This window comes from Symphodus melops (genome assembly GCF_947650265.1).
Source record: "Symphodus melops genome assembly, chromosome: 13".
Classification (NCBI taxonomy): Eukaryota; Metazoa; Chordata; class Actinopteri; order Labriformes; family Labridae; genus Symphodus; species Symphodus melops.
In genome coordinates, this window is record NC_136703.1 from 2,032,808 (window position 1) to 2,176,986 (window position 144,179).

The 144,179-nt window shown below is 43.2% G+C and overlaps 4 protein-coding genes and 1 long non-coding RNA gene across 7 annotated transcripts in view; 3 read left to right on the forward strand and 2 right to left on the reverse strand.

The window, feature by feature from the left end:
* The window catches only part of LOC306833734 (LHFPL tetraspan subfamily member 4 protein-like), a 21,086-nt gene extending 15,145 nt beyond the window's left edge, over positions 1–5,941 (reverse strand). The window contains exon 1 of the mRNA XM_079359224.1: positions 4,668–5,941. Coding sequence (XP_079215350.1) covers positions 4,668–5,076 — 409 coding nt within the window. The 5' untranslated portion in view covers positions 5,077–5,941. The remainder of the gene's footprint in view (positions 1–4,667) is intronic.
* A 9,048-nt stretch (positions 5,942–14,989) lies between these two features.
* LOC306833644 (copine-9-like) lies at positions 14,990–75,088 on the forward strand. Of its 2 annotated transcripts, XM_079359039.1 has the most exons (20): positions 14,990–15,623; positions 17,940–17,980; positions 34,833–34,879; positions 36,968–37,071; positions 38,908–38,947; positions 41,177–41,253; positions 54,901–54,964; positions 55,876–55,979; positions 57,456–57,560; positions 58,855–58,896; positions 59,168–59,243; positions 61,066–61,119; positions 61,399–61,460; positions 61,921–61,967; positions 62,976–63,157; positions 64,529–64,656; positions 68,085–68,187; positions 69,960–70,017; positions 71,590–71,663; positions 74,179–75,088. In XM_079359039.1, the coding sequence occupies exons 1-20, from the start codon at positions 15,544–15,546 to the stop codon at positions 74,359–74,361; spliced, it is 1,671 nt and encodes a 556-aa protein (XP_079215165.1). In that variant the 5' UTR covers positions 14,990–15,543; the 3' UTR covers positions 74,362–75,088. The 2 variants fall into 2 exon arrangements, with proteins under 2 accessions (XP_079215165.1, XP_079215166.1); XM_079359040.1 differs by lacking the exons at positions 14,990–15,623; positions 17,940–17,980; positions 34,833–34,879; positions 36,968–37,071 and adding an exon at positions 39,611–39,696.
* Positions 75,089–92,627: 17,539 nt separating this feature from the next.
* LOC306833642 (Krueppel-like factor 15) lies at positions 92,628–104,379 on the forward strand. 2 transcript variants are annotated; one of them, XM_079359037.1, is made up of 3 exons: positions 92,628–92,754; positions 94,322–95,912; positions 102,342–104,379. In XM_079359037.1, exons 2-3 carry the CDS (start codon positions 94,411–94,413, stop codon positions 102,508–102,510), a joined length of 1,671 nt encoding a protein of 556 aa, XP_079215163.1. In that variant the 5' UTR covers positions 92,628–92,754; positions 94,322–94,410; the 3' UTR covers positions 102,511–104,379. The 2 variants fall into 2 exon arrangements, with proteins under 2 accessions (XP_079215163.1, XP_079215162.1); XM_079359036.1 differs by lacking the exon at positions 92,628–92,754 and adding an exon at positions 93,832–93,916.
* A 184-nt stretch (positions 104,380–104,563) lies between these two features.
* Positions 104,564–108,561, reverse strand: LOC306833651. Its single transcript, XR_013780398.1, has 3 exons — positions 107,441–108,561; positions 104,940–107,291; positions 104,564–104,899 (listed from the first exon to the last, which is right to left on the reverse strand). It is a non-coding gene; the product is annotated as an uncharacterized lncRNA (long non-coding RNA).
* Positions 108,562–134,042: 25,481 nt separating this feature from the next.
* LOC306833645 (solute carrier family 41 member 3-like) overlaps positions 134,043–144,179 on the forward strand; it is a 31,600-nt gene continuing 21,463 nt past the window's right edge. The window contains exon 1 of the mRNA XM_079359045.1: positions 134,043–134,058. The gene's annotated coding sequence lies outside the window, so the exon portion shown is untranslated. The remainder of the gene's footprint in view (positions 134,059–144,179) is intronic.

Genomic DNA, 144,179 nt, shown 5'->3' on the forward strand with positions numbered 1-144,179 from the left:
GCTGCAGGGGTGGAACAAAATGAGGTGAGCTGGAGAGAGATAGCAGAGGAGAAATGGCAGTCATCTCAGGTTGGGGAAAAAAAAAAAATCAAACCTTGGCTGAATTTCCTCAGAGCTCGTAGCAATAATTTCATTTCTGGAAAAAGGGGAATTAAAACTGAAACACTATTGGTTTTCCCAGGAGGGCTTTTTCCTGAATAATCTGAAGGTGCGAGCAGCGTGCTCCTCACAGACCTCGGGTGCTTTTAGGGAAACTCGCCCTCCTGCTTCGTGTAGTTTCTAACTGTAAAATGACCCCATTATTCACTGAGGTGTGATGTAACTGGAGGATTACAGGAAGAAAGCTCCTTATTAGCATGCAGCTGTTGCCCAAACTTATCCTACTTTCAGTCACGTTTGGTTTGTTTCTTACCCCACTGACCTCATTAGCGTTTTCAGCCTTTCAAATTACGTATTAACATTCACCGCAACGTTTTAGTTCAATGCTGGGTCGGCATTGCAAAGTGCTCCTTCAGCGAGGTCTATCATCCCTGAGAGAAACATTGTGGATCACTGATGTTTTTACGCTGATTATTATCCGTGTTTGAGGTCTGAGAAAGCAAGAAAACACCGTCCAAAACCTCCCAGCGTCTTCTCTTTTCCAACTCAGCGTGATCTATGCGCCCCAATGTTGGACTAGAAATGAAGAGAGGCAACTTTGGGAGGAGAGAGAGCAAAGGGCAGAGGTCGAATTCGAGCCAAGCGGTAATGTGTAATGTGTAAAATCCAGCAGTCCGTCAACTGTCCGTTTAAGGCTGCAGCTCGAGGAACACCTGAAGTCACAAACGAACCACAACCACAAAAAAGACGTTTTTCACTGATTATTATGTTTGTAGCCTGGTGCAAAAAAAACAAAAGAAAAAAAAGGTCTGATTAGATTTTATTAACGATACGTGTTCTCCATAGTCAGGCGTGTAGCTGACATGATTGACAGGTGGACGCGGTGTCGTGGTTTGTCAGGAAGCTGAAAACCCGCCTCAGCTCTCAGCCTGTCGTTAGCTTGACTGAAAGCTAATCTGAGACAGCATTTCCAACATGGCGGCTGCTGCTGATGAGACTCCAGCGCCCCCTGCAGGAACACACAGCTGACGTCACTCAGGCTTCATCCATTAACATTTACAGTCCATGACCGCTGTGGCGAGAATTACAGGCTCTGCACGCAAAATAACTGTGATGTCATCCTACACCCCGATCCAGGTAACTCGATGATTTCTTCTTCTGTTCCTCTGCAGTCAGCGGTCAAACTAACTTCTGTCCAAGGTTGGCTCCAGTTTGAAACCTAAAGTCAGGTGCACTTCTTTTTTTAAATGAATGTAACTCACATCTGTCAGTTTACCTTCTTCACTCACCCTGACTGTTTCTCTACAGTAACAATAACTGGCCTGAGATGTCGCTGCTCCCTCACTGACACATTTGGCCGGACTCTCGGCCCCCAGCCGTTCAAATTGGCGCTTACTGTATTTGCTGTGGTACACTAACTGTCACTGTGCAGTGCCAAGAGAGCTCCGCCCCGCAGTGCAGAGTGGATGATTAAATGATCATCTCCAAGGTGTTGAAGAGCATTAGGCCGTCCGCCAAGCCTATTAGACAGCGAAGCCCCTCCGCCGCGCTGCACATCTGCAGGAAGGACAGCGAAACCTTGTCAAGTTTCACAAACTCTGGCAAGTGTTTGGAAATGAGAGGATATGAATCCACACCGAGGGAGGACATTAGACGACTACTTCCTGCAGCAAACCAATATTCAAAGTACAGACTAATGAAACCTGAGGCTGGATATGAGAGCTCGACTCAGCCATGAAGACTTTGCCCAGTTGTTTGTGTTTTCACATTCGGCATTACAGTCAACAGCATCTTAGTTTGTGGAGCCAGTGACCAAATGTCAACGCTTTTTGTTACGCCTCCTTTTTGATATGTTGCCATGGAGCTGGTTTACCCAACAACAGGAAGTCACACCTTAAAGCATCGAACTCAAAACGGGACGATAGGACTGAAATGTATTGAACAAGACTTGAAAACTAGCAATCGTGACTCGTTTGTAAATTTCACTTAAAGGAGGAGTGGACTCATTCTCTGATACGCTTACATGAATTAAAGGATTTCTCCAACTAGTGAGGTTTCTTTATCTGAGAGTTCATTTCACGAGGAATACTTCACTGCAGCAGGATCTCCGTCCTGTAATGGAGACTTTTCAGATTGCAGCACTCGAACTTTAACTGAAGTGAAAGATGAGAAACTTCTTCCTCCTCTGTTTTTTTTTTTTTTTACCACTTGATTAATGGCTCGTGCAGAGACCCAGGTTGAGTTCCTGTTTAGTCATGAAGATTTCTAAAAATCTGTACCTCTGCTATTCTGTCCTATTCGTGCTGATTGTAGCGCAGCAAACCTTTTCCAACACAGTCGGCAGAACAGAGGACGGAGTGGGCAGATGAGGATGAAGGAAAGAACAATACAGAAGGGAAATAAAGTGCTGATCTCTCTCTCAGAAGGATGCATGAACTTTAAATCTGCCTCACAACTTTCTCTCTCTCTCTCTCTCTCTCTCTCTCTCTCTCTCTCTCTCTCTCTCTCTCTCTCTCGCTCTCTCTCTCTCTCTCACACACACACACACACACTCTCTCTCTCTCTCTCTCTCTCTCTCTCTCTCTCTCTCTCTCTCTCTCTCTCTCTCTCTCTCTCTCTCTCAGGATCCTGACTGTTTCTGTACAAAAAAAAAACAAAAAAACAACAACTCCCACGCTATTCTTGCCTGGCCTATTTATCACATCGATCAGCTTATGAAGAAGTGGGATGTACACAGGAGGCTCGCTCGTAATGTGAGTAAGAGAGAGAGATCAGGATTTCGTTGTATCTTCTGAGAGAAGCGTTTTTTTTAAAGGTGAAGTTTTGCTGACATGGTCGTTTTATTCACTCGGCCCTCCGGCCGTAGATCAACGTAGGATTTTTCCCTCGTTTCTCCATCGAGAAGCTAAACTGTAAACTGAGATAACTCAGACTGGTAGCATCATTATGCTTCTGTTTGAGTTTTAATCAGTCAATATACTCCTCGGACTCTTCACCCTGAGTGTGCAGAGTTGAAGTGGTCGGTCTCTTTGTGGACTTGCAGACTGATTTCCATTAATCTGCCTTTAATTCCACATGACATCCATCATTGAACTCTTTTTATCACAAAAATATCATCAAGTCTTTGATTTCAGCGGAAAAAACCTCAATATTTGTGTCACTTTCTCAAATAATTCTAACAGCATTTTTTCAAAGCTTTTTTGCTGACTGTTCATTTCAAATAAGTTCTCTGTTATTAAAAAGGAGTCGACTAATCTTTCAGCGAGCGCAGCGATTTCAGGCCAGATTTTGGGCCTGGTTTGCACCCTTCAAAAAATCAAGGAGGAGGGAATCCTTTAACCTCCCTGCTATTTGGTGCATTAAATGAGTTCACACACACACACACACACACACACACACACACACACACACACACACAAAAACAGCAACAGTCTAAAATAGTTCAAGCCCTGGCACTTGCTCAGAAACCATTTGTTAAAGCAGGTCTCAAATAGTTCAGCTGTCCCTGGAGTAAGCACGATTCCAGTTTGTCCTGGATGTGTTGGGGGAGCCACCATTTAATCTCCCCCCCCCCCCCCCCCCCCCCCCCCCCCAAACACACACTTACAAACTGTGACTACCTACAGCAGCAAGAGACAAACAACAACATCCTGCAAACAGTAATCCAATCGACCTGGAATCCTCCCTGATGTGAGCCTCAGTCACACCACAGCTCTCTGCATCGTAGTCCATACGATGAGCTGAAACGGATGAATGAAGTGATATTTGCATTTCATCAGCATAACGCTGTGATCCTGCTGCTGCTCTCCTTACAGATGCTCCGGTGTAGCCTCAGAATATCAATGATAGCAGGGGAGCTCCGGCCTCTTATTGCTTTCTGTCAGCGTGAATAATCAGCACAATGTGTTCCTACTGTCTCCGACCTGTTTGTTTGCAGGGACGGACAATCTGTACAGCACTCCTCCTCCTCCTCCTCCTCCTCTTCCTCAGTAACTGCAACATGACATGGCCATGTCGTTTTTCTATGTTGATTTCAGTGAAGAAACAGACAATGACAAAACGCTGCACAAACACCTGTCACCTCATTTCTACCCGGGGTAGGAGTCACATGCTACTCCTGTGATGTTTCTATAGGAACGTGAGCCAGACGGGGATATTCAATAAACTGACCTCGGAGTCCATGATGAGGTGATAGCCCACCAATAGCCTTTGTCAGGGGGATTTCTATTTTTCAGCTTCATGCATACAGCACAGCAGGGTTTTTTGTTTTCAAACATCTAAACAATTCTGTTTGATTAATTTTCCAACCATATATGTAATGTAATAAAATGTAGGCTGACTTCACTGGCAGGGACAAAAGCATCTTTCTGAAAGGTGTCACTACATCAGTGGTTGTAGATTTGGCTGCATCCAAAGACAGATGCATTTAAAAAAAAAAAAAATGAAAACACAACCTGCTGCTGCTCAGTTTAGTTTTTGTTCCTGTGTGTGTTTTGCCTATGAGTGTTTGCATCTATGAAAAAAAGAGAAAGCTGTAATCCACGCTCAGTGATTAAAAGAGTGCCTACCGCACAGCAGCTGCATCCAGGCGCAGGTCTTGTAAACGGTGGAGGTGTTGCAGAAGAAGAAGAGCGCCATGCAGGCGATGCAGCTGAGGGTCAGCACCATGGACAGCAGCACGAACACTGAGGCCGCCTTGAAGGCTCCGGACGGGATGGAGCTGAAGTCGGAGAAGCTACCCACGCAGGTGAGCTCCCGGTTGGGCGACGGCCCGGTGCCCACGCAGTAGTGGAAGAGGCCGAAGTAGCCGGCCTGCGGCGTGTTGACGCTGTCGCCGATCCAGTAGGGCTGGATGAACACCACCACGTTGACGATGGCGAAGCAGATGGTGAAGATGGCCCACAGCACCCCGATGGCTCGGGAGTTGCGCATGTAATTGTCATGGTAGATCTTGGAGGCTTCTTGGGAAGGCAACATGTTTGGTGTTCTTTTTTTATCCCTGTTTCTCTCTTTCCACCCCCGGACTTTTCCCTTTTTTCCTTTTTTTAGATCTTTACAAGAAAAGAAAATCTATGAAAACACACACAAACCCTCACTGTTTTTCGTTTTCTTCGTCAAAGCTCCTTTTTGTCAGCTTTGGCTGTTTCTTATTAAAAGCTAATAAAAGGGCCCACATAACCACTGGGTAAAAAAAATGCAACCTGCAAATATATATGTGGTGTTACAAGACTACACGTTGTAAAAATGAATGAGAAAAAAATGCTACATTGAAGCAAATACAAAAAAAATCATAACCTACCTATACCACTAATGAATTATTTACCAAGACCAGTGATTCAACATTGCTGTCTAAGGCTCGTTTCCTTGGGGCTACACCATGAATGATGTGGGGGGAAAAATCCATCAAAATAGGGGTTTCTTTATTTCACAGTGGAGGTGGGTTAAAGCTGTTTTTCATCCTCGTCCATCAGTCCACAGCCTTCCTTCAGGATGTCCTTTATCAGCATCCGTGAGGTGAGATGCGTCTTGTTGCCTGTAGCGCCAGCGGTGGACCCCGTTTTTACCTTCCGAGGCATCCGTGGGGTGCTCCCCTTCTCCCCCTCTGCTCTTTTTCAGAGTCCACGCAGCATGTGGGGAGCAAAATGAATGAAGAAAAAAAGGAAAAAAAAACCGAGGATGATGTCTGAACACGAACCCCTCTGTCAAATCTCAACAGTCCTCTCTCGTAAATCCGACATCCTCCACCGCCTCGCCTCCATTATCATCACGCTTTTTTGTCGTAGCCTTTATCCACTGTGTCTCCCTTTCTCTCTCCCCTCTCTCTCTCTCTCTCTCTCTCTCTCTCTCTCGTTCTCCTTCCTCCACCCCCCGTTTCTCTGCGCGCGCCCCCCGGAAGATGCTGATGTTGTACTGATGACAGCGATGGAGCGCGTTCACGTATGCGCGGGCACAGCAGATGCAGGAGTAGGAAATTTGCCTAAACGCGCGTCCACGCTTCTGTTCACCTTGATTTAAAAAAATCAGACCAACGACGCTCCCCTCACGTTTGGATAAAATGACACGCGCGTTTTCACTGAAATAAGCGCGTGACACAGACACACCGTTTGATCCATGTTTAACCCGATGCTAAAGGAGGTGATAAAGTTCAAGCTGATCTTTAGATTCTCCAGTCTTATTTTGAAAACCAGCTAACTTACAGTGATTTGTTCAATCAGCTTAGAAGAACATGTTAAAACATATCCATAAGTTTTAATTTTCAAGAGAATACAACTTTATTTGAGGGTTTTTTTTGGTATTTTTTTTTTTTGATATATCAGAGTAATGCAAAGCAAAAGAAAAGAAGGTAAAGGAAAAATAAATAAAGGTAATATGGGCCATACATAGTGAAAAAAGACAAATTAAAGTTGGGTTATATTCAGTTTAGTCCATTTCTTTTAAACTTTTATATGTTGGTCAAATTTCAACCATGATGAGAAGGTCAGTTTCTCCATGCAGAGAATGTGTTGACTATAACCAGTCATCCTTTGATGGCGGGTTTACCTGCAGTCAGCTCCATGAGTCGCCTCCAGAAGGAAGCTGAAAAAAAGAAGCCGACCCCAGTGCAAAAAACGCTGCAGTTCCATAAGTGTCCACCTGAGGCGGGATCCAAAATCCCACACACAACCAATGTGAAAAGGTCAGCAGCAGGAGTGAACATGTTTACAAGCTGGGAGAGGGGTTGGAGGCGTGTCTCTGTAGGAGAGCTGAGGCTTCAGTATGGAGCAGTTTGTTTTTGCTTTCACGCTGGAGCTCAACGGCGACATCTACTGGATCAGAAAGTCGAACATTCCTCCTTTAACGTCTTTATAGGCACACGCTGTTCAGTGGGGGAAATGTTCTCAGAACACACGCCGATTTAATTTTATGAAGGATACGAGTTACACACGAAGCAGGCGACTCAACCAAAGCCAGGGCACACGACGTCCGAGCTTTGAGCGACTGTCGGCTCACGCTTCACACCGCAGGCTGGTTCAACCCGGCACGGCACGGCACGGCCCGGCACAGCCCGGCACGGCCCGGCACAGCCCGGCACGGCCCGGCACAGCCCGGATCAGCAGAGGGATGAGTGTGGAAGGACTTATTTAAAAAAAGTCCCTGCACAACTATGAAAGTAAAGGGCTCATAATGAGCGGTTGCCAAGATGGTCTCCAGTTACGCCAATCAAATGAATGTCTTCCTTTAAGCTTGAGTGATCATCAGGGTGAAGTGCGTATTAGATAAAAGGAGAGCTCCTGCTGAGTGCAGTTCACACGTCTCTTTGTGTTTCTGTGTTCAGAACTCGGACATTCTTCAGGGCCAGATGTTGCTTTAACTATTGAAGCCTTCGTTCTCTGTCCATTAAAAGCTCTGTTACTCACTCTGGGGAGACACGCATCTGCCCTCAAGCTAGCACATTCATGGAAAAGTAGGCCAAGACACAAGTGTATGTTTTAGAGGTGGAGCGTGCACACGAGTGTCGCGTAAGACGATTACGAGCAGAGATGAAACTTGGTGCTCGAGCAGGTCGTGTTTGAGTTTGACAGAATAAACAGGAAGTCGAGCAAATCCCGTCATGTTTCCGCTTTCTTCAAAGCTCCTATGCAACGTGATAAATTATGCACCGGCTTCACTTTTCTGTCATATCTTTTGGCCGCAGTCAGTGTACATGGAGAACACACGTAGCACAGCTGGATGCTGTCTAAACATGCATGTTATTTTGCCCTCCGCTTTTACAGCACTCAGACTTTTTCCTTCCTCATCCCGAGGCCTCCTGTCATCAGCTGGCTGCAGCATGGGACATGACAAGCTGTATGTGTGTGTGTGTGTGTGTGTGTGTGTGTGTGTGTGTGTGTGTGTGTGTGTGTGTGTTTTTCATGTGTTGTTTTTCATGGCATGTGGGGATATCTGTGCGTTTGTGTGCTAGAATCTGCAGGGTGAGAGATGAAGGAGCGGGGTGGTGCTGAAGTGAGGACATGTCAGTGGGAGAAAATAGACGTGTACACAGCGAGAGGACCCTCCAGAGAAATGAGAGGTGTTCACAGAGAGAGAGAGCGAGAGAGAGAGAGAAAGAGAGAGAGAGAGAGAGAGAGAGAGAGAAAGAGAGAGAGATGGAGTTTGTGGTGTGAAAATGTTGACATGACACTTCTGTGTATATTTGTATTGAACAGTCAGAGGTATTCATTGTGAGCTGAATCAGTGGGCTTCTGTTGATGAAGCTGTTGATATTGATCTTAATTTTGAAATAGTCTTGAATTATTGATTCTTTATTGAGTCAAGCACTTTAATTTCTCAAGCACTTTCAGAGGAACAGAGTTGTCTTACGGGAGAGATGGGGAAAAACGTTTATGTAAAAATCCCGACCTTATCTTCTGAGATTTTAAATCGTTCCATATCTTCCAGACGTATATTTTTATTGGCTGATCATTGTCTCCCTGCTCGGGGCTGATAGTGGTGAATTAAAAAATACATTCTGAATCGAATGGTGACCCCAAGAATCCAAATCGAATTAAAGAGTGAAGCACCCAAAGGACTCACCAACACACATATGCATGATTAAAAGAACAAGAAACAAAATATAATTTACAGCTAAGTAAACATAAGATTGGAAAAGATAATCAGATTAATTGAATACAATATTTAGCAGTAAATCGTGTAACAGACGGATGAGATGAAGTTCATCATAAATGCAACTTCTAGAAATCAACAGAAAACAGTGATTACAGTTTGTTTGTTTTCATCCCTGATCCCTTGTGTATCTTTAACCCGGAGATGTGATGACGGTTCAAACAGCTCAGCTGGTGCGTTAATATGAAGAGTTGTTCATGCGATCATGAAGTACAACATGAACGACTTCCTGCTTGTTCATGCATGAAGTCATGTATGAATCCAAGATAATTCATGTAACCTTACTTTAAAGTGTTATGGTATCAAATATGGATGATGACACACTTTCAGACTCTACAGTGTGTGCGCGCGACGAGCGCAGCACCTTTTTACCTCGATGATCTTAGGCTGCCACTTGCTGGACAACAAGTGAACTGCATCCAGTGAGTGTGAAGAGCTGGTAGTATTTTTAATGGGGACTATTTTAAGCAGCGGATTGATACACACCTGTGAGCCTTCACCGGTGTTTACAGGACACATAAAGTTCTCACACAGATATCCTACCACACCACGGAGCTTCGTTTAAAGACTTTTTAGCAGCTTTAACGTCCTCTAACCTGCTGAAGGTGCGTTGCATATTCACCTCGCCTTCTCCCGTTTGTGTGTTAGGGGTTAAGAAACAGAAGCGTCACATTTACGGGAAATAAAAAGTCTGATTGGATCCTGGAGGTGGCAGTCGTGGATGCAAGCTGCCATAAAACACCAAAGAAGAAGAAGAAAGGAAGCCTTATTGTGCGTATATCATTTTTCTTACTATTTTCCTGAAGGGGATATAATATGAGAATCCACTTTGACACATGAGCGTCTACAGATCCATAAAATGTTAAATAAATCCATCCAGTTATTTGTTTGTGGTCTGCAGAAGTTTTACAACTCAGTTTGAAATGAGCTCTCCTTGTGACGTCACAGTGGGGTTCAGGTAAATAAAAATCCCCTCCCTCCCCTGGTATCTCCACCCATGGACTCCACCTACAGCCAAGAGCAAAACTTTGGAGCAGGTCCGCCATTTTTATTCTCGCTATAGAGAAGGAGTGATGTCTGATGGGAGAACTCAGATGTTTCATTTCGAGCACAGGGGGGCTGATTGAAGAGGTGGAGAATCTGTCCTCTTTCAGTTCAAAACAACGTCAGGATGTCTATCAACTCTAAAAACTACTGAAGAGGAAGAAAGGACCCCCTCAGAGGTCAGTCCCATTCATGTTTATTCACATGTTGTTTAGGTACATTTTCAGAACCACAAATGTCTCACACACCATGAGGTTTTTTTTGTTTTTTTTTTACCAAATATTTGATTTTCTGAATATTTGAGTAGTTTGTAAGTGAGTCAGGCTTCAACCAGCATCCCGGCATAAGAACATTTCCCTTTCTGTCTTTAAATAAAGCAGCAGTATGTTTCATCCTAAAGTGATTTTATTTATTATTATTATTTATTTTTTTTACATTTTCCTGTTTGGGAAGATGCTGGATGTGTTGACGAATTCCCTTCAATGCAAATATTAGAAATAATATTTGAGTTGCAATATCTCTCACTGAACACCAGAGGGAGGCATTTCATCAAATCTGGTACAGTTAGAGCGCAGACTCTTTGCCTCACTGGACCCTTTTACCTTTAATACATGAACAAACACAGAGTGACTGCATGGACATGTTGCTCTTTATAATCATGTTTACATCCTGAGCTTGTGACACTTCAGAGGTTTGCTGTGTGTTCTCTTGTGTGCTAGAGATAATGTTGTTGTCAAGACCAAGACATACCAGGGACCAGAGAGCTTCAAGACCAAGACCATGAACATCTCAGAAACATGCTCACTCATTTAGACCAGTCCACTTAGACTGGACTGAGACAAGACCGAGTCAAAATGTGTTAGAACCCGAGACCAGATCTTCAAAAAGTCTCGAGACCAAGTCTGATTTCAAGAACTACAACGGCAAGTAGAGTCGTGAAATAGTCACATCGCAGTCTGACCCCTGACCCCTGACCCTGCATCGATCACAGAGAGCCATCGTCTTTCTGTGGCTGGACCTTCAGCACGTCCATCTCCTCGTCCCCTCTGCAGAAAGGCCGAGGCAGTGCCGACTGTGAAGCAATCAGACACGAGGCTTTCAAATCATAAAAGCTCTCACGAAGAGGCTTTTCAGACCGCGACTTGAGATGGAAATTGGAAAAAAAATGGAAACATCTTTCTCAAACCGGACTCCCTCAGAAAACACACAAACCAGAGGCGGCTCTCTTTTTGCACTCCAGCACTTCTTTTGACTGTCGCTGCTTTTCATTTGCACGTCTATAGGTGGCTGGCTTCCTCACACCTTGAGACTCGCACATGATGAGTAACCGCTCGCCTCGCTCTAATCATCCCGTGCTTGTTTGTATATTTGCATCTCGTTGAACTCCGACTGAATCATCACATCCTAATCAGACAGACTTGTGAACGCTGCAAAAAACGTGACGTGCTACTCTTCATCGGACTCGCACAATCACCCCGTCTAAAAGGCAAAAGAAATGTCCTCAACGCTCAAATCTGCAGGCAAGTTTAAAGACATACGAGGTGCAGCGTTTTTATTTAGCTTTAAGAAGATATGAAGAATCAATATAGCTTTATTTCCCTTTGATCTCTTCCACGAAGGCGACACGTCATCATAAACATGAGAACATGAAGTTAAGAGGAAACGACAATTAACATGTAAGAAATCACCAAAGTGCAGGAGTCCAGTTGAAGCTTGAAGTGAAACGAGTTCCCAGCAGAGGTAAAGGCTGTTTACTGCGAGCTCAGTGCGAGGAACACGAGGAACAGACGGTTTAAAAACATCAGGGCGGAGTGGCTCCTGCTTCTCTATAAGGCTGAACGTAGAAACGTAGAAGGAAGACTTCTAGAAGAAGAGACTTTAAAAGAGTCTTTTGGCAATTTGAAATGAAAGAAAAAAACATTTTTCTCAAATTTAAAAATATAATTTTACATTATTGAGGATTAAGATTAAATTAACAATAATAATAAAGAGATCTTTATTAAATATTTTGCATTTTTAAAAAATCTAACTTTATTCCCCAAATGAAATCTCAACCGGTCTTAAAGTTTGTCTCATCGTGTATAACTTTATTCTCTATTTATTAAAAAACACGATTTCCCCCGAGATGAAACGCTCCTCTGATTCATTTCTGTGCCTCACTCTAAAGTTTGGTATTCTATCAGTATTTATAGTTTCAGTAAATATGCCTGACTCATTTATTCCCCCCACAAAAAAATGTTCTTCTTTTTTTATGAAGACATTTTAACGAAACAAAAAAGTGGAGAATAACTTCAAACCAAAAAGTCACTCAGGACGGTTGGACAAACAAACAGGCCTTTAATTCATCAAAACACACCAAGGCCTTTTTATTCTGCTGGTCTTTGGTCTCAAGTTTCCTCTGCTGTTTTTTAAAGTATTCTCTCCGATGAGCACCGGAGGTTTGAGGGACACCAGAGGAGCTCCTGTTGTCTCTCCGAGTCTTCACTGAGAAAGAGGGAAAAAGTGTCTGAAGAAAAACAACAAATGAGTTTTCTCTTCCTCGGTTTAAATAATTGCTGGAGGCTTCAGGTGTTTCTCTGCCTCCTGCTCGGCTCTGCAGAGCAATGGAAACCAAACAGGGCCTCTCCTTGAGTAATTAGCTGCCACTCCACACACACACACACACACACACACACACGCTCATAAACACACAAACCGAGCCTCCGTCCACTTTATCGTCCCCTCGCTTTATTTATAGATCACCTGCAGACAGCAGAGAGAAAGTGCTCCTCTCTTTCCTTCGACACTCTTTCATTTCATCCTTTCTTTTTCTGTCTCTCATTTCCTTTGTCATCTTCAGAACGTCCTCAATGTGTCCTCCGTCCACTGGTGGCTCACTCTCCCCTCGCTCTTTTCTTCAGTCCATGAAAACATTTCAATTTCTACCTGATCAGCTGCAAAATGGAGTGAATCTGCCCACACACACACACACACACACACACACACACACACACACACACTTTGACTTTTTGTCATCATCTGTGTGTGAAGAAAAACAAAGTAGAGTGATGCTCCCGCTCTGTAACAGTCCATAAGTGAGTCTGTTTGATTCAACCTGAACGTTTTACAGGAGCTTCTGCTGCAGCATCCCCGTCACTCTTCCCCCCCAGAGGAACCTTCCATCTTTTCCTTTGTCTTTACATCTTTCTACGTGCTCCTTGTGTCTGATTCTGAAGGCTGTTTGTAGCTTTTTCATCCCAAAATACGTTGTGTCAAAAGCGAGCTATTTTCTGCCGCAGTTTGACGTCCCTCAGGTGACGAGGCCGCCGTGCGAGGCTTTGAGGAGTGTGTCGTGTGGGAGCGCTGATTAATGGAAAATTACAGAGTAGCCTGTCCAGATTTAGCATCGCAGACGTCTCATTAGAAGACGACAGCTTGTTTCCTCTGTGCAGCTAATCGAGCATGGGTGTGAAAACCGACTGTTTGATTACCTGCTCCGGTGGATACATGCAGAAAATATGACGTAACAAAACTCTCTGTTATTACGAGGTGAGCGGTCGAGTGTTAGAAGTCAGGAGGGAGGGCTAAATATAGACCGGAGGGTGTTTCCTGCTCAGAGCTTCCACAGGTGAATCACTCTCGGGTGCTTTTGTTTCTTCATGTGCAAGAAGGTTTTTTCTTCTCATTTTGCAATTTTCACTGAAGACAAAGGAGCCGATGCTTCACTGCCAGGCTCAGATTAAACTGTCGGAGAGCCAGGCAGTAAAATAAAATAACTGTTAGGATCCGAGTCCTCCAAAAGCCTTTTTTTTAATTTACTGCCTGTGTGCTCGGATACCATCAAGGTTCCCATTATAGACGGAGCACAGTGTCCCCAGTTTATTTCGAACGTGGAAACTTTTTCAAAAAGACAAAAAAACTCTGCTTTATCTTTTAATGGGACCTGCAGCAGTCAGTCTGATGACCATAAACTGTGTCCTGCATTTTTGTACACACCTCTCATCTTTTAGAATTGTCATTGTTTTAGGTGTTTTCTCAGCTTGCATGGCCCATCCGAAAAAAGAAAAGAAAGGGAAAAGGTTTTGATGTATTGTCTGCAAGCAGAGAAGCTAACGAAGGAAACATCAAATCTCTACAAAGAAAAACAGACAAGTCAGCACTCTGATGATCGCTGCTCCGCTCAGATAATACCAACGTCAGAGGACGTGCTGCGTGCTCTTCAATCCTGCAGCTGAAGTTTTCGAGCTGTTTGAGTTTGCAGACTTGTGTGTAGATGGTTTGTTTGAGAGCTGGATCGCAGCGTTCATACGCTGGACAGCTCTCCTCCTGAGTTTACATGTTTGTGTGATTATTCTCATTAGTAATTCACTGAGGGGATTCAGGATCTTTGAACTCGTGTTTCTTTGTCTTGACAGAGTTGAATTCAGCTTTTCAAACTGATGTGTTGATTGTAAGTCTCACTTGTTTAATGTACGAGGGCCTCCAATGGCGATTTGAGTCTAATCCACTGGGAGCGCTTTCTCCTCTTCCTTCTGTTTCCTTCTTTTTCTCTCTCCTATAGACGGCTCATCCATCTTTATTTTTCTTACTTGCCCTACTGGGGTCCAAATCAGTGGCCCTCCACTTGTTGATAAGCAGCACCTTACAATTACATCTTTATATCCACTGATTTATGTTCATTAACTGAGGATAAGTTCAGTATGATCTCGTTGTTATTTAGCAGTGCCAGCCTATATACAGTAACACACACATCAACTTCTCCCACCGTTCATCTAAAAAACATGAACACAGACATTTTAAATTTGAGTCACTGCAGCTTCACATTCAAAACACTGAGACGCTGAAAGGAAGAAAAAATGCATAAGAAGCATAAGAAGTTATATTCTGCATATTATATAATGTGGTGCACTTCTGGGGCTTCATACCGAAGTCATTCTTGTCGTAGGGTAAAGTGTAAACCGAGGTGAAAGGTCATGCACCATCGTCAACTTCACCCTGGGATAACCAGCTATTAAACGATTTCTCCAACAGCATGAGTAAACACGTGACTTCAGGGGAAGAAAAATATGATATACACAAACACAACGGTGGGTGGGAGAGAGCGGAGACAGGGGGCGGCGGGCACCGTGTTGTTTCCGGAGCCTCCGGTTGGCTGCGCTCTCCTCCTCCTCAGCTCCGGACGGACTCAGGGAGCGCACCGAGCCGGAACGAGAGAAGGATGCATGAACTTTAAATCTGCCTCACAACTTTCTCTCTCTCTCTCTCTCTCTCTCTCTCTCTCTCTCCCCCTCTCTCTCTCTCTCTCTCTCTCGCTCTCTCTCTCTCTCTCTCTCTCTCTCTCTCTCTCTCTCTCTCTCTCTCGCTCTCTCTCGCTCTCTCTCTCTCTCTCTCTCTCTCTCTCGCACACACACACACACACTCTCTCTCTCTCTCTCTCTCTCTCTCTCACACACACACACACACACACTCTCTCTCTCTCTCTCTCTCTTTCGCCCTCTCTCTCTCTCTCTCTCACACACACACACACACACACACACACTCTCTCTCTCTCTCTCTCTCTTTCGCCCTCTCTCTCTCTCTCTCTCTCTCTCTCTCTCTCTCTCTCCCTCTCTCTCTCCCTCTCTCCATCCTCTCCCGTCTCCCTCCTCCGCTGCTCTCCGCTCCGCACACCTGAACAAGAAGATCTCCACCATGGATTTACTGCGCGCTCCCTCCTCACGATAAATGATCCCATCTTTTCTTTCTGTGTCGGATGCTCGTTTAAGGACCTGAGTCGAGATGATGGCATCAATAGGGGAATTCGACCCTCTCAACACCAGAGTCCCTGCAACTAAAATAGAAGTTACCGTGTCCTGCCGGTAAGAACAAACTCTCGCAGCCTCCGTGAAGCCGACCTGCGGACCGGTTCCGGATTAAAGCAGATTTTAAAATTCCGTTATCTCACACACAATCCGCAGATATCAGAGTGACATTATTTTTAAAGCAAGCTGCATTGAGGTTGTCTATCTCTCTCTACCTGCCCTTTGCTTTATGGTAAATAGTTCATCCCATTAGCCAATCAGAGTCGACTAATTGAAAATCCTTGAGACTCTCTTGAGACGTCTGGTCCAGTCGATGACCCATGACAGTGTTATTGATTTTTGATTAAAGACAGTGGACACTGGAGGGTTGCCAGTTCAAGTCCCAGTGTGGATCAAGTCTTAAAAGTAGTAAGGTAGCACTTCCAGAGCACTGCCAAGGTGCCCTTGAGCAAGGCACAAACCCACCCCCCTCCTTCACCAGAACTGGAGAGCTCCCTGTTTGCAGCTTCCTTATGATATCTTTCCATTAGTCTGTAGCATGCGTGTGTGTGTGTGTGTGTGTGTGCGTGTGTGTGCGCGCTCAGCATGTTTAACAACAGAGTCAATCAATAAAATATATCTTCTTCTGCTGCTAAAGTCCGTGCATGGTGCAGCTTCATAACAACATGTAGAAACCCTGTGTGTACATACAGGAATCTCAATAATAATAAAACACATGATTAATGTTGATTTAATAAGCAGCCAGAATAAAGCAGCTTCGACGTGCACCTGCGTTGACGGTTTGTGGCAGGTTGCCTTCCAGCTGAATGGTTTGCTGCCCTAAACTGGCTGGCTGATTGACTAACTGACGGAGCAGTGGGACTCAGCGAGGGGGGGGTTTCACACACCGTCAGCCTGCCTGGAGGCTCACTGACTGTCTCAGAAATCCTCTCCTGAATAATGAATGTCCGGAGCTGCTGCGTGGTCCCTCCTGAGATGAGCCAGACGTGAAGGGGCCAGACACCCGAGTTAGACAGCTCACACCTGGGGGAGAGAGAGGGCGAGGGCGAGCTTGTGTGTGTGTGTGTGTGTGTGTGTGGGGTGGGCTTTGAGTTTTCATCTCCCCCATAAATACAATTACTTTTGAGGCAGCTTGTTATTTTCAGGACATCTACAGTACGCCGTACGTGAAGTTTTAAAGCTTTGAACTGTTGTCACAGCGTCACAAAAGAGGAAAACACGAAGCTAAGGAGTCTGTCTAAAGACAGAAGTGGCAGGGGATGATTAACTGATGGAGTTACTGGGGATAATGTGCAGGACTTAATGGTGTAATGATAAGGTGGAGATAGAATTAAGGTCCCAGAGGAAGACTTATAGAGGTTAAGGAAAAGGTGGCAGTTGACATAATTTTCCTGCAGAAGAAAAACATCAAACTTGAATCAACAAACAAAAATAAAAAAAGAGCAATGGAAGAGCCAGGCGGTGCTTGACTCGACCGCACAGCAATCTTGACCGCCTCCAAGGACAGCCGACCTCCTCTGATATATCAGCTGGCTGCTACCACATCACAGAGAGCAGAAAGGTGTTGTCAATGACCAAACCTGACATGAACTGAAAACCTGTCTGCACCAGTGTTTCTCCTGCTGTCCATCCTAACGTGACCTCCCAACGCCCCACAAGAGAGAAAGGCTTAAAATACTTTCATTATGGAAATAATGAATTGTATGTTTTCTTGTTTCACTTCAGCAGAGCACGGATGTCTTTTTCAATTTTTTATTTTTTTGCCTCTTTCACACATGCACTTCATTCCTGTCCTTTTCCATTTGTGTTTCAGAAACGTCCTTGAACATGTAACAATATTAATCCTGCTGCCGTCCTGACCTGATAGTCTGGAGATGTTTCGAGAGTTCATGTGTGAAACTGGTAGCGTTGTTCTTCAAATCAGTCTTTTTAAAGGACTCGGTCTCGTTCTTGGAGTCGACAGCCTTTTTGCTCGGTCTTGACTCGGTGTCAGACTGGGCAGGTTTTTAATGAAGACAATTCATGAGTGAGTGATACGCCCCCCCCTTGCACACAAGATGAGGATTTTTCCTGTGATATTTATGGTCTGGGTCTCGCCCTGCCTTGGTCTTGACTCGGTCTAAATCCCTAAATGTCTCGGTCTTGGAGCACTCTGGTATTAGACGCGTCTTCAAAGGGGAAATGTTTTGTTACTCATTACTCTGATTCTTACTAAAAACCTTTTTCTGTCTCGGCTCTGAGCATTTCCCCTTTAAGAAAATAAGTTTGATTGTATTTAAATGGGATCTTATCCTCGACTAGCAACATACACCGTTTGTTTTTGTTTTTTGAGATGCTAGAAATGTGAAATGTGTTCGTTTGTTGTCTCCTCAGGAGTCTGCTGGACGTGGACACATTCTCCAAGTCCGATCCCGGTATGTTGTTCACACTTTCCTAACTCTGATATTGATGTGAGTATCTGCTCTGTATTGAAGTCCTGCACTCTAAACTCAAGAAGTCTGTTTCTTTATGTTTTCTGAACATATACTTCCTCATAAGTTGACAGCATGGTTGTCCTCTCCTCTGGCTCTTATAGTGTTAAAGACCCCATGAAGGTCAGAGCTCTCAGTGGGTGAAGGATGAACTAGGGGAGCGAGGAGGTAAACTGGAAAACAAAGACAGACTTGGAGGGAGTGAAAAGTCATTGTTGAGTAAAGGTCAGGTCAGGAGGCTGGCTGAGCTTCAGCGTGGCAGAGAAATAACAGGAAGAGAGGAACATAAGAGGTGGAAGGAGGAGGAATGATTCCCTCAACCCGGTGGCCATTAAATCTTCATATGTTGTTTCAATACAGGGCTGCTGGTCTGTTCTGGTTTTCAGAGGTTTTCTTAACTTTTATCACAGACTGGAGAGCTGCTGATGGGACTCAGGAAGAAACTGTATCAAACATAAACACACATCCTGCCAATTTGTGTAAAGCAGCAATATGTCACTCTGCCCCCTAGTGTTTAAAATGAGTACTGTAGTCTAAACTCTAATCATCACAGAGAGCTGGATCCGCCCCCTCCTCTCTAGAGTGGATGCTCACGCAGGTCACCATGTGGTGGCCACTGTAGCTTCAGTGATTAGCCAGCTCTGCATGTGGTGGCCACTGTAGCTTCAGTGTTTAGCCAGCTCTGCATGTGGTGGCCACTGTAGCTTCAGTGATTAGCCAGCTCTGCATGTAGAGACACTGTAGCTTCAGTGTTTAGCCAGCTCTTCATGTGGTGGACACTGTATCTTCAGTGTTTAGCCAGCTCTGCATGTGGTGGACACTGTAGCTTCAGTGTTTAGCCAGCTCTGCATGTGGTGGACACTGTAGCTTCAGTGTTTAGCCAGCTCTGCATGGGTCTGTAAAGCTTTCTGCGTTCTAACCTCTCTCCATGTTTCATCTCCAACATTGATCCTAGTTTGAGCAGCTTTCTGCTGCTGGAGCTTATTAGAAACATGCAGAGGCTTTTTAGCTCGGGTACAATCACTTCTATCTGAAGCAGTTCCACTGCCCGCTTCCATCGCTGCAACACCTGTTCACCTGATAACTGCTCTCATATCTGGCAAACCCAGGGGCGTCCAAAACAGCCTTCAAAGCCCCCGCCTACCTTCTCTGGTCCAATCAAATCCAGAGCATTCAGGAGCAGAATCTAAAGTTAGAAGGAGGACATACTGGCTGCTGCATTGTTGTCAGAGAAGCTTCAACACAGCAGGTTTCCTTCATGATCACAGAGGAAGAGAGCGTCATTTCAGTCAGTAGATGTTTTACAGGTTGCTCCTTTAACAGTGTGAGTGAAGGTAAACAGTGTGATGTGCCTGTGGGACTCTGTGAAAGCTGAGAGGTTCAGAGTGATGGTTCGGATGGAAAAAGCATCACGTTATCATTTTCCAGAGAAAAACAAACCAAACAGGTGTGACTGTTTTCAGGTTTCTGTCCCTGCTGATAATACTCCTGTTTTCTGAAGCTCCGCCTGCGTAGACACAGCAGTCATCTAATATGTACTTTTACACTAATGAAATCTCTGGCGTACACTGAGCGTCTGGTATATTGTTCGGTAACAGTAGGATTTAAATAAGCTGGTTAATGAACAGTGAAATCCTGCACAGGTAATTGTTACGACATGGAAGTGTTCTCACCTCTCCTGCTCTGTGCATGTCCCGAATTTAAATCTCCGTCTATAAATAGAGAAGCAGATAAATATAACTTGAGATTTCTTTATCAGTTTTTAAATCTCGACTGCACGGCTTCACGGCCAATTGTCTCCCCTGCAGGAAGACGTCTTTGCTGTCACTACAAACTCTTGAATATGTATTTTGTTTTCAAATCCTTAAATCTCTCCCGGTGCAAAGAAATAAAGGAAGAAAACGTGCAAACAGGCGAGCAAAGCAGCCAGAAGACGGAGAGCTGGACAACATTCAGTGAAGTGAGACAGTGGTGCTGGCTGTGAATGCAGTAGTTACTTTATCAGGTCATTTTGACTTATTTGAAATTCAAGCTGTACATACTGTTTTCTGTGGTGATTTTATTTGACCAAGCAGAAACATTCAAGCCAATGCTGAAGTGCAAAATCCTGCAGTTGCTTGAGTGGCCACTAGAGGCTGATTTCAGAAGCACAGGAAGTCACAAACGCACAGCAGAAATAAACGTGTTTACAGCCTGGTAGAAAAAAAGAAATGGGTCTTATTATTAGTTATTGTCATCATGGGCACAAACAGAATTTTTAAATCTAATAGTAAAAACGATGCGTGTTCCTCATAGTTAGGCGTGCAGCTGATCTGACTGACAGGTCGGTGTAATGTAACGGCTCGTCAAGAGGCTTAAAACCCGCCTCAGCTCCAGCTCTCAGTCTGTTGCTATAGGTCAGCATTTCCAACATGGCGTCTGCTGCCGATGAGTCTCCAGCGCCCCCTGCAGGAACAGGTGGCTGACGTCTGTTCATATTTACAGTCTGTGGTTGGGACGAGAGAGCGTACTGCAACTCTGCACATGGGGTGTGGGATATGACTGCTAAGCATTTGGCGCCCCCTCTTGTATATCTATCATGTATGTTATGAAATGAGCAGTTTAATTTTCTCCGCACACAGAGAGAGAACGCTTTTGTGAAGGGGATATTTTAACCAAACAAAAAAGCATTACGATGTTTTCTCTGAAGCCACAAGTCTCCCTTTTAACCAATCAGAAGCAAGGACTTGCTGTTCACTTTGTTTCAGTTATTTAACGAGTCAACATAAAAATAATGTAGTTCTGGTTTCCATTTGTAGTCCAAGCTGTACATGTTGCAGGCTTTGATGGTCGCAGGGAAAAAAGAAGGAAATCAGCCATCAGCTGATGCTCTTTGTTTCAGTTTAAACGACGGGGAAAACAATTGTGACTGCGTTTGAAGCAACAACGAAATAATAACCAATAGCATGGTTCAGCTTTTCACAGTGTTGCTGACAAGGCGTTAGGAAAGAGCAAACACTTTTGTTCATGTGTCTCTCTGAAAGGACTTCAAGAAGCCAAAGAGAGGGAGAGCATCTTTTCAGCACCTGGCATCAAAACTGCTCCGCTGTAACGTTTAGTTTAGTTTTTTTTTTCTCTCCTGACACCAAAACAAGTCCACTGGCCCTCGAAGAAAAAGACAAATCAGAGTGTTGCCTTTTGAGAGCCTAAAGGGCTGTTATACTTTCTCAGACAAAGTCACCCCGCATCAGCCAGACACACATCGCAGCTGGAGAGCACATCTGTTCTGAAAGCCTCTCACAGGCTGCTCCTAAAGGGGGGCCGGCTGAGACTGGAACACGGGTGTGAGGGCAACCTGACGAGCCACTGGGCTCAACCCAGTTCAGACACATGCAGAGGGACATGCCGTCACTGCACTTATAAAGCAGATGTGGTGAACAGTGCAAGCTTGTTGTTGCTGGAAGATGAGATTTGTGGAGATCCTTTATCTTGTTGTGTGTATTCATCAGTCTACAAATCTTTATGGCACATAAACATTTAAAAGTAACAAGTAGCATTTCTTTATTCAGGTGTGCAGAAGATAATTCATCTACCTTTGTTTTGTGTAAAGCTTTCGCAGTGGCATTAACGCAGATAAGAGTTTACATTTGGTGCAATGATTAAGGCGACACGGCTGCGTCCTCCGGAGTGTGCATTTTTTTAAAGTCATATTTGTGGGGTCTTTTATCGGGTGGGTCAGCTGAAGGGAGAAATGTACGGAGGAGAGAATAAGGGATGACGTGCAGCAAAGGGCCGAGGTCGGATTTGTGTTCCACGGCCACCGCAGCGAGGACCGACGCGTCTGTACGTCGGATGTGTAACATAACCGCTAGGCCACACGGTGCCACCTGTGCAGTGTGCAGATCACGCCACAGCGGTGAAGCTATGTCGCTAAAAGAAGCAACAGAGACGAGTGTGTCAGGAATCCAGATGTGTTTATCTCTGTTAATCAAAAAGGCCTGTTGAGTTTAAACACAGTTCAGTGTTTGCTCGAACTTTGTCAACATATTTAATAATTCATTAAATTGATTGTTTGTTGATAACAGTCAGCGTATTTTACGTCAGTTAGTTCTGGGTTAGCTGTTGAGGTTGCTAGGCGACAGAGGCTCCAGAGACCGGACCGTCTCATTTCATCTCAGCCTGAGCTTCGTAGCCCGCCTCCTTCAAAGGACGCTTCCCCTCAAAATGTGACGCGTGTGTCGAGTCGTCGCTGTGCTCCTCAGGTGAGCTCACCTGCTCTAACGAACGCCTGCAGAGAAGAAGCGGATTGGTTAATGAGAGTGCTGGAAAAAAAGCTAAAGGTCATTATATTGTACTTAGTGTATACTTGGACGTTGAAGGATCTCCAGTCATTTTAAGAGTTTACAGTCACAGCTGGTTACTTCTGAACTGTCACCGTTGGATATTTTGCAGCGAAGCATGATGGGAGCAAACACTGCGGAAGTCTAAGAGTGTGTGTGCTGCACAGGAGAGAGAGGAGAGTGAGTCCCTTTTATCCTATAAATTAAAGGAATGATGCACGTGTATTACTGGAGTTATTGTTGACTTCTGATTCATGATAAATAAAGAAACTTAAAAGAAAGGCAAGATCAGGTCAATCAGGTTGATTTTTATTAATACCACAATATTGAATAATCTCCCCTAAAAGAAAAAATTAAAACTTTAAAACCTTTACGCTCCGTCAGCACCAGAAATAACACAAATAAAAGGCAGTTAAGCAGGTAAGACTTAAGTAAACACAGTGGATATGTGAAATATAACAGGAGAACCTTTTTGATGTTGACCTCAGCATCGAAAAGAATTAGTGCAAAAATAAAACTCCTGACAAAAAGCTCGCACTCTTGGTGTAAGTAGGCAGCGAATGTGGTGAAGAGGTCCGTAAAGAGCGCCTCTTAAACCCATTTATCCCGCCGATGGACTGTGATTGGCTAAAAGGCCGTGGAGTTTAGCAGCCAATGGCACAAGAGAGGAAAAATACCTAAACACACCGCCCATATAAACACACTCGGCTGTGTGTCGGGGTGGTAATATGTAAGGCAGAGGCACGTGTGCTGTTCATGTGTGTCTCAGGCGATCATGAAAATCTATTTTTTAACGTGGTGTCTTCCCTCATTACACTCAGTGTTCTCAGCAGGTGTCAGGTGGAACTATTTATAAAGATAGAAGGAAAGAAGTCCATCCATCAGCGCACACATCGCAGCGGGCTGTCAGGGTCTATTACAGCGCCCAGATTGCTAAACACAAGTCAAGTCATGATGGATGACTCGTTTTCATGATTTGATAAATATGACCTGAAAGCACCTCAGACGGGACTTTTGATTCATTGATTGATAAAGAAGGTGACAAAAAAATGACGCCAGAGTTTTTACTGTTTGTCAAATCACCTGTTCATCATCTGTTGTCGATTACAGAGCTTAAGATTCAAACAATCAAACTCCTAAAACCACAGAGTTAAAGCTGAGCGTGCACTTTTTGTAAATCGTACAATTTATTTTAACTTCAGCCTCAGTGCATGCCCTGACTCGTGCGGTGTACGATGAGGCACCTTGGCGGATCACGGCTCGATCAGATGCTCCTGAGCGGTCGCGTTATTTTCTGGCCTGTTTGAGGTTTTGGTCGTGCGGCTGCGCACACTCTCCCAGTGAGAGCAGAGACGCGTGCCGACTCCCTGTTTTTGTTTTTTTTTCTCCGTCATTGTGTCTGCACAAAAATGAAGGACAATGTCAGAAGTTACCATGGCAACAGCAGGCATGCCTTACCTTCAATTCTACAATTCAACTTAGCGGACATTTTTATTTATCCAAAGCGACGTACATCGAAGCCTTTTAAGTCGGTCTTCTGAGTCCCATCAGAAAGAAACGATGGCAGTTTGTTGTGATTTCACTACCACCGTTAGCTTGTGTTTATCAGCGACGCTGTGAGTGTGTGTGTGTGTTTTTTTGCCCGTGTGTGTGTTTGAGTGGAGAGTTTAAGACAGCTGAACTACACAAGATGTGAATGCTCTGTCCCTTCGTACAGCGTGACAGCTCAGATCGTACCCTACTGTGACTGACATGCATCGTGAGCTGTGGCCGTTCGCCACTAACTGTGCACGATCGTAAAGTGCACGCCAAGCTAACAGGGTCAGGAAACAGAGAACGCTCTCCGATGAAGAAGAGATCACTGAGTCTGCTGTGAACAAGTAACTCATGGAGGGGTTTTTTTGTTGTTTTACTGCAAACATTAAAACTCAGGATGAAGAGATAAAGAGATCAAGATGCTGAGTGAGTGAGTCTGATGTGACCCTAAACCAATCCTGCGATTGTACCGAACTCTGCTTCAGACTTGTTAAATCTGAGTTGTCTGTTTTTAAGTGCTTGCATCATGTGTTCCTCTGTTTTCAGTTCTGTGCAAGAAGCAGCAGAAAGATAATACAGGCCTTTTAAAGCACAGTCACTGGTTTTTAAGCTACAGGTAGGTTGGTTGTTGAGGGGGAGAAACTCGTAGATGACTCAGAGTGGAAACATGATAAACGGCATACACTTAAGGTCAACAGAAAAACTCATTTTGAAGCTTTTACAGCCTGTACTGTTTGTGCTCTTGCGTGGCTCTGTTAGCAGCGATGCAGCTAAAAGACAAACGTGCACTCATACAAGGTGGTTTGATTTCTCCCTGACTTGTTCTGCCTGTGAGGTTTGGGCTGCTCACCTGCTCAGTCAGTGGAAGAGAAAGCAGGTGTCCATCACTGGGTCTTCTCAGCAGTGAGTGGGCAACGTCGAGAAGTGTGAGGAAGAGTGTATGACAGGAAAAACTCACGCTTATGTAAGTATACTGCACGTAAAAAGAGACTCAGAAAGCCTGCAGGGGGTGCATAAATATCTGTAGCACATGGAGACCCTCACATGCCATAGCTCACGTTTTCTCACCTAACCTAAACAAACAAGCTCGAGTCTAACCCAGTTCTTTTGCACTGATATGAAAGCTTTCAATCTAACCCGGGTGCAGGCCGAAGAACTGTTCTAGGTGGGTCTGTTTGTAGTAAGAACATGAACCGACTTCGATCTCTCTTGACTGTAGGAAGCAACTTCTGAATATTCATCATCACTGAGCATACATGTTAAAGAGCACATGCAGGCCGGGATGAGACCTGATGGTTGAGCAGGTCCTGGTTCAGGGGGATCAACGTGCTCCTGAACCTGAACCTGTCTTAATAAACACCTTTAGTGACTCCAGTACATTCTGTATCATGTTCAAGCTGCTCATTTGCCTGCAGTGATAAACGATGAGTAGAGCCGACGTCGTCATCGTTGTAGTCGTCTGGTCTGTCCACGGTAACGCGTCTTTGCAGCAGCCAACCAGGAGTCGACAAGTTTTTGTTTACTTCCTGGATTTTTCCCTCAAGACATTCTGACCAATCACAGCATTTCCCCCATGCATTACACATTTCAGTCCACTTGTGACAGTGTACCTAATTGGTCCATGATCCAGACCAGAGCAAACGATCTAGAGGTTTGAAAACCCCCTTTAAGTACCTGACGTCAGCTGATGCTCTGCAGAGCTCCATGATATTCTCTTTTCAGGGCAGTGTTGAATTAAAGCTTCATTTCTGATACACTCGACTTCAATTTGTCCTCGGGAATGCATAAATGAGATGTGAATTATTTGTTTTCTCTCCTGGTTCACTCTTCAGAGTTTTAGTCATCAGCACTTGTTTACATTTCTGCGGGTGAAGTTTGTTTGTTGTGATGTGCCAAGATGTCAAAGCAGGAACCTTAAAGCACATCTCCTTATCTAATATAGTGATGAATCACAGTGTGTCCTTGCGGATATTGTATCACGGAGGCCCGGTCATTGTGTAAATCAAATTTGAGTTTCTTTGACTCAACCATCCAATTACCTGAAGCCTCTTAGCGTCCGCCCACACATGGAGGGAGATGTGTACCTCTGAAATCAATGCGTCTCGTCTGTGTGAAGTGGAAAAACTTGAAAGCTGGCATGAAAAGAGTTGTGGCGTTATTGACGTTTTTGATGGACGTGCGTACAATGAAGCACAGAAAACGGTGAAAGCACATTTCCACCTCAGAGTGCTTTATTCTTTGCAAAGAACTAAGCGATTTTCCACTCTTCTGTTCTTTGTATTATTTTTATGCTCAGTTACATTCATGCATCCTTAACGCACAAAGTCTAAAAACCTCCAGCAGTATAATTTAATAAATGTGTGGATACATGCAGGCTGAAATAATAACTATGTTTTTCAAGATTTAAGATGGATGATTGGCTGTGAGTGATGTTTCCTGGGTTTTGAATTCCCTTTGAGCTGATGCCGAGGGCTCTGTGGATCAGTGGTGGTGGGGGAGTGTCAGCACTGATCAGAGTGTGAATGTGTTGGTGTTGTTACATATTCTTGTGTCAATAACAACGCCGGAGGAGAATCTAATCTAACGTGTCTTTTTGAGGGAACAATTTCCCGTTCATGCTGCCGCGGATGCTAACGGACAAGAATCACTTCCACTGCATTCACGTTTCCTCCTTTGATGCATTTGGGAAGCAGGAACTCAGTCTGTATAGGGAATGGGTTAGTAAGTGCAGGGTCATCAGATCAACTGAATTATCATAGAGAGGTACCAGGTCACTTAACAGTACTGTCGAGGTGCCTTTAAGCAAGGCACCAAACTCCCATGAAGCTCCGGGGCGCTCCATGTTTAGCAGCCCCACGCTGACGTCTCTCCACAGATGCATGTCCACAAAAAAATGTCTTGTATAATGTATAAAAATTATTTTTTTTAAAAACAATGCATAAAATGTCTTATAAATAAATAAAATGTTAATCAGACAGAGTTTTCTAACCGGAGCAACAACGAGCACCAGTGTGAAGCGCTTTTTGAAATTGAGGTCGTGTCGATGTCGGCGTGAAAAACCAGTGTTATTGGACACTGTCGGGACCGTACGTTTCCGTTTTTGTCACGTCTTAACCAAACAGCATTTTTCATTTTATTGTAATATGTTCAACTTTTCCAAATCAGACGTGATTGTGTCCTCTCCGTGAATCACGGTCGACTGTCTGTGAACGCTACAACACATTGAAGTTGTCTGAGGTTTTATCTTTGACAAACGCCTTGATATCAACACATAATGAAATAATTACAGTGATATCACCATCATATTGTGCTGAGCTTATGTAACCCCATTTGGAACGTATTCACACACACACACACACACACGCACACACACACACACGCACACACACACACACACACACACACACACTGTATGCTAATTCGTGCTGTCAGTCCGGGTTTTTAAACGAGGTGTCAGTACTTCTTTAACGAGGGTTGTTTCATTTATAAGCAGAGATGATGCTGCCTTGTTGTTAATGTCGTTGGATGCTCCTGTCGTCTCACTCCGTCGTGTCTCGACCGGGCTTTAACATATTCCAGTCATGTGTGACCTGAAACACATTGGCATTGCCCTTGAAGAGATGCAAACAGCCCTTGTGCATTCCCCCCCCCGACCAGAAAAAAATCCTCTCCATTTGAACCTTAGTAATGAGAAGAAGTGAAATCTGTGAAAAGATTATAGGGAAGGATGGAAAGAAGAAAAAAAAAAGTTCTATCATGTTGTCAAATGCATCTGTACGATACATTTCTTTGAGCCCAGATGGAAATAATGGGATTCATGAGATTCTTCTTCTCATTCCAGTAGCTGCGACTGTTCTGCTTCGTGTTCGGCGAAGCTCCTCTCTCAATAGAGTGACCCCTTCTGCACTTCAAAAAGCGTAATTTCCGTCTCTACATACAGTAGATGTCGTTTCAGATCAATCGTAACAGGAGGATCACAGATGACATTGGCTCGTCAAAAAGCACTGAGAGTTGAAGAGAGGAAACTTGTGACAGACTCCTGCATGTTGTAAATCTCATTTCTTTATTTCTTTATTCTTCAGCATTCAATGCTGGATCTCCGTCAGGTAAATGCTATTAAGACGATTAAGACCAACTTAATGAAGGGCTGGTGCTGCAACTGGTAACCTCGGAAGTGCAACATCCTGCAGTCCCTCGAGTGTCCACTAGAGGCTGGCTGCAGAAGTACAGGAAGTCACAGACACACCTATTCAAAAAAGCATGTAGCATCGCATAGCATAGCATCTCTATCTATACACTGTACGGGAGGCTGAATTATTAGATAAGTCCTCTGTTTTGATTTTATAAAGGAAAAGAGTTATTCACATTAAGGCGTGTAGCTGACCTGATTGACAGGTGAGCGTGACACTCCCCCCACCTGTCAGAGGTTTAAAACCCACCTGAGCTCCAGCTCTCAGTCGTTGGGTTAACTGAGAGTTAGGCTGAGGCAGCATTTCCAGCATGGAGACCGCCATCGATGGGACTGCAGCGCCCCCTGCAGGAACAGATGAGTGATGTCACTCAGGCTTTGTCCATTAATATTTACAGTCTATAGTCTGCAACAAATAATTATTTTATTGACGCCCTCTTTCCCTTGCACACACATGTCCCTATATAAAGATGCTTACAAATGAAATGCAAAGCCTCTTATCGGAGCTTTAGGCTTTTGTTGTTTCTGCCAATTTATTGTAAACAACTTTGGATACATCTATGAATTATAACTTTACAACGTTGTGTTATTCATTTCTAGCTCTGTGATTAGGATTAGAGGTTTTCAGAGGTCTTGCCTCTCTTTTACGTGCAGAGAATATGTTGGGGTCTCTTTGTGCCTAATGAATGTCTAGCACAGAAATGTTGTTTAAATAAATATTTAAATGCAAGTTGCAAAAGTCTTTTAGCAACTTTTGAGTCCTTTCTTTCCTCTCCTACGCTCCTGTCTCCAAGCAGTCGATGTGCATGTCTTCTGTTGAGTTGAAGGAGAAACCTCGAGGAACTCTTTCCTGTGACGCTCCTGGAGCTTCGACTTACATGATTTATGTGGCTCTCTTATTTCTATCTCCCTTCATCTAAACATCTATCTATCAGACTCACATATGAAACATCCCACTGCTCTTATGTAACACCATTTGCCGTTGGAGTGCTGACAGTTTTCCATCCACAAGCACGGGGGTTTCACTCCATTAAAAGTCTGCAGGAGAGACGGCCTCCCACCAGTCCAGAGTATCTCAAATTAAATACAATTATGTGTATCAAATCAATAGTCTCATTGCCAAGTTTGTGAGTCGTGATTATTTATTTTTTTACGCACTATGTATTGCTTCCTGTGCGTTCCTTTTGTTGTATCTGGCTCGAGGATTGTGACTCACGAGCAGGTAGGAGGGAAGGTTTTGTTTTAGCTCTGCAGGTGTGGTTTTAGTGCTGACGGTTTGTTCGAAAACTCATCTGAAAATGACTCATCTGAATGATTGGACTCCGGTATATAAAGTATATGATTAAGGCTGTTTTAAGGCATGTTTCTTTGTTCTTGTTTGTTTGACTTTCCTTGCACCTTGTGAAAATGGCTTTTTAAGAGAAGGCAGGGCTGCTCTTAAACGTTCTCATAAGATGACAGATGTGTGAAGTAATGGGAGGCAGGGGATCTCATTTTATGACATTTCCCTGGCCCCCTGTGTACATATAATGGCGACAAATTCCAGGTCTTTCCAGAAACTGACTGAAGGCTCAGTGGTGGAGGTGAATAAAGGCAAGGTCTGAGTCACACCTTCAAAATAAAGGTCACTGGTCTCTAATTACCCTCATGGTCTCCTGATGAGATCTGAGGACCAAGCGAGGACCCCCCCATTGCTTCAGACGATCACAGTCGTCCATCCACCACTCTATAGCCTTTAATGACCGCCTTCATTTCGACGAGTGAAATCTCTTCAGGGAAAGAAATGTGTTGATACATGACAATAAAATTATTTAGCTCCTGGTGTTTATTATAAACACGAGTAGAGTTTAAATATTTTCTGTTTTAGCTTTACAATAATAATGATAACACATTTTATTTAGGTACCTCTTTTAAAAATGCTCACACACTTTACAACATTACAAATAAATAAAATGTGTGACAGATCACTTATTAGCATATTTTCCCCAAAACAAGTGTGTTGTTGTAAATCCACTCTGATCCTGTATTTGATCATGTCTATAAACCCCTCTATTTCAGCCCTGCTCAGAACAGGCTGTTTCTGTGTCTGTAGCTTTAAATATGTAAATGAGCTGTGTCTGACCACGCCCCCTCTCTGGAAGGGCTCGGGTGTACTCGCTGCTTTCTGGCTCCATGTCCTATTGTTTACGGTGAGAAGGCAGACTCAGAGGGCAGAACAAACACCTAGCTGTGGGAGTGTCACCCACCTGGGGGAGGAGCTACTGCCCTTTGTGATGTCATGAAGGGAACATCTCAGAACGACCTGTTTGAGCACACATTATCTGAAAAGTTGAGCAGGCAGGAGACGGAGAGGATGGACTTTTCTCATCATTGGGGGGTTTGTAGACAGACTGGAGACAATGTTGATGAGTTTATATCCAATTAGATCCAACGTTCCTTTAAAAGGAAGCAACACATTAAAACACGGGTTAAAACAGCATCATTAATCATTAAAAGCACTTCTGAAAATGTTGGGATTTAAATCTTGGCTGGATGGCACAGCCTTGAGTATAGTGAGGATCTTTGATGATGAACCATAAAGGACCATATCTTCTAACTGGCTCTGCTTAGACTTAGACTGAACTTTATTGATCCCTTTGGGATGACTCCCTCAGGGAAATATAGCATATAAGACAAGAAACTCAAGCTTGAAACTCAAGCTGTCTTTAAAAGCCCTTGGACTAATGGGTGATAAATACTGACTGTAAAGGGCAGTGAATAAAGAACTCTAAAGACTAAAGAACTTAGTGTTTTATCTCCATCCACACAAAAATCAACAACTGCTTGCTAACACGTTCGTGATGTTTTTAAGGAACCCGTGCCATCCCAGTGTAAATGGAAAGCGGGTTCTCTCACTGTTATCTTGGCTCCGAGAAGATTGGAAGATGGATTCTTATTTTTTTTTAAAAACCTGTTGCAGGACTCCCAGCTGTGCAGCTTTGTCTTAGCTGCTCCACAGAAGGTTCAGGAATTGGCCTCCAGAGGATTACGACTCTTTTGCCTCATCCCTTTCTTGGCAGCAGATGAAGAGATTATCTGCCCCCCCCTGCTTTACCTAAACTGCTGTGTTAGAGGTGTATCAGCGAGGGATTTCTGACAGAAAATCCTCAAAACCTGCCTCACCTCCACTCTGCCAGCACCTTATGTGCAAGACAAGGATTTCTTTCCAGCTTGACTTTTTGTCCCCCTCTGCAATTCTGCCCCCTGACTCAAGTCTTCTGTTTCCCCCTGCTTTGTCCCATCACATTTCTCTTTTATTCTTCCTCCACCTTGCAGTCCTTCTCTTTAACATTCAGCCCTGTCCTCTCTTCTACCCTGTGTCACCTTGCATCGAGCAGCTTGTGCCCTCAGCCTGGAAGTAAAGCCTGTTGCATCCCATCTACGTGTGCCCATTCTCTGATTATATTTCCCTGCAGGGCAAATCCAAGAGGCAGGCTGTGAGAAAAAAAATAAAGACCCTCACACAGGTGACTCTTGCTGTCAGCTCTCGTGGCATTTGCAGGATGAGATTTGAAGAACACTCTGCCATTTTCAATTACACCCGATACTTTGATAGGGGTTTATATACTGAGAAATGTCTCTTGGTGTGCTTGCACACAGATCACATACTTTAAGTCCTGCAGGGATCTTTAAAACGATTGACAAGATGCCCTCTCCCCTTTGTCGTCTTCAGTTGAAGAGCCCAGCTTGAGTACATTTTATTACTAAATGATTACGTGTCATTTTTACTGATACAAAAATGTTTGTTTTGTCCTGCAGCCTCTTTTCCTGATCATTATCACGTAACGTAAAACATCTTGTGACTGTTTGTCCCACATTTACATAAATGGATGAGGGATCTCCTTTTCTGTGGACGGCTGCACGTCATGCCAAAGTTGAGCATGCTCTCATTGAGTATTCGTTCCCTAACCCCCGATTTGGATGAGTACCCGAGGTGAAGGAGGCTGATTTACCAGATTTAGATGAATTCTTGTCATTCCCAAATCTTCAAATGAAATGCAATACAAGTACTCAGAGCTGCTTTCGCTTTCAGGCATGTTGAAAGGCAGCCGGAGTGCTAAGTGAAACAAAAAGAGGGGGGGGGGGACGATGAGGAAAAAACAGACAGTGTAAGGCTCCAATTCATACAACAATTTTATTATTATTTATTAATTTTATTGAACCATTATTGATCCAGTAAAGTCCCTTTGAGGTTAAAAACCTCAATCCTGCAAGCAAAATGAACCTCTGCCCTTTGGAATGCTTTGCACGTCTCTGATTGGAGGATATTTGTCCTTTTTCGTCCCTGCAGCACTTTCGTTACTCTGTACTGTTAAGCTGTGATCCATTGAGAACTTCGTATGACTCGTGCTCTGATTTATTCATCTGTAGAGCCGTCTGGGATATCTGTCGTGCTGGCAGACGACTGTCAGGAGTCGTAGCTGGTGTAGGGTTCAGGGTGTAAAAGAATTGCCTTTTGCTTCATGATTCAGTCTCTCTGCGGCTCCCCACAGATGGGCTCTTTCCTCTCTCCGTCAGTTTCCATAAAGCAGACAATCAGCCAGGCTCTCCGGACACTGATGTAGCCTCCACACGGACGAGTCTAAATCCAGCGTGCAGCCGTGCCGCTGATACTCTGAAGCCTCGGGGATACATTAAGTTCCTCTGACTTTTCATCTCAGATACAGAGATATATACTCTGCGCTTCATGGACACCATTATTTCAGGTTAAGTGATGGACGGAGCGTGTGGGGTATGACTTTGATGAGAAATATAACCCAGGGAGTGTGTTCCCTCTTCTTTGCGCTCTTTTACTGGTTGATTAAAGACTAACATGGGATTTCACAAATTGAATTAGCCGTGATACTCAGATTTCAAACATCCGTTTAAACATCAGATATTTCATTTCATTTTTTCATTTTGTTTATTTTTTCTGAATATGCCAACACATATGATGTTCACAGGAAAACAGGAAGTAATGAAACATAAATAAATCCTATCACGTTCAGAAAGGAGCAGGGAGAAGAATACGTCTTATGATTCGTGTACGGCTAACAATCTGACACAGAGAGGATGTTTTATTCCAAAGACGCAGTGCCCGACAGGTTTGCCGCCTGCTGCCCTTTCTCTGTTATCTGCCTCCTGGTAATTGCTCATTAGGAGGAAAATGTGGTTTTAATTGTCTGACAGTCGAGACAGTCTGAAGTTCATTAGAGCTAATGTCCAAACTTCGCACAGGCTGTTTGTGACCGTCTAGACACAAACGGCGACGCTTGGCCAATTATCAATTCATCCAATAATAGCCTTTATCAAATACTGTTTATTTTCCGATGCATGGACATGGCGTGCGTCTAATCCCAGCATAATAACATGACAATTCAGTGGAACATAATGAGGTTGCTCTTGGGTTGGGCGCCTTATTGCAGATCAATGAAATTCACCCAATGCAGTTCTTATAAGTTAGAGGTTCTCCTCATGAGACACTTTTTTTTTTTTTGAACAATCCACTGAACAGTTGTATGAACACTTGAGCATTAATTATAATGAGGGGGTCTTTCACCCAATGAGGCTCCTTGTATTTTAATTTTACATCTCGGATGGGTCCATAGACGAAAACTATTTTAAAGGGATGAACATTTGAATAGTGCATGAGGTCGATTTGTGGTGTTGCATATGTAAACTGACCTGCCATCTGACCAGAATAAATACTTTAATTATTTAAAACTTTAATAAATACACGTCTTAGTTAATTACATAATCAAGTCTTTCCTCCTGCTGTGCCGCAGCAGATTTCACTTTTGTATTTGGACGTGTTGTTGGTGCAGCATTTGGATCACCTGTGAGCTCTTAAAGCAGCCGTGATTACAAAACTTAAAGGTCACATTTTATGTAAAATCCTCTTCATCATGTTCCTCTAAATCTAATATGTGTCTCTAGTCTGTCTACACCCCCCCCCCCCCCCCACACACACACACACATTTCATACACAAGTTTTGAGGAGCGCTGAGACTTATTTACACTGAAGAAGAGGAGGAGGTCTCAGTCTCGAAGAGTTGTAAACAGATACATTCATTCATTTGCTCATATGATCAGCCCCCTTACAGGGTCAATTTCCGAGTTTTTCCTCATACATTTAGATTCAGAGTATAAAAGAATATTCATTTTTTAACACACATTTTACATTTTGTTGTTGGTAAATTGTGACTTCTTTCCCAGAACGTGACCCCATCGACCCGGGCTGCACAATTTGCTCTCTGACACAGAAATATATGCCAACTTTTCTTTGGGTAATAGAAAAGAATACCTCTTAAAGAAATACTTTTTTTTTTTTATTATTATATCCAGGAATAGACCACGTGGTAAGAAGCTTATGGAATTATTTCTGCTGTGATGATTTTATTGTGTGTAAAAATCCTGATGCATATTTGATTTTCTGTTTTGTCTGATAGACATTTCAATGGAATGCCTTAATTGTGCCAAGTATTTCAGTTTAAGAGGGTTGTAATTGCTTTAATGACGCAGTCATTGACTTTGCTGCGAGCTGAACTGGATCTAATGAAATCAGATGGGTTGCATTGATTTTCCAAGCCGAGTGTTTTGATATTTGTGCTGCAGGTGTCAACATGGAATAAACCACCAGACTCATCAACAGAATGAAATAAGCTCTTCTTCTTCTTCTTTTCTTCTTCCTCATGCTTCCCCTTCGGCGTCCTCGTCTCCTCTCTCCTCCCAGTGGTCGTGTTGTATTTGCAGGCTGTGGGAACCAAAGAGTGGAGGGAGGTAAGTTAAGCACCTTTTTCTTATTAAATCTCAAACTTACACCAGAGCGCGTCTTTTACCTGACTTGCTGGTTTTTCCAGTCTAAGCTAAAATGGATTTTTAAGGATGAAGTTTGGAGGTAACTTGTCTGCAAACCCAGAGAACATTTGGCACAAGAAGAGGGAACAGAATAAATAAAGACAGTTAATCTCAATGTATCAGATTTCTAGTTTTAGGAGAGGAAAAAATTGCATAATGGAAAAAGGCCTGGGTTAGATTACTTTTTCAGTCATATTAAATATCCACCGTCTGCTCCCCTCGTCGTCTTGCTGTCTCACCCTCTGTCACTCTTTTTTAAGGAGGGGTCACATAACCCTCCATTCATTACTGTCACTTCAAATTCCTCCTCCTCTTCACGGTTTTTTTTTTTTTGCTTCAGTCTATCTCCCCAGCACATTTCCCCTGTAATCTCTTATACCTTGTTTTACCTCGTCTCATTTGCCTATGACATACGGTTCCCTGTCTTACGTATTTACAAATGCAAAGTCAACATTCCTGTGACAGTCAGGGCTTTGCCAACACTGATCCCTTCCCTCCAAGACACCTCACACCTTTTCATTCCATGTGGCAGGGCTTAATCAAAAACTCGGCATGAACTGCTCGGCAATCAGCAGAGTAAACATCTCGCTGTCAGCCCAACGCATATTGACACCGGGAGCGACATCTGGGCTTTAACGGAAAAACCTGAATAAATGCTTTGTTTTCTTTTGACATAATCTGTGACTTTTTTTGTGAATTATATATATAGATATTAAATGTTAATGGTTGTGCATGGACGGACAAATCATGTTTTTAAATCAGTCTGTGCAATTAGCATTTGTGTCGCTTTTTCATCTGCATATCAATTTCACTTCCCTGAACATGATGGTCCATTGGTAAATGGACTTGTAAAGCACTTTTCTATTCGTGTCACTGCTCAGAAACACTTTTACACACTGATGGTAGAGGTTGCTGTGTAGTGAGACCATCAGAAAAACTAATCACATTCATACGACGCCGACGAAGCAGTGGGAGCAATTTGGGGTGAAGTGTCTCGCCCAAGGACACATGGGACATGTGGCTGCTGCAGCAGCTGGGGATCGAACCCTCAACCTAATGGTTAAGAGATGACAAATCTACCAACTAAACTAAACCACAGTCAAGAACGCAAATCTTTGACAAGTCAACACACAACTGTACAGATATGAAGGGTACAACTTTAAAGGTCGAGTCAGTAAATGGTACTGATGGTTCGGTATCCCTCTTTAAGCTATCGTTATTAGCACCTTTAATGTGCATTCTTATGTATTTATTCCTGTAAATGCCACTTGCTCTGTAAAGTCCAAGACAATAACAACAAAAGCAATCCCCGAACCTTCACCCACACCGCTCACACACTTATTAACCAATCACCCCTTTGTGAGCTTTTTAAACCCAAGGCGTCCACGCCTCAAAATAGAAATACTACAAGGAAATATCTTGGGATTTTCCCTGTCGATCGATATGACAGGTAGCTTCTGAGGACCCCCAGTCTGCCCTGCGAGGACGTGGTAATGGATCGGCCAGCGATTCGGTTGATAGCACGGATTATGTGCACTGGGCACTAAAGACATGAGTAGAGGTATTGAGGCTGAGGTGAGGCAGTGCCAAGATCAATAGCTCATTACACGGTGCTCTTGGTGCCGGGCCCCGGAGGCGAGGCTGGCGGTCCAATCTGCGGGATTACTGAAGTGATTGTCAGGGAGATGGAGAGATGGCCTGGCCCAGGTGGGAGGGTGGGACTGGGACTGTGGGGGGCTCACGGGGTGGAGGGCTGGCTCTAATGTAGCGGTATGATTTCTCTGGGGACACAGCTTAAGCACCAAGCACGATGAAGCTCAGGTTCATATAGAGGTGTGCAAACACACAAGTATTCATAGATTCTAATCTGATATCAAGTGTGGGTATCTTCATATCAACTTCTGTTCGATCTCTTTTTTTTTTCTTGGGTTGCCTTTTTTACAGGATTTGCCTGCAGACATATATTGACCCTCAAGCATCTTTGCTTCTTTCTTTTTCTTGTATTTATAGTTTGGCAGAACGGAGGTCATCGATAACACGCGGAATCCAGATTTTGTCAGGAAGTTCGTCCTGGATTTCTTCTTCGAAGAGAAGCAGAATCTTCGGTTTGACGTGTGAGTATTCTGCTGGATATTTCTTTCAAGTTGTCGAAATAAAAAAACCCCGCCCTCAATTATTTGAATTCTGACCGTGGATGTGTTAAGCTATGAAAGGACCACAATGTGGATTCAGAGCAAACCAAGCCGATGATGTTGCTTTGTTGTTTCTCTCCCTTTGGGTTCTTGGTAAAAACAATTATTTCGCTCAATTAGGATTAATGGACAGGTCAATCACTGATGGAATTGGATGTCCAATCATGGCAGGAGATTTTAAAAATGGAGCCTCTTCAGGCCCAATTGAGCGCCCCGCTGATTGAATTAGTGTCTGTTTACCCACTTGGCTATTCTGCTCAGCTCACCTGGCTGCTCTCCTTGATCAGTGCAGAGGAAGATCCCTTACATGCCTCGGTAGCTTTAATCAAGGCACAGAAATCTGCTTTTATTACTCAATGGAGTGTGTAGGACAGTCGCTCGTATATAATGTGAACACGAAAATGGAACAAAAACAATGTTTGTGATGATGCCATTATGTTGCCGTTATGCGTAATTTCACCTCAAAGCGTCCCTTCTACTCCACAGGGTCATTTTCTACGCTCACTCCACAAATAATAAGCTTATTATAAAACAGGCCACATGCTACAGGAGCCAGAGGTTTGAGCTATCTCGTATCAGACGACGCAAAGGCAACAACACCTTCAGATATGATTTCATTTTCAGCTTTTCAGAGGGATACTTGTTTACCTCTTGTTTGGGAATATAGTTTGGGAATGCCTTTAGCTGCCAGTGAGCTGTTTTTCTCTGGGCTGCAGCTCCGACCAGCTGTACAGTCTGTTGTCCATTAAGCCACCTGCACCATTATTTGACAAACATAGCCTCTCAGGTCCAGCGGCTATTCTTGCTTACATTTCCAGCCTCTGACTCAGCTGATATTCTAAACCACATCACTTTCCATCTGTGGAAACAGCATCCCAATATATGTGTGCAAATCCATCAATGGACAAGAACATCTTAGTGAATGCAGAGATATTTAAGCTAAACGGCCTCTACAGCAGCGGTGTTTGCAAAAGATTGCCAGTGAGCTAGTTAGCCTTCTTATTTCCGGAGAGTGGGGTTTTATTTCTGAAGGCTGACTGATGCTGATTGTCACTGACTCACTGCTTGCTCATCCAAAGATAACAAGCAGGTGAATGAAACTAGCCGGGTGGCCATCTCTTCATCACTACATCCAGCTGTATTCTCTGTCGGGAAAACCGAACAACCATCCTGAGCTAGCCTCTCTTAGCCACCTCAGTAAATCACTGTCACCAGCCCTCACGCATGAAACCCATACACAGATTTCACTCTTAGACATTAAGCTAGTACTGGAAATTAGCAAAGAAATCCAATAAGCCTTATTTTGTTTCAGGCTGTGAACATGTTGAATTTTGCCATACATATAAGTATTTTAACATGGGGACTATAGTGGGGATTGACTCGCTCTTCGAACAAGTCTCAAGTGGCCGTTTGAGGAACTGCATGTTTTCTGGCTCCTCAGAGTTGGCTTGGGTTGTCAGCTCTGGAGGTTTCCGCTTGGACAATCAGTGAAGGTGTCTTTTGATGAGACTTTAGAGGATTTTGAGGTGGGGGGTTTTTGGACAGTAGCAACATCTCTCCCCCTTTAGACTGCTAACTGCAGTACATTTCCAACATTTCAAATTACTATCCCTTGGACTGCATTCTGGGAAAATGTCACTTTGTTAACTGATGGATTTGGAAGTAAAAAGCTAGTTTTAGTACCACTCCAGTGATTGTTTTGACCTGACTGTGATTCCACCACTTCCTCCAATCACATCACACGTTTGTTCCTCACAGGTACAATGTGGACTCCAGGAGCTGTAACATCTCCAAACACGTAAGTACAGTATGTCAAACACATAATGACAGCCTTGACTCAGCGCTGACGACTTTCATCGCTCCTCGAATGTGACACATATTTCGCGTTAGTCACACTGTTAAAGCTCATTTACAGTGAATGAGCCAAGATGCTGCTTTCAGGCTATTATTTGGCCCAGTCTATAAGCCCTCTGTGATTTCACCTTAATGACACTTTTCTCTCTTTCTTTCTTTCTTTCTTTCTTTCTTTCTTTCTTTCTTTCTTTCTTTCTTTCTTTCTTTCTTTCTTTCTTTCTTTCTTTCTTTCTTTCTTTCTTTCTTTCTTTCTCTCTCTCTCTCTCTCTCTCTCTCTCTCTCGCTCTCTGTCTCTATCTCTATCTGTCTCTCTCTCTCTTTCTCTCTTTCTTTCTTTCTCTCTTTCTTTCTTTTTAAAATCAACCCATGTGGAGAGCAGAAGGTGAGTGCTGTGTATGCAGATTGCATTACCCTCACGAGTCCTGCTATTATAATGTCTTCCATTCATTCCACGTTGTTTTTTCCTGAATATTTCAAAACCTCCTGAAGAGACTTGGTTTTTTTTTCTGCGTATGTGTTTGTGTGTGGTTGTGTGTGTGTGCGCACGTGTGTGTGCTTCATCTGCTTTAATTTGATTGTGTTTTCTCTCTCATCTCATTTCATCAAGGACAAACACCTCCAGCTCCCACCTGGAAAGCTTCTCCTGTAATGTTGCTCCTCATTTTGTCTGTCTGCATTTTAGCAATCGCTCAGGTAAAATCCATTCTCAGACCTTCAAGGTGCAGACAGATGTTGTTGTTAGAGATGGTGTGGGGCAGCAGATTGTTCATGTCAGGACGTTTAAAGGAGTTTTTCACACACATACAGTTTATGAGGACGCACGCCTACACCTGCTTCCACTCAAGCACAACTAATATGTACACACAGCGCTCTGCACTACGGTGGCTGGGACATCTGAAACAACTTTACAAAGCTTGAGACATATTTATTTATTTATTTATAAAAATTTTTTAAAAAAACCACTTTCACCACCGACAAATTAAATTTACATTTTAGAAAACAAATTTACAAGATGTGAAACACTTTCACGAGCGGTGAGACACATTTACAATCGACAGAACCGAGGCGGAAAGGGAATATATCAAACGCAGAGATGACTGAGTGAGCCGTCAGTCAGCTAGTTTTGGTGTGTCGTATATACACACCAGTATACAGAGTTTATGGTGATTACCTTTTTGTTTTTGTGTCTATTTTGTTGAATCCGTCTGAGGTAGTTAAAACAGTAAAGTAACTGACGGCTCACTCAATCACTTCCTGGTTACTTTAGCGTTTAGTCTACTCTCTTTTCGGCGAGATTCTGTAGTTTGTAAGTTTGTTTGAGAAACGGCTAAAGTCTTCTGACAACTGTGAATTTGTCACCATGCGCTCCTGAAAGTGTTTCACTTCTCATCAGTTTGTTTTCTAAAATGGACGTGTGTGTTGTCCTTTCTAATAGTTGCCACACTTTGGTTTGAACTTCCCAGCCACCGTAGAAAAGTTTCTCGTGTCATTTCATCGCTCTGCTTTTTATCCTCTGTATGTGTCTCTCCGTAGAGCGGAGACACATTTTCAAATCTATCGTTCAACGAAAATGCTGATTTAAGGGTAAAACTCGTTTTTTTAATTAGAGCATGTGCTTCAGATTAGACGATCAGTCAGTGAAACTTCCCCCGGGTCAACAAGTCCTGGGGCTCGACCTACTTAAGTTCATGCACGCTCGCGAGAACGTGGGAATGAAACCGTTAATTTCAAGTTTCATTTTAAATGTCACTTTAATAAGAGATTGAACTTTAATGGGAATGTAATAACCTTTAATATCTCTCCTTCTTTCCCTTTTGATTTGATCGTCGTCCATAATGGCTGTTGAGTCTTAAGTGTTTATTAAAGAACAGGAGGTCCAGAAATCTGTGCAGTATTGAGTTCATTTAATGGGCAGGTTACCCACTTCTGACCTGTAGAAAAATAGCTTTAAAATCCACCACGGACAGCGTGGCGAGGAAGGCCGAGTTCTGCAGGTATCTTCCAGGTTTTATGTCCTTTTTTATGTGAAGTAGAAGAACCAGACGGGAGTCATTTTCAGGACTGATATGGTCATTTGGTCTCATGCAGGGCGCTAAAACTTCTGACAATCATGCAGGTTTGAATTAATTCCTGTCATGCAATCATTCCTCTCTTTTATCCATTTCTCCTGCAGGACTTCCTGGGACAGACCTTCTGCACCCTCGGAGAAATCATCGGCTCTCCAGGAGGACGTCTGGAGAAAACCCTCTCGTGAGTGTCTTTCCAACATCCTTCCATCCTGTTCGTCGTGTCACAGAGACGTTGTGTCTCCCTGTGTTGGCTCAGAGTCATTCTCATGACAGAAATTATGCACATGAATAATTCTCCAGACTGGCAAAGTGAGAAAGAGATGAATCCTCGTCTGTCTCTCGTTGCATATTTATTGATGGCTGCTGTGGAGAACAGCGTTTTATGAGCCCTCTCACTAATGTAATGTGTATAGACTCACCATGGTTAAATAGCCTCATCTATTATAGTGTTAGACGTGAGTGTGAGAGGCTAGATGAGCGAGCTGCGTCATTGCACACTGAGCTGTTGTTGCTGAAGTTTTTTGGGTGTTACACAAAAGTAGCTGAAGCCTGCAGACGTTATTTTGTTGTGCAAAAGTAAATACGCCTTTGGATATTGACCGATGTTTTTCTCTCGCTTGGTGTTATTGCTCGTAGACGTTTTGTTCACAAAGTAAAAAGGAGAAAAGAGTGAATTCATTGAACTAAAAAAAAACAACAACAAAAAAAACACACAATACCTTTATGTGTGTCTGTAGCGTTGGGTAACACGAGTGAAAGGAAAGCTGGGAGATAAAAATGAAAGATGTCAAAGTTGGATTTTAATCATTTTCTTTCTGCCAGTGTGACGTTTCTGTTAAAGTCTGAAGACTAACACATAAGATAAGTAAAGGACAATGAAACATCTGGTTTGTGTCTGAATAACTCGGCTATCTTTATCGTAGAGAAGGTGACTTTATTTTCATACCTGATACATTTTGATAAAGTCAGTCGTTCCCAAACGTCTTCTGCTGGCCCCCCTTTATGTTTTCAACCCTCAGGTCTCACCATGCACATCAACACACAGTGTATCCACACATCCACCAATCATCACAGTCAGCCACGCTCTGTGCTTACAACTTACATTAAGAATTTATCTAAAAACATTGGCTGCAAAAAGTTCAATCAGAGTCAAACTCGACCTAACAAGTCACTTTAAAAAGAGGAAGCAACCAAAAGTGATGCTTCTACTTTGGGAAACACTGGATTATATCAAGGCTCAGAGTTGTATTGATACCTTTGCATGATGAGGGACGTGCAGAGTCGACTGACAGCTGGGCAAGTTGTAGCTTCCTCTGCTCCACCTCTTTGCCCGTTTGTAGGCGACCAAATGCTCAGACTGCATTTCCAATATTTCCATCATTGTTTGTGGATCCTCATCAATAATACATTTCACACTCTAATATTCCTTTCACACTGTGCAAAACACTCATTAACATTTATATTATAGACAATAACTCCAAAAGAAGTAAATAAATGGAAATAAGAAACAATCACAAAGGTTGTTGAGTTTTGCAGCTTTCCTCTCGGTGGTCTTGGATATCAGCGCCGTCTAAACTCATGTCGGTAAAGGAAAGTTCTGTCTATAGTTAAAAAGTTCACCTCATTAAAAAGGCTTTGTAAAGTTTATTTTTATCTTATCTTATCTTTAGTATTGGAGTGAATGAATCACTGCCTCTGACTTGAGCTTGACTTGCTCATGAGTCCGGTCGGCTGGGGTCCAGGGTACAGCTGCCCCCTCGCCCACTCGCACTGTTGGCATGTTTCAGAAGCTTATCGCGCTCCGACAGGCCAAACAGTGATCCAGAAACGCCACAGAGCTGGACAAACAACGGGAAGAGAGAGGAAAACAAACACAAAGGGAGACTACAGGGACACAGTGTTTTTTTTTTTTTTCATTTTTGAATCACTGAAAAGAAACTAGATGTGATTGTAGACACATAACAGTCGTTAAACTCACAGGACAATCAGTCAGGGAGACATACAGGCCACAGACAGACACACACATAAATGTTGGCCAAAAAAAAGATGAGACATAAAGATTCATGTCCCCATTTTTTTTATTTTTAATTAGAAGGCCTCTTTAAGACGAGGGACAATTACTCCCACTCATCAGAAATGTGCCATAAGCTGCATGTGATTAATCATGTCTCCCCTGTAATGAGGCTCACCTTGAGGAGAGGGATGAGAACAGTGACACGAGTGAAAGGTTACATACAATAAGACATAAGCACCTCAGTCTGACGGAGCGTCTTAATGATTTATGAGATGATTCACGGAGGACGAGGCAGCGTGAAAAGTACGAAGGTCTGAAGTCGTGTACTTGACTTAAGAAGTCAGCTGCTCTCTTAGCGGCTGTTTTATTGCAGAGATAAATTTTGCAGCTCGGACTTGTAACGATGTCTCAAGGAGACGGCAGAGCGCTCGGAAGTTTGTGACCATCTCCAGCCCATCTCCCTGCTGGTTTGTGAAACAGTCGTAACAATTGTTAAAAGTTATAACTATTTTACTTTAAACCAGGGCTGTCATCCAACCACGTTCAAGTACAGAATGAAAATCCTGTTCCATCGTATTTTGTCCATTTAGTAAGCCAGCCCTCGCTGCACCTTTGACTGGTTCATTTCCAGTGGTGGCGTGCAGGTATACACAGGTATACAGAGTCACACCTCCGACTGACGGACGGACTGTATTCAGTCATATTCTGCAGCTTTTGTTGAAGGGTCGACCCTCCCTGCGCTGTCTCTCTCTCTCTCTCTCTCTCTCTCTCTCTCTCTCCCTCTATCTATCTATCTATCTATCTATCTATCTATCTATCTATCTATCTATCTATCTATCTATCTATCTATCTATCTATCTATCTATCTATCTATCTATCTATCTATCTATCTATCTATCTATCTATCTATCTATCTATCTATCTATCTATCTATCTATCTATCTATCTATCTATCTATCTATCTATCTATCTATCTAGCAAAGGATAATTTTCAAAATAAAAGCAGCTTTATATTCAGATGTTAAGCAAAAGCTTAAGACAGTCCTAAAATTCAATATAAAATCCTGACAAAACTATTTTTAAATGCAAAATAAAGGATATTCAGACATGAAATTAAACATGTAATTAACTGTTATAAAGTATTGAAATTCAAAAATTCATGATAAATTTGAAACAATAGTCTCACAGCACTGATTTATTCTGTATATTGCCCAGCTTTTAAACAACGCCTGCTTTTCAGCAACAACTCAACTCTGTTCCTGAAAAAAATTAAATATTAAACTGACGCTGACATTTTATTTCCCATATTCCCAACATAACCCTTTTTTCACTTTAAGTTTTGATTGTTCTCTGCTATGCCTAAAAAAATCCTAAAATACCTGAGACAAAAATACCTGCTGGCCTGGATTCCCTTTAAAGACACCTTTTGAATTTAAAACACAGTGAAATGATGCAGCAAAGACACGCCACTGTCACATTGTTCCCCTAATGATCCAGCTGTACATCTCGTGTCCGCAGCTTTGTAACAAAAATACCTGACTCTCCTCCCCGAGCTGAGCTGTTTTGCTTTGTGACGACCTGAGAGAAGTGAAAGAAAAGAAAAGAAAGAGGTGAGCGATGCCAGAAGTGGAAAGGAGACGGCTGGAAATGAAAAGGGAAACTTCACAATAAAAGACCAGCAGAGCACAATCACTATTCCTCCCTTTTGGTCAGTGTCTCTGATGGCTGCCTGCGGGGAATAGACAGCTGTCTGGAGCCGCTGTTAGATCAGACACAGCGAAGCCCAGAGGGGGAACAACGGGGGAGGAAGAGAGGTAAAGGAGAGACGGAGAGTGAAGGGTAACAAGACGGAGGATGGGGACAGGGAGAGGGAAGGTAACTCATCCGAGTAAAGAAAAAGTGTGATGGAAAAAGAAAGAGGAGAGGATGATGGTGTTTGTGTGAGGAAGTCGCTGCAGCAGAAAGACGGATGCAAAGACAAGAACAAGTTTCCCGAGAGAGACATATTTGTGTTTACTTTCCAAACAACACCGTCCTTTTCCCCATGTTCTGTCATTTAGAGGAGTCTACGCACTGGTGGAGTGAGCACACACGCACACACCTGCACTCAAACACACACACGCACACACCTGCACTCAAACACACACACACACACCTGCACTCAAACACACACACGCACACACCTGCACTCAAACACACACACACACACCTGCACTCAAACACACACACGCACACACCTGCACTCAAACACACACACGCACACACCTGCACTCAAACACACACACGCACACCTGCACTCCAACACACACACGCACACCTGCACTCCAACACACACGCACACACAAGCATGCACACACACACACCTGCACTCCAACACACACACGCACACCTGCACTCCAACACACACACACACACAAGCATGCACACACACACACCTGCACTCCAACACACACACGCACACCTGCACTCCAACACACACACACACACAAGCATGCACACACACACACCTGCACTCCAACACACACACGCACACCTGCACTCAAACACACACACACACACAAGCATGCACACGCGCACACCTGCACTCAAACACACACACGCACACCTGCACTCCAACACACACGCACAAGCATGCACACCTGCACACCTGCACTCCAACACACACACACACACAAGCATGCAAACCTGCACTCAAATACACACGCACAAGCATGCACACGCGCACACCTGCACTCCAACACACACACGCACACCTGCACTCCAACACACACGCGCACAAGCATGCACACACGCACAGCTGCACTCCAACACACACACGCACACCTGCACTCCAACACACACGCGCACAAGCATGCACACACGCACAGCTGCATTCCAACACACACACACACACACAAGCATGCACACACGCACAAGTATGCACACCTGCACTCAAACACACACACACACACCTGCACTCAAACACACACACACACACCTGCACTCAAACACGCACACCTGCACTCAAACACACACACACACACAAGCATGCACACACGCACACCTGCACTCAAACACACACACGCACACCTGCACTCAAACACACACACGCACAAGCATGCACACAAGCACACTTGCACTCCAACACACACACACACACCTGCACTCAAACACACACGCACTAGCTGCACTCAAACACACACACACAAGCATGCACACCTGCACTCAAACACACACGCACAAGTATTCACACGCGCACACCTGCACTCAAACACACACACACACAAGCATGCACACGCGCACTCAAATAAAAAAGCTTAGACAAAGACATCACAGACCCTCTATATATAAAACTTGGGTTATCGATTTTTTTTCACATTCCCTTCCATCAAACACACACACGCGCACAAACACACGCCCACACTCTCTCTCTCTCTCTCACACACACACACACACACACACACAAAGAGTCCGAATGTATACATGGCTGTGGTAGCCTCCACATGTTGGTGGGTGTATGTTTTTATAGGTCAACATTTTTAGAAACGGGCTTCATGCAGCGTGGCAAAGCAAGCACTCCTTTCCACTTACCTGTGTGTTGCTATGGTAACCAAAGTGTGGGGGGGGGGGGCTATTAGCCGAGGCGGTGAAGGTGCAACAATGATCCAAAGTGGATCAATCGGAAAAAAAAAAGTCTAAGTGGGGGGGCTCAGAGGGATCCTCAGAGTACTTACTGCAGGTATTTTTAAACTAAACTGATTTTTTTTTCCAGGGAAAACTTTAATGCACTTTTTCTCAAATATAAAAAAGAATGACTTCAAATGACCAGAAGTAATTCAGTCTAAACTTTCCCACGTCATCACTTCCTGTTGAACAGGCTGTCAGAAAGCAGACGGAGCCCACGTTTGTTGGTTAATGTGAAGAAATGAGGCTGATCTGTGAACAATCCCACACGCTGCCGGGCGCCCAGATGTAGATTGATGAGCTGGAGAGCGATCTACACAAGCTGTCCGAGCGCACGCCTGTGTTTGCTGGGCGTATGACGGCACGACACTCTGTGTGTCATTAAATTATACCTGTGTGGATTTGGCTGTGAGGCATCGGTCAGCGTGTCAGTGCTCGAGCCTGTCTCTGTTTTTCCGAGCTGCTGGTTGGACGAGACGTCTTCACATGTTGTTTCACCTGATGCAGCACATCAGATCTTCCTCTGAGCTGTCAGAAACATCAATCACTATGAATCTTTACTGTCAGAAAGGGCAGATTTAAGCAGCATGCAGTTAAACACATCCGTCTGACGCTGACCTGGTCGCCGTGGAGACGGGCGTTACAATTAACCGTATAGCAATGAGCTGAGTTTTTCCAGATGGTCTGGATTGCTTTTTTACATGACATGTTGTGGCATCAGTGTTTATTTCTGCCGTTCTATTAAAAGTGAAAACTCCCTTTGACACGTTTCAGATTTTAATCATGCGTCTGATAACCTGAAACACGATAGATCTGAACGAGATGTGTTAAACTCCGACACACACGAAGCTGCAGTCTGTCCCCTCTGGTCCATGTCTGTGTCCCTGAACGGCCATCTGCTGCATCTGTTTGGACGTCACCTGCTCTAATGTGCTATGCAGGTACCAGCTCATCAGCTGCTCTAATTCTGTATGGAAATTTAAACACCTATCAGCCACATCTTTTTATGCATGAATCTTTCCCCCACTGCAATGTGATTGGAAGTCACCTCCAGAGCATGTTGTTTTCTTTAGTCTTTAAACATATTTACAGAATATGTGGTTCCCTTTCTCTGTCTGTAAATGCACAAAGAAAAGAATCGTGAAAAGCACCCTTTGCCTTAAACATCTAATGAAGTAACAAACGTCCAACTGGCAGGGCTTATCTGTGACTTCCTCTCGAAAACCGAAGACGTGTTTGCAGTTTTGTTTGCAAGCAGGACTGATCTGAGGATTTGTTTTGTGCGTGCCAGCTTCGAGCATCTCGGGTGTTAAAATGTGACAAAGTGGTTCAGAAGGAGTCAAAGAGTCAGACAACGCTAATCTCCACCGTTAGCAACACCGCTTGTTGAAATAATCAACGGGATTTACAGGAAGAAAAAACAATTACATTTCAAAAAAACAAAATGTGGTCAGAGTGAGATCAAACATGCCAGAGCGTGTAGAAACCAGGCGCCAGATGTGTATTACGGTAGTTCAATTCAATTAAAAAAACTGGGGGGGGGGGGGCAATTCAAATAAATAGTGTCACATGATAGCAGCTCATCGCCAACAGCTACCCCGCTAATAAATTCAACAACGGAGAAAAACAAAGAAAACCAACGATGTCGAGCAGTTCAGTCAGTGTCATGTGACTCTTTATTATGCTGTGTGCCGCGAGGAGAAATAAACACGAATAGACTATTTATTTAAAGATGGCCACTGTCACACAGGAAGTGGTGATTCTTTCGACCAATCAATGAACGGCAGTGTTTCTCTCCACCTTTTAGGGTCAGATTGATATTTTTTGGACCCCAAAAGAAGGGTCCCAAAAAGTGAGACAGTACAGGACGGTAATTTGGTAACCTTTCCCGGCTTTAGTTTATGGAAACGCGGCGAAATTTTCCTGTAGCGAGACGAACATACTGTACATACCACAAGTTTCATAAGAACACGGGAGGCGTGTGTGTGAGGACTGTTTGTGTTTGTGTGGTGGAGGTGGGATCACTCCTGAACACAGAAACAGAAGTGTTTATTCTCTCTCACTGAGAGACACTTTTAATTGTTTTAGTGCGGCCCTGAAAGAAAAAAGGACACCCGACGTGTGGGATAACTGAGTCAGGGATAATTAGCGATGAAGAGGTACCTGCACTTATGAATAAAAATGTGTTTAGTGGTTAGGGGGTTAGCACAGGGAGAACGTGGAGTAACTTGATTTCAAGGAGAAATTAGACTTTAAAGGTTTGCCGCCTCCGTCTATGTGGAGCTGTCTCTGCTCGATGTTTCAAAAAGCTGAGAGGGAATGTGCAGAGAAAATCCCCTCACCTCCACACAATCTGCCTGTTCAGGTTTGTGTAATCTCACCCAATTTTCTCAGCTTTTTTTCCCCGTGAAGCACTTTTGTTGCTCTTATCTAATACGGCTGAGGGACGGATTTTGCATCACGCAGAAGCAAGAATAGTGCAAACAAACAAGTCATAACGGAAAAAAGTGAGCAGAGACAGAATCCTAGAGGACGCATCGAGGGAGAAGTTTGTTTTTAACTTGTTTATCAAAGCAGAGTAACACGTATTTCATCGTCTGAGAGAGTCTGAAATTACAGCACAGCAGGAACATTTAAAGGAGCAATATGTAGCTATGACCCCTAGTGTTTATAATGGGTACTGCAGTCTAAACTCTAATCATCACAGAGAGCTGTCTGGCTCCGCCCCCTCCTCTCACACAGGTCAGCATGTGGTGGACACTGTAGCTTCAGTGTTTAGCCAGCTCTGCATGTGGTGGACACTGTAGCTTCAGTGTTTAGCCAGCTCTGCATGTGGTGGACACTGTAGCTTCAGTGTTTAGCCAGCTCTGCATGTGGTGGACACTGTAGCTTCAGTGTTTAGCCAGCTCTGCATGGGTCTGTAAAGCTTTCTGCGTTCTAACCTCTCTCCATGTTTCATCTCCAACATTGATCCTAGTTTGAGCAGCTTTCTGCTGCTGGAGCTTATTAGAAACATGCAGAGGCTTTTTAGCTCGGGTACAATCACTTCTATCTGAAGCAGTTCCACTGCCCGCTTCCATCGCTGCAACACCTGTTGACCTGATAACTGCTCTCATATCTGGCAAACCCAGGGGCGTCCAAAACGGCCTTCAAAGCCCCGCCTACCTTCTCTGGTCCAATCAAATCCAGAGCATTCAGGAGCAGAATCTAAAGTTAGAAGGAGGACATACTGGCTGCTGCCTCTTACTGTCTGATCAAAGAGGAAGATAATTTTGTCATTTTATTCAGTAGATAACTTACAGATTGCTTTATTAAAGACAAGATGCAAACATACAATGAAACATGTTAAACTCCAAACACAGGATTTCAAAGCTTTTCAATGTTCTTTTGATCCTTGATTAATCTCCACTTGAAATTTATGGATTGACTGGTCTAAAAATAAAAAGTGCTCCAGTTTGACCTTGTTAAATCTGGAGCCCTGTAACTCATGTTCGATAGTCATGATTTATATTCACTACTCAGAGCGTGGATGAGGTCAGAGGCACATTTTGATCTTCACATTGTCTTTTTTTTTTTACTTGTACTGTTTGATCAGAAATCAAAGACAGCCAAGCTGAAAGTTCAATGTTTGATAAAGCACGAGTCACATGACTAAACGGGCCGATTCCCCGGAAAAGAACACAGACCAGACTATGATCAGGAGCTTCACCGGAGTCTTACAAAGGGACGGTCATGTCACTTCGTGTTGTAGCAGATGGCTGCTTCGCCTTGTTGTGTTTCCCACGAGCTGTTTGCAGAAACACAAAATGGCTCACAGCTGCTTCACTGGGATGATGTTTTTTAAGTGGCTGTTGGGGTTGAACAAATTCAAAAATAAGAACACATGAGCTGTGTTTTTTTGTTGTTTTTTTTTTAAAAACAAATTGCTGTAAGCTTGAATTTTAAGATGCCAGCGTAAAACCGAGCTCTAACAAGTCTCTGTGGCCGGGAACGCGTCTCAGGCTAAATACTTAATTTCAAGCAAAGGAGCGATATGTCATTAATATTCTGCAGTCAGCGAGCAGCCAAAGCTCGGACAGATACTCCAGATTCCAGGCGTTTCTACGCTGGCGGGTTGGACTCACTGAGTGCATAAATTCATGAATAATTCTCTTATTGTAGCGGCCTTTCACAGCTGGTGGGCAGCACGAGCGAGAGTATCCATTCACTCTGAAACTACCTCGAGAAGAAGACTGTGGATATCTGAGACGAGGCGAAAAATTAGTCACTGTTTCTTTGCACTGAAATCAATATTCCTAAAAAGCTCACCGTCTTGTTCTCCCTCGCTCAGACGTCACGCTCCTTCTCTCGCTCTGCGGTACCACAGAAGACGATAAGTCAGCGGTGCTTCGGCGGGGCTGCAGCCTGCTTCTGTTGTGACGCTAAGCTGGAGCGCTGTTGAATGATTCAGGGTCAGCGGACGGCAGCTCTGCCTCCCGGCTTCGCCTCAGGCGCCTCATGTTTCCAAAAACTTGGATGTTTGCATCACAAGGGCAGAGACGAAAATGCATCTAAGAGTGACCGCGCAGTTCAGGGTGTGGTGCCTTGTTCAGGAGCAGTGACCTGGCACCAGTCCAATTTCTAGACCTGGACCGTATAAGGACTTGAACCAGCAACCCTCCTGTGGCCTCAGGCGGAGGTTTCCAACGTTTGACACAGTTAAAACAAAAAGTCTGAACTCTCAAACGTTGTTGGGTGTACAGGGGTTTCATTGAGGATCTGGGCCGTGAAGGATTCGGTCAGTACATTCGGCTGGTCCTCACATCAATAACGGTCTAAACAGGAAGTTAGAAACAGAAGAAAAAGAAACCTCAAAAAGACTAACTGAGGATTCAAATGCAAATCAAAAATCCAGACTGTTTGTGGAGCTGTCAGCTGTGAAAGCAACGAACACGTCTCGCTTTTCTTTTCACTTTGTCTCTGTTCTGTTCCAGTCTGAAGTTTGAGAACAGATGAATCTGCTAAAGTGTCTAAAGCCACAGAGTTTAGATCTGACTTTTTTCAATGAGCTGACGATCAGCAGGCGTCTGGCTGAATAATAATAAGACTTTATTGTTACACTGAACTTCTTTTGATCAGTGTTTGACTGCCAGTAGGAATGATTCATGTCGAGAACCCGATCAGCTCCTCCTGTAAGCTTCCCGAGGTCAATGTTAACAACTTCTGCAGTTCTACAATTCAATAAGTAGACTTAACTACAGCACGAGGAAGGACAACGTTGAGCTTCATCATCACTGTGAAAGATGCATGAAGCAGGTTTAAGACGGTGCAGTTATAAAACAAACGATTCTGTCTTTCTCTCCCCTCATCTGGATTTCATTATTCAAATTTCCCGCAGAAGATTAATGAAGTATTTCTGATTCTGATCTAATCACTCACTTTTTTCATCCTCATGAGTCATCGCTTCCTCTCTCCCCTCTTCTCCTCTTCATCGTGTGATTCTGGGAAGTTTTTCCGAAGCAGCAGCAGCAAAAGCAGCGTTTCATACATGTGATGAAGTTACCCCTCATTTTCACAATCTTCTTCATGCTTTCCCTTTCCTCAACTCCACTCACACACACAAAGTCGAGTTTTCTCCCTCTTTTGTGATGGCTCAGTAACTTCTTTCTGTCACTTCACTCTCACAAACTCTGTTCAAAGTTTAAATAAGAAACAAAAACGGAGGAAACTTTGTCCAGACTTTAAGCTTGAATGAGAGGTAGAAGAGGAAAGAGTGTCGGAGGGGAACGCACTCGAACCAATCACCGATCAGCAGTTTAAACCATCTGAGGCTTTGAAGGATATTCTTGCTAAACTTAAAGGGATACTCCACAGGTTAATGACTCTGTATAGACTGGTGTAGTAATGACGTATTTTTGTAGGCCAACCCGAAAAAATGGCGCCGATGGTTCCTTCGAAAATTGGCCTATGGGATTTTTGGATTTTGGATCATTGCAGAAAATAAGCTCTGTGTCAAACAAACATTTCTGAAGCGTAGCTGTTTTGTTCAGCGGGATAATCTTTACAGATGAACATCATTTATATGAAGTTTGATCTAATCATTGGATTTGACTAGCTAGTGAAACGTTAGCTTAATAAGTTGTTTATTAACCTAATATTTACAAGAGCACTGAAAAACATGACTAGAGGCTGTAAGGAGGATTAGGGAGAGAGTTCTCGGCGTGATGACGTTTAATGTCTCCATGACAACCACTGTAGTTTCAGTTAGCTACTCGTTAGCAACCGCCGTTTAAAGTTCGCGTAAAAACTTTAAAATTCACAAGTGGGGTCTTAGCTAGCGTAGTTTAGCTCGTCTAACAAAACATCAACATCTCTTCAGCTTATGTTAACCACAGATCTTATTTCAGGCGTCTAAACACAAACACATTCAAAATCCATATTGACTTTTAGAGTTAGGAACCCATCGAGCTAACATGCTAACTCACTTCCTGGTTTTAGGACTCAAAACTACACCAGTCTATTAATAGGGTCATATATGAGGTGGAAATGTGAAATCATTTCTGAAGTTGGTGCCTTCCAGACCAAGAAAAAGCTCATGTGGATGAAAGACAACAACTCCCAGAATGCACAGCACAAGTCTGGTTGAAAATGTGCTGAGCTAGCGATGTCGTTTCACCCCTGCTAACTAGAGCAGCCTCCGAGAGGCTTCCTTTATTCAGGAGAGAAGTACAGATCAAGCTCACGATGGGGCGGGGCTTGAACGATGGCGGAGCAGACGCTGTCGTGTAGAGCTGCTGCTGATGCCAGGACAGATCCCTTCACATGTTTTCGCAGTGAAATTTCCCTCAATGAAAGCCAGTGTTGATCACACACAGCTATAAAAAAAAAACACACAGAGGGAAGTGGAGGTTAACTTTCGTAGCCTAGCAACAATAAGCGCTGTTGAGAAGCGCTCTTAAAGCCGAGGTCGCGAGCGCTTAGCAGCACAGGAGACGTGCCGTTCCATTGTTGTCACACCTGTGATGCCTTCAAGCTCGACTCTTCCACCCGTGGTCAGATTGAGCTGCAGAGCTGCAGGCTGTCAGTGAGCCGTTTCATTTAATAACTACTGTTTTCTTTAAGGTCGTCATCGTCAAGTATTAATGTGAGGAAGACGCTAACTCTTTAAGAAGCAAACACGACCTTCCTGTGAGAGGAACTCAAAGAGCCAGCAGAATGTTTTCAACATCCACAAAAGTAATTTAACTCAATCAGACCGAGGTGATTCTGTTTTCTGGATCACTGAAGTGAACGCAGGACTGAAAATGTGAACGTCTTCCTGTAAATACGACAATCTGCATCCTGCCTGAGCTGTCACCTCACGACGCCAGCTCAGAGCTTTGAATGACATCTGCTTAAGAGTTGTTTTATTTATGGCCTTCTCCTCTCACTCTCTCTCTCTCTCTCTCTCTCTCTGTCTCTCTCTCTCTATCTATCTCTGTCTCTCTCTCTCTGTCTCTCTCTCTCTCTCTCTCTCTCTCTCTCTCTGTCTCTCTCTCTCTCTATCTATCTCTGTCTCTCTCTGTCTCTCTCTCTCTCTGTCTCTCTCTCTCTCTCTGTCTCACTCTCTCGCTCTCTCTCTCTCTATCTATCTCTGTCTCTCTCTGTCTCTCTCTCTCTCTATCTATCTCTGTCTCTCTCTGTCTCTCTCTCTCTCTGTCTCTCTCTCTCTCTCTGTCTCACTCTCTCGCTCTCTCTCTCTCTATCTATCTCTGTCTCTCTCACTCTCTCTCTCGCTCTCTCTCTCTCTCTGTCTCTCTCTCTCTCTCTCTGTCTCACTCTCTCGCTCTCTCTCTCTCTATCTATCTCTGTCTCTCTCACTCTCTCTCTCGCTCTCTCGCTCTCTCTCTCTCTCTCTCTCTCTCTCTCTCTCTCTGTCTCTCTCTCTCTCTATCTATCTCTGTCTCTCTCTGTCTCTCTCTCTCTATCTATCTCTGTCTCTCTCTGTCTCTCTCTCTCTCTGTCTCTCTCTCTCTCTCTGTCTCACTCTCTCGCTCTCTCTCTCTCTATCTATCTCTGTCTCTCTCTGTCTCTCTCTCTCTCTATCTATCTCTGTCTCTCTCTGTCTCTCTCTGTCTCTCTCTCTCTATCTATCTCTGTCTCTCTCTCTCTCCCTCTCTCTCTCTCTCTCAGTGGGATCCCGGGGAAAAAGTGTGGAGTCATTATCTTTGCTGCGGAGGAGCTCAGTAACTGCAGGGTCAGTACACACACACACACACACACACACACACACACACACACACACACAAGTCAACCAAAACAAACCAGACCAGTTAAATCCGGTCAGAGGACAGAGTCTCAGCAGACACACAAGTTCTGATTGAGCGACTTTAACAGAAGTATTTCATCTTGAAATGTGTTTAAATTAAGTTTCATGTATCGGCGTTCCTCCTGCCACGATAATACGTAAACGCCAACCTGGCAGTCAGACACTAACAGAACTTCCTATGCTTGTGATTGTGTGTGTGTGTGTGTGTGTGTGTGTGTGTGTGTGTGTGTGTGTGTGTGTGAGGCCGTCGTCTCCAGAGACCGAAACGTGAACAGTCTTATCTGTGTTGTGTTTACCGTCGTTACTCTGGGAGGTTTCTGCTCCTGACAAGTACCAAATGCTCTTTAGATATTTTGATAGGTGTGCCAGTTGTGTGTGTCAGCGTGTGTGTGTATGTGTGTGTGTGTATGTGTGTAGGTTGACAACCTCTATCAGTCAATAACAAGATTAGGATTCCCATGATTCCTTCGTACTGGAGGCGATGACTAAAAGGCCTCATTAGGAGCAATTTGTCTCTCTATCCATCCATCCCTGTATCCATCCAGGCATGTCAACACAGGAGCAGGAATCACATCGTTAACTGCTCAAACACTTCATTCATATGTATGAGGTCGTTCCCTCTTCCTCTCTGCCCGTATTAAAATCAGTTCCTCGTCATTTAAATCAAACACTGGATAGCAATCACTGAAATCAATGCATGAAACACTCATTAAGTTTGTCTTATTGCTGGAGAGGCTGATCCACGTTTGAAGGGTCCCAGTGTGAAGAGTGCTGGATCACCAGCGTGATGACATGAAGTTGCATCACAGCGTTTGTCTCGATGTCTCTCTCTCTCTCAGGATATTGCCACCATGCAGCTGTGTGCCAACAAGCTGGACAAGAAGGACTTCTTCGGGAAGTCGGACCCCTTCCTGGTTTTCTATCGGAGTAACGAGGATGGAACGTGAGTCTGAGCTCTCGTGGTGAACTTCTGATGTCTTTTCACTTCGACATCAAACTCTTATTCTTGGAATTAAAAAAAATGATAATAATATATATGTAGAGTCAATGTTCCACACGCTAAATTATTTTAAATTGTACAAGAGTTAGTTCCAACCAAGCGATCTGATTGGACAGGGGGCATCCCATCATTGAATTCATGGGAATAAACAAAACTCTTCCAAGTGTGAGTGCGCCCTAAAACCTTCTTTTATATCGATCTGTTTCCACACGTGTTTTTTAAACTTAAATTATTTGAAATTATACAAAAGTTAGTTTCAACCAAGCGATCTGATTGGACAGGAGGCATTACATCATCGAATTCATGGGAATAAAAGCAACAATTCCAAGTGTGAGTGCGCCCTAAAACCTTCTTTTATATCGATCTGTCTCCACACGTGTTTTAAGTTTAAGACTGCTTGTGCTGTATTTAAAAGCATTTACGTGCATCCACGACTATACGTTTCAGTGTCAGGCTCTGAAAGAGTTAGTTTTCTTTCTACTTCAAAAAGTGTCAAGCCGAGTCACACATTCTGTAGAAGAGAAAAAGATGAATAAAATATCATTGATGTGAGCGGATGAAGCAGAGGGAGACTTTCTGGCACAACTTCACCAAGAAGAGAGAAAGTCTTGAAGAGGTTGAGAAGCTCTAACAGCGCTTGTAGAACAACTTAATTAACTTCTTCGGCCGAAGGGTCATCCGATCCATCAGTGGATGAAGATATTTGAACTCTATTTTTCAAATGCTTTCTGTTCTTTTCTATGTTTTAAAGCCCTGTCTCCTGTTGGTTCATCTTCATCCATATTGATTTCGTTTGTATCCCAAACAAAAGAAGTGCTTCTCTTCGGTGTCTTCTGGACTGCAGAGGGTGGTCGGTCCTTTCTGAGTGGATCTAATGTTCCCGCACTGCAGCCGCGGTGGGTTCTGTGGCACTGCTGAGCGGATGCCATCTGCTGCAGCTGTGCTCTCACTGCGCGTCCCGACAAGTGTGAAGTGGGATGCTGCTAGAAATCAACAACAGATTGCATCACATTGTTGCTGAAAATCCGTCTGCAGAGCAATGTGTTTGTTTCCCGCACGTTTTTGATGGGTAGAGAAATCATTTGCATTTTTTTTTTTCATCATCTGATTTTCCCGTTTTTCTTGAAATGATATGAAGCCGAACTTTTAAGGCTTATCTCAGAGTTTCATTTTCTCACCTTATTCCACTTCTCTGCCTTGAACAGATTTTCAAGCAATAAAACTTGATGTGCAATTCTGCCGTGCCTCCCAGATATACCTGAGTGTTTCGATGAAAAAAAAAGCAAAAAAAAAAAAGCACTTTGTAGCATTGCAGAGGAAGCTGCAGCTAAGTGACACAGGGTAATATTCACAGGAACAATGTGAGCTGTATAAATGTGCCGTCCGCTCACATCTGTGCTCTGCGCTTTATGCCGGCAGCTTCACCATCTGCCACAAGACAGAGGTGATCAAGAACACGCTGAACCCGGTGTGGCAGCCCTTCACCATCCCTGTTAGAGCGCTCTGCAACGGAGACTATGACAGGTCAGAAAACAATGCCTACATCTCTGTTGTGTGTCCAGGTACCGTGTGACTGTGAGCAGACAGAGAATCAGTGTACATGTTTGAATGCACACGCATAAAACACACTGAATGCTGACGCTACACACATCTCTCTTCCTGGATAAGTAAACCCCTTTTCTATAATTAAGTGAAGTAGACGCGTGAGTGGATGACATCACTTGTTGCTGGGGCGGTCAGAATAATGCCAGCAGTCGGTCACGGTGTCCCAGGGACCAGCACTGGTGTTATTGAGACTGACTCAGTGTTAAACAGCATTTGTAAACACTCAAAGCCAGGTGGGGCTGAGCTGAGTGCACGGTGAACCCCGCTGGCTGCACACTTCATGCACTGAAGTTAGCTTGCAGAGAGCATGCACATGTACAGTGATATTTACAATCGACGCTTCACAGACGGGGATTCTCTCAGGGAACAAATCAACGTGCAAGTTGTTTTTGTCTTCGTTAAGTATTTGCAAATACTTGTCACAGTCAGAAGTGTAGAAGTTTACTGTGAGGTGGCTCAGTTGCTCAGTGAGGTCAGTCGTCAATAAACTAGAAGGTTAGAGGTTTGAATCTGCAGAGAGCACTTGGGCAGGACACTGAAACCCTAAATTGCTTCAGCAGTGTGTGAATGAGATGAGTTGATACTGATGCACACTTTACAGCGTGCTGCGTGTGAATGTGACATTTTACGTTTTGAAAAGCACGAAACAAGTTCAGGTCCATTCACACTTACATGAGTTTTTTTAAACTTTCCTTTTACAGTAAAAGACAGCAGACTAATTTTCTATTAAAGACAGAAAATAAAAGCTTTTGGGTTTTCTATGTGAGGCACGATTGCAAATCTCCCCACTATCTATGCTAATGACTTTGCATAAACCGAGCGGTGACATTTAAACCAAATGAAGATTCATGTAGCACAGCGAGCCCGACAACAAATACAATATATCCTGTTGGTGCTGCGTTAGAGATGTAAATGCTCTTCTTCCTATAATAGTAATAATGATGTTCACGGTCTGGTAACTATCCGAGCGTGTACCATGAAGCTTGTAATTCAGAGTTCATAATATATCAGCCCCCATACCTGCTGCACAAATAATCCTCTGTTGTATCAGTGACTTAGACAATGTTCCCAGCGCGATGGAGTGAAAAGAGTTTTGTTTTTTTAATTTGGAAAAATTAAAAAGAACTTCAAGGTCTTATTGAAAATGCTCAGGTGTGTTTGGGTATTTAAAATAAAGTAAATCTCCTTAATAAGAGTTCCTCGTCTGTTGCAGGACGGTGAAGGTAGACGTCTATGACTGGGATCGAGATGGAAGGTAAAATGACCTCATGAGTTTTACATGTTTCACATGTCACAGGGATGTTAAACGTGCACTCTGTGGAGAATGACCTGGACCAGTTTGAATGTGCCAGAAAACATCTCGATAAGCAGTGAGGGGGAGAGAGAGAGAGAGAGAGAGAGAGAGAGAGAGAGAGAGAGAGAAAGTGATGTGGAAAGAAAAACAGTCAGAGAGACGTGAGCATTTACTCCCATTATAAAACCTGTGTTCACGCCTGCTCCTCTGTGGGGGCGTTGTGTGTCTGCAGCCATGACTTCATCGGCGAGTTCACCACCAGCTACAGAGAGCTGTCTCGGGGGCAGAACCAGTTCAACGTGTACGAGGTGAGCCATGACACGGGGGCGCTTTGCTTGTTCCTCGCTGCTTCTGTCGTAAAAAGCATTCGTATAACTCCGTTTGAGGAGATGTATCAGATCAGCTTTCCCAAAGGCTGAGAAAAGTCTAACACTCGTGCAACACATAAAATACAAGTGATCATTCATTGGAAGAAATCTACAATTAGTAGTTGAAATGATTTTTCACCCTGACATAATAATTGTTTTGTCTTGTTCAAGGACAGTTTTACGAACAGGGACACAGATGAACCGACGACATGAATCTCCTGGGGGTTTTTTTCTGTGATTTTGGTACTTTAATTTGAACCACAATAACAAAATATATTACTGCAGTTAAATCAGATTGAGTAACATGAAAGGTGGGAGCACCTGAAAGAATCTGGGCAGAAGAAAAGTGTGCACAAAAAAACAGGAGACAGATCCTCTTAGTGATGAGAAGGTGTTGTGTGAAAGATTCTTAGAATCACTATCAAGTCTGCACCCGAGAGTTTCCACCACTCCTGCAGGATGAGCTTTTGCCTGAGATCAATTCATTACAAGTTTTATCTCTTTACACTTTACAAAAAGCAGGTAAAAGACCTTACTTATGACATATTAGAAGAAAAACTTCCCTTTAACACTCAGAAGTCTTCAGCAGACCCGGCTCATGATGGAACAGCCGTCTGCTGAAAATGTGCTGGGAGGAGATGGGATAAGATGCAGGATAAAGGATAGGATAGGAAAGGTGTGTGTGTGTGTGTGTGTGGGGGGGGGGGGGGGGTTAGGAGTGATTAGTAACTGATGCACATGCACAAACTGTCTCGTAAGAATGAAAAACATTCTTGTAAAATCTAAAACTTTCTTGTGAGCATGAAAAAATTTCTTCGCTGGAATGAAAAAATGTATCGTGAGCAATTGAAGTCATTTCTGTGTGGACGCAAACAATCTCTCCTGAGCGTGTAAAACCTTCTTGTACTGAAGTTATAAAAACCCTTCATGTGAGTTCATGAAACCTTGTTGTTAGCATCTGAAACCTTCTTCTCAAACTTTAAACGTTTTTGAGAGTACGTACTGTTCGTGCACAAAAAGCATGATTTTAGTTTCTGTCGAGGCCTCACACCAAACCAACGATTGGAGCCTCGGCGTCGAATGGTGTCAAACTGGACTCCTTGAAGCCGTTCATGTTTTAAACCAGAAGTGAAACAGGATTCTCCCTACATGTTATATATATGTTATAGATGCACTCTAATGAGACTTCCCTGTAATACATTTGTCTAAAGGAAGAAGCCCTGCGTGAACGTCCTGATCTCTGAGTGTAGACGTTATTGTGTTTAGGAGCTTGACGTTGTGTTGTTGGAGCTACAGTGAGCTGCAGAGAGAAAGTGCACGTGTGTTTAATGACTCAGAGGTTCAATGTTAAGTACACATGTCCGACCATGAGTATGTAAATCCTAAAAAGTTAACGTTTACAATGTCATTTAAAAAGTACCCTCAATCTAAAAAGGATTTTCTCCGGGCAAAGCAATCACTGATTCTCTTTCCAGAAATCATCAAAGTCTCCAATAATCATCTTCTCCTAAAGAGAGGGGAATGTTTAATTATCAGTTTGGTAACGACGGACGGACGGATCTCTTAACCTCTCTGATTCCATTTTTATCCTCTCTGTCAACTTTATTCACACAGTTAAACATCTTTATCAGTCTCAATTCATGGAGAGCCAGAACTATCAGGAATATGCTGAATTATTCATGTTCATTATTAAACATCATCTCAGCGTATGAAGTGCTTTAACCAGAGCCCTAACTCCCTCTCCCCGCTCCGTCACCGGCAGGTTTTAAATCCAAAGAAGAGAGGCAAGAAGAAGAAATATGTAAATTCTGGGACTGTGAGTACACCCACCTCTGCAGTGTCATCGCGTATGTGCTGCTATGCCTGATATATTTATTTTATATTTGAAGGTGTCATCACCTCTTACATCTGCTTCTCTCTCACCTACTCCTTCGCCGGCTGGCCACCTGCTTGTCTTTTTCGTCTACCTGGCCCCGTACCTTTTTCTTCTCACTCTCCTCTTCTGTTGGTCACTCTGGATGTGTGTGTGTGTGTGTGTGTGTGTGCGTGTGCATGTGTGTGTGTGTGCGCGCGTGTGTGTGTGTTTGTTTGCCAGGTAACTCTGCTGTCCTTCAAAGTGGAGTCCGAGTATACCTTTGTGGATTTCATCCGAGGAGGGTGAGTAGAATAATAATGAGCCTGCCCTCAGAGTCGGTGTCAACAGCCTCCATTTCGGTTGCTTGTCTCTTTGTGTGTGGTTGTGTGTGGTTGTGTGTGTGTGTGTGTGGTTGTGTGTGTGTGTGGTTGTGTTTGTGTGTCCATGTATCTGAAGATACTAGATTGAATCCTTTTTGAGCACCATCCAGAATTCATATGAGCTCCGTGCAGGCAAAGTGTAGCAGGAGGTTTGCATGGTGCAGATCTGATTTGTTCATACCTCATTTATTCCGGTTTCATTACGGACTCCATTTGTTTGTCTAATTAAACCTTCAAGATCCTGGAGGGAGTGATGCACTGCCATGCTAATTAGACCAGTTAACAGATTCTCTAGAAGTCCATTGTGCGTGTGTTGGAGATAAACTGAAGTTTATGATCTTTGTTTTTTTTCTTCTTTTTCTCCATTTTTAATTTGCAACAGGACACAGCTGAACTTCACTGTCGCTATCGACTTCACGGCCTCCAATGGTAAGTCATTTTGCACATTTCCATTTTGCCGGAAAAGCTCGTGTGAATTTAAGGAAACACCCCCCCCCCGGAAATCCTAGGTTGTTCACACGTGCACCTCTCAGGGGGGGAACCATCCTGGTCGTATTTTTCTCTCAGATTTAAAACGACACTACTTTTAGCTTTGCATCATCTTGGAGAGTGTCTTAAACTTTTTTTTTTTTTTTTTAAAAAGCCCGTTCAAGGTCCTTCCCCCTGTGTAGTGTTACATGACCTTGTGTGACAGTTACACTTTGCAACTGGACGGCTGACACGGCGGCGGCCTTGAATAGATTGTTACACCAGGCTTTTATTTTGACATGTTGAACGGAGCGCTGTGGTCCGTGTAAGGCGAGGAGGCCGTGATGATCGGTGTTTTGTATTTTCATGGCCAGAGGAGAGTACACTTGAGGTGCAGTTGGACGCTTGATGGGATTAGGTGGAATACATTATCAGTGGGTGAGTTGGGAGCAGGCATCCATTGTGGATAATTGAATTAGCCTTCCTCCTGTCGTTTCCTTTAAAGCAGGGTACGTTCTGAAGGAGACAGTCAAGAGCTGCTCCTTCTCGCTGGAGACTCAGAACTGTGTTTACATGTCTCGATTATTATTAAAAATGTAAAATGAAACACCAACCTTGTAATGTTTCACAGATGACTCACTGCACTTGCACACCACAGATGATACAAAAAAGACATGTTATTAATTCATGATGCATGTCAATTTAAATATATGTTTTTGGGTTTGTTTCTCACTTTTAATTATTTTGTATTAATTGTGGGTATTGTTTTTGAATTATTATTATTATTGTTGTTATCATAAGTATAATTCAGCCTTTTGATTTGCTGAGCATGATGTGACAAATAAAAAAAAATAAAAATAAAAATAAAAAAATAAATAAAAATTGAAAAATAAAATAAAAGACTAACTACAAAAAATAAAAAGGCATGTTATTATTCATCCCATCGTGTTATATGTGTCTCCATCCAAGGTAACCCCTCTCAGCCCACCTCCCTCCACTATATGAGTCCCTACCAGATGAACGCATATGCCATGGCGCTGAAAGCAGTAGGAGAGATTATCCAGGACTACGACAGTGACAAGCTCTTCCCTGCCTACGGTTTCGGAGCTAAGCTGCCCCCCGATGGCAAAATATCCCACGCCTTCCCACTGGTAAAAAAAACACACACACAAATACACACACACACACACATTACAAACATTAATTCACACACACACACACATATGCAGTCCACCTGCAGCCAGGTGGGGTTTCGTCCAGGAGTAGTTGCTGTGACAACAGCTGGTCTCACAAGTTGAGAAGTTGGCTCATCTGCCGACCAGCGGGAAGCTCCCAGCATCCTTCACTTCCTCCTGAGGGATCACTGCAACCAGTCAGAAACCACTGGATGCTAAGCTGAAATTAATCCAAGTCTCCCCTTGGGTTGTCCAAATGGATCTATATTTCTTATATGAAACGTCTACAATAACGCAGCCTAACTCTGGAGAGAAAAGGATTATTGATAAGGATAATTTAAGGAGTTAAAAGTGCGCAGATTTTAGTTTCTGTTGTGAAATCAACACAGTTTTGTTTAAATCTGGCCTTTCCTTAATGCAACTGATTCTAAAAAAAAATGTCTTTAGCTTACTGTAGTTTTCAAACTGTTTGCTCCTCGTGTCCGCACTGAGCTCAGAAAAAGAGTTTTGTTGTTTTGCTGCTCCCTCTGCTTGGAACTTTCTCCAGAATGACCTGAAAATGGCCGACCTCATTTCACTTAAAGCCTTTGGCTCGATCTTTAAGGACAAAAAAATTATCTGTCCTCACAACTCGGCACTTTATCTGTAAATGGATCTGTTCATTGCACTCGTTGTTTTCTCTGAACTTCTTGTCTGTAAACCCTTGTGAAAGAGATCTTGATCATAATAGGTTCATTACCTGGTTAAATTATGGTTTAATAAAAGAAAAAAAACGTTATGATTTGATTTAGCTTATTGGTTTGTTTGTTGGATGGATGGATGATTGATGGATTGATTAATGAATGGATTGATTAATGGATGGATGGATGGATTGATGTATGGATGGATGATTGATGGATGGATGGATGGATGGATGGATGATTGATGGATGGATGAATAGATGGATGGATTGATTAAAGGATGGATGGATTAATCGATGGATGGATTAATGGATGGATGATTGATGGATTAATGGATGGATGGATGAATGGATTAATCGATGAATGGATGGATTAATGGATGGATTGATGAAAGGATGGATGGATTAATGGATGGATGAATGGATGGGTGCAATCCCATACTACTATAATTACTTTAACACCTCTTTAAACTGTCTCATCTCTGTCTCTGATGAACCTGCTGTACTTACATCAACTCACCGGTGGCTCCATAAAGTATTGACCAGTTTTAACCAACTTCAGAGTTGCGAGCTTTCAGAAAAATAAGCAGATTATTTAAACCCATGTTCTTCATACTTTGGCTTTCCTTAGTGTTGATAAGCGTTCGTGTATGTGCCGTCTGTTTCAGGCTGGAGACAACGAGAATGCAAACTGTGTGGGCATTGAAGGAGTTCTGGAGGCGTATTTCGAGAGTCTGAGGACGGTGCAGCTGTATGGACCCACAAACTTTGCTCCAGTTATCAACAAGGTGGCAAAGTAAGTGTCATCGTTTTTTCTACCCAGGGAGGCCTTCATGAAGGCTCAGTAGTGTCATGACTCTTGCTGCAGGAGTCAACATGTGAACGATTAGAGAAGTTACAGCCTCCGGTCGGCTCGGCTGTTTAGACCTCAAGGTGTGGCATCAGAAAATAAAGTTTGAGGACGACCATGACGATGATGATGGAGTATTTAATGATCTTGAGTCAAGTGTTTGAGCTTTGGTGAATAATGATCAGAGTTTAGATTATCTTGATTTTCAGAAGTTGGATCCAAATTAGTGGAAACAAACTTCACTCACAAAACAAGTATTTGAAAACTTGTGTGATTGATTTTTTTAATGGAAGCCATAAATTATTTAGTTTATTTGGATATTGCTAAAAGAAGAACAGGAAAAAATAAATGAAAAATGTGTAGGTGAGTTAAAAACCATGAGGGCTTTATCTCAAACCCTCACCTTAAGAGATGAAGCAAATGAAATTATAATAAAATAACAATAACAAGGTAAAACTATCAACTAACAATATGACTTTTTTTTAAATTGTTTCCACTTTCTCTGAAGTCACTGATGAGCTAAGCAAACTGAATAAGGCCTAACTTTCTGGATGCATTGAGTTGATTGATTTAAAACGTGAATCTGTTGTTCAGCAGAAAGAGAAGACAGGTGCTCCACGGCTGAACATAAAAAATCTGTCGTTTGTTTTAATTTGAGAGATCCTCTCATCGCTAACTGGCCATCAAACTTGGCAGCGTGGTCGACCTCCCAGATGCTGGAGGTGGCCGTTACCCACCTGCACCTCAAGGTGATTTTATGAACACAGACAGGCTGGAATCTGAATCCTGCAGACGGACTGGTGAGAGGGGAAATATGAACACACCAAAAGACCAATATAAGGTTAATAAGAAGAAGAATTCTGCTTCCATATCCTGAGCGTGTTGTGAAAACTTGGCTGTTAGACCAGATGAGTGTTGGACCTACTAGTCACACCTCTGGATATTTAGTATGTCCTTTCTTTGTTTTAAACTCATATCTGAAGCTGAAGATGGCACAGAGCTCATCTGCTGAGAAAGACAATGACACATCCATGCATCCTAACGTTTGGCTAAAAATATACACTGCAAAGACAAATACACTCCGAGATCAATGCTTGAACATAGGCCCAGCTGTAGAGGTCTCTTTGCTATAAATCCATAAACAGAAGGTGAAGGACACACACCTACATGTTGGAACGCTCCTTCTAATTCCTCCAGCTTCATATCAGAGCCTGAGCTCATATTCGTTGATGTGGACGTTATTTTGTTTTTCTCATTGAACCCACGCTGGAAGAGCGAAGGGAAAAACAAGAAGCATGGTCACCTCTCCTCATCATGACATGTTTTTCTCTGCTCGTTATTTTATTGAAGGGTCTCCGAGTTTCGCTCAAGGTTGTAGTTTCAGGTAAAAACAACAAACAACTCTCTGGCATGGAAACAAGCGTCCTCGAACAAAGAGGCTGCCAAGATGTGGAGGAGGAGATTGATTTTTAGTGTATGCTGCCCCTGAACCAAGAGTTAATTAACCCCAGATACATGTAATGATTCTTTATTATAAATACAATTGGCTTGACCCCAACAAAGGATCTACGTAGTCGAAGCTGATTCGTCAGATTTCGCTCATCGTTGAATGTCTTTGTGCTCGTTCCATATTCTCATTTGCAAACGAAGAAACGAACCATGCAATGAACTATTTTTCTTCCAGACATCAAACAGCAGTTATTTCAAAGACTGGACTTGATCCGTTCCTTTTTCTCACTCAGTAAGTCTGCATTACAGTAACCTTATTACAAGATGACTCATGCCCATTTACAATACAGACAGCTGCCTCCGTCCATCTGTGGGTGTTCAACCAACACAGCAGCCACAGTCTACGCCTCGGTCAGACCAACAACAAAGACTCAACAATCGAGCCCCACGATCCAAATCCTGTGAAGAATTTTATCAGAACACATTACATCCATGTAGATTCACGGTTTGCTTTAAATTCACCTACGCTGTATTTGCCAACAGTAGTGACTGGGGGAAGCTGTGATCTTTATCTGAAAGTTTGAGTTTAACAAACTTAGTGCGACCACAGAGAGAGAGAGGTGGCAGTGAATCCAACTGAGGTGAGTCTGTCTCGGAGGGTGATACGAGAGACAGTGTCAAAAGCTGCACTTAAGTCGAGGAGGATGAGTCCAGAGACAGCTGCCACCAGGAGATGATTTGAGATTTTTACCAGGACTGTCTCAGCGCTGGGAAGGGGACGGAAACCAGACTGGAGTTCTTCAAACAGCTTGTTGCAGGAGAGGTGTGTGTGAACCTGAGCTGTCACTACTCTTTACAGTATTTTTGAGAGAAATGGTGAATTGGAAATCGGTTAGAAATTATCGAGGTTATTGGAATCAGCGCTTGGTTTTTATTTATTTTTTTTGAGTATTGGAGTCATTGCAGCTGTTTTGAAGGATGATGGAACGAGACCAGAAGTGAGAGAGGACTGGATGATGCTGGTTCTTAAAGAAGACAGAGAGGGTAGACAGGCTTTGACCAAGTGGTCCGATAAGGGATCGAGGTGACAGGGAGAAGATTTAGATTTTTGTGACAGATCACAATGCGCACATCTGCACTCTAAACCTTCCATATAACTTCCACATATTGCCAACGCTGATACTATACTGACACACAAACATGGCCCCCACAACTCCACTGTTAAACTCGACCGTCAGCAAGAGCCAACACATCAACATGGTTATCAAGTGGACACCTCCCTCTAAGCAGTGTTTGGGCTAACAGCATCTCATGCTAGGGGTCCCCTCCATGCTAGCTCCATGCTAGCTCTCAGCTCCCATAACATCCAGCAGCAGAAATTCTTTGAGTGGTTGCATTCTTGTGCATAAGAGCAGGAAACAAATTTAACAGAAACCAAACTATTAGTGGCGCCAAAAAATAGAGGACAAAAAACAGAGAGACGAGTCTGTGAGGGAGGTCGAATCAGGTGACCTAGTTCAGTTTGCATGTTCGTCTTCGGCTGCTCAGTTTAAAACATGCCTTGCCAAAAGAGAACATGGAAGCAACATCTAATATTAGCACAGTAATGGCAGTGTTAGCTTCTTGGTGCCAACACTGGGGGAGCTCAATAGAAAGATAAAGAGGTTTCGTCAGGGAGTATTTTTGAGGTCATGGAAGTGACTCACTGAAACTCAAAGGTTACAAAAAATGCTTCAGTCGGTTACACTGTCAGCGTTTGATTCAGCAGTGTTTGGGATAACACGGTAGGACTCAAACAGACGGGCTGTTTCATGTCTTTCTTTGCAGTGTGTTATTTAGGTTCACAGGCAGAATGCTAGCTCTAACCTGGGTTCATTTATGTGTGTGTGTGTGTGTGTGTGTGTGTGTGTGTGCACGTTCCACAGCTGTGCGGCAGAGATTACAGATGGCTCTCAGTACTTTGTCCTGCTGATGATCACAGATGGAGTGATATCTGACATGGTCCAGACCAAAGAGGCTGTGGTCAATGTGAGTAAACAAACACACCAACACACAAACATGAACACAAAACACACACACACACACACACACACACCCAAAGACTGATTGATAGCTCTGCTTTTCCCTCACTTTCTGCCGCCGCTCATGTTCATCTCAGCACCTTGTTTTCTTTGTGCGTGGGTGTCTAAAGCTCCATTATATTTCTCTGATGTTCGGGTGAAAACAGCTCGGCTTGTCTCGGCAATCATCCTCCTGTGATGAGTAATGCGTCAGAGGTAAAGTAGAAATAGACAAATAAAGCTCAGAACTTCTATTCAAGATCAATATGAGAAAAAGGAAAGCTATTTCCGTTCTCATTGGGACTTATTCAAGGTTTGGGAAGAGGTCAACTGATGCTTCAATAACCTGTTCAATCAGTGTTTGAGATAAGATTTTTTTTTATCAGCCCCTCGTCCAATCAGAATCAAAGCAGGTTATTTATTAGCTCTCATTTGTCCTTGAACATCCATTGAACTGCTCTCGAGCCAGTACTTCAAGATATTCGGCAAGAAGGAGGAATCCCTGATGCTTTGTGATTTTTAAAATCGCCAGTTTCAGGCTCTGCCACAAAGCTGGTTTACAGGAAACCATGGCGACTGAAAGCGAGCGTATGATGTTGGAGATGATAAATATGGAGCAGCGGTTTGATAATAATCCATAACACACTGATAATTAATTTTTTTTAAATTATTTTTATTTTTTTGTGTGTATGTATCCTCTCTTTCCTCTGTCATGATGCTTGTGTAAAGCTCTTTGAATTGCCTTGTTGAAATGTGTTATACAAATACACTTGCCTTGCCTTGATCATAACTTCCTGTATTTTATGGGGAGCGAACGCTTGTTTCCCTGAAGCTTCGTCGGGTACGACCCGCCCGGTGCTGGGCGGACAGTACGTTAAAGTTGTATTCATCATAGACTCTGTAGACTGATGTTTTAAATGGGGTGCAAGCAAGACGAGACGATGTCGACCAATCAAAAGGCTCTGCGTAAGTACAGAGCCACACACACCTGCTTAGACTACAGCAGTGTGTTCAGACTGTAAGCCCCAAAGCGAATGATGACACATCTAGATTATACACACGTTCAGTTCAAACTCTGAGGGTTTAAATACAACTTTTTTTTTACAGAAGAAACTCTGAAAAAAAACATCTAAACTTGGCCTGGTGCAGTGTGGGTTTACCTGCTGCTTTGGAGGTGTTCAGTGAGATTTCACAAACGATGTGATGCCACCTCAGTCCTTTCAGATATGTTCGGGACGCTGACTCTGACTGATGTCTTTGTTTGTCTTGTTTGGAAACTTAAATCAGTTACAATAGTTAGTGCGGGCGTGTGGTTTGAGTAACGAATATTAATTGCCCGCAGTCTGAAGGACACCATCGAGACAGATAATTCATCCACTCATTAGAATATAACTAGACTACAGGTGTGTGAGTCAGCAACAGACCACAGCCTCACACCTTTACTTTGTCATCCGGCTCGGGTCCCTTTAAGCCGGTCGATCAGGACGTTGATCAGTCCAACCTTTCAAAGTAAAAGACAATCTGTGGTGAAAGAAGTGAACGCTCGTGTGTGTGTGTGTGTGTGTGTGTGTGTGTGTGTGTGTGTGTGTGTGTGTGTGTGTGTGTGTGTGTGTGTGTGTGTGTGTGTGTGTGTGTGTGTGTGTGTGTGTGTGTGTGTGTGTGTGTGTGTGTGTGTGTCGTTGATGCATCCTCAGGACTGAAGTGAGTGTTCATAGTTGTTTCCGTCTGTGTCCTGCGCAGGCTGCGTCTCTTCCTCTGTCCATCATTATCGTGGGTGTCGGACCGGCTGAGTTCGATGGTGAGTTTTCCATTTTATTTATGAGTCTATAAAGTGTGCTCTTCTTTCAACCTGAGCAAACGTGACAGAGAAGAGGAGGAGGGGAAAACTCCTGAGAGCTCTCTTCGGTTCCTCTGAATCCCCTGCTATGGACCCCCCACACACACACACACACACACACACACACACACCTGTTTGTCCCTATCCATCTCCCTGCATCCCTCCATCCCATTTTTCAAACTCAGAGCTACTTTTAGCAGATTGCTGTGAATCATGTCATGTCATATCATGTCATCATGAGTCTGATTCTGCCTCTTAACAAGACGTTTTTTTTTTTGCTTTCTAACTTTGCTAAATGTTGCTAAATGCTCATGATGGATTAATGTTGAGTCTTTGTAACATAACAGTAAGTGAGGTGTTTTACCTGCACCTGTTTGTTAAGCTGTCGGCGCCCCAACACAAGATTAACAAGATGTTAAATAATTTCCACACTCACGCAGGAACGACGGCTCTAACGTAACATACAATATGTTTCCATCATAAAGCAACACTTGCATTATCGAGTTCCAGCATGCAGGAGTATCTGTCACATCAAAGCTTATTTTAGCCCCAAAATGTCTTTCAGCGAGGGAAGGTGTTTTGACAAACTCGTTGTTGTTGGTGTGTCACTCGTGGAGAAATAATCCCTGTAAATGGTTTAAAGATGATTATTATAACAAACCCCAAAGCAAGATAATCATTGAGTCTAACAGAGATCTGATCCAGGACTTTACTTTCAGGGTCCATTCCTCCTCCTGCTCATGTTTCGATCTTCTTCACATTTATTAAAAGCAAGGACGAGTGAAGGAGGCTCCTTCAAACGAAACAAAGGCAACGCGAGAACGAATCCTTTCCAGCTCCAGTGTGGCTGTCACGTACTCTGTGCTCTTTCTGGAAAACACTTCCTTCTGACTGACGTTGAAATGGAAACATTTGAAATGTAATTCAATTGTGTGTGTGTGTGTGTGTGTGTGTGTGTGTGTGTGTGTGTGCGTGTGCGTGGGTGTTGGATGCTTCATCATCTTTAGTTAGTTTAAGAAATCCAGTGGTTGGGTTGGTAGTGAAAGCACTCAGGCATGTCTGGAGGTCACAAGGTCAAACTGAATTGCTAGCACCTCAGTGTGTTTTTGTGTGTGTGTGTGTGTGTGTGTGTGTGTGTGTGTGTGTGTGTACACCTACAGTAATAGCCTCTCTTTGTTATTGCTCTGTCTAGAGTCTGCACACTGTAAGTCTGTGATGTTTTTCTCCTCCAGCATGTCGCTGTCAGTTCTTCTGTTTGTCCTGCTGTATTCTAATCCAGTATTTCTGTTTCTATTGAAGTCGGTCCCCCACATCCGACCGCTCTCACAGTCTCTGCCAGAGTGAATACAGATGTACGCCGTTGTTCAGGATGACTCAACATATCCATCAGAGTCGAACATGGCCGTACTTAAACACTGTGTTTCAGTACAAACGTTATGAAATGATCAGCCTCTCTTCCTGAACCCCCCCCCCCCCCCCCCCCCCCCCCCCCCCCCCCCCCCCCCCTCGCTCTTTCTCTTACTTTCTTTTCAGCGATGGAGGAGCTGGATGGAGACGAGGTGCGAGTGTCCTCCAGAGGACGTTTTGCTGAGCGGGACATTGTTCAGGTACGCATCACCCGTCTGTTTCATTGGTATGTTGGACTTCAGTGTTTCTGTCGGCAGCAGCAGCAGCAGCATGGTGGAAGTTATTCCCATAGGAGGATGGCTTCCAGTCTTTGGATCTTTAGTCGCTCCGTTCTTACTTCAAAGTGAACCTCTCTTTTTAAAACAGTTTAAAGTCTGGCTGATAAGATTGTCTGAATAAAACTGAACTTGCCAACATGAAGAGTTATAATATAATGCTTGATGCGTTCTTCTTTATGGTCACAATAAAAAACTTTCTGAACAGAGCAGAGAGGTTTCCTCACCTCCTCTGCTCTCGGCGACGCTTTTATCATTTTTCAACTCAAACAACAGAGGGCAGCTTTTTTCTTTAATAAGTTTTGCGATTAATTATCGAAGGAGCGAGCTGTAACCCCCCATCCCCCCCCCCATCAGGCGCCGAGGAGGGAAACAGATCTGGCAACGGTAAACAGCACTTTTATAGGAACTCTTTTAGAGATAGGGCAACACAAAAAGGAAGAGAGTCCCTCCACTTCTGATAACAGTGTTTGTACAGTGTGTTAAAGAAAAGTGATAAATGAGTGTTTACAAGGATGACCAGAAGCTCAGAAGAGATAGTGCAACACTAACTAAGAGGCCGCAGCCTTTATAAACAATCATTCCAGGGTTTACCTGAATGTCTCTGTCTCGCTTTAATCAGCGAACACGTGTTCACATTTAACTCCTTTGATTTCCTTTAATTGTATTATGACAGTAATAAGATCAGGCTGTTTACACGTGTTGCTGTAGTTTGGTCTGTTTACATTTTACAGTGATACACAGTGACTGGTTATGTTCTCCTGACCTCAATGCGGGTCACATGGGCAGTTATTTCTGAGTATCACCTGTGTACAGTGACTTCCTGTCTGTACCGAATTGCCTTGCGTCCTCATTTTACACGTCAGCTGCTGCAACAGTTGGACGCCATAGACCAGGCCTACCAGAGGCCAGCCCATGGATGACATCACAAACCAGATCTATCTACAATTAAAACATAATTAACTAATAAACGGGGGGAATTGTGAATGACTGTTATTGTTGCCGCTGTAAAGTTTTAAAAACAGCACAGCGCTCTCGTTTAATAGAACACCTTTGGTCCTGTGCTCGCAGCCTATCACAAGCTTGTGTTGTTGGTGAGCCTTTCACACAGTGTGCTGATGTGGTGGACTTGCTGGTCTGGGTCCGAAGCTTTCTGAAAATGTGAACTCCCTGAACAATCGAGTTGAATAGCCCTACCATAGACTGTAAAGAGGACTTTTACTTTGAAAATCCAAAGCAGAAGTGCATCAAACCTCTAATATTTACCATGAAGATAAAAAGCTTCATTTCAACAGGGATTTAAACCAACACAAACCAATTACCCATTACTTATCCATCTCACGTCAAGTTGCCACGTGCCTTAACCAATGTTATTAAAAAGTCATGACAGCATTCTTATTAGGTAAGGCATATAAATATGCTAACACTTCCAGCACAGCCAATCTAAATGAAATGGTGTCGTCAGGCTAACGAAGGACAAGGTCAAATTCAAACAGACATTTCTGCCTCCTTAAGAACGCCCACTAATGAGAAGTTACCTTCCCAACAATGTGAAAGCGTCCTTGCACAGAATACCAAAGCCCAAGCTGTGTGTGTGTGTGTGTGTGTGTGTGTGTGTGTGTGTGTGAATGGGATTAATGGTATGCAGCAGTGTGAAGCACTTGGAGTGTTCAGAAACTCTGACAGCTGTTTTAGTGCTCTCCAGTTCATGCTGAAGAGTGGTGTTGCAGAGGTAGCGCAATGATCTCTAGAACACGTTGGAAATAAAACCTGTGATAAACCTCGAGTGCTCGGAGTGCACAAACGTTTACGTCAAACATCGAATCAAATCATTTGTTCTCTTTAAAGGAAGAAAGTGCAACTTTTTGATCTAGTAGATGGCGCCCTTGAGCTCCACCATTAAACCAAACCAAATCAATTCGAAGGCACCATAATTAAGCATCATTGAGAGCAAGCTGCGGACAAGATTGGCCTTTTCTTGAGCTGCTATCACCATTGCTGTGTTAGCATGCTAATGTTAGCACACTTCAGTTAGCTTGTAGCTTGATGTAAAGTGACACAGACTGAGCGTGATCTAAAAACTCTTCATCCAAACAATCAGTGAGTATGTTCTTCTTCTTCTCTCTAGTCTTTGACTAAAGCAGCTTTTATACACAAGGGGAGGAGCCGACCGTCCCGTCCATGTAAACACAGCGCTCACAACAACACAGCCAGCAGGACTCCAGCTTCACTCGTTGTAGACAGTCAGGACTCACACACACATTCACACAGGAGAGACTGGAGTGATGATTTATTTTGCAATCTTCAAGAGTTTTGATGTGCTGCTTGAAAATGTTGTTTTGGATCATAAATTAAAATGAAAATTAAAACCTGACTCCTGCAACAACACAAACACTAATCGAAGCAGCAGCCGAAATGATTCTTTCTTTTGTGCTGTCAGTTCGTTCCATTCAGAGACTACATCGACAGATCTGGTAACCAGGTCCTCAGCATGGCCCGGCTGGCCAAGGACGTCCTCGCCGAGATCCCCGACCAGCTGCTGTCTTTTATGAAGAGCCGAGGAGTTGAACCGCGACCGGCTCTCTCCTCCTCGCCGCTGCCGGACCTGCACCGCCAGATCTAACCAGCCGACACCTCACTTCATAGCATCTCATCCCTCGCCCTCTCTCTCTCTCTCTCTCTCTCTCTCTCCCCCTCCTCTGCTCATCTGTCACTTTAAAGGAGCAGGAGGATTGACCTGAGACTTATCGCCGTTAAAGTTAAACAGGTACATCACAGGACGCAGCGGGGGCTCATCCCTGACTCACCCGCTGCTCTCCCTCATCTTGAACTCACCCTGTGTTGTACTTCACATTTACTGAGACGGAACCACGACTGTCCCTCTCCTCCCATCGCTCCATCCTTCAGCTTTGACTTTTCAAATTCCCCTCATCGGACACCTCCTTGCACACTTTGTCCTGGTCCCGGCCAAATGTTGACTCGAGTCACATTTGGCAGGAGTCCCAGGATGTGCCCGACACTGGATTAATTTGAAGCTAAGTCCCCACATAAACCCTGGATGAGTGTGCAGCAGCTTGAATCAGATGCTTTGGGGGTGTTTTGGACCAAGTTGGAACTGTTGTGGAGTAATTGGTCACCACGCGGACAGGTGTTTGTGATTTATACTTTACCGCTGTCATTATCCTCGGGCTGTGCCAAATCTCTTGAAACTGAAGTAGACGCTGCCAAACAATGAGTTCGATCCTAAAGCTTTTAAACTGAGAGGAGCGACTCCCCGAGAGGAGGACGAGGGGCGCGGAGGGAGAGAAACTGCCCGAGGTGAAAGGGACAGGTGCATGCTGGGGGTTTGGTCACCACGTGACAGCTCACGAAGGCACATTGAATAGTTTAAAAAGTATTCATGTACTTTAACCCTTTCATGGAGGGATCCTGTTTCATTGGACGAGCCGTGAGACGAAGTGATTTTTTTTGTCATCAGCTGAGAGTGAAACCTCTAAATGTTGTTGTCAGTTTTAGTAAACTATTACTTCTGTCACACCAAAATCAAAGTTAAAGGAGGGAACATAAAAAACTAAAGACAGGACGAGGTCAAATCCAAACAGATAGAATAAACGCAGGCATCGTTCTGCCTCCTTCAGAAGCGGTAACACCGGCACAGTGGCTCGTCCATTAATCAGAAGATACAACCCCGACGATGCCGAAACATCCTTCAACACGACACTGAGTGAGTCACCTTTGAGCTGCAGCAGTGACTGACAACTCATGAAGGCATCATTTAAAGATCGGATGGTTTATATTTCATTAGAAGCCACGTTGACAAAGTAAACCCCCTAAAGATTGTTCTCAGTTTTGTCACGTTATTATCTCGTATGAGCCAGGCACCTCAGAAGACCAGACAGGTGAAAAACTTTTTTTTTTCTTTACTGTAAAATTGTTTCTCTTGTGACTGATCTCTGTCCGTCGTCCACTCCAGCGGACGTTATGTGTTTTAGTGTAGCATAGATTCTGCGTCTTGGGCAAGCAGCAACCTCCAGTGTTTAAAAAAGAAAAAAGCCGATAGGTAGGTGCAAAAATCCTGCAGTTCATCGAGTGTCCACTAGATGCTGTCTGCAGAATTACCAGAAGTCACATATGCACCCATTCAAAAAAAAAAAAAAGAGGCAGTTTTTAAAGCAGGAATTTAACGTGTTTACAGCCTGGTTAAAAAAAACAACAACAACAACCTTTTCCACATTTCAAGACTCACTTTGAGGGCAGCAGCAGAGTGAAGACTGGAGCTTCTAGAAACTTCCATGAGAATATAATCACACAAATATGAGGTAAGTTAAGTTCAGCCTTATTAAAAAGGATCTGGCTCTGGTTTTGTTCACTTCAGCCAACTGGATCATGCAGAGAACAAAATGATGAGTTTGGGTTTTAAGATTCGCAATGAACCTCGACGCTCCGTGATAAAAGAAAGGATGAAGGCACTGAGAAGATGCATAAACAAAGAATCACTGTTGTCGATTAAAGGCAGCGGAAGAAAAGCAAAAGTTTATTTCTGTAATAAAATCACAGCAGCAACAACATTTATAAGCTTACTAATTAAAACATTAAAGACACAAGATGTGCAACTTCTTCAAAGTACACTTTTTTTTTTTAAAACCAAAATCTTTGAGTTCAGCTTCTTCTATTCTTAAAAAGAAAGATGGTACGATTCATGCGTGACAGGAAACATACTTATTATGTCCTGTTGCTGCAGCATTTTTATTCTGATTTCTGTCTGACTCATAAGTCAGTCGATTATAAAGAACAAACATATACGTATTTTTAGATTCAGTGCGACCCAGTTACTGAGGATTTAATGATTTCCGACGCCTTAAATGTCCATAAATCAACTCGCTAATCAACAAAGCGAGCAGATGAATTAGTAATGATGGCAATATTCAGAGAGACTTTATGCGTTTGTGATGTGGACGTCATGCAGGGAGGAGCAGGCAAGATGTTGGCAGATCTATCGGGGGGTTCCGTTTATCATTACCATTTACACACCTACACACACACACACACATTTAAACACACACCTCTCTCTATTAGGACACACCCACCCTCTCTTTTCTCAGCGTGAGCTAAGGCATGGTGCCGAGTCCCCTCCTGCTGTCAGAGAAATGCCAGTCTCTCTCCGGCTGCCCTGCAGAGAGGAGGAGGAGGTGGAGGAGGTGGAGGAGGAGGAGGAGGAAGGAAGGAAGGAAGAGACGGGGAGGGAGGGGAGAGGGCAGAGTGAGAGAAAGAGGGGTGAAGAAAACAATCAAAGACGAGGCCAGGAGAGAGTGAAGGAAATAGATGGAGCTGGACAAGGACAGGAAGAAGATGAGGAGTGTCAGAGGGAAAGACAAATGAGTGAGCGCTGCAGATGAGAGGAAGACCTCAAAATCTTTAGTTTCTATGTCTGAGAAGTCTTTGTTTGCGTATTTGTGGGAGGCAAATAATGAATGCACATTCTCAGAAAAAGCAATACACCTGACTGCCAGTTAAATGTTTGCCCTATGCATGCCTCTCCTCCTCTTCCTCCTCCTGTCCCCTGCCATGACATGACATTTTAGTCCCATGCAGACAGGAGCTGTGTAAAAGTGGGCAAACTCTGCCACCTAGTGTTCGACGTGTGTACAGCAGGGTAACTTTTATTATGCATGACAACTGTACATTCCTGTTCTATATCTCGCACAGTATACAGATGCATGAACTGATGCAACTGTCCTTAAGTGGATTCAGGCATTTAAAAAATTAAATAATGTGTCAATCACACTGAAAAAAAGAAAATCTTTGTTCTTGTATGAAATGTGATTTTTTTTTTTTTTTTTTTTTTTAAATGTGTTTGTTAACGTCAGTGTATTGATGCTGTCGTGTGTGTACATTTTTTATACTCTTGTTTTTGCATGTTGGAGAATAAATGCGTTGCAGTGTTCAAGTGGATGTTGATGTTGTAACTGTCCCCCAAAAAAACAAACAGATACTTATATCTTAATATGCATTTTCCTTGTGTATCCCTGAACAGTTCAACTGTCGTTTGTTCATGTCCTAATGAAGGTGAAACCTGTGAATTTATCAACCAAGAGATGAGTATTTTTGATAATTTGCATCGACACGGCCCGTTCTGGGTGTGAAGAAAAAAAGAAAAGATAGTGACGACGTTTAACGATTGTAGTGGGATTTTTGTACGACGAGTTCTTCTGTGTGTTTTCTTTGTCTGTCACTGATCTTTGTTGTCGGGATGTTTCAGTGTGTCAAAGTGTTCAAAGTTCACGAGATGGATTAGTATTAACTGTATATACAGTAAATCAGTGATTAAATATGTTTCCCACTCAGTGTGTCTCACAGATGTGTAAAACGATCTTGACTTGTGGTGACGGCACTTCATGTTTTACAAACAACAACGAGTCGTCCATTTTCACGGTAGACTCATTAAAACTATTAAAAAAAAAAAAGTTCGTTTTTTTTATACAGAAGAAGAAACAGGACTTGTTTCTGCAAGGTTAGAAATCTGATTGGACGGTCTGGAGGAAGGGGCGGGTCTTACAAACACAGGAACTGATAAGACAAAAGTGTATGACTCAAAGTCATCGCTGATTTCTTTCCTTTCTGTCACATCGCCTTGAAGTGATTATGCACAGACACGCTCACTCTTTCTTTACACAAGTTGCTTTTTCTTTTCTCACACAAACATTCGTGACCCACTGAAAATGGCTCCGCCGCCCATCTCTGGGTCTCGCCCCACCAGTTGAGAAGCCCTGCAAGGGACAATTTTCAAATCTGAGCCGCAGGGAAGGACACAGACAAAAAGACAGTTTCAACTGGCTTTAAAGGGATACTTGCTGTGTATCATTAGAAACATGGTAGCAGTGTTGAATGGTCGTGAATCCAGCCCTCAGTTTGCCCTGAGACGAGAAAAATGTGTTTTTCTTTGCCTGGAAGTTTTCTTCATGTGATGCAAAAAGCGTCATATTGCATGTTTCTAATGATACACAGCTTCATGCAAATGGGTGAAGTATCCCTTTAAACAGTATTATCCTCCAAACACACGACGATTCAGCCGGACCACCAGACCAGATTCGGTTCCATCACCATGTCAGCGGTGACCGTTTGACACATGCTTATGTCAGAAGGTCACACTCATTTAGTGCGTTCGTCTCTGATGACAGTGACGCGCACACTGAAAAGAAGAAAGTGGACGTTTGAATCTGTCGTTGTGTTTTCGCGATGAGGACGGACGGTTTGTGTTTCCCTCCTGAGGATGTCGAGCTGCATCACAGAGCAAACACAAAGAGACTCAATCTGATCTCTGTTAGTGGATGTTTGTGTGCAGAGGGAGGATTTAAAGTGACAGCGTCCCTGATGGGATTCATTACACCACATTACACACGATTTCTGACTTTGGTTTGAATCAGTGAATAGATGAAAGCACTTTAACAGACAGAACTATGAATGATGCTTCTATCTGTTTCCTGTATCTGTTGCAGGTAATAAATGATGCACGTATACAAAAATATAAATCTTATATCAAGTCTGATATCGTGTGGAGGAGAGAAATATTGACATCATATTTGACACATTTTGACATATTTCACATCGCGGCTCCAAACTCCTCAACCTGTGCAGAATTTATTGACATTAATGAGATAATGGGCATTTTCAGACCACAGGAACTGTTGAATCCTCCGTCCAACTTAAATACAAAAGTACCTAAATACAAAAAAACATATATATGAGAAGCAGCTACCAATATATGAAATAGAATATAAAAAAGTCTAAAGAATAATAAAAAAAACAAAATTTACAAAGGGAGCATGAAAGAAAATAAATTGGTTCCCCATTGGTTTATTGGTTCCACATCACAGGAACGATGAACTATATAGAGGAACCTTTTTCAGCTCCTGCATCAGAGTACGTAACATGGCGGTGTGACTGTGTTTTTTTTGCCTTTTGCTCGACTGTATAACTGATCTGCTTCTTCCTTCATGTGGTAGATGCTTAACTAATATACTGCAGATGATCACAGACAAAAAGCAACAGCTGAGCTAAATTCTCTGCAATGAGTTTTTATTACTTTAGTTCCTCAGTGTGTAAAAATATCTTCAGATCAAAAACTCCTGCTGCACATTTTTTCGATTCATTCTTCAGCTTTTCTTTGTTTGCTTTAAATCTTTTGAAGTGAGGAATAGTTGCACAATGCCAGACACAATTCAACAGCTGATGCTGATACGCCCCTTCACCCCCCCCCACCCCCCCACCCACCCACACACACACACACACACACAAGAACAGCAGCTTTAAAGAGTCAGCTCCTCCGGACCCTAAATGTACGTCATATTCATACATGATAACCATGTTTATCTTATTCTAACCTGTTATAAAAAAAGGCAACTAGATTATTTGTTTGTTTTTAGCTAAAATGGGTGAAAATTAAGAAGTATTGACTCTAACATGCAAAATGTTCCAGTGGCTTTAGATTATACACTTTTGGGAAGTAAGTAAGTAAGTACAACTTTTCAACAGTGAAGTCTGTCAGTTCATAATAACAACAACAACATCTCTGCTCTACGGTGGCTGCTGGGGGACATCCAGAGCAAAAGGCAAACGTTATTTCTGTCAGGAGAAATGAGCTTCAAACTCAGAAATACATGCAAAAAAGAAAAAGTCAGAATCAAATGCAAAGACACAACACGCTGCAAAAACAGGTTCGAAGGTAAGAAGCACACAAACCCTGAAAAACATGCAGATCAAAATGGAAATGAAGCCATCACAGCAGAGGTGCGTTGTGTATTGTATCAGGATTCCTGTATCCTGATTACTCACGTACAAGGACGTTCAGATGTTGCACTTGTTTTCGACTTGAACATGTGTTTTTACATTTTTCAGGCAATTTCTCGTAATGGGAATTGTCGAGCTGCATTACCACAACAACAACAACAACAACAACAACAACAACCACTTTATGGCAGTTACGGTAACTCTCTAGGGACACATGACTCAAAATGAGGGAGAACAAGAAAACAAACACAGAACAGTCGGTGTCGTTCTGGAATCTTTTTGAAGGTCTCGTCTCGGAATCAAAAGTATTTTTACGCGGTCTCAGACTGGGTGGTCAAGACCGCCGCTTAAAGGCAACACTTCCACGTCATTACTGCGATTAGAAGGATTGGTTCATAGTTGTATTTGTTTGCCTGCACACACTCTGGTCTCAGGTAAGTCTTAGTCTGGGTAAGTGTGGTCTTGACTACAACGCCAGGTTTAACCGATGGAATCTGAGCATGTGATGACGTTTTGTAGTCAAAGTAGAAAACTCGTTAAAAGGATGTTGGTTATGTTTGAAAATGCTTAGTAACATCATTTTTTGTAACACAGGAACGAGTCTATCCAGAGAGAGTCAACAAGCAGAGCTGTGTGTTATTTAAGTTTTGCTGCTCGACTTTAAAGGGGCAGAAACGGTGACTTCACAGATCATGGCGTTTGCACAGAGGAACAGTCAGTTCCGGACGTGCTGTGACAGCCTATTAAGGCTAATGACTGAAAGAGGCAGAGGAGGAGGTGGGCCGGGGTGTAAACATACTGCTAAAGGAGCTGTTTTGAAGCAGGCAGAGAAACAGGAAGAGGGTTCACCACGAGAGAGAGAGAGAGAGAGAGAGAGAGAGAGAGAGAGAAAGTATAAACACGACGACATGGTGACAGATCCGTTCACTCAGCAGAGATGAATTCATTCTCACTTCAGCATCCAGCACATCAGTCTCCTGCAGCTCTGGACAACAACAAGCAGATCCTGAGGTCATTATGTCCCCCCCCCTTTTTTTTTTCTTTCTAAACATTATTTTTTACGAGTGTGTGGAAAGAAACAGGGAACAACATCTGGCAAAAACGTGTGTTTTTTAAAAGGGACTTGAACAAACCAGGTTTTGTGGGACTTTGGGTAATAGGTCAGAGAGGCTTAGCTCAGGGAAACTTTGGGCAAATATAAGTGAAGCCTTCAAGCATGAAATAAAAAAAATAAAAAAAAGTGAGGCACACTTTAAATTTCAGCTTGAAGGCTGCTGGAGATGAACAGGCTACTGTAAGATGCTGCCGGACCTGTTTGAAAGAAAATGGATTTAATTTGTGGTTTTCTAACAAAGGCCAATGTGGTTTCCTCCAACATGTTTCCGAAACCAAACACAGAGAGCGCCGTGACCCGTTAAAGAGAACAGACGTGCATTATTATAAGTGACAGACTTCCGCTGCACACCACTTTTGCAGAGAAGACGTCACGGCGTCTAATTAAAAGACTCACTAACAGCAGCAGTACCTTTCTGTTTTTCCACTGACCTCACCGCCGGGCTGCTTTACTGAACAGCTTGTTTTTGTTGTTGTTGTTGTTGTTGTTGTTGTTATGCCGTCACAGCTGAGAGGAGCTGTGGACGCCGTGAAACAACCAAAGAGAAGCGTGCCCAATCACACGCTCTGTTAATCCCTGTGATGTCTCCTCAGGAGACGAATCATTTTAAAGGTGAAGTTCAGACTTTAATAAAGGACTCTGTGTGCTTTTACAAGCAGCAGCCAGTTAGCTTAGCACAAAGACTGGAAGTAAAGGGAAACAGCTAGCATGACTCCATCTAATGTAGACCCACCTATGACATAAAACTTTACTTAATAAGGATGTTCAAAACCAAAGTCTTTGACCCCCCTGAGAACCTTAAGACCGGACCAACCTGAAGCCCACCGTGTCTCGGTTCTTGTCATCATCCGGGGCTGCACAAGCCTTCATGATCGAGCGCTTTGATTGGACTTGAGTACCCCGGCTAATCCTGGTTTCGATCATATGGCGTCTACATGCACACAGAGAAACCTGATAGACATTAATATCCTGGTGTCTGCTTCTTATTTGTGATGGCGCCTGTGATGTTTATTTCACAACACACACACACAGTTTGAAATGTGGGAGAAATTATGCCACTCTGGCTTATTGTAGGCTTTGCTCTATTACATGTCATTGAGTGATCTGGCCGTGTAGTAATGTTACTGTCCAACCTGACCGGACTTGCTCCACACCTGTACTGAAAACATGTTGGGAACCCGGCGTCCTGTAGCCGGTTCACGACAGACTTGAACAGATTAGCATGTCGATGTTTTCTGATCCTTCCAATTCTATTTTATTCTTCCATCACAGAAAGACAGAATCGCTGCAGCCACCATGTTTGTTGTCGCTGATACGTCACTTGGCTGAGGCTGCGCCTGCACTGAGGTAGTCGGCAGCTTCCAGAAGAAACAAACAAGACACAGAATACTGGTTTATTTCGGATTTCACCAGGAAGCAAAATCAGGAGTTTCTGGAATCAGGAAGTCCAGAAAACGTAAGTCCATGTAAACAAACTCATTGACTACTTTTACCAGAAGTTGTTTCTGGATAAACTCAAAGTCATCTTCAAAGCAGCAACATCTAATGTGTGGAGACTGTAATGCTGCTTTCAGCTACTTAATGTTGACAAGAGTCCAGATTGATCGTCACAAAGACATTAATTAGTTGTTAAAAGGTTTTGGCTCCACAGCGTCCGTCCGTCTCTTTAGTGAGAAGCATTTTCTCTGGATCTAATCAGCCAAAGTTCTGAAGTCTGACTTCATGAATCTCAGTGTTAAGTTAGCGCAGGCAGATTTCCACAGGTTTCCACAGACTGACGAACAAACGGAGAACCTAAACGTTGGATTTCATGGTTTATCAGGCCGACAAACTAGACAAAACCTTGACAAGATGTTTTTGAAAATCTTTGAGGTCAAGTCAAGCGTTTCTGATTCGACCACATTATGTCAGGACTGTGTCTGATGTGGAGTTTATAACAGAGCCACACATTTCTCCATTAAGTAAAAAAAAAAAAAAACAAGTTTCTAACATAATGCAAATTTACACATGTGACTCTTGTGACTTTTTACACTTTTCTTCCCATGTAATGAGGCTCATTTTCCAATTTCCTCAGAGAATCTTGACTTAGCTTTTTATTTAGCATCGAGCAAAGATAGTGAGATCCATCGTCTCAGGAAGGAAGCACCACAGTATACAGTGCATAACCACTTGTCTCCTTCTTGTGACTGATATCGTTTAGTGGTATATACAGTATATAGGTATATAATAATAATAATAATAATAATAATAATAATATCAAATAAATACAAACAAATCTAGTAAAAATAAAATGACAACAATTCTCACAACCATAACTATATATATGTATATATATACTGCTACTGATAATATTAATAGAGACAACATTAGTAATAATAATAGTAAGGATGGTATTAATAGACATAATAATGTGTCTGTTGATTCACTTTAACCCGCTCGTCACTTTTATCTCACAGAGAACAGGGAACAGTCTTCACATCGACTCTCCTTCCACTGACAGAACTTAAATCCATTAAATGAGAAGCTGGCCACCATCATGTCTCTAAACCATTTTTAGATCAGAACACACGGAGGAGGAGGAAGAGGAGGAGGAGGAGGAGGAGGAGGAGGGGGGAGATATAATACCCCTGTTTTGGAATTTGAATGAAGGCAAAGCTTTGTTCCCCGTGTCTGTAAACGCTTTGGATTCGGACAACACATCCAGGACTTGGAGCGCCTTATGTCTCCGAGGAGCGTAGAAGTAGCCATGACAGCACCTCCAAACACTGCAGCCTCTGTCCTGAAAAAAAAAAACAGCCGTATCTAAGACCTGAGGAGGTTTTGGAAAACTATAGTGCCGATTACTGACTTAAGTATTGCTCTTACTACAAAGCAGAGCTCCGCTGTGAAAGGTCAAACCATTTAACAATCCATAAAGTTTAATGTATCCTCTCGTGGTTCTCAGGGGTTTTCTCATGGAAAATAATAAAAATCTAATTTTTGCTCTGTTTCATTTCCTGTGAGAGAAGCTCCTCTTTGTCATTCACAAGGAAACTCTGAGATCTCTGTTTTTAAAAAACACATCAACCTCCAAGTAACAGCATCTATCAAAGAGAAAAACAACCTAGCTTAAAGCTGGGAGAGATATGCTTCATTACACACACGCACACACATGAGCCGTGGAAGAGCATTAATGGAGTCCGTACATCTGCTAATTGAGCCAAAAGTTTTCACGATGGTCGTATGAGACGGGGCTCTTCGGCGCTCATTGTTTCAGCACCTGAAGGTGAATTTTCCATCTTGTTGAGGCCAAACAGCGTCTCTCTTTATCCCGTCATCAAACCCTGTTTATGTAATGAAGCCGCTCGTCCACGTTCCCCTCACTGTCCTGTCAGAAACGAGACCGTGTGTGGTGTCGATTTAACCCTTAAATATCAACGCTATCAGAAACATGTAGGAGCACTGCCTCACTCAAACAAGTGTGTGTGTGTGTGTGTGTGTGTGTGTAAAGTCTGACACATGACGTTTGTTGGCGGCAGAGTCAGTCCTCGGCCTTGAGCGGAAAGTGATGGACTCTCACCCGGCTGTGTTTTTATAGGTTAATCAAACATAAAGTGAAGAGGAGTAAACAGGTGCAGGACGTGGACTCAGGTCGATCTGTCTGTTGTTTTTTTTTTGTGTGTTTTTGTGTCACAGAACAGAAACAGCTCTGATGACAAAAACACTGAACAGCCTTAAATGTGTGCGTCAGTGTGCGTCATTGTGTCTGAAGTCATCGGTCATTAACCTAAATCTCTCTCTCTCCCTCTCTCTCTCTCTCTCGCTCTCTCTCTCCGTCTGGTACCTGGACTCACTTCTGACAGAAGTGTCATCTGTCGCTTCACTCAGAAGCCATCCAACAAAAAGTCCTCTTGCACCAAGAGCCACATATTACCATAACACGCACATCGCTCTCACCGTGTTACACAATTCACTCAAACGGGGAGAAGTAAACAAAGTCGGCTGTCATGGAAAACAGACATCAGAATACGACCAAAGGAACATGACATCATATTTAAAGTGCTTATTAAAGAGTTAGAAAGAAAGCTTTCATTTAACAGTCTGCTCTCTTTAAACCTCTGTCAGATATCAAATCGAGGACCCATTTCGCTTCTATTTGGAGAAAAGCCGGAGGTTGTTGGAGCCGCCTGACTTTGCCACGCTTTTACTGAAGGTGCTGCATCTTTACGCCGTTTATTCTCCGCCAATATGATTCTGCACCCTGACATGCTCTGACTCGATTTCAAAGTGAGCGAATCAACTCTGACACATTTTAATCCACACACAAACATCATCGTGTCAGAACAAGATTTGCAGTCTGTTTGAGTTGGAGGCGACAAAGGTCTAAAGCTGCAGCGCTGCTCGGCGTGAGAGATGCCATACCCTTCAATGCAAGTCAGAAGCTATGTAGGGAAAAGGCGAAGACACTTAATCCATCAAATAGGATGAGACTTGCCTGTGTAAGTAAAAGCCAACTAAGCTGTCTAAGAAGAGCATTAAACACAGGGTGGCGTCTGTATCAGTGTTTGTGTTGGTGTCAGCGGTTTGTGGCGGCGGTTGGCTGGTGGGTTGGACGGGTTGAAGTTCTGCTTATTAACAACTCATTGTGCAATTCTCTGAGGGAAGACATGTTCCAAACAAGCTGGGCTTTTGAAAAAGCATTTTATTTTGCCAATGGTGCCTTCAGCGTCTCTCGAGATTATCTGAAAAGAGAAAGAAACATCTTTAGGCAAAGGGTGACGGATCCTGCAAAACAAATGAAATCCCCCACTGACGTGATTTTCTCAGAAACACAATTTCAGCATCTAAGATGGCGAACAACACACTGAACAAAACAAGGTCATTATTGCAATATTATCTGATCATTTCACAACCATCAATCTATTGCGTAAGTTTTATTAGGTGTCAAGTATCATATCATCAGATGTGACACAGCAGCACTGTACACTGATCACCCGGTGAACTGCTGCAGCTTCCTGTTTACATGAAGGGGGGGTTAAAAACTGCAGGGGGTCTGGGGTCAGCTCGAGAGGCTAAAACCAGTTCAAGCCTGACCGCTCTGTACTCAAGGTTACAAACAGAGGTGGTCAACAACAGTGTGTGTGTGTGTGTGTGTGTGTGTGTGTGTGTGTGTAAGCGAGAGGCCCCAATCAGGGATCACAAACGCAACGTTTCCCATTATCTGTTTTTGTGTTTGATAAACAGAATGTCCAAAGTGGATACCAACCCTTCCAGAAAGGATTTACCCATACCCCCCCCCCCCCCCCCCCCCCCTCTGATGCTTCTTTCTGAGGGTGCCTGCTTCTTTAAAAAAAAACAAAAAAAAAAACAGGTAATGCCAGTAATTGTTACAACCTTGAGAAACTCATTCAACACATGCACACATTTTCCCCCATTTCTCAGTTGGCACGTCACACACATCACCGAAGGAAATAGATCCATTTTATTCCTCGCGTCCATCTGGGTGCTGACGTCATGTGTGCACATGAAGGTGTTTGGTGTTTGTGAGTTTGAAGAGAGCAGCCCAAACCATTTAGTAGATGGTACAGAAAAAAAGGACGTCCACACGGCAATGTTTAGTGACTCTGCGGGGTTGGACTTGTGTTAATTGTGTGGTTTTATGTTGTGCTTTTTTTTTTGCTTTTAAAGGGATACTTCACCCATTTACATGAAGCTGTGTATCATTAGAAACATGGTAGTAGTGTTGAATGGTCGTGAATCCAACACTCATTTTGCCCTGAGACGAGAAAAATATGTTTTTCTTTGCTTGAAAGTTTTCTTCATGTGATGCAATATGACGCTTTTTGCATCACATGAAGAAAACTTTCAAGCAAAGAAAAACATATTTTTCTCGTCACCATGTTTCTAATGATACACAGCTTCAAGTAAATGGGTGAAGTATCCCTTTAAGTGGTGGATTTGTTTTTGTCCATCTGCCCAGGACTAACTCTTGTAAATCACCTGATAGTAAACTCTGCTGCGGTGATGTTTATTTGTGTGTTTCCCTGCAGAAATAAACCACAAACACAGGTTTTGAAAATGTATTTATTGAATTTCTTTATCTGATGCAGACACAACATAATGGTAAACTAACTTCCACCTGTGCTGGTGAAACAACTCAGTGTGAGCACAACATCTCCTCAAATGAATCATCAAATGACCCTTAAATATCTCTGGACTTAAAATGGGTCATAGAGATAACACTCCTCCTCCCAGCCTAACGAGGCTCCAGGACTTGCTAATATATCTAACAAGCTGATTATAGATAAGAGAAGAGATGTAATCAGGGAAGGGAAAAAACAAGCGTTGACTGGAAGCAGTGAGCTAGCTCCACCCTCTTTCTCTTTTGGGAACCAAAACCTTCAGAGACCTTGTTGAGCTTCAGAACAGAATGGCTTTTAATTGCCAATACATTTACATATACTAGAAATTTGTCTTGGTGGTGGGCTGGTGGAGAACAAATAGGCTTAAATAACAAGTACTTAAATAAAATGACCAAAGTATAAAATAGAATTTAAGCCAAGAATAAAGAATAATAAAAAACACAAACTGTACAAATGGAGCATGAAAGAAAATAAATGTGAAGTCCAGTGAGCGTTAACGTAACATATAAAGAAAGCTTAGACTTCAGCTCAGAATAAGACGAGGCTGAAACGTTGGCATTACGGATTATATAGGCTATAGTTGCAGAAGACAACGCAGTTAGCTGTGACATTAGCTGTATGACTATTAGCAGGAGAATATATTTGTAGTCCTCTGTAAATCAAACTTATTGTGTTTAATATCACACAACATGACAGCTTGCATGAAACACTTGTCATGTTTATAAGCTGGGTATGAGTGGATCATTTATCCAAACCCTCTGAGAGCTAATCTAACCTACGCAGGAAAATAACATTAAGTCGGAGCCGGGGACATGACTTGAAAGAGAGTTCAAGGGAGTTGAAATAAAAAAACAACATACAGTACATATCTACGTAAAAAAAAAAAGAAAGACATACCTGTTGAAAAAACCCGTTAAAAACATGTTAAAAAAAGAGACATGAATACTTATGTAAGGAAAAAAAGACATACATACCTATGCTAAAGAAAACGACATACATACCCATGTTAAAAAAATAGACATACATACCTATTGGGGCGGCAGTAGCTCAGTCTGTAGGGACTGGGGTTGGGAACCGGAGGGTCGCCGGTTTAAGTCCCGGCACAGACCAAGTCCAGAAATTGGTTTGGTTGCTGGAGTCTGCCAGTCCACTTCCTGAGCACTGCCGAGGTGCCCCTGAGCACGGCACCGAACCCCTATGTTTTGCTGCTGCTGCTGTAACGCCCGAATTTCCCCATTGGGGATCAATAAAGTTATATCCTATCCTATCCTATCCTATCCTAAACTGCTCTGGAGCGCTCACTGTGTGCAGCTCCCTCGCTCTGAGACCTCTCCATTAATGCATGTCACTAGGATCCTGTGTGTGTATGAGTGTGTATCTCGGCCTATGTGTGTGTTCATGTTCATTAGACAGAGTGTAAACTGAATTTACTCTCATGGGATTAATAAATTATTATTATACCCATGTCGAAAAAAATGACACACATACCTATGTAAAAAAAAACGGCATACATACATAACTTGTCAAAAAAATGACTATGTAAAAAAATAAAGACATAAATACCCATGTTACAAAAAGAGACAGACCTATGTCGAAAAAAAAACGACACATAACCATGTCAGATAAAAAGACATACATGCCTATGTTGAGAAAAGAGACAGACATAGCATATATATTTCCACTGTTTTTTATTTATTTATTGTCAATTATAAACAACACACATCACATTTGCACGAGGCAAGCAGGTACAGTAATCCAGGAAGGGTTGCCATGTCTCATGGTACTTCTTTGCGGAACCTTGACTGTGATATCGTAACTCCTCCAGTTTGAGACACACATACCCATGTCGACAAAAGACGACATACATACCCATGTCAAAAAAATGTCATACATACCTATGTTGAAAAAAATACATACATACCTATGTTTTTTAAAAAAACGACATACATACCCATGTCGAAAAAAACGACATACATACCAATGTCAAAAAAAACGACATACATACCTGTGTCGAAAAATACCCGACATACATACCTATGTTGAAAAAATTGACACACATACCTATGTTGAAAAAAAACACATACATACCTATATCGAACCCCCCCCACATACATACCTATGTCGAAAAAAAACAACATACATACCTATGTCAAAAAAAGTCATACATACCTATGTCGAAAAAAAAGACATACCTATGTCGAAAAAATGTCATACATACCTACGTCGAAAAAAACCACTTACATACCTATGTCAAAAAAACAACATCCATACCTATGTCGAAAAAAAACATTGACAGACCTATGTTGAAAAAAAAACGACATACATACCTATGTCAAATAAATGTCATACATACCTATGTCAAAAAAATGACATACATACCTATGTCGAAGAAAAGCGACATTTATACCTATGTTGGAAAAAACGACATACATACCTATGTCAAAAAAAAATTACATAGATACCTGTGTCAAAAAATGACATACATACCGATGTCAGATAAAAAGACATACATGCCTATGTTGAAAAAAGAGACAGACATAGCATATATATTTCAACAGTTTTTTATTTATTTTGTGTCAATTATAAACAACACACATCACATTTGCACGAGGCAAGCAGGTAAAGTAATCCAGGAAGGGTTGCCATGTCTCATGGTACTTCTTTGCGGAACCTTGACTGTGATATCGTAACTCCTCCAGTTTGAGACACACATACCCATGTCGAAAGAAACGACATACATACCCATGTCAAAAAAAAACAACATACATACCCATGTCGAAAAAAACGACATACATACCTATGTCGAAAAAATGTCATATTTACCTACGTCGAAAAAAAAACACTTACATACCTATGTCAAAAAAACGACATCCATACCTATGTCGAAAAAAAACACTGACAGACCTATGTTGAAAAGAAAACGACATACATACCTATGTGAGATAAAAAGACATACATGCCTATGTTGAAAAAAGAGACAGACATAGCATATATATTTCATCTGTTTTTTATTTGTTTTGTGTCAATTATAAACAACACACATCACATTTGCACGAGGCAAGCAGGTAAAGTAATCCAGGAAGGGTTGCCATGTCTCATGGTACTTCTTTGCGGAACCTTGACTGTGATATCGTAACTCCTCCAGTTTGAGACACACATACCCATGTCGAAAAAAACAACATTCATACCCATGTAAAAAAAAAAAAAACATACATATCTATGTCGAAAAAATTTACACAAATACTTGTGTCCAAAAAATGTCATACATACCTATGTTGAAAAAAACAACAGATACCTATGTCAAAAAATGACATACATGCCTATGTCGAAAAACATTTGACAGATACCTATGTCAGATAAAAAGACATACATACCTATGTCGAAAAAAACGACATAAATGGCTATGTTGAAAAAAAACGACATACATAACTTGTCAAAAAAAACGACATACATAACTTGTCAAAAAAACAACGTACATGCCTATATAAAAAAATGACATACATACCCATGTTAAAAAAGAGACATACATACGTCTATCAGACAAAATGAGGTCTTTTCAGCTGCAGTGAAAGTGAAACTGCTGTTACTGATGTTTTTAGGAAGCCTATAATCACATTTACTTACCTACTCAATGGCCCCCTCATTCGCTCCGTCACTCCCCGCCGTTCAGCCGCCATCATCTAAAAAAAAGTTCTATGTTCTTTCTGTGCAGCAGAGAGGTCGAAGAAAACACGAAGTTCACACAGTTTTTTTCTCTTTCCAGGCATTTTGTCGTGTAGGAGGATTAACTGTCAGCTTCTAAGATGCAAATAGGTCCACATTTGGTCCACCAGTGACTGTGATATTGTAACTCTGCTTGATAAGAGGAGAAAAGCATTTCCCCCCCATGAATGAATGCTGAGATTTTATGTGATAAAAGTGACTATAAATTAAATCTTGAAGTCTGTAAATGTTTACAATATTTTGGGTGTAATATGTACATCTTTTAAAACATGGAATATGATCAGGGTTCAATCTAAAAAAGTCCCATCTCCGCACAGGCTGTAACAGGCGGGCAGCCCGGGTTCAAAACCAAACCTGGGGCTTTTTTCCTTTTCATGACATCCCCCACTCTGATGTCTGATTCTATCCACTGTCCTGACTCTCCAGTCAAGACCAAAAGGCACAAAACAAACTTTAAAAACACTGACTTAAAAACACACTTTTTAAGTCATGATAACAACTTTAAAGTCAGAATTGTGAGTGTACAGTGAAATAGAGGCTGAAATCCAACTGATATGTCAGGATGATGAGAGCTTTGTCAGCTTCAGAGCTTTATGTCAGATCTATAATCCTATACAGTCAAAATGTCAAACAAAAAAACTCATTGTTTAGGTTTAGTCAAAACGAATACGAATCATCGTATACATTATGTTGTTAAGCACTGTCCTTACTCTAAACATTCAATATTACAATCAATGGACCTCAAAACAAACACACACACACACACACACACACCCATTGACGCCAGACCCTGAAGCCGGCCTCTTTGTAACGAGAGCCAATTGCTGCGCGCCGAGCAGGCGAGCCTTCATGAGCCAACCCCCCTCATTTGCCTGCTGTAACAAACCTGGCTCTGATCACGTGACGGGTGAAGCGAGCCTTCAGCCCTCTGGAGAGAGAGAGAGAGAGAGAGAGAGAGAGAGAGAGAGAGAGAGAGAGAGAGAGAGAGAGAGAGAGAGAGAGAGAGAGAGAGAGAGAGAGAGAGAGAGAGAGAGAGAGAGAGAGAGAGAGAGAGAGAGAGAGAGAGAGAGAGAGAGAGAGAGAGAGAGAGAGCGTGTGGACGTGTGTGGTAGAGAGAGAGAGTGTGTGTGTGTTTGGGGGCGTACAACTATGCAAGAACCGTGTGGTGGAGGTACATTGCCATTACGCACTATTACGCACTGACAGCTACTCTTTGGAAAGAGCGCTCAGCTCAGCACAGAGGAATTCGGGATTCTTTACAAGTATACAGGTGAGTGCACAAGGAGCAGGGATTTCAGTATGGACTGGAAAGTGTGTGTTTTCTGTTTGTCCGAGTGGAGGGCTTTAGGAAGCGTGGCTCTTCTGGCTGAATGGAAAGACGATTGGAGTCCGTACTGTAGCAGGATGTTTATATGCGACTTTTTTTTCCACGCTGTGCATTTTGACAGAGCCATTAAATGTCATACAAAAACGCCTGGCACCTGCGGCTCTTTTTAATTTGATGATAAATCGCGTTGAAATACCTTTTTTTTGTCAGCTTTCACAGCCCACATGTCGGGCAAGAACTCAAGTGAAGGGATTCTGGATCATGAATGCAGCATGTGGCACACCAGGAGCGCAGCGCACCAAGCTGTCACAGGCTTTTGATGTTTCACGGTGGAGGGGTTACCCTCGGGCAAATGACTTACTGTAAGATACGTGTTCCTTAACTGTCTGCTCCAACTTTTCCATGAGGTATCGCATGGGCACCGCAGCTGCAAATCCCAGAGACTCCATGTCATGTGATGATATCAAATAAGGGAGCCGATCTGGGTTGAATTTTTGGCGTTGGGTCTGAAATTACATAACTGCATAGCAGTCATTCCTGTTATTTAGTCAGCCCGACGCAAAGTCAACAAAGTGTGAACGACATTAATCCGGTGATTTCCCCGCTAATCACCTGATATCTCTGCGTGGGCTTTGCTGCAAACAGCAGCTTTTTAGCTTCACAGAAAGAGGGCGCACAATCATTAAGTGTTTTGCTCTCTTTTTTTTGAAGCCCTCTCTGGATCCTGGTGGGGATTTTATCACCATGTTATGCATCATAAATCACTTCTCTTATGGCTCTCCAGGCTGTTTGATGATGACTCACATCTCACTTAATCCAGTTAAATCAAGACACGCTCCTTTGTTTGCTGTTGACGGAAATAGATCCTTTATCCTTTACTCATCATCACACTGAAATCGGCTGATCTTTATGTGATGAATAATCCCTCTGAAAGTATCTGTGCACACTGGTAGTGCAGGATATCTAAACGTTTTTCACAGTGAATCAATGACAGTGCATTGCGATCGTTTAAGCAGACAGACTGAGGTTTTGAAGACCACTTCGGGGAAATAAATAGAAACTCCTTGAATGACAGCAGAAGCATGTGGCTTTGATGATAGACACGGTGAGAAATGGGAACCCTGATTCCACATGGTCAGCTTGAAGTCTGAACCAGCAGCTGCGGCGTCGACACACACTCACATGCACACACACAGAGTCCTGAAATTCCACTGACTTCACACACGGATAACTTTCCTTTTGAAGCACCATCATCTGCATGCAGACCTCTTAAAACAAGCAGCAATGAGACCAAATCACAGGAGTCATTTTTAACACCACTGTTGGTTGACTTATTTTTGCAAAGAATAAACCTGTTGTAAAACATTAACTCCAGCTCCGACTGCCCACAGGGAGTTGTGGATGATCACCCCAAGATGACTTTTTTAAAGTTAGATTAATGGAAATTATATCTAAATTAAGCCATTTTTAATGAAGGTTTATGTGTAAAATCTAAATTTCTCTTTTGCAGGTAGAATTTCTTCATTCACACTCTGCCCGTCTTCAGCAGAACAACTTGATCTTCAGAGCCGAGCACAGCTGCCACTCATCCGCACAGGAATGGTTGATCACTTGCCACTTGGTGAGGAGACCTTCCTGTGTTATACCCACTCACCGGGGTCCGACTACAACTCTGTCTGTCGCCACACCAATGGTGGTGCGTCGCCGGGAATCATGGTGACTGACACAAGCATCTACCACCACCACCACCACCACCACCACCACCACCACCAGCCCTACGAAGGGCTGATGCTGTCCTCTTCCCCTCGTCTCTCTGAGGATGATCTCAGTGACTCCTCCAGCCCTCGTTCGTCTCTTTGCTCCAGCCCCGAGTCATCGTCGCCGACGTTACACCACACTCTCAGCTCCAGCTACGAAAGCAGGAGCAGCCGGAGCAGTGAAAGCAGCAGCTCCTCAGGAGGAGAGAGTCAGGACAGTCTGCTTGACCTCCTTCTCTCACAGGCCTCCCTCAGCCACAACTCCTATTCTTCTTCCTCTCTGTCCCTATCCTCCACCACCTCGTCTTCCTCCTTATCGGCCCCTCTTTTACCAATGGGGCTCGCCTGGGACTCAAAGAGGGAGCAGCGGCTGAGTCTCCTTCAGCAGCAGCAGCAGCAGTCGAAGGACGACTCTTACGAGTTCCCGGTGTTCCTGGATGAGCTTCAGGATCCTGCAGCGCTTCTTTTCCAGCCCACCCTGGAGGAGATCGAGGAGTTCCTGGAGGAGAACATGGTTGTGGCGATGGAGAAAGACGAGGAGGGGAGTGACGAGGCAATGTCGCAAACATCAGAGGATGCTGAGGCAGACAGCTCGAGGACTTTAGCAGGAGAATTCATTTCAGCTCCTCAGAACTCAGATCAGACTGTGCCTGTGGCTCATTCTCCTCTTCCCTCCTTCGCAGAGACCAAACATACACCATCCGACATGGACAGCTCACCGTCAACAGTGGATGTTGCTTGTATCAGTAGTGCGAGCTCTACAAGAAGTGGAGTCGATGGGATCAAACAGGAGGACTGTGGTTCAAAGTCAGCCTCTTCAGAAGGTACCAGTGCTGCTTCCAATGTGCCTGTCATCCTACAAATCCAGCCAATACAGATCAAACAAGAACCCAACCCGAGTGCCATCTCAGACGCTGTCGCCCAGAACACAGAATTCCAGCCAACGCCGGCCCAGCCGGATATCAAAATCGCCCAACTCCTGGTTAACATCCAGGGGCAAACCTTCGCCTTGGTGCCTCAGCTGCTCTCCCCGACAAACGTCGCCAGCGCCGGCAAAACTGGAATCACCGCTTCGTCCAAATTTGTGCGGATCGCTCCAGTTCCCATCGCCGCCAAGCCGATTGGAATTGGGGAAGGCGGGTTGAACGGGGTTACCTCCTCAGGGGTCCTGGCGGGAGGTCAGAGGTACCAAAAGAGTGCAGTTGCAGACCTTATTAAAATGCACAAGTGCTCTTTTCCTGGCTGCAATAAAATGTACACCAAGAGCAGCCACCTTAAAGCCCACCTGAGGAGGCACACGGGAGAGAAACCCTTCGCCTGCACGTGGCCCGGCTGTGGATGGAGGTGAGCAAAAACAACAATGAAATGGGTGACATGAATACATTTTCTAAAAGAGGGAACAGCAATAAAAAAAAGCCACATGGAGCTATATTTGACCTTCACCACATGTTGCAGAAACAAACCCCTCACATCCTCTTTGACCTCCTAAACAAAGCTCCAATCGTTCTGCAGGTGTAAACGTTAATGTGTTAACCAGGACGTTTAACAGTCCGCGCCTGCCAGCCTCAAGTTAATTTAAAAGAGCCAGTGTGTGAACACAGCAGGGGATTAGCGTTCACAGAGTGGATGTGTTGATGACGCTATTCTTTTGTTCGAGCCTTTTTTTCGTTTTACCACTCGTAGGTTTGTAATATTTCAAATCCATCCAGATACACGTGGAGTGACATCGATGCAGCAGAAGTCCTCGTTTTATTTACTCTCACCGAGGGGCCGGCTCTCGCTGTTGTTGTTGAGAATGTTTTCTTGGCAATACGTCATTGCGTGCCACATGTGTGAAGAGACAAATGTGGACATCGCTGTCTGGAGATTTCTTTGTAAAAAAAAAAAACGTCTCCGTATACGTTACACCACAGAGCGACCAAAGGTTGGACGAGTGAGTGAATGGAGATGAATGAATTTGTTGACGGTGCAGCTGACGGCGTTGTGTTGAACATGTTTATCTTCACTCTAAAGAACACACTTATCAGGGACATAAACTTCCGCTTTGGTGTGATACATCGACACTGTTGATAAATGTGCGACTTTGACGAGCTGTACAGATTTGTAGTTTATTATCGGGTCGTTTGCGATAAGAGGAGATTTAGACACTCTTTAAACCATCAGGTGTGATATGATGAAGCACTTTTATTGTTTGTGTGTTTAACTTCTGAGACCTGTCGGAAGGTTTCTTTAAAACTTGCAGGGTTTTTTTGAACAGGGTTGTTGATGAGGAGGGAGGTTAACTGGGACGTGTTAAATCTACAATAAGAGGATCCACAAGGCTCAGTTTTGATGCACATCAAAGTTCAGTCGATGCTTGTTCAAGAAGGTTCTAATTCGTCCTGTTGTGCATGCTGCCCGTGTGCCCCCCAACAATCTGTGTGTTTTTGTACCATGGTGGAGTTGTAGATTAGATAGAGGAGCGTTTGAAGTTTTCAGCGGGGAGACTTTGCCCCCTGCTAGTTACTCCACTTGTTTGCTCACAGTCTGCAAGCATTAATGCAGAACAGATACACTGGATTCAATCAAGTTCAAAGGTTTCACTTCTCACAAGCCGAAGGGGATGTGCAGTATTCATTTTCAATCCACGACATATTTGTTAAGAATCCTGGGCTGCAGACGTGTTTGGTTTTTTTCTGTTGTTTTAATCACAGCTTCCATCCCTGAAAGACTGTCCTCGTTTACACTTTGGTATCCAAAGTTCAAGTTGCAGCTTTTGACCTGTTGGCCAATGGATCGCATCCTTATGTACACAGTTATTGCTCAACAGTGCACATAAAGTTTGCATGTGTGTGTGTGCGTGTGTGTGTGTGTGTGTGTGTGTTGAAGTGGCTAAATGTTAAAGGTAAAGTTATGGTAATGATTTGAGTCAGAATTTGTCCACGGTTTTGGCAGGACGAGGCGAGTTTATTTATGTTGCAACTTTCAGACACAGTGGACTTTAACAAGCTGCACAGAGGCATCAAAAACTCCTTTAAACTGAGAAGCTGCAGTTTAAATACTGTCATCACGTAAAGAGGACGTTTATTTAAGTCTCAGAGGAAAAAGCCAGTTTGCACAGTTTGGAAAATATCTGTGCATTGTGTGCTGATCATGAGATCTGAGTGTTGGTTTGAACCAGATTTCACATGTTCGGGTTTTGAATGTAAAGTGCAAATCCACAAATTTGACCCATTAGTGAGTCCCATGATTTATGGGCCTCGTCACTGTGAGCAGACTTTACTGGGTTTACGTTTGTAAACACATTCAAGTACTTGGCATGGAAGGACATTATGTAATACAGAGTTATCATTGTGGACATAAACCGAGTTTTTGCACGTCTGTATGTTGTTTTCACACATTAGATAAGGATGCAATGTGTACAAAGGATTTGCATTTCGTGGCATCAAGCTGATTATAATAGTGCATTTAATTAAAGAGTTACATGCATGAAATATGTCTGCAAACTATGTTTCTGCAGTTTCTCTGCTTGGAGCTCCCTGGAAGTGGAGTAGCTACAGCTCAAGCTAAATAACCGGAGCAGCAGAGTAGCATCAGTTCAGACAGTCTATTTAAAATGATGAATGAAAAGAATCCTCCTGTTCTATGTCTGGCAACTTTCTTCTCAAACTTTTTTTTGCAGCATTTAATTTTTTTTCCTGGCGATAAAGACTCCAATTCATAAATGTTAAATATTTTTCTTCCTATGTATGGCCCTTATAATCTCTCATACACTGAGAACCATTCGTTTCTTGGACTGAACTAATAAGACAATCCCCTCTGTCGTCCCTGACGTACACCTCTTCAGTCTTTATTGGACAGCAGCAGTATTCTGTCCCCGCTCCTCTCCCTCTGAGCCAGGAAATAGAGCTGATCTGCGACTCGGGCATCTCTTCCCCTCTGTAACCTTAGAGTATCTGCATGTGTTTGCCTCCTCTGAAGTCGAGACGAGTGGTATTTCAGCGGCTGAACTTCAACATATAACTGAGTGAAAGTCGTATTTCTCCCTTTGCCAAACTCTTTTCCTTTTTTTTAAAGCTTTTTGGACTTTCATCACACTCCCTCTCGCTGGCTCTCGTTTATGTTTACGATCATGTACAGATCTCAATGTACACACACACACACAGAGTCACATGTAGGCTCTTAAAGGTACACATGCAGGCAGCGCTCTCTCACACACACACACACACACACACACACACACACACACACACACACACACACACACACACACACACACACGGGTATGAAGTGTTTTTTTTAGCTCGGACCTGCATGGTGACTCTGAGTATTTGATGGCTGGGCTCAAACCCAAACAGTTTGCTGTACTAACACTGTGACGTGTGTGTACTCGACATCCGTCACCGGGACAGCGGCTTGTTGTCCTTGTCAGCTGATGCATTCATCGTTAACGACAAAGCTGTGTTGTTGGGTGATGACAGAGCTGTGGAAGACGGATTCAGCTTTACTGGCAGGCTTGCAGAGAGTACTTACCAACAATCAATCAACTTCGTCATGAGGGACGGGCGTAAAATACATTTAATTAAGAAGTTCTACTGACTTTACAGCCTTTGTTACTTGACATGGGAGCGATCTGTCACAGTGCAGAAATCAAAGTGACATCAGCACTGCAGAGTTTGGTTTGCACATTTTAGATGTTTTTGTTTTTAAGCCATTTGTCAGTCGAGTAACCTTGACTCAGCAGAAACCTGAAAACAAAAGTTAAAGCACGACACGATTCTTTCACGTTTTATTTTGAAAGAATCTGGAGGTGATCGGGGCTTCTTGTTGTGCTGTCGATGAAATGCTGCATCATGTTGGTTCTGCTAATTGCAATATATGCACAGTTAATGAACGTTTGTTATCTTCTTTCATTTTCTGTCTCGGGGAAACAAAAATGCTTCCACTGCCTCGATAACGCCGGCTCATCACAACCTCCCGCCTCGGCTCTCTGCTGCTTTAATCTTTCATTGATTCATCTTCACATCCCGAGTGTAGAACTAAAGGATTTTGCACAGATGTTTTGCCGTGTCACCCTTCACTGCCATCTTCGTATCCTCTGGCCTCTGCAGAGAGGTCAGCAAGTTTGCAGCCGTCCATAAAAATGCCTCTGCGCAGCCAGGAAGGATTCAGTGTCTTGTCAAACAACAACTTCTGGAATCAAATCCAGCTCCTCTGGCTTTAAAGCCGTCAAAAGAAGCTTTTATTGGCGTTTCTATGGAGCTCTGTATGTACGCCCTGTCACTGATTATAGTGCGGTCATGCATCAAATGTGATAATCCTTTCATCGTAGAGTTGTTGAAATTGAGCAGCTCATAAACACAGTGACGGAGGACGCACAGGGCTTTGAGCTGACATGATAAACAAAACAAAAAGAGCCAAGGGAAATAAAGATGACAGATAAAACGCTTGCCAATATTTTTCTTACTGTAATTTTCCAGGTGTGTAACCAACCTAACTGCCCCACCTTTTTTTTAAACTATACCCTGTTGTGTGCAGAGCAGAGTTTAGAGACAAGCTAGAACAAAGCCTGCGTATGTGTTTCCCACAGCGTTCACACTAATATGTATACTATGTGTGGAGCTGTAGCCGTGCCAAGCCACCCTGGGGGATTTGAGGCTTGAATAAACCGCACTCCTCGAGTTAAAGAACACTCTAAATTGATTAACAGAAGCGTCTTCCACCCTCGGAGTTATGAACCCAGTGACCCCAGAGAGAAAATTCACAAAAATTAGGAGCGAGAGCACGAGAGGTGCCGTGAGTTTGAGTTTTACAGATTCAGGCAAAAAAGTAGATTTAAAGAATAATCAGGCAAAAGTCTTTAATGCATAGTACTACTGCAAGATTGCTCCTGATGCTGTTTGTTGTGTTTGGTCTCAGGCCCAGTTTGAGTCATTAGAAGGGCAGTACATGGTTTCTGTCATGTCCCAACTTGAAGCTACGATAGTGCAGCTTCAGGGTTTAAAGTGTGCATGTGCACCAAGCACAGATCAACATAAGCAGCAAATGTACAGGCACATGTTGTCCAGAACATGCACAGACTGATTTATGGCATGTACTTTGGATTATTGCAGATTGAAAAAGCTGCCCAGGCTCTTTAATATAGCAGACAAGACAAACAGTTTTCATTTTCACTCATCGATTCCTGTTGTTGTTGAAGAATTGATTAAATGGTGATGTTTTTGTAAAGAGGGTCACGACAAGTTACAAACCCAGCGGAGGATTTTTTTTTTTTTGTTCCCCAGACTGTAACTGTTTTGACTGTTTGCATTCAGTCCCTCAGCTCGCGTCGACATTGTTTCAGGCTTGTTGCATGAAACCTGTTCTGTCGGCCCATTGGTTCCCAACACTGAGTCCAGGGCCAAAAGGGGGGGGGGGGGCACTCGAGGCTCTGTCTGCTCTGAGGCTGTCCAGATGAGTTTGAGCATATTAACTTAAATGATGATTAAACACTTCCTGAGTACTGGACTTCTACTTCTCATAATGTGCATGATCTTCCTGTATATGTGCACAGTTTAATTGCCCCACCTGTTCATGTAGTGTAATTAGCATATTGTTCAGATGTGTTGATTGGATTAGCTGTTTGCATCGCCGTGAAACTTCATACAAAATGTTCAAATAACTTGTATTAATTACGTCGAATATGAGCAACCTTTTCACTCGCACCATCAGGTTGTAAACGTCTTCAGCACGTTGCCTTTTTGACCTCGCGTGATTCTCAGTTTGGACGCTGACACACGCAGTGAAGATGAGGCATGACCTCCCCCGTGTGAACATGACTGCAGACTCTGAGGATTGTCTCCTGCAGAAAATAGCTGCAGGAAAGTGACTCGGATTAGTATCAGATCAAACATGTAATCAAAGCAGACTTTCACCTGCATCAGGTAAAGTCCCACTTCCACTGCTCGGAGTCGGGTTCAAAGTGATCTGAGAGAGAAACAGACGACCCGGTGATTCTTCTCCAGGTCCTGTTTGTTTTCAGGTCCTTGGCTCTTGATATTCCATAAGCTCTGACAGATAATCTTGTCTTTATTACGAGCCCATTAAAATGATGAATAGGCCTCTTGTGTAATCCACTTGTAGAGTGGAAACGGTTTGATATAACTGTGAGTGACGTTTTTACATCGTTGTGAATTATCGCCGTCGTGCTTTAAATCTGCCGCCGCTACTGCCTGCTACTGGAAACGCTCCGGGAAATCAATCTGTGTTACAGATTAATCTGAACTTTACAAGCTTTACTAATATACAGATTCCCCCCCCCCCCCCCCCCCCCCCCACACACAACTCTATCAGTCACTTAACCCTTCACTGCCCTGGTATCCAAGCTGGTTGCAGCCCATAGAGACCAAACCAGGAATAGACTGAGCTTGGATTTTCACTCCTCGTGTGCTGAGCTAAATATGGCACGGCTCTTTAACTTCACAGAGGAGACACAGGGCAATATACATGTATATCACACCTCTCAGATTACCCTCATATAAAACAGCTTGGCAGGGCTCGTCTGTTATTTACTTATTTTGATATTGGAAGTGTTGCATATAAAGACAACGTTCAGCCTGTGCACAGAAGTGAAAGTATTTCAGAGTTATGGAGTCATTTTTGTCTTTGTGTGATTTTAGGAATTTCTTAGACTAGATTTTGATGGTTGTGATTTGGGAATTAAACAACAATTTGGGAATTAAATGTGAAATATCGATGACGTGTGAAGTACAGTTTGATCACTCTAATCAGGGTTTTTTTTTTTTCTTCCGGCAGGTTCTCTCGGTCTGACGAGCTGTCCCGACACCGGCGCTCCCACTCCGGAGTGAAACCATACCAGTGCATCGTCTGCGAGAAGAAGTTTGCTCGCAGCGATCACCTGTCGAAACACCTCAAAGTCCATCGCTTTCCCCGAAGCAGCAGGACAGGACGCTCTGCAAACTGACTCCTGTGACCCCGCTCTGACAGACTGACGCTAAGCGGAGAGAGAGGGGGGGGAGGGGGGGGGGGCTGTGATCGTGTATGTGCTCGTGACGAAGGACAGAGGAGGTGAAAGTGCAAACACCTTCCAAAGGAGTCTGTGCGGGACGTTTGTGTGTTTATGTTTGGAATGAGTGCGCCTGACGTACGTTCATGGTACTGTGATAATTTATTGGGTGGCGAGGAAAAGACTGTAAAACTGAAACAGAAATCTGTTACTTGACTCAACACCCTCACAGGTGGAATAAGCTTCATGTATATTTTTGTTTCACTCAAATCTTTTTTTTTTTGAGGGAAGATTTGCTATCAGAGTATTTTTACATTTTTGAGATTTGTGCGTTATTGTTGTTGTCGGAGTGAAAAAAAAAGCCTTACCAATACCAGCTGATCCATCACGAGGGGTCCGCCATGTTTCAGATGATTTAAGGGAATCTTCTCACAAAGACGCCGTCTTTTAATGACGTTAATTCTGTCTCAACGGGGAACATTCCTTCAGCTACGAATAACTAACGTCTCTGTTGCCTTTGAGTGTCACAGCGTGGGGAAAAACACTCGAGTCATTAGCATACGGAGTGGAGCTGTTTTTATCGCTGTTTGTCCGGAATATTTGTCATTTTTATTCCCTCCTTATTAATCAAATACATTTGAGGGATCAGCCGTTTCCTTTGATTATTCACTAAATATTTCAAGCCTTAATAGAAAAACAAATATTCACAAAAGTCTGAATGTCTGCGTTACTGTCTTCGCCTCTCGATCCTTCAGTGTTTTCTGCACCTATCATCATCTCTCGCTTTGTGTCACTTTATCTTTTTCTGCTGTGAAAAACACAACGCAAGATTGCTAAATTGAAATAAAGACGCACAATGGAAGGCTTGGGAACCAGTCCAACACACTGCTTCACACTGGTTCATTGTCGAATCTCTTGCCTCCACTCGTGTCAGACTAAGAGGGAAACGTTTTTTAAACATTTGCTGTTTCCGCTATAGTTCATCCTGAGGTCACCATGTAGACAAATATCGACACATAAACAACAGCTTTGGTCACTTTTTATCATTACGACAGGTGTAATAAATTCCTTTATGGTTAGCTTTCATTGTGCCGTGTTTAAACCCCTCACAGCTAGATGGCAGTGTTCAGTTATTTGACTCGACTGCTCCATCATGACATCGTTAATGAAGACAGGAAGACGTTAACCCAAAGAACAAAGGCACACTGTGAGCTACAAAGGGTGCAATATGTTTCCCTGCTGATATTGCAATATGTTGAATTGTTACCGCTTGCATTGCGATAAGTAGGCAAGCCGGTACGCTGCCCTATTGAACAAAAGGCACTTTAGCCCTGAACACAATAATAACAGGATTGTAGGAAACGTGCAGAGTCTGCCGTCTGCTGCTAGCTAACAGCGACTGCTCCTCTACGTGACAAAGTTCGGCCCTGCGTCCACTTCGCGATTTTTTTTGGGGGGGGGGGGGGGATCGGGAGCGCTTGCATGAAGCGCTGCATGTCAGTCCGGTCTCTATGACAACAGTCTATAAGTGGAAAAACTTCAGGGAATAACAGACATTTTTGAAAAGAGCGCGGGTGACGGTATCTCGAGCACTCAGAGCAGCCGGAGCGCTCAGAAAGAAGAGAAGACACTAGGTGGATACGGGGCCTTTTGCTGTAAATCCAAAGCATATTGACTTTGAAAGGAGTGTATGCTATGCTTATGAATTTATCTTTTCATTTGAAAAACAATGAAGTAGCTAAAAGTCTTTCAAATCCTGCAGATCTTTTTTACTCTCCTGAAGTCTTTGTTTTGATTTCCTCCTCCTTTAAAAAAAAAAAAAGCAAAGTAATGTTTTGAGATCAAACTGGAATTGGATGAGCGTGTTTCCCATCTGTAGAGACTTGACTTAAGGTTGTTTGCTGTAAGAGCAAAAAAAAAGAAAAAAAAAAGAAAAACTCAATTTATTTTGAATGTTTGTGAATCTCTTGAATTGATTTCATTAAAATGTTTAACTGGAAATCAAAGCAGATTTTTAAAAAAAGCACAAGATGTGTCGCTGGTCTTGGAACATATCAACATACAGTGCTGGTCTGTCGTATCAGAGCAAACACAGCGCGTCGGTGTAAACGGCTTCAGGTGCATCATTCTGAATACAGTCGAGCTGAGCCGACTCGTTCGCACAAAGATCCAAAGATTGTTTCTGTTGCCAAAAAAACAGCTGACAACACTCAGTACTGAAATGGTTTGAAGAAAGGGATGTTGATGTTTGAACTGGAATCGAGCATTTTTTTTTTTTTGTAAATGTTTAATTCGCTGAAACGTACAATGATTGACAAACCCTGAGAGCGTTTGTTGCAGCACCTGACTGAGACGCCGTTTGGAGGACACGCGTGTGTGCCAGAGACTTTTCTGAACGAGTGTCACATACGAGCCAATGAATGTATGTAAATACTGTATATATACGCGTATGAGAGGAGACGTGAAATATTCTTGTAGTGATTTCTTTTGATTGTAACAGATTTTTTTTTTGTAAAGAAAGTGTACATAAGGTGATCATTTGAATATATATATGGTGAAAAATGTGGTAACTTTCTTCTCGTCCATTGTTTTACACAACACGTTGATATGCTAATGAATTCATCTGAACGCATTGTTCTCGGCCTGCTCAGTCAGTCAGGTGCTACAGTTACAGAAATGTAAAAGGAGATGAGTGATGAGTGTGCCGTGTGCTGTCTAAACTTTGACGAAGACAGAGTTTCTTAAAATGTTATATTTTCACTTTTGTTCTTACATAAAACACATTTAAAAATAAAAAAATGTCTAAAGATACAGAATGGTTCGTCTCTGATACTTTCCCCGAAGGCCCGAGGTCATTCTCTGCTACAAGTATAAACACACGTCGGCTGTGTCCAAAATCAAGCCCTCCTCTTTATGTCGTTAAACATGTAGAAGTCTGTAGCTGCTCCTTTGCAGAAGTATTTAAAATGCAAACAAACTCAAGATCCGTAGCACGCCAAAAATACTGAGATGTCCGAACGATTCAAGAAAAATCTACAGTTTCCATCAGACTGGTCTCCTTCATGTAACGTTTCCCACAATGCAAAGCTCCAGGTCAGAGAACGACATGATGGTCAGCAAGGTCATCATGGGAAATAAAGCACACACATCTTTTTTATTCTCTCAGTCATGAAATGCTAAATGGATCTCTTAGTGTTTGACGTCAGCTGGTCTGTTGTTTACTGGCACCCATCGTCCCGCTCAACACAGCACGCCACATGTAGCACATATGACATACTGTGATCGATAGCGGTATGTACAGTTTGCACTGTGGCATTTGACAGACAGCAGCTGCACCTGTCAATGTTGCTTCTTTACCGACAAATCAAAATCGAGAAAAGGACCGACTGACTGGATGTTTAACGGGTTGTTGAAATGCAGTGATCGGTGCTGTGAATGTATTCTACAGGATTTAATGGCCTTTAAAGGTGCACGGTGCAGTTTTGGTAGAGAAACGTGAAAGTTGGAGACGTTTGCAGATTCTGTTTAAAACTCGTCACACAAAAAGTCCTCAGAGGAAAATGTGTTCACCGTAACACGGTGTGAAGATAAAATGATAAGTGAGCAACAGTGACACCAAAACTCTCCTGGTCACTTTTAAGCACCAAACAGTTTTCAGGGACCCTTTTTTTCTTCTTCGAGTAAAGTTTGTGTTTGTTTCACTTCTCCAGCTTTCACTTTTCTCTGTCAAATCCACACAGTGCACATTCAAGATGTTAAAGTGTACATGCAGGTAATACTGTGCAGATAACGAGTAAAACTGAACACATCTATTAATGGGAGACAAATTTTAAGAAGTCCACTAAAAAAAGATTATGAAGTAAAAAAAAAAAAAAAGGGGGGGGGGGGGAAAGAAACAAAACCATCAATATTGAAAATGACCTCAAAATGATGCAAACTCTGCAGAAAGGATGCTTCAAATTTAAATTCTATGTTTGCGATTTCTTCACACAGGTAACCAAAACAAGTTCACAGAGGAGTTGCTTGCTTCAAGTCCTTGAGAATAATAATGTGTATTTCCTTGCGTGTGTTTGAATGAACGAGTCATAAAGTAAAAATAAAAAGAACATTGCAGGGACTCGTACATATCATATATATATATAAAGTCCTTAAGTGTTCAACCACATGTAGCTGCAGGAAGAAAGACCAAAAAAAAAAGTTGGTTTCCCGTAAAGTTGCATAAGAAACTTACAGCTGGGAAACATGAGAAACGTCAACGTAAGATTTGTACCACATGGCATATTTGCATGGAAATTATACCCCTGTTCTCTTCTCTTCCTTCATCCAGACTTTCTCACCACCACTTCTCCCTCCGTCTTCACGACATTTAAAGAATGCCTTTGGATGTTTTCTGTTACTTGCAGAGTGTTGCTGAGTCATGCAGTGAAAAGCACACGAGAGGTAGCATCGAGCAGCATGAAAAAAATAAATAAAAGGCCAGCTTTGTGTGTGCGTCTGTGCGATGTCTGTTCCAGGTTGTATATCAAGGTGATTTATGATCCGGCCCGGTCTCAGAGGCATTCTGGGATGCAGCAGGAGGATTTAATTCAACACATCTGGGTTTTGAACTGCGATGAGCCGGCTGCTCAAGCTTCGGTTTTAACACCGACACTTCTCCTTTTTTTTTTTTTATGTCTGTGGGCCTGAGACTTTCTGAAGACGTGAAACTCCAGGAACTGTTGAATCTGAAAACACTCGATCTAAAAGAAGAGAGAAAAAAGCAAATAAGACACAAAATACTGTATGAGGCAAACCTGAACGTGATTCTGAGCAGTACATTTAAGAGCATGACGGTGAGACTGTGAAGTTTTAGTTCTGTTGTGCAAACTTAAACTGACCGATGACTTACTTGTCTCCTTTTCGCTGCTGCGTCGCCTTTTGTCACGCCAACCACCACGCATGTTCTGCGCATCCATGAGAGGAAATAAAACCCAACGCCGGCAGTAGTCCGTTGTTATGATACGAGAAGACCATTTTCACACCGTGGTCGTCGGTCAACAGCAGCTACTTCTAAAGTCGAGTAAAGAGTTGCAAGGGGAGGCGACAGCTCGGGAGAAACCGCACTAAATGGCTGAAAGCGTGAACACGACAGCGGCAGGCTCGAGGGGCTTGAACGCGTGTTTGAAACCTCCCAACCAATCAGATTCCTCTCACCCACTGTGCCGATCCAACATGTCGAAATCGGCCAGAAAAGAGGCAGACGGAGCCAGACACACCGCCCAAACTAGGGCGACAACGCTCCCTGTCCTTGGTGTGTCAGAGCCTTTAAAGGTTTTAGAGTCTTGAAGGGAGCTGCGTTTGAAAACAACAGGCAGGCTGTGACGATCTTCCCCGACGTTGAAATGGGAAGAGCAACACGTGTTTTCTTTTGTTCTCTCGTTACAATTCTGAAACTCACGAGTGTTGATTCACAAAAACAATGCATCAGGTCGGAGCTTGGCAGGGACACACTTACATAACAGTCATCATCTGATCGCTGCTGTCGAATCAGCACATGCTGTGTCGTAGTTTGCCACTCGGTAACTCGCCTCTGACCTTCAGATCTGTGTACAGTATCTGTTTCTCACTAAACATATTGACACACAGTGTGAAGAGCACATGCAGCTGGTGGACACGCAGTAACTTTTCAGAGACTTAAATGACCTGGCTGTTGTGTTGTAGTACTCCAGACCGGTCTGAGCTGCACTCTTTAAAGTTCTCGGAACGAAAACATTTTAAGTCATGTCGGAGACTGGGCCAAATCTGGACTGGAAATCAACACCAGCACTGAACTGCTACGTCATTATTGATTAGAAGGAAAACACTCAGCTCCTTTAAATCAGGCCTTCAAACTATATTATTCACTTACACATATACTCTCTGCCTCACACCAACAAATCAATAGTTTTTACTTTATCGAGTACTTTTACATTCTGTCTTTTAATGACGTCTTTGTTTTGCACTCTTTCCTTAAACTGTGTTTTAATGTATTTCTGTTTTCATGTCTGTAATGTCTCGTGTCTGAACAGCACGATATAAATAAACTTGCCTCTTTCTTAAACATCAGGTGGGGTCTTGGTCTTGGTCTTGACTCGGGGTAGATCCCTTCATGTCCTGGTCTTGTATCGGTATTGTACTGTATCGGCTTCTCCCATTGTAAAGTGTCGTGTGCCACTGTCTTGCCACTAGGGGGCAGAATATAAACAAATTATGCCGACAGTTTTAAAGCTTTTTTTTTTTTTTTTTGCTATTGTTGCTGTTTATATTCCCTGTTTTTACTGTTGTTTTTGAGCTGTTGTGACACCCACATTTTGATTATCCTTATATCTTTGAGCTGCTTTTTGAATCCAAGACAAATTTCTCATCGAAGACAAAAATGAGGATTTTATCATATTATAACATGAAAAGAGCAACATAACCACCTGATGAACGTTGGTCTCCTCTCAACTCTTTATGCGCATGAAGAAGGAAACAATTGAAGGCCTGTGTCATACTGATGGTGCTTGTTTTTTTGTTTTGTTGGAGTCCTGGCAGTGACTTTTATTAAACTAACCCAATGGTCCGCTGTGTCTTGTTGCTGTACTTACAACGCTCTTACTTTCTTGAACAAGGCCACTTTTCAGTGGCGGAGGTAAAACATGAAGCTTATGTCAGGTCATGGTCCCGTCAGATTGATTTTCTTGAATGAAAGCAGATCTTACAGATTTGACGAGCAGTCGAGGGAAGCAGCTTTAATTAACCCAACTTCAAATCCTAAACCCAAAAAGTGGGGGAAATAAAGTCCCTGGCCTCCGCACTGGAAACTCGCTGGTTTGGATGCTAACCAGCTACTTAACCACATTTTATTTTGTGCATCAAATCATTTAGTGATAACGCACAGGTGTTAAATACTTGAAGAGAAAATAAAAAAATGGATTTCAGTTTGATGCATGTCAATCGAGTCAGAGGCATAAATCAAAGCTTTAAGAATCACAAATGGTGTCCAGGGTTCAGGCACGCAGTGTTCGTCACCTCTGCTTGGTGAGGGAGCGAATTCATGCTCCGAACTGGACTTAAAAAAACACACAGAACCATAAAATGTGCCGGGATGGGTCTCCGGGGTCCAATGAAATGCATAGTTCACTTCATTAGACTGCAACAATGAGATTTTTAAAAAGTACTCAGGAAACTGCAGACTGCAGGAAAATCTTACTCACAAACATGAAAAGATACAATCAGAAGTTAGCGAAGCTAGCCTCCCTGAACACATCACGCCGCTGACATGGGTGGGAATGTACTTCATGCACGTGATAGAGGAACGCTGCTGTGTGCTGTGTGTCTACGACTGGAAGCAAACCAGCAAACAGAGAGTCAACTTTCAGACAGAGGAGTGGATACAGTCTTTCTCTTCATGTGTTTCACAGAGCCCACATGTGTTACATAAATCCCACAGGACGACACACAACTGTTGGACACCATTGTAGCTGTCACAAATCTAACCGTGGCACTTTCATGACTTTGACTTGCCATCTGCAGTTCCAGTTTCCATGCAGACTCTTCTCGTCTAACCTGGCACAGCTGTCTCTCCCTCGTCTGAGAAGGTGAAACGCTGTGGGCAGCGTTCAAAGAAATCGCTCAGTTCATCGTCTGCACCGAAGAAAAGCAGCGCAGTTTGGCTCATCACGGTGTCGGCTCTGATCCCACGTCAGGCTCTTTAACTGCTCACAGCTTATCTGGAATGATGACGCTTGTTTGTGCAAGAATCAGAAGCATGACTTCATAATGCGGGATAACACCTCTTTGCTGTTAGAACATGGGGGGAAAACGACGCCTGAGGGACGCTTGTCAGGAGCCACATCTGACACTCGGGGAAACTAAGGACGAGTAGCAAACTGCAAGTTAAAAAATATCTTTAGATTAGCCAACGAGACGAGAGAAGTAACAAGACCCTGAACAGTTCATCCAGGAGCTTTAAGCTTCTATAAAAACAATAATGGTACTGTCGTGAGGTCAGCGAAAAACATCAATAGTGTCAAATGTGACAATCAATGTTTGTTGGTTGTTTCTTAAGAGGAAAGCTGAGGGTTCAATCCCCATTTCCTGCAGCGACATGTCCGATGTGTCCTTGGGCTTCCTCAGCAGTGTGTGAATGTGTCTGCGGTGTAAACGAGCGCTGAGTGGTCAGAAGACTAAAAAAGTATGATACAAGTTCAAGTCCAATTTGTCTGATATACTGGACCATAATTATTGATGCATGCATTTCTAAATATGACAGTCGGGGTTCCCTCTCTCATTCACAGGAAGCAACAAAGTGTAACGGCCTCTCTCCCATGTCCAATGATGATTTTTAAATTTAAGATTAATTCCATCTAACGCCAAAAAATAAATAAATAAATAAATCATTTATTGTGTGTAGCTCTAATTCATTAAGTGTTATCTGGAGACACTTTAGAGCATGTGGGATAATATGCAGTAAGGACGCATCCTTTTTATTCCTCTGGTTCCTGTTTCTTTTCTCGCTGCTGAGGTGGAGGTCAGAGCACGCCGTGCATGTGGGACGACACAGTCCGCTGGTGGAGTTTATAAAACCTTCCAACCCATGTCTCCACTGGCATGTAATAAATGGCCCTCTCTGCTTTACATCAGTGCAGATGCACTCAGTGACCTTCAGAGGGGGCCAGCTTTACGCGTGCTTTACGCGGCTCCGTCAGAAATACATTCTGAGTGTTTAGAAACGAGCGTAGTGTCGCTGCTGGCGCGTTTGGAAACATATTCATTGACTAGAGTGGGAGCTAATAGCGCCGCAGTGCTGCTGAAACGCTATGTGGAAATTGTGTTTCCTTTCATGGGGACTTGAAGTAAATTAAATGAAAAGCGTTTATAATTGGCACCTGTTTTTTTTTTCCTCTTTTCCATTTTGCCTTCCTTTCATCCCTGCGTTATACTTCTTAGTGCTTTTCTTAGAAGTAGACCAGGACACAAAAGAAGTGAGTATTTAAGAACTGTGCTAATGCTTGTTTTTCACTCATTGATCCAACACACGAAGCTTGGCCACGATTAGTTTGTGAAATGATTGACACCCACCTGCTGGGAGGGAAGTGAAGTCGATAAAACCTCTGGTTCAAAGTCAAAGGAGCAACAAAGCCGTGTGGTATGCAAAGCAGCGCGCTGTCAATTCAAACATTCATCTCCCCCGGGCGACATGCTGAGCACTCACACTCACCTTGTAGACCAGCTCTCCTCCCCCACTCTCCTTTTCTAGCATTCAGACAGAACCTCTCTGAAATGGTACTTAGACCCTCATGTCACAAGAACGTGCCAACCTGTGCAGACTCAATCCACAATGAGCTGCTCACACACCCACCTACTGAATGTTAAACTCTTCATTACTTATGCAACCATCTCAGCACCAAACGTGTGTCATCATTTTTTTAATTTTTTTTTAATGTTCTACTCTCAACATTAACATGTGTTTTACATTTTGGGCATTTAGCAGGGAAGGCTGAGTAGTGAGGAGAAATCAATCACTTCTCCTATTTCTGTCTCTCTCTCTGCCAGTTTGTTCTGCTTCGTTAAAATCCCCTCTGGCTGACTGAGAGTAAGCGGGAAGGACGCCACGGAGGCCGGGCTCACTCATGAGGTTGGGATTGGAGCGTGACCACCGTGGCTGCAGCTTTCAAAGCAACTTTAACTGGTGTGACATCCAATGTGGCATCGCCGCGGAGCATACGTTGGAGTGTCACCACGAACAAGTCAAAGCTAAACCGAAGCTGGTTACCTGCTTGTCAGCCGCTCCTGAGATATAACGCACGTTCTTGGACCTTCAACCTGGACTGTGTCACGACTCGTCTCTTGAGGCCTGATAGAAAAAAACAACAACAGAAAAATAAAGGTAAGATAACAACAACTTAAAAAAGTGTGTTGACCGTTGTGTGTGTGGTAAAGTGTCAAAACAAAAAAAAGCAAACTACCACAAAACACGGAAGAGCAGTGGTCATGAATAAGAGAGTGAATGTTTGATCTTGAACCTCCTCCACTCGAGAGAGAGAGAGAGAGAGGCTGGTAAGGTCTGCAGGTCTCGTTTTCAAAACCTTTATTTCAACTTCACAGACACTGAGGTTTCCCTCATTTGCAGTAATGTTGAGTTCACAGCATAGAAAAGGAGATACAATAGAAGTGAGTGGAAATGAATAAAGGAAATCATGAAAAAAAACAACAACAACAAAATAAAACAAAGACGACAGTTACGAATCCACCAGCAGTGCTCTGCTACGATGGCTGCATGTGAGTCTTAAGTTTTAAAATTTGTTGGATGACAGTCCAGGAATCAGAAGCATCAAATGTCAACGCCGTCTTTCCCTTAAGTACGAGCCATCACTTGAACCATGCTGTGATGTGTGGAGGCAGTTTACCAGTAAAGGTTTCAAAATGAACAGATACCAATGTTGTTGTTTTTTTTGCGTCTTTCTGCAAGAGAAGGCCAGCCAACCCTGTTATATCCTTCCCCAGTGATAAGTCTGATAGCAGAGGGATAGACAGAGTCAAGGGGCCTGTATGGGAAACAAAACACACAAACAACACAACAACAGTCACAACCATATCAAACACAAGCCGTGTGAACAGAAAAACGAAGCCTCATAAAATGCAGTACAAGACCAAACAAGAAGGTTTATTAAGCGCTGACTTTGGCCCGAGGGTCAGTGGTTGGTGCAGAAAATGAATCGAAGACGTCATCCGAGATTCTTCGAAATGCTGCCAACGGTAACTAGAATTATCTCAGTTTGGATTTCCAAGAAATGCCAGAGGCAGGGAGAGAGAGACACAATCGTTTTAAAGTGTGTGTTTGGTTCAAGTCGTTTCATCTATCTGCAAACACTGCTGTGACGTCAGTGCGATGCCTGTTTTTGGTACAAAAGCATCGAAGCAGCAGGAGCTACTTTGGGTTAAAGAGTCTTATCCGAGGAGACATCGGACACGTTGCTGACGGAGCTGGGGATCGAACCGCCTGACTCTACCAAGCGAGCCACAGCCGCCTGTTTCTGACTGTACAGAACACCAGATAAAAGTCAGCAGGTTGTCTCTTCAAAGGCGTCTTTGCGATGTCAGTGGTTGATGATTAAACATTTGCCCAGGGTGAAACCAACTTTTACATCTGATATTTACACATCCTGTGCCTCTGCGTTTAAGATGATGTAACCTCAGGGTTAAGGAAACTGAGCCGGACAACCAATGATTGAACTTGTCATCGATGGATTAACGGATCATAAAAGGAATCATTTGTTGAAGATTTTTGGGGGAATGTTGGTTTTGCCAAAGATATATTTTTTAAAACTTTTCTCTCTTCTTTAATTTTCGACCTCTTGGAATTTCAAAACAAATAATCACAACTATTTGTTGGCTCCTTGATGTTTTTTTTTACTCCTCTTGAACGGAGTCCATACACAAATGCTTTATTAACAAACTCTGCATGTCGCTGTAATGCGGACCAGTCCTGTTTTGAATCCAACACGTTGTGCGTGTTTGTGTGAGCCAAACACAAATTCAGCATCTCTTCGTCTGTGTGTGTTTAATGCAGCTCAGTTACAAAGCTAAACACGGAGCTCATAAAACAAACACATTACATCATCTGAGGAAACGCATCGCAGCCTCAGCGTGATAAAGGACACACAGACCATGTTGATGATAGATCAGACTTATTGAACCTCAGATTTAACAAATTAACTTTTTTTCCCCCCAATTATTTTCTGCAGTGCACAAAACCTGTCTGTTGTGTGTTTGATGATTTGTATGCACATTGAACAACCAGCCATGCACAGCCATTGGTTCACACTTTAGTCTGTCAATGCTGGACGTGTACAAGAGACTGAGTGAGTACGTGGAGAAAAGCTGAGGCCACAGAGACAGAAGATGTCTTCAGGGGAACGAGGCAATCTGAGACAGATGGGAGAAGTGGAGGAAGGGGTTAATTCTGTCAGCATGTACCTGCAGTGTCTCAAGTCGCCTGGACCCCCAACCCCAACACACACTATATCTGTTTCACACACTAACACACACAGTTTCCATCTCTCTTATGTAATCTTGTGCATGTGTTCAGGGTGTGTGTGTGTGTGTGTGTGTGTGTGTGTGTGTGCGGCTCTGCTTACATATTTGCGTACATACTCCTGCACATGGGAGCCGTATAAAGAAAGCGATACATATACCTCGGTGAACCCCTGCCACCTTCTCCTGCACGTTATTTACGGTTGCATAGGAGCGCTGCGGCTACATTATCCTTATTTACACTCACTCTAACGGCACTTTAAGAAAAGAAGCAGTGAGTTACAGGCACACACACACACACCTACACACACACCTACACACACTGAAAGGCACAGCAGAGCGCTGTAAAAAGGAGAGCTGGGGGTAGCGTAACACACTTGGTGCAGATCGCTCTCATTTCAAGTTGCCCTCAGGTCTCGTGAATGTAAGGAATTCACAGCGAGGGGTGGAGGAAAAATGCTGTTTGCTGGAGCTGTGTGTGCAGATGGAGCGATGTGTAACACGCACACACACGCACACACACACACACACACACACACACACACACACACACACACACACACACACGTGCAGACCGGCAGGAGGCTTTTCAAACTAAATTAAACTTGGGCACACTGTGATATAATTTATAATAACCGTGCAAAGAAAGTGAGAAAACTATTAAAGTGCACAGAAGTGATGATATGCAGCAGGCATCTTCACGCTGAGAAGATCTTTAAAGTAAACACATGATAGCTTTCATCTTCTGGTTTGCTCTTGCTAGTTCTGACTCCAACCAGGTCTGTCTGACCAAGCGTCAGCCATGTTGTCCACAAAGCAGGAACGACCATATATGTCATATTGAGGACTTAAAAATTAGAACATATTTTAAACAAGCACAAGTTTCCCTCCTTCTTATGAAAAAAAACATCCTAAGACGTTTGATGCTTGTTGAGGTGTCTCCTACAGATACATAAAATCTTATTGTTAGCATCAAAACGATCTACATCATCGATGCAGATCAACTCATTATCTAAAACAATGTTTGTCTTTCTTATTAGTCACACCACTCCGCCTCTAAGTCACTGTTACTACTTAGCCCCATCATTGTGAATCAGTTTGTGTTTTTCTTACAGCGGACCAGGCGTCACTGGTTTTCTTCCACAGGATCGGTGTGGACTGTGTTCTGTAAACTGGCCGTAACAGGAGCTGGCAAAACAGGCCTAAAACTCTCAGCCTTTATTCTCAAAAGAATCCTCTTTGTGTTCAGTCTACACTTTGGTCCAACTCTCTATAACACACAGTAACACATGTGCGACAGGTATTGATAACTGGCTGCAGTTGAAGCTAGTTTTTCTGCTCTGTCACTGAAGTTTGCAGACTGAGTTTGCTAAAAGCAGCCAGCAGAACTTTAGCTGTGAAAACACGAGTGATGTTTTCATTTCAGCCACATTACCATGTCACACTTTACAACCGCTCACATCATATTACCTCTCAGAGGTTCAGACTGACACTGAGTGAGACGAGTCAGAGTCAGTAGCTTTGACTGTTTTTACACTGGAATGACATGAAGCCAAAATTGATGCAGAAACTTTTAGTGCCATGACCCAACATCCCATGCAAAGGCAGAGATTTAGCACCAAACCTGTCAGCTGAAAGTTGACTTGATTGTAGGGACAAGTGTTGGTGTAGTTAAAAGTTGCTGATCTCTGAGGACGTTTTTTTGGGGGGGGCGTCCGTGGTTTTTCCTCAGAGATGAATAGTGTTGCAGAATCAGATTTTAGGGGGAACATTTTCCCTTCAAGATCCTGCCGTTCTTGTTTCCATGACTGCTGGCTTGTGAGTCCGTCGAGTGTATTGGAAAATAAAGTCAAACACAAGCCCCTTTCATTGAACACGTTGGGAAGTTTACTTTTCCTGTGTGTGTCTTTATGCATGTGAAAGAGGGCATTTAAACACACGCACACACGTGTGGGGGGTAAAAAGGACGGGAGTGTTTTACCTAATAGATCTCATCTGGTTGACTTTGTAACGCTACTTGAATTACCTCCCAGTCATTTACTGTAAGTCTGAGGAGTTGTACTGAAATCTAGCTCTGGTTTCCTGTCAGCCTCGGTTCTTCAGAAATGTCAGGATTCACAGGAAAACTGACTTACCCCCCCCCCCCTCAATGTTGTCTCCAGAAATGCTGGCGCTTTAGACCACTAAGCCACCACAAGAGCCAGTGTGTGGAGAAGACAAAAAGCATACTGTTGAAGCCGTACAGCACACGGCTCCAGTCTTTACTGGAACAGAGCTCTGCGGGCTGGATTAGTTCACACACAGTGTATCATCACGAGCTGCTTTTCACAGCAAATCCCTCTGATGCAATGGACTGAATTCAGCGAAACGACGACGAGAGATAAAAGAAATTGGAAAGTGCTAAATGGTTCGCCTCCAGAAGATGTAATGACCTGGCTCCTGATGCTGCTTTTGCACCACAGCATGAGTCTAATTGGTAAAAACAGTTTAATGGGGACTGTCTTACATTAGTGATAATCCCTCTCTTTGTGAAAAACACTTTAATGCTTTTACTTTAAAGGGAGGAGGATGAAGATCTATCTACAGATTTAGGAAATACACAAGCGATGACATCGTCTTGCTCCTGTCGTAAGGCAGAAAACACACACGTCAACATGATGCAAAACAGTAAAGCATATTAACACGATGAAGGCTATCCTGACACAATGGTTCCACTAAAGCCCAGTTCCACCAAGCGGTCCGGTTTGGTTCAGTACAGTCTGGTTCGGTTCGGTAAACCCTGAACTTGCTTGTAAACCTCTTGTCCTCTTTTTCAGTGTAAGTGTAAGTCAGATGGAGATAGCTGTGTTAGCTCAACACATTATCACCCGCTATAGCCTGGAGTAGTGATGACACGCTTTTGTAGGTCAACCCGGAAGTAGCTTCACTGCGGGTTTGATTGAGAATTCTCCAAGGGGATTTTTTCAATTTTGGATCATTGCAGAAAATAATCTGTGTGTCAAACACACGTTTCTTATTTGTAGCTGTTTTGTTCAGCGGGATCATCTTTACAGATAAAAACCACTTATATGAAGTTTGAAGAGTTAATGCAGCCAAGAGAAGTAAAATGCTAACGTTATGCTACAAGCTAACAACACGAGCAGCATGACTCGAGGCTGTCAGGAGGATTAGTGAGAGAGTTCCCGGCGTGATGCCGTTTAATCTCCACGGCAACCACTGTAGCCTCAATTAGCCACTTGTTAGCAACCGCCGTTTTAAGTACACATAAAAACGTTAAAATTCACAAATGGGGGTTTTAGCTAACGTAGTTTATCTCATCTAACAAAACGTCAACATCTCTTCAGCTTGTGTTAACCACAGAACTTATTTCGGGCGTCCAAACACAAACACATTGACTTTCAGACTTTAGCACGTTGTACGGGCCTTATTTACTAAAGGTTTGTGTGTCTTAAAACATGTGCAAACTTGATAGCAAACAAACAGATCTGCTGCACTAACGGCATGCAGTGAGGATTGTGTCTTTCTTTTTTGAGCAAAACAACACACAGTGTCCATTTAGTACTCAGTTACAGTTAAAGTAAAAACATCAGTCGTCTCTTCACCAGTATGCCTGCCCAGGTGTTCGCCCACCCCAGTAAAACCTAAGACAGATTTGTAAGGAGACTCTTGTGGTTGGCTGTGCCACATAAGTGGACAGGCCATAATGGAGGTGTTTATTAGTAGTGATTTAGCCCAAAATGTAGGAGAATTATTTAAAATTGCAATAATGAAGGTCATTATTTGGATTGAGTTCTTAAAACCCGATTGTGGGTCTGTGGGCTGGTTAAACATGAAGTACAAATCCAAATATACTGCCAGGGTACAGTATGTGTAGGAAACCCAATCACACATGCACACAGGGTCTCTGCCAGGTAAATAAACTCTGACAGGTTAACTAGACGGGCAGTAAGATTTAAAGAGACTCAAAGAGGAAGTCATCTCAGGAGCTGGAGTTAATTCCTGCCCCTCAACAAAAACTCAGCCCACCTCTGGGGGGGGGGGGGGGGGGGGATCAGTGACATTACTCAGAAACAGATTTCTCTGAGCAACAAGCTTGTGTGAGATCAAATGTTTCTGTTCAGGACACCCATCTGTTTTCCTGTACATATCGAGGTTCAGGTTGCAGTGGCAGCGACCCTCTCTGGCGGATCCTTCGGCATTTATACTCCTTGATTGTTGTATCATTTAAGTCTGGTGGTACGTCCTAGACAGCAAACTATCGATTTCCTTTTTCTTACCTTTTTGTGCCTTTATTGTAGAGATAGGACACAGCAGCAAATCAGGGAGAGAGAGTGGGGAACGACGCACACGTCGGACTCAAACCCGGGCCGCGTGCTGGAAGGAACACAGCCTTTACATGGGGCGTGCACACTCCACACTACCTCACCAAACTACTGCTTCCTAGACAAGCCGTCAGACTTTCCTATATCAAGCGTACCTGCTTCTTTAAGAGGTCAGAATAACGTCGAACCCTTGCATGATTCTTCTACACAGAAGGTCGGGTGTGTTTCATCCGTGGACGTCCCCAGATTCCCCACCAACCATCCAGAAGAACCTACAAGTCAAGAGAGCTCAGGCCCTTCCAGGAAGAGATGTGCTGGGCAACGTGCATGAAGATTAACAGGTAGTGGCATGAAGTAAGAGACTGGGGCTCAAGGAGCAGCATAAATAAATACAAGATACCTTTTAGCTTCTTCGATTCCATTTGATAAAGATTGTCCCGTCAACGATTCGACCGGACATCACCAGGCGATTAAAGACAAGCAGTCAGATGAATCTGAGCTCCCTGGTGGTTACTGTGCGTGCCCTGTGAAAAAAGAGAAGAGACATTGTTAACCCAAGTAAATATTACATGAAATAAGTCATCATTTAAACAGGGTAAAATAATAAACACATTTATCAAACAAACACCTGACCCACATTCTTCCCTTATTAGATAATCGTCAAGTTGTGAATGTATGTGTGTGCGTGTGTGTGTGTGTGTGTGTGTGTGTGAGAGAGAGAGAGAGCTCATGCTGCATCATAACACATTGTTGTGTCCATATAAATATCCAACCCGCTCTTATGTTTCTGATGATCAGATTGATGTGTGTGTGTGTGTGTGTGTGTGTGTGTGTGTGTGTGCGTGTGTGTGTGTGTGTGAGCGTCGGAGTCATCTTCAGTAGGTGATGATGACCGGACAGAGTGATCGCCAAGATGCTGACAGTCATCTGATAAAATGTGATCTGTATCTTTTCCTGTGTGTGCATGTGACTGTGCTTTAGTCCAATGTATACGAGTGTTTCTATAAAGTGTGTGTGTGTGTGTGTGCGTGCGTGCGTGTGTGCGTGCGTGCGTGTGTGTGTGTGTGTGTGGTCTGGCTGGCAGGCTGTACAGTGTTTCCACCAGCAGGTCACTGACTCTGTCATCCAGCCAGGATCAGAGCCGACGAGATCCAGTAAGTGAACCTCTCAAAGTGTCCTGAGCCTGTCGGCACACACAGACAACATGACTCAGCAAATTTTATGTTACAAATGTGCACAATCCTTTTCAGAACACGACACGGTGCTTTCTGTATGTTTGAATAGATATGAACTGGATGTTTATGTTGGACCCTGATAGGGCTGCAATCGCATTGTTAACGCTTTGAGCACTTGTGACCTGTTTGGTGGAGGCTCAGGTAGAATGACACAGTCTTACTACGCTCCTACTAACGGTCAGCTACCCTCACATTCATTTGAGTTTAGCCATTTATAGTGGTTAGAGAAACTCCCTTTTCTGGCTTCAGGAGCGACATGTCGGTAACATACTGTGAATAAAAAAACTAAAAAACCCTGTCGTTTTAAGAGGCAGAACTCTTGGCCATGAGCTCATTAACAGGCTTGTGATGAACAGCAATCGAGCCAAACTGGCTGGAGTAATAGGAAAGAGGGCGATGTGGTATATGTTGTGTTAAATATATTAATTTTACTGTATTTTTGTCTCTTTAGATCGTAATAATTTAAGTATCATCAAGTTAAAAAAACCACCCCGCTGGTGAACTGTAACCTCACGTCATTTTGAGCTAATTTAAGGGGCCTTACTTGAGGCAGAGGGAGGCTGAAGTGGACGACCTAAAGCACGTTTTTACAGTCAATATAAGACTCGTTTAACTGCTTTAATGTGCTGGAAAAGTCCAAATACTGCAGTCTGCGTGATGGATGGCTCAATAAAGGAGGACTCACACCAAGTTCTCCGTGTTTGGCTCCAATTTGAAACCACTTCGACGTGCTCTACACTCTCCATCAAACCATCCTTTAACTGCTCTCAGGTGTTTTCATATTGTTTTTATTTGTGTTTTTTTTTCCTCGACAGCAGGAGTCCTGCTGTCTAACAGCTCTGTACTAATTCACTGAACGTGTGAAGCTACATGGCATTAATTTGGATTCTGAGTCTGTGATGGATTCTCGAGGTCGCAGGCGCATGGAGTAAAGACAACTTTCCTCGACATTTGTGTCAGAATTGTCTCAAGGTGTTCGAAAGTTTGGCTGTGCGATCTCACGTGTATTTACTGCGGGCGAGCTTCAACGACAGTCTAACAGTATCAACATTATGACAGCGAGACAATGGGGAGTGTGTGCGTTATTTACAAGAGTGCAAAGTCCTCATTAAAGCGCTTTCTATAAAGCCCTCAGCACGGCAAACACTGAATGTTTGAAAGCTGCGCAGCAAGTGAAGATAAATGGGACAGTAAATATGCAGCAGCACTGAGGAGCATTTCAGAGAGAGCCTCTGCGGCTTCGGGTCCATTATTGCCGGTTTTTATTACAGCTGGAGGAGACTCAAGGGTCTCCTGTAAAAACTCAAATGTACACTCATGTATGAACAGTGTCCAGCTTTTATTTTACAAGCACTGTACCGCACAGATAAGCAGCATACCTCCTCATCTCTCCTGGCTCTGAGTTCAGTATTTTACAAACAAACAGTGTATGCACGATGCAGCTGATGTAGATTATCGAGGTCTGGCGCTAAAGAATTGCTCAACGTCACATTATGCATCAACATGCCCGGCAATTGAGTTATCAGCCTCCGTATCTGCTTCACTGTGGTGTAGTTATTAAGCTGCACACATACCATGAAGTGCACCACACGACCTCCAACAATGTTACACCCTTAGAGCACACAATCACACAGCATGGATGGATGAGTGTGTGTGTGTGTGTGTGTGTGTGTGTGTGTGTGTGTCGCCAACGTCCCGACGTGTCCATAAAGTCCCACACAGGATCGCTGCCCTCCTTGTTCTCTCACTCCAGGTTAGCTGTAGTCTTTTTCTGTCCCTGTCAGATTTACAGCTGAGGGCCTCCCAGGTTGGTTTTAATGGACTGAATGTGACGTTCAGCTCCGCCCCGCAGTTTAAGGTGTTAAAACCAACACCGCACACGACGGCCTCGGGAAGGAAGGAAGAAGATGGTTTAGATTGTTCAGTTCGAAGGTGGCCTTTTAAATTCAGCCCATTACTAACTCTACCTCCATTATATCATTTCAAACACTTCAAGCAGCAATCATAACACTTAATATTTGTACATCTGTTCTTATTTATTTTCACCGGCTTTGATTTGAATGTCAGTATTAGTACATTCACAACATAATGGGATTCAGCTTCACTTTCTATTTCACTATCATGAAGTTGGTTGATATGTAGAGATCTTTAATGCCAACACTTCCACCTCCCTGATGGTTGTTTAGAACAGAACTAAGTATTGTACTTTTTCATTATAATGAATGGATGTAGCACGAGGCAGTAGTCTCCGAGGATGACTCCAACGACAGGCAAAACATTAAGCTACAAGTCAGCCTGCTAATTGTTCCATTTCAGGAACATTGCAGAACACTGAATTGAATCCCGACATCGAGAGCTCATCCAACTCAAATCAGAGCGCTGACTGGGACTGATTAGAACGCCATCACCGTCCTCGTTAGGAACACAGTTTGGCCAATTTTTTGCAACAGCACACGAGCTCACTCGTTAAAAAATAAAGCAAGGGTAAATTACGTCCTGAACGGCTGCCACAGAGGCAACATGCTTTCTTTTTCTTTTTTTTTTTTTTCATACGTAGATCCTCCCCATTATAATACCATATACATTCAGCATCTGGGTCCCATTTGGGTAGTATGGGGAAGATGGTAATTGTGGTTCTTGTCAGCCAGGCTTTTTGTTTCTCTATTTCTGTTCCTATGGTGCATGTATGTGTGTGTGTGTGTGTGTGTGTGTGTGTATGCGTGTGTGTGTGTGTGTGTGTGTGTGTGTATGCGTGTGTGTGTGTGTGTGTGTGTGTGTGTGTGTGTGTGTGTGTGTGTGCGTGCGTGTGTGTGCGGAGGTGAATTATGATGCGTCTATCCTCTGTTGGCATTCACCACAGAGACGAAGAAGAAGAAGAAAACGTCGATGGGAAACTGTGGAACAAAAGACTTTTCTCTGTTTTCTGTCTCCGTCTGCTCGAGCTCCTTTTCCTGCCGAACACACACACACACACACACACACACACACATTCAAACACACACTTGCTCGTGCAAACGTATGTAACAAGGTCTTAATAAGAACCGAAGGCTGTAACCCACCATGGATTTTGTTAGTGGGATCAGATTTGGCTTGTCAGTATGCAGACTCGACTATCTGATACTGTTTTGGTCCCATTTCAGCCGAAGGTGTCAGGATTTGTTAATTTCAGTCTTTAGAATTTAATTTCTTTCATTTTGTATTATTCCCCTTTGCTGCTTTAATCCTGTGGGGTTTTTTTCTGTCCATATTCCTGCTTTAACTTTCTAGTGTTTCATGATCCACTTCGTCACACGATCCTCGTGTTTCTCTTGTGTGTGCGCTTGACTCGTTTTCTCCTCTTATTTTGTAATCATTACCTTTTGTGTCATCTCTGGTTCAAACTGTTTGATTTTCCTTCCCTTGAGTTTCTCACTCCTGCTGTGTGAGTGTGTGTGAGTGTGTGTGTGTGTGTGTGTGTGTGTGTGTGTGTGTGTGTGTGTGTGTGTGTGTGTGCTCAGCGTTATATTCTTCAGCTCTCTGTTGCTCTTTACTGTTTCCTGTTTGATTTTGTAGTTTTCTGGTGTTTCTGGTCTTCTTTCCCTCATGTGTTTGATCGTCCTGATTGTCTTCACCTGTGTCTCTTCAGTCTCACCTGTGTCTCTTTAGTCTCACCTGTGTCTCTTCAGTCTCACCTGTGTCTCTTCAGTCTCACCTGTGTCTCTTCAGTCTGGGTTTTAACTAATAGAGTAAACTCTTAAAGCCATTTTAACTTAAAAACGAGATTAGCATCTCGAAATGAGGAAACATGTTTGCAGCTAAAAACACAGATCCAGAGAGCAAACAAACAAATAAAAGCAGGACATTTGCTCACATGTAGGATTTCTCTTCTTCTTATGTAACTGTGCCAATCTAAATAAGTGTCCCGGGTTAGTTTACCCTGCGTCCCACAGGGAGCAGGGCAGAAGATCACAGTCCAACAGATGATGCTCTCTGGCATGCCTCTGATTAGGACAGTCTGTCTGATTTCAACATTGGCTGGTTTCTGTTACACTTTAACAGATGTGCAGTCTGGTTATGCACACAGCAGCTATACTACACACACTGCAACGCACAGTCACCTGCTGCATGCAAACACAGGTGAAGGTGCTCCCCTTCAAACGCTGAAATGGCTCTATCACATATTCAATTGTTATGAGATGTGGAATAACTTAAGTTGCACATAGGACTTGCTCAAACTTGAAGTCAGACCTGGAGCAAAGTCAAAACAGTTCAAAGTAACCTGTGTTTATCGTATCTGCAATCTTAGGATGAACGAGGCTAAATGAAAAATCTGACAAAGTTAAATGAATCTGTTTACCCACCAGGATGCCCCGAGCTGTTATTGTATCTATGTGATTACAATCAAGCGTCTATGATATTATTAATACTATGATGATACTATGATATATTAACATCTACTTTTTGCACAGACTTTAATACCGGAGGGTAAATTCTGGTTTTACACTCTGTTACTGAGCGCTGTGCTGCTCACACACACACACACACACACACACACACACACACACACACACACACACACACACACACACACACACACACACACACACACGCACACACACACACACACACACACACACACACACACACACATGCACAAACAGGAGCTGTGGACATGCATTAGTGGAGGGAGGCTGAGACACAGGGAGGGCGTCAGAGTTGTTGTGGGTTCGGTGCCTTGCTCAAGGGGGAACCTCTGCAGTATTCAAGAAGTGAGCTGGCATCTCTCCAGCAACCAGACCAACTTCCATACCGGGACTTCAACCTGCCACCCTTCGGTTCCAAACCCAAGTGCCTACAGAGCGAGGCACAGCCGCCCCAAATGTCAAACTACGAAAGATCATCTGGCTGTACCGTGTCACTCCGAGTATCATCTATTATTAAGTGCTGTCATGCTACAAAAGGCCACAAGTGAAGTTTCCCTTCCAGATAATTCTTCTCTAAGTTCTTGTTTCTTTACCGCCTGAGGAGCGTTCGTTCATCTGTTTCTGGTGAGGCTCAGTTTCTCTGTAAATAATAAGTTACACAGAGGCTTCACTCCACTTTAAATCAACAGCATGTTTTTCTTATGGTTTAACTGCAACTATGAAGTCTCATGTTTGTCGAAAAAATAACATCAAGATGCAGATTTGAATAAAAAAAAAAGCCTTTATCACGTCAGTCCTCAAAGGGGAGAGGAAACCAGATCTGAAAATGTTCATTGAAAGGAGGAAATCTAATCACTAATCGACTTTCATGACACAGCATCATGTAGATTTGTCGCTCAGGTCGGAGTTAAGAAAGTATCCGCCTGCTTTTACTCTCCATACAGACTGCTTTATCTGCATACTCCAAACCCAGATAATACGTGATTGGTCAAAGCCTGCCTACACATCATTAAGCCACGCCCCCTTAAAGGATTCTACATTTACATGTTGAATTTGTCAGAAGAGATTACATCACATAATGCTTCATAATCGTACTGCACTTTAATGCTACATTTCCATGAAGAACCCACAGCTACAATTTCACAGTTCTACATTATATTTATGAGACGTTTTTTAGGACCTCAGAGAGGACGTACACAAAGTCAGGAAGTGAAAACGAACGGCTCTAGTCTGATCGAAGACAAAGGTGCCGACAGGAAGTGACCAGAGACAGAGCACAACGTCGACAGCTGTTCTTAAGAGTTCTCACCACCATCTTAAATATCATCATCATGAAGTGTGCAGGTGTTCATGAGAGAGTCGGGCTGGATCAGACGCCTGAGCGTAGACCTGAAGGAGAGACTTTAAGTCAGGACGAGCGGCAGAGTTTTAAATTTGATGCGGGCGGTAAGTCGGAGCTCGAGGAGGGAGACGAGCAGCGAGGTGAAGTGTGCTGTTTTGGAGAGGTTGAAGACCTACATTTTGAATCACCCTGCACCTGTAGTTCAATAAAAAAGCTGGACAATAACAATTCAAACCTTTGTCCGTCTTAATGAAGACTTTGTCTTCTGTTGTGTCATGAAATAATGACGAGCTGCGATCCGCAGCATGTTTGTTCAGACAGGGCTTACCCAGAATGCTCTCTGCTATTAATTGGTCCGAGAGATGTTTTGAAATGCGGTCTGTTTGTTACTTTCTTTATTCTGTCTGTGTGTTTCTTCACTCTGAGCTGGCGAGAATAAGTTCAGTCTGGCTTGTCAGAGTTTCATCAATCATTCATCAGCTCTGTATTATGTAACAGACGCCACAAATGAGCCATCTCTGCAGAGAGAAAACAAGAGCGATGATACAGGAACGATTTTTCTTCAGAGGCACCGTACTGGAATTTGTAAATGAGACCGCTGAAAATCTTCGACTCCTCTGAAGAGTCGAGAAATAGTCTTGTGGCTTCGGGGGGGGGAGCGAGGATATGAAAGAGGTTAGACAAACAATTAAAAACACAGAGACAAACTCAAACTTTCAGAGTGAGTGCTCATAAAAAGGAGCTTTAGTTCAACTGCAGCGGAGACTCTTTCATAGTGCTGATTTAATATTCTTGGAGTTATGCTATGCCATTCTTATTATATTGGTTTTTCATTTTGGTTTGGAAATGCTTTTGGTAGTGATGGTATGTGCACAATGTCCTGCAGGCAGCGAACATCCGGAATCCCCTCTGACTAGACTGGAGGAAGGTCAAGAGGTATCACTAACCCAGAAATGACCCAAAGAAAGAAAAATCTAAAGATGTATTCCTGCAGGTGGGCGACCAATAAATACCAGGTGGGAATCAGGCAATCTAGGAAAATGCCAGATGATATGGTCCATCGAGGTGGGCACAAAACCACCAATACTCAGAGGTGCTGCTTGTCAATGTGCAAGGCAGGAAACAGCTTTGGGCTGTGCAATTTAACCTAGCCAAGAGCTTAGCCAGTTTATCAAGCTCGTTCATTCGGTTCATTCAGGATATCAGAGAAAAGAACAACACGACCCACAATCCTGTGTCACAGCGTCGTCTCTGATTGGTGGAGCTGGCTGTTACTATGGCAATATTTCCCAGCCCATGGCGCTCTATGCGAATGGATAGTTTTGCTAGCAGGCTAGCCAGTTAGCTAGCTAGCATGAAATCTACTAATAGCCTCGTTATGCCGCAGTGAATGTTATTTATATATTCAACAACACAAACTATAAGATATTATAAAACTTGCATTAACAGTACAAATATTAGAGTAAGCAATATAATTTGCAATGGATTGTGATTCTTATACCTTCGCCTTTTTTACACCAAATCAAATCAATATAGCAACGAGTATTGGGGTAGCTGGAACGTCTGGAGAAGCAACGTTCTGCTTTATGGTTGTTTCACGAACTGATCCTTCCAAGATCGTTTTCATGAACAATTAGCTCCTGGGGTTTTTGCTCTGCAGTGTCTGACAGTGTCCCACATTTGATAAAGAAAACAAACAGCAGAGAAACATTGGATCTTTGTACTCCCCTTAAAGTAACAGCCTCTGTGACACATTGCTTTTTGATATTCAAGAACCTTCTCTCGGGATATTTTCAAACATATCTTATTATAGGTTTCTGATTGCGTCCAGTCTCTGAGGCTTTCTGCTGGAGGCACCCTGCAGGGCATGTCTGAGGGTGTCTGTGACCAAGTGGTTGACCACAGCAGAGTCCTGCCAAGCCATTGTGATGTTAAAACAACCACTGCATTCCTCGCACTCCAGAACAAGCTCTGAGCCAGGCTTGGAAAGTTACCGACTTGGGGCCCATGATTTCCCTAAAGATTCTTGGAGCTGCGATAATAGTCTCTGATAGATAAAGAATATGTTTGAGTGAAAATTACTTTGTAAACCCAGAGTTTTGAATGGGTGCAGAAATAGTTCAGTATTAACGGTTTTATTATGCGTCCGTTTGAGCCATAACCCAGCAAGTCAAAGACTAAACACTACCTTCACCCTGTCCCCCAAACCGGGACACTAAACATCGATTCATTTTCTAAAATCAGGATTAAAATAGAGAAACTGTTCTTCAAAGATCATGAAAACCTTCCAAATAAATAGCTCTATATAAAACGAATATGACAGTCCTGCATTGAGCTTGTTTGTTGAATAATGGCGGCGATGCTTTTTCACACAAATCCAAACTCTTCCTTCAATTCAATCTGATCATTTCAGTTTATTACTGCATATTGTACAAGTACTCTATAATCTTGGCAGAGCTGGTTGATGGTGCAGTGACTCTTTTGAAAAGATCAGCAAGTAATGGTAACACTTCCTGTTTGCATAGAAGCTCAATGCTAAGACATGAATAGTCATAAACTCTTCCAGGCTTTATCCGCTGACCTCAGTGGTCGAAGATTTGCCTCCATCCTGTGTGGATTATAAGATTTCGGTTTATTGCTATTCGCGTATTCCCATTTCTCCTAATTGTTGTTGGTCTTAAAAGTGATGCTTTATGTCACCTGTTTTATAAATGTTTCAGGTCTCACTAAAACAGCATCTCAATCGATCTGATTGAATAAAGCTGAAGAAATACTTTAACTTTTTTTCCCACTTGAGTAATTTTTAATTCCTTCAGTTTGTACCTTTCAAACATCTGTACACGGCAGCAAAGCTACTTCCCTTCATGATCCCATTGCACTTTTAAACTGCTGCCGATCTCTAATTGATAATGTAATGTCGGGGACACTGAGTGATAGTAAGTAAGCTATAAAGTCTGCAGGACAACTCTCTTATAAATAAGCTGCTTGCAGACTCACACTCAGGAATTATTACACACAAAACAACTTTTACTGGCTGCGTGTGCGTGTGTGTTCTCAATTACACAAGTTCTATATTAACCTGAGATTTGAACCTGTGACCTCTCTCTGTCACATTTCCAGCCACACTCTGCCAGCCCTCTCTGCTCTCTGACCAGTTGCCCAACAAACTCATGTCGATTTATTATTTATTCTGTTGGCACCGACTCTGTTCCATGCCGGACCTGGAAACCACAAACATCAACCTGAAGTGGTTTTACGTACAGGGCGGCGTTTATGAGCCACTCGTGGAGCCTTTCTTTTCTGTTTGGAACCACATGTTCTGAACTTCGACTTATTCTCCTGCAGTGAGAAGCTCTTTGTCCACCGTGAACGTGCTCTGGCGTAACTTGTCCAATTTTTTTTAATCTGCCTACGCAAACATTCAAACCTGCACAATCACGTGTTTGATTTGCTTACAGCGTGATGTGTAAACACATGACTTGAATGAATCGCTTTGGACTCCAAGTCCAATCTTAGTTGTGTAATTGGCTTTAATTTCCTGCAGGACGTCCAAATCAGATTCTGTATTTTCGACATTACACACACACACACACACACACACACACACACACACAAACACACAGTCAGAAACCTGGCACACACACAGCTTTACACTGTCCACTCTCAGCCTGGTACAAATCCACCCAACAGATCAGATCTCTGCTTCAAACAGAACAACATATTTGGCTTTTAGGCATAAATAAAAAACAAGGGTATAATTGGAGCCAAAAAACAAGGTATTTTGCCACCAGGAGATTTCTGTTATTGTCCTCCTCTCCCAGCTATTATCTTTCCATCATTGGTTCATGTTGGCTGAGCCCATCGAGGTGGCTGCACATTCGGCCCATTCACCAAATAAAATCACATATTTTGAGTAATTGCTGCAGCTGTTAACGGCCAAGTGTTTGTTTGAACTGGAGGGGCTTCCAGTGGAACAGATCGGCTATCTCGTCACATTTCCTTCACCCAGCCTGACTCCGTCCAGAGATGACCAATCAGAGCGCACACACGGAGAAAAACATAATCTAGTTCAATTCTACCTTGATGTTTTAGTAGCTTTCTCCGAAACTTGATTATCAGCAAACCCAAACATCTCATTAATATTCATCAACAAATCCAGAGGGTTGGCGAAACGATGAAAACACTGGAGCTCATTGTGAATGGAGGCTTCAGGATGGTGGCTGCTTGTTTCCTTTGAGGGTTTGGCTTTCATAGGAAATCAGTGTGATTAAAGGAAGCAGGGAGCAGCCAAACTGCCTCTCCTCCGTGCCTGGACAAGCTTTAAGAAGGTTTTCTCTTCATCAATCTTCTGTTATTAGCCGCTAAATCCAGCAGACGGACTCATGTTTACTCTCTAAGGGCAGAAGCTCCTATTACCTCAGTTTTCAGAGCGCTTCTCACTGGCGCTAGCTGGTACCATGTTACACAATTTAACTCGCACTTCTATTGGTGGTGTCTGTTTGTTTTAAATTACTGAATATTTTATTGAAGGTCAATGTCAGAGAATCGTGTCCTGGCATCAGCAGCAGCTCTCGATCTGAACATGGTTTCTCCCACACTCGAACTTGATAATTGGTGAGGGAGAATTGACATTTTCATATATGAATGTTTTAAGGCGTATAACAGCGCTGTTGTGGAACTGCAATATGAAAGGTTGATGTTGTTGAAACACTGATTTAATCCACGTGGTAAATGGTAAATGGACTTAGGCTTGTATGCCGCTTTTTTTAGTCTCCTGACTGCTCAAATGGCTTTCACACCGCAGGTCACTCCTACACATTCACACACTGATGGTAGAGGCTGCTGCATAAAGAGTCCATCAGTATTAACTCATCCATTCACACACTGCTGACGGACATGCGGCTGCAGGAGCTTGGGACCGAACATCCGACCGTCCATTTGAGACAACCGACTTTACAGAACTGAGCAACGGTGTTGAGTCAGTAAAACTTAAATGGTGCCAAATAAACCACTTTACGTTGAACCACGTGTTAGAAAGGAAGAAGCTGAAGGGCTAGCTAAAGGTTTCTCTAGGGTTCCTTAAAGCAGAAAAACTTCCAAAGAGTCCAAAGAGTAACTCTTGAAGACGTAAAGGCAACCATAAACCAGATACTACAGAATACCCTGAAACAGATGGTTGGGGTGCATCTTCAAAAACCCAATTAATGGAGCTTTAAAATGGAGCTGAAGGTTATCCTAAACAGATGCTCAGAAACACACTGTAAGAGGTACAGTTAATATGATGCTTATGGCTACCTTAAAAACATGGTACTTCAAATGAATCTGTAAACAGAAGCCAAAGGACAAACTGACAAAGACACTAACGGGGACCTTAAACCAGATGCCAAACCAAGGCTTGCTTGTGAGTCTTTTTGAAACACCAAATGGGGTTATGACAAAGCCTCGGTCTCGGGCAGTCAGGAGGAAGAATGCTTTGGGTATGTGAGGGCCATCTGTTGGCTGGTATATGAAGAATCTGTTCACACACGTGAGAGACACCAATCGGTCTTGGTCTCAGGACCACTTTTTAAAGGTCTCTGTCTGGTCTCTTTTAGCTTTATCATTGCTGTTCTAAAATAACCACAAACTATAATTCATTAATTCAAACGGCCACCGCCACCTTCCCGACGTTACAGTCTAAGTGGGTGAAATGCCCGCTGCACACAAGAGGAGATATTTATGGTCTTGGTCTTAGCTCGCTCTCGCCCTACCTTGGTCCTGGTCTTGACTCTGTCTCCATTCCTAAAGGTCTCGGTCTTGGAGAACGATGCTCTACTTTATTCTATTCTTGACTGCAGCGCCACCAGGAACATGAGGCTTGTTGGACTTTCTATCACTTTACCCTGAACATTCAGTCAATGCATTTCTATTGAACCCTTAACATTGTTGGTGACCAGACAAATTGCCTGCCTTCCGTTCAGATTTGACCGTTTTGACAACGACAACCTTGAAGGGGAACACGGCGTCTGACAGACTGAAAACAGAGGAGGAGATTGTAACTCATTAGCTCAGTCGCTCTCTCTCTGCCAGACTGTAAACTGCTCCACAAAAGAGGCTCAGATTACAAACAGGAGTGGATGGTTCAGATACGTCTCTTGCACAAACTTGGTGAACTTACTGTCCTCAGCACCTCAGAACATATTGAGCAAAGCCTGTGTGAACCACACAGAGTACACATCTGATACAAAGCAGCAGGAGAGGGCGCTTTGTTAATTTGCATAATTATTCTTTCTGTTAGTTTGCATACTTATTTTCCTTCCTTGCAGACATGTGAGGTTTTTGTGTCTTTTGACTGTGAGCTGTGCTTTCAATGTCGAGTCCTGGGATCGCGTTTGTTCTAAAGCACTACCTCTCTGGGGATCTGTGCTTCTCCTCTGTTGCACAGGAATGTACAGAAATTGAGACCTTGTGAAGACTCTGTAGATTGAGGCATCCCAGAGAGAGCAGAGAGGTAGAAACACACACACACACACACACACACACACACACACACACATTTAGAGGGAGAGAAAGAGTGTGTCTGATTTTTGTCTTAAAGACGCAGCTTTAAACATTACCACATGCTAAGAACCCTGCAGCACGAGAGAGAGAGAGAGAGAGAGAGAGAGAGAGAGAGAGAGAGAGAGAGAGAGAGTCTGTGTGCACACATGGCTGCATTTCTGCATGTGCAAAGTGTGTGTTTGTGTGTTTAGGTTGTGTGTATCTGAGCGTGTGGGAGAGACGTAGGAACAAGAGATGAATGCAGTTTTATTACCACTGTTAACAGCTCAGGCCAATTATGAATTTGATTAGGTTGTACTTGGCAAAGAAAAACTGTGTGGCTCTACTTAAAGACAACAAGACCACAAGCCAAAGATTGAGAGTGTTTTAAACTCGGTCACTCACTCTCTCTCTCTCTCTCTCTCTCTCTCTCGCTCTCTCGCTCTCTCTCTCTCGTTGATGCTTATTACAAAGCACAATAGATCTGTGGGAGCATTATGTAAGCGAAGCAGGCCAGTCTGAAATGTGTTTTCCAGAAACTGTCATCATCGTCAAAACGTTTCCTGGTTAGTGTTACAGTTTCTTCTTTGGTTGGAGTATTTTCTGGACAGTGCGTTTATGTATATGTGTGTGTGTGTGTGTGTGTGTGTGTTTGTTCTCTCCGGTTTAATTTTTCCCCACTTTTTATTTGAATGTCAGAACAGCTCTGGACATCTCCAAAAGAAACCATTCATTCAGTAAAATGATCCCACATCACGTTCCAAACCCACAATGAGAAGAGAAAATCAAACCCAGCACATCTCAAGGGTGGATTTTGTCCAAAGGATTCAGTGCAGAGTCCGTTTTATGTGAATGGAGTAAAAAATATGAAGCGTCTCAAGGACGTTTGTGTTTGTGATTTTTGTGAGTTGGGCATCGTTTAAAGCAAAAAAAGCAATTTTGGTATTTAACCGGTACAAAGAGGATGGATTGAGTGTTTTGATTATACACAGGTGTGTTTTGGGTGTTTCATGATCAAACCTATCAGAGTGTCAGAACCCAGTCCCAGTAAGATCCTGCAGATGGGTGTGTTACTATTTACAAGGTGGATTTTAGTTAATAGAAGGAACTCCAGCTGACTTCTTTAGTTGTGTACCTGTCTCATAGTTTCACAATGTTGAGTGCTCATACTAAAGCGTGTGCACATTTTCAGATCTTGAGGTAAAGGTGTGTTGGAGTAAAACCAAGAAACGTCTGCTAAACGGCTCATAATGTCAGTGAGTTTAAGAGACATGTTTTTGTGTCGTCAGGGCGACTGTGGGTCAGCAGGACGAGTCGGTCGTCTCTCAACCAGAAGGTCAACAGTTCGATCTCCAGCTGCTGCAGCTACGTGTCCGACGTGTCCGTAGGGAAGACACTTAACCCTCGCTTTGTCAGTGGCATATGAAGTTCCCAACAAGTCCTCCAACCTAAATGACCGTAGAGGTCGTCTGTCACGTAATACGACCCATAGGAGCGTTTCCTAAATTAGCGCCCCCTACCGGCGACCTGGAGAAATGCCAGTAAATCGTCAGCCTGCACTGTCACACTGCTTAATGCGCTGACCAAGGTGAGTGATAATTAACTATTCTTTTGGGAAAAAAGTTAGCTAGCTTGGACTTGGGTCAGAGGTCATTCGATGATGAACACACATTCACCGGATCGAGGTTATTTATACGTGGAGAGGTCGCTTGACTCTAAAACATAAATATGGGTCGTAATTTGACGCTTGCACAAACGACCAGTGGAGTCGTATAAGTTGGAGGACAGGCTGGAAGTTCCACTATAGAGGAAGTCAGAAATGTTGGTTTAAATACTTGACGCCATCATACAAGTTTAATGACACCAATTATATTTCAGTTATATATATATATATATATATATATATATATATATATATATATATCATATTTCTTAAATGTTATCCAACATGGTGTCAGAGTCACATCGAGCCCATTGGACATTTATATATTTTCTCTTCATGTAGCCAACTGTTTAACTGTGTGTGTATGACAGTATGACAACATGAAAATCCATGTGTTTGTGTGGACTGAATGAAGGTTTTAATCTGCTGGATCCAGTTTCACCATCTGTGAGTAACAGAGTGTGTAAGCAGCTTTGCTTTGATTGATTATATTGAGTAACAGCCCAAGGTCCTGCTGGCACTGTGAATGTCACTTGGCCAAAAGAAAGGGTTTTCTCTCTCTCTCTCTCTCTCTCTCTCTGTTCTCATCAGATGCTTTCGCTTTAATGTTTTTCCAGCGTATGAGTCACAGCAGACATAGGAATGAAAAAAAAGAAGGCATTTTTCGTCACGTTCTTCGGCTTAATTTTGTGCAGATTTAAAAACAGAAGATGTGGTGAGCAGGCGTCAGTCAAAGTTGCACTTTGACACGCAGCAACACGCCCCACCAAAAAAATACAAATGTATGTACACCACTTGCTTCTTCCAGCTGTTAAGATTTGGTTAAATCTTAAAAAAAAAAAAAAAAATTAAATAAAAAAAAAAAGCCATGCACCATCTCATCCATGTGATGTCCTCAGCAGAGGTTCTTTCATGTCATTTTGTCTGATGTGAAAAGTTCAAACATTTCTCTTTCCTGTCACAAGACGTCGACGTGAGCAATAGCTGTCGTCACGCCTCGAAAACTCCATTTTACCCAACAGTAGAGCCAAATAACTTGTGACTTTTGTTCTACAATACTCGGCCTTATTAACTGTAGGTTAGGTGTGAAAATACAAGACTGATCTATCGTTCTGCATGCAGAATGTCTTTGAAGGGAGAATCCTTCGTGACGCACAATTTATCTGCAGGAGTGCCTGAAGGCTCAGTGCTCCCCTTCTCTTTTCCATTTACACCACCCGACATGAGACATCATTCCTGCTTCTCAAACCACTGATGTGCTGACCATACCCAGCTCTTCCTGTCCTTACCGTCAGCCCAGCCAATCAGGATCAATCTGGCAACAAACCGACTGATGTCCACAAAGTCTGTCCAGCACCTGGGTGTCACGATAGATGACCAGCGAACATTTAATGTTCAAGTAGCCTCGATTGCCTGGTCGTGTCTATTTGCAGCAGGCTTCACACGTTTTTTTCTTGCTTTGATAACTGTTGGAAACCCCCGAGGTCTCGAAAGTAAAAGTATGCATCTTCGGTTTAGTCCATTAAAGTGTAAACATTCGACATACGACACCTTGAATGCAAAATGAAACGCAGCTGAAGTACCTAGTTTTCTGTGCAATATTTAAAGACCCCTGTCCGCCACAGGTCCTGAGACTCATTCTTACTCTTCTCCTCAGAACTTCACTTCTGGCCCTCGATGTTGTTGACGTGTGTGAACAAGTTTGTTCAGCAGTGAAAGCTGCAGAAACATGTCTGTGTCACACAGCTGGACCCCCCCCCCCCCCGCAGGGACGGAAGATGAAAAGATACCAGCTGTGTGTTTTTCTACCTTTCTTTGCAAAGTCAGCAGTGAGAAAGGTAAAGCACGTTATTCATTTTTAATTTGAGTGAGCATGTTTTTGGATAAAGAAGCAGAACTGTCTCATGGACTGGATCAGAACATACTGTGGTAGACTTTATGGCAAAGTCATGAGGACGAGATTTCCCGACCGTCTGAAGAGAGAAAATAACTTTTAAGACTGCATAAAAACTTGGGAGTGAAAGAAATCGCAGATACTTAAACATGTTAACAATTACACTCTGACCACTTACAAACCCTCAGCTGAAGCGCTTGGTTGTTTACTTTGGCCCCTCTGACTGCAGAGGTACAGAGGTTTGGTGGGTTTTTTTTCTCCTCCGCTCTGTTTTACAACCTCTGCTCTCTGGCCTGCTTCCCTTTGCTCTCAGCAGGTCGCTCCGTCTGTGGGAGGAATCAAAGCCTCTGCTCACTTCATTATGTACGGAGCGCTGCTGCTGGTTATCAACATTTCTGAACCGTCTCTCCGCCTTTTAACTTTCAGCTGTCATGCAGGCCTGATAGCATACCAACTAACCTTTACTAATCCTCAGTAGTAGTATTAGTAGTAGTATGCCATTGATAGCAGAAGTAGAGCAAAGATGAGGCCTAGAAAATCCAGCCTGAGCTGACCCGAGCCCGTGGAAACTACTGGGTCCCGGGTCAGCCCCATCTCATGGGTCAAGCCTGACTTGAACCTGCTGTTTCAACGACAGAAATCTGTTCCGATGAGATCTTGACGAGCGCGAAACCGGCTGTCATTCGGACCCTCCACCTGGTTCCCACCTGCCTTCACTTAGGATTCTTTCTCACACTGCTTCCCTGTTGCCCTTCCTGCTACACGGTACCGGCATACTGCACTGCACCGTCCAGTAGTTCCTAGGAGTGTCAGTGAATGAGAACAGGCTGTCACAGATAACATAAAACATCCTAGACAGGAAACCACAACAGGATCACCGTTGTGAAATATAAAATTAAATTTTCTATTCAGAGGTTTGCGAAACTTCACTCTGAGTGTCAAGGTGTGTGTGTGTGTGTGTGTGTGTGTGTGTGTGTGTGTGTGTGTGTGTGTGACCTGGTTGATTTGGGACAACAGATAGAAATGAGCTCGTTGGCTAAACCTTGTACGAAGCATCTCTTAATGTTTTGTAAAATAAACTAGTTAGAGTCAGACATTAAAATGTATTAACACAAGAATAAAACAAGACCTACATTTCACTGATTGAAACTAGACTAAAAGGTCTTTCGTTTAGCTGACAATTGATTTGTAATTTGACTTAAACTAATAAATATTTGAATCACAGCAGTGTTAGTGTTAATAATGAGAGTGGAGCGATCCGCAGGGTGACATGTGAGAAACAAGAGCTGGTGTCCTCGCACCTGTGTGCTCCCAGCAGAGTCAACAACTGTTTGAGATTTACTGTGACAGTGTGTGTGTGGAAATAAGCCGCACACACACACACACACACACACACACACACACACACACACACACACACATTAACTGCATAGCACGGCCTCAATGCAACACAAGGTTATTTATGTGTAACATGTAGTGGATTTAAAAGTGATGACAGAAAAAAACTAAATGAATCTGCTGAACAAACGACGATGTAACCCGACTGCAGTTTGATAAACTCTTTTTCTCCACATTCAGTGAAAGATGTGTAACGATGACAGGGCCACATATGCAGAGAAATCCTTATGATCCACGCTGCGCTGTCTGCTCTCCTGACGCTCGACCCCTCCATCTCGACCCCTCTGACCCCGACACTTTGCAAGTCTCGCTGAGAACCCCCGTCCCATTACGCAAGCTACCGAAATGCACGAGCACTTTGACCTGAACACTTGAACTGAGTGACTTCTCACTGCAGATTTACGTCACTTTAACCTCTTCTGAACTTGCAGGATTTAAAACTTCGAGTTATTTTAAGAGTTTCCATGAGGTCTTTCAAACGTCGCTGGTCAGTAGATCTTCATTCAAGTCAACGGGGAAGCTTCAAATTAATTTACTATTAAACATGTTTATTTCTTCCTTTTAGTCAAGTTTTTTCAGAAAGCACATTTAAAACAGCCTCAGTAGCTGCACGATGTAAAAGGATGAATATGAATAAAAAACACACTAAAATACAAAAGAAGCAGCAGCATGTTAAAATGTCAAGCTCAACTCGTATGAAGTTGCTTGAATAAACCACAATCTCATTTTCTCCCTGTTGAGTTTAAAGTGTCGTAACGTCCTAACCCCCTCCCTGTGTACTGTGTGAGAATAAGATGTGTGAGATGAAAGAATATCCTGCAGGAAAAAGGTGTCATCACACGCTTGCACACACACACACACACACACACACAGCTCCTCTGGGAGGGGGCTCCTATAATCCATCATACTGTACAGCCTCAGCATGATTATGCAACATGTGCGTTTAACATCTCAGCCACTCGACAGCAGAGGATCTGCAGATGTCTCATCTGAACTCATTCAGTGAAAGCTGACACACATGATCACTGCACATGCACACACACGCTGCATTCAGCCCGCAGGCGATCACACACCGTGGCTGGTTCCTCTGTAACAACCTGTCACGGAGCGCAGCATGACAGCTGTTACTACAGAGAGTTCAACTGTGATTAAAGATACTTACCTCATTGTACTCTAAACCATCAACCTTAAGCCCTTCCTTAAAATTACCGTAATGCTTCTAATTATAGAGCAAGATGGGGGGGGAGGGATCTTGCAGCTTAAATAAACCGATAATTGGAAGGAGTAGCGGTCAGGTGATTGTGGATAATGATGCATGTCAAATGTAGAATCAGTGCAGCTCGCAAATGTCGCCTTATTTATGCTTGGTTTGTCAGACAGAGGCCAAACTATTATTATTATTAGTGATTGTGTGAACCGCAATGTACCTCGCCATTAGTTAAAAAATCTAATCTGCTGTGATTCACAACCTCCATAAAGTCCATGCATGCACACCCGCACATAGAGACACTTAAAGGGTTGGTGATTTTCTCCTTTTTTAAAGATTTGGGTTGAAATTGTGTTTAGGTCCTGACACACACAATTAATAACTCATATAACAAATAAAATCCATCATCTGTAGCAGTTCTGTAACTCTGCCTTTATTGTACTCAGAATTTATTAACTAGATTGTGCCAAGCTTCCCGACCAAACCACTGGATCTGGGAATAAAGACAAAGATTGACATTTATTCTATAGCTTAATGGCTGTAATATTATGTTTAAATATTTTATAAGTCCTGAATTATTGATGTTTACAGGTTTGACTCGTGCAGTCCCATTGCAACGCTGTTGTATTGTTGACATTGTTAGACGGCAGGCTTGGTTCCAGAGGTCCATCTTTCAGAGCTAAAAAGATTTTTTGGTTTTGCCGTGATTAAAAAAAAAACAACAACAGTGGGGAGAACTGACGTTAAGTCGTCAAATTCAAAAGTGGAAACATTAAAATGCAAACGTCACTTTAACAGTCTGAGTTATAAATGGATTTGATTTAGAGCCATTCATTTTATAGTTGCCTCAACTTTTCTTTCTTTCTTCAGCGCACACACCCAGAGGTTGTGGTAATGGGAGATGATCCTTATAGTAGCTGTGATGACACTACAGGAGGTGTTACAGGAGTGGGGGAATGTGTAGTGTGTGTGCGTGTGCGTGTGCGTGTGTGTGTGTGTGTGTAGTCAGGCAGAGAAAGGGCAATCGAGAGTGTCAAGCAAGAGTATCACAGGGTGGGCCAACAGCTGCTGGTGTGACTGACAACAGGTGGTCCAAGGTAAACCTGAGGTTCACTAGAAAGACACACCGACGATAGAGACAGGCAAGTCAGAGGAAGTGTCGGTCCGCTCAAAACAACATGTCCCAGAACTAGAAAAAGAAAAAAAAGGGACTTAAGAAGGCCTGTCAATGAGACACATGGTCCACACAGTCTGCTAACTATCTGAGTGCTGCAAAGAAGAAAGAAAAAAAAAACGTGATTTAGACCACAAACTTGATAGAAGCAGCTGACTTAGTCTCCTTAAACCTGCAGAGTTTCTCACAGTCAGCAGGATTAAGATTAATAGATGGATGGTAAGTTGCATTTATTCCTCAATTCGGATGTCCGAGCTGGGAACGACGTCACACCCAGGTTGACTTAGTTCCACCAAGAACTTCGGTACAAGTCGGGCGAGCAGCATCGACGCCTCCAGGAGTAGTTATGTTAGCGTTTAGGCGAAAACAACACAGCACAATCTATTGGCCCTACTTCTCTGATAGTTTGTTACATCAGTGAACAATTCCCTAATACTCTGATGGTCTCAAATTCAAGTGTCAAGTCTTTTTCCAGACAGCATGATGTTCATTTAGTAAATGATGGTCCCATTTAGGATGTGACGGATTGTAGGTCCGCGCATGCTCTGGGGTTAAAAGGCGACCTGTGAGCCAGAATGAAGGCGTGCCGATCAGTACCCACTCTCTAACTAAATATGGTCCCAGCATGCCAATCTTAACGCTTCAGACCAAACGCCATTAAAAAAAACCCCACGGGTGACATCTTGATCAATCACATCCGAAATAAAAAATGACTTCCCTTCCCTTGGTGAGCGATCTCCTGTTTTTAGGTGCATTGTGCATCATTGAATTTGGCAGACAGAGATTCTGTGTAGTGCATGTGTTTGGTTGTTGAACTGAAATATCATCACACTTTCTGCAGAGCACCCCACATTTGACCTGACCTCAGCTCTGACTGACAGCCTCAGTACACAGACAGACTCAAACCATCAAGCGAAAGGAGAGCGCAGATGTTTTACAGCTTGAACAGACCAGGAGGCCGTCCGATTGAACACAAGTGCCGAGTGACTGATCAAATGACTTCCATGACAGAGCGGTTGGCAACAGGGCGTTTATTTATAGCAGCATTACAAGTTTCCATGATAGTTTTCCACCACGCCGGCCAGAGACCTGAAAACACGCCGCTATCTACCAACCTCTGCACGACCACAGCTACTCTCTCTCTCTCTCTCTCTCTCTCTCTCTCTCTCTCTCTCTCTACGCCAGCTTACACAACTCTCCACAGGCAGAGACGTCACTGTCCTGAATCGCACCTCTTTCTTTTCTTTTTATCGCAGCGGCGGAGCGGTCTCAGGTTTGCGTACAGGGAGCTTCTTTTATTTGTCGTCTGAGTGGAAACTTTTGGGGAGATTGGGAATCACTAAGTAAACTCTCAACACTTGCGTCAGTGCTCCTGATACTCTGAGTTTTTGTTTTCAGGGGGACTTGCCACCATGCTTAACCACATCCCCAAAGAGCTTCCTCTTTGTTTATAAAAGCTGACTTCCATCTTTACTCTGGCAATACACACTGTGACCAGCAGAGGTCGCCTCCTACACACAACCTTTTATATGGGTCTGATAAGCCGTGAATGTTTGGTGGTTGGACAGCCTCTTTTTCCCCCTCTAAGGCAGGCTGTCTGTGAAACATCTGGATCCTCTGAACACAAGCGGAGATAACCCTGATGACATCATCATGACATCATCGGTGTTATTTAACCAAATTTGGCAAAGGTCTCTTCAGAGCACCCGGTGCATTAAAACAACTGTTTCCACAGGAGTCATTCTCATGGCCGGTCGACCGATCGATATGTGTGCCTCAAAGAAAACAGAGAAACATTCCCTGATCCAGCTTTTTATCGACCTGCTGCTGACACTGAAACAATCATGAAGGTTTCAAATTGTCGTATTCACTGGTCACATAAATTTACCTCTTAACAAGTTCAATAAAAAGACACAAGACTGATGGAGCGAAAATTAATTCAACCTGAGCTCACAGGTAAATGTTTCTTTGTCCCATGTTAAATAAGGACGATCAAAATGAATCACTTGTCAGCTTATTTAATTACACAGTAGCAGTGTTTACTTCCAGATGGGCCGTCGATTAATCCGCCTTCCAGGACCGAAAACCAGTTGAACCGGGCCAAGCATACTGTAAGATAACCATCGCACGACATCCAGTGTTCTCCTTCTCGGTGCCAGTTTGTGGCGTTTCTTTCGTCCTCCTCGTTCTATCTGATCTCGCCATCTTGACCCTGCTTTTCGTCCCTCCTCTTGGATTTGTTGTTGATTGTTTTGACCGTCCTGTCTCCGCCTGGATTAAAGGACTCGATGTTGTAATATAATAAAAGGAACTTATTGTGACTGAATTGATTCAAAACAGGTGTAACGTCTCAGCCTGTTGGACTATCAAACCGCCTTCACAGTCACTTAGAGGTGATATCAAGAGGATACTGAAGCTGTTGCAGCGTTTTGATTTTGCTGCTTATTATTTTACCGTTCATTGTTCTCGCTTGTCCCTACTCGTACACATCAGGTTGCTTCACAGTTCAATGCAGCTCCTCTGTGCGTGCGTGCATATGATATATCTGACTGGTGCATACGTGTGCAGCACGTGTGCAGAAAGGCGTTAATTAGGTGCTCACACAGTGATAGTGACCGGGAGAGGGAGAGAGACAGAGAGAGAGAGAGAGAGAGAGAGAGAGAGAGAGAGAGAGAGAGAGAGAGAGAGAGAGAGAGAAAGAGAGAGAGAACACCACAAAGAAAAACGACGCACTATACATGTAAAATACATGCAGCACAAAACGTACAGTAAAACATAAAAAATGAAATCTCAGTCTGGTATTGGTTAAAGTTAATATGAGCTGAAATAAACAGTAAGGGCCTGCAAGCCAGGTTTCCACAACCTCCAGGGGCTTTCCACCTCTGAATGGAGGCATAAAGGAATCCAAAACTATAACATAGATCCTGTTACTGTAAACTTAAATGAGCTTTCAGACTCATCATCCAAACAGACCACCATGCTGACGATGCCACTGAGACTCAATGCTCCTTTCCTGCTTTAAGTTTGTGGAAAATCGCCCTTCACACTTGTCAACTCTCATATCTTTAACATGCTTACGAGCCCCTGAGCTTGGACTTCAGCAGTAAGGTGCAAGTTAAAACTGTGCAAGTGTTCTTATAAAAATAAAAAAAAGCCCGTCTGGTGGAGTCTGTTTTTAGCTCCAGTAAAGAGGTGAGACTTTTGTCAGGTGATTGCTTCTTTTGCAGAAGTCCTAAACATGAAGATATGAACTGAGGTCTGCTTGGTTCTGTCTCTTTAATCTATGCTACCACCTAGTGGACACATTGTGAACTGTCATCACACAAAGCTGCCAACACAAAGTTAAATATGAGGGTTAGCTGCAGACCATCCTTACTAAAGGCACTTAACTTTTCATGTGTTTTATTAAGTGTGTGTGTTTAGACTTTTTGTTGGTGTTTTACATTTCATGCCTCTGTTTGCATAACGTTGGGGTTGGAGGAGAGAGGAGGTAATGCAGGGTTCGAGCCACAGGGCTGATCTGAACCCATGTTTGAAGAACAATAGCCTCCGTAAATTGGGTGCAACCAAAACTCTAGGACAGTGGTGTCCGAAGAATTTTTTTTTTTTTCCCATGCGGGCCAAAATTGTCGTGCTAGAATCGCTCGCAGGGGCCGCAGGTTTTGTTTTTTAAATAGTGCTGTAAGGAACTTTTTGTATTTTGACCTCTACAAAAATAACATGAAAACACAACGACTAACTACAGTGAGAATCTGCTGATTCTTCGATTGAGGTCAGAGGGCACAAAAAATCCCCTCAAGGGCCACAAATGGCCCCCGGGCCGCACATTGGACACCCCTGCTCTCGGCCATGTGCACCTGTAACCGCTGGATTTCTGCGAAACTGATACATAAACTAACCAAAGAAGAAGAAAACAAAAGGAAGGAAGGGCTGCAGACTACAAAACAAGACTTATCAGACAATTTCCAGGTAATTTTGTGTAATTATGAAAACAAACAGTGAAATATGCACCAGCATATTTGAGCCTGTTACGAACCCCAGGCTCTCATTTTCTTGAAGTAGAAAGACAGGATCGTGCTCTTACTGAAATACTTTGGCAGAACATTAACACAGCTGCTCATGGCCATGTCCGCCCTCGAGTGCATTGGTTTGTGTTATCTTCAGTAATTAAGGATGTAATGTTGGCCGTGTTGGCACTCAGAGCAGGAAGGCGTATAGTGGGGCGTTTCCTTCCTCGGGCTCACAGGAGCGATCTGCAGACACTCTGACAGCAGCGTCATCACGAGCTCAGACGAATGAGTCAAGCTCTGACAACAACTGAAATGTTGGCTACTTGTGATCATGGGACAATGGAGGCAAATAAAATGCACAATCCTTTTAGGGCTTCCGTAGTTGTCTAATGTTGCCTTAATTATTGCAAGATTGACCTCAGGG

Bases quoted from the DNA above. Each gene is read 5' to 3' on its own strand.
- LOC306833644 (XM_079359039.1), top strand. From the start codon at position 15,544: ATGATGGCATCAATAGGGGAATTCGACCCTCTCAACACCAGAGTCCCT. The intron at 41,254-54,900 runs GTGAGTGTCTTT...TCTCTCTCTCAG, and splicing joins CGTCTGGAGAAAACCCTCTC to TGGGATCCCGGGGAAAAAGT. The intron at 71,664-74,178 runs GTACGCATCACC...TTGTGCTGTCAG, and splicing joins CTGAGCGGGACATTGTTCAG to TTCGTTCCATTCAGAGACTA.
- LOC306833642 (XM_079359036.1), top strand. From the start codon at position 93,880: ATGACAGCAGAAGCATGTGGCTTTGATGATAGACACG. The intron at 93,917-94,321 runs GTGAGAAATGGG...TCTCTTTTGCAG, and splicing joins TGGCTTTGATGATAGACACG to GTAGAATTTCTTCATTCACA. The intron at 95,913-102,341 runs GTGAGCAAAAAC...TTCTTCCGGCAG, and splicing joins TGGCCCGGCTGTGGATGGAG to GTTCTCTCGGTCTGACGAGC.